This window comes from Sander vitreus, chromosome 8 (assembly GCF_031162955.1).
Source record: "Sander vitreus isolate 19-12246 chromosome 8, sanVit1, whole genome shotgun sequence".
Classification (NCBI taxonomy): Eukaryota; Metazoa; Chordata; class Actinopteri; order Perciformes; family Percidae; genus Sander; species Sander vitreus.
In genome coordinates, this window is record NC_135862.1 from 21323783 (window position 1) to 21467961 (window position 144179).

A 144179-nucleotide genomic window follows, 5' to 3' on the forward strand; every position below is an offset into this window, starting at 1 on the left:
TTATTACATTGTAATCAGACACATTGGGCATACAATTACAGACAAGCACAGCATCTAATGTAAATACCCTCATAATGTTATAAAAGTGGAATGTTTGGAATCTTTATTTCTGTGACAGTGATGTATTAAATACATAAGTTGCACACATGGAAACAGGTAAACACACGGAGACGAACTGACATTGATAAAACACATTTCAGCAGGCTGATTTTCAAAGACAACAGAGATAAGCCACAGTACAGACTATACATGTTTTTAAATATTTCATCAACAGAAAACAGCTCTCTCTTTGCTGTAATGTAGCATTCACTGTGTTTTTAACTATCACAAAAACAGACAAAACATTCCTTCTCTACATCATACTATAACAAATATGTCTGTCCTTTGGCCTTTGGATTGTATCATTTACATGAAAGTGTGGGATTTCTTCATGGTGAAAAAGACACCGTTTCCCCCAAACTATCAGATCCCAACTCGTCTTTTTGATTGTGTTCATTCTCCTCTATTTTGATTCTTGTCATGATGCACTTTTCTTGGCCAGACTGAAAAAAAAAGGTCATACATTCATTTTTATTATCTGGGTATTTCAAATGTGAGCAACAGTTTGGCTTTAAATACATTGAATCTCTTATTTAACTGTAATATTTCTTTGTCATTGTATGTACTACAGGTGGCACTGTATTCCCCTTTCTTTTCTTTAAGGTTGACATATCAAAAGAAAAAGTGGCCTGCTGCAGACATGTCAACAGAATCAGAACAGTTCTCTTGTTTATGAATATAAGATAGTTGAACCATATGATGAACCACAATTCAGAATGTCTCCATTTTGATGTGTATTTGATCAAAAAATATTTTGGTGAGAATTTCACACTGCACACTGCAGAGCTCGCCTTGGCAGAGTGTTTGAAACCGTTCTCTTGTCATTCAGGGTCAAACGAATGTTCTTCATAATCTTCAGTCATGGCTGGCTTTAATGTGGCCATCACAAAGTCTTGGTCATTCAGATTCAGCGCTTCGCCTTTAAGGAAAAGAGACCTGCAAGAGGTGCAACACAAAAACATTACGATCAATTATTGCAGCACATCAGTAATGTAACAGATTTTTGGAGTTCAGAATAAATAAAACTCACTGCTGGACTCGTGGAGAGAAGTTTTGTTTACTGTTGCTGTTTGTTGCTTTGTTCTCCTGTGTTTGACTCATGGAGTTTCTGCTCACACACTCCTTCTTGAATCCTGGCAGTGACGCCTCAGCCAGTGCCGTCTACGGTACAAAGAAGAAGAAACAGTGACCTCAACCAGCTCAAACTCCTGTAATCAGGAAGGTGTACTCTCACCTGTAAGCTGGCATTCAGAACAGTCCCAAAATCAAGGCTGGAGGACACATTTTTCATCAGCGATGGACTCCTGCGGAATAGCAAAGGTAACAGAATTTTCAAATGAACACAATCCATGTCTAATTCATGGCAAGCAAATCAATACCACATGGTTAAGAGCAATAGTTTGAGGCAAGGTCAGTTATGATGACAAATAATACAGTCACATAAACAGTCAGGAAAGAGCCTTGAACTAGAGCCTTGAAACTGTCAACAGGATCAGTCCAGTCATATTTATCATTCATTTATGGAGGTCTATTATCAAGAAACAAACATGTGCAATACTCTAGTAATAAGGAACCTATTTTGACACAGGGTAAAGAGGACAGTGCTGTACACAGCTGTACACTATATGTCTTGTCTAGTTCCCTATTTCGACTCTGTTGACAACACATTGGTGTCAAGACAGATCGCAGATACTTACTTACTTACTTACTTACAGATACTGTTTATGAAATTAAAGGCAACATTTTAAATTTGATCTGGGGCAGATACAATTGTCTAATTTAGTTATGTTTTCATGTTGTGCTTTATATCTCACAACAATTATTCAGGATTTATTTGCTTGTTAGATAGCTGACACTAAATATTAGGCGATACACCTTGTTTGGCCGTGATCCATGTTATGTTTTCTAGTCGAATGCTGAAGCAAAGATGGGAAACCCTTGAGTGTCTTTGCTTCTGTGCTTTTTGCCAATAAAATGTAATTTATTGATTTGGACGAATTAAAGAAATGTCTTAAATATCATTTAACCTGAAATAAATGCAGATACCCTGATACCAGCGCTGTGATAAACAGGAAGCCATCTATCGTACCCTGGGATCTTCTGGGATCTCCTCCTCTGGTATTCCACCTCATCTACTGTCCACACTGCGCCTTTCACATTCTCCACACGCACAAAACACTTGTGCAGGCTCAGGTTGTGGCGCACTGCGTTCTGATCCAGAGAAAATCAGAGTGAAGGAGATATTACTGAATACATGCTGCATAAATCAGGTATGACACACGCTGGGATCACACAGTTAATTATCTGGGGGTGTGATACCTTCCAAGTGGCGGCGTTGCGTCTGAAATAAGCAAATGTCCGTGTGAACCAGTTGTATATCTCGTTGAGTGTTAGTTGCATGTCTGATGTTTCCATAATAGCCTGTAGATTGGGGGGGGGGTAAAAAAGCGCATTACAGATCAAATTAAAGCCCTGACTTTTTTACTTCTCATCCAAGGAAGGAGGAGACAGCCGCACACTCAAAACTCTGATGCAGTCTTTTTATTTTCTAATTCTATGAATCGACCGCCTTTTTTCAGATATAAGATCAGTAACCATTTCATCAACACAAGACAAGTGTAGGACTGCAAAAAAAGGTTTATTTTATCGATAAAGTATTTTCATGATTAATGTCAGGAATGTCATAAGAAAATAGCCCAAAGCCTAAGTTGACCTATTTAAATCTTTTTTGGTTTGATAAACACAAAGATATTTAGTTTCCTATCGTAGGCCACAAAGTGAGCCAGCAAGTAATCATATTCAAGCAACTGGAACCAGGGCATTTTTGGCTTGAAAAGTTACTTAAATAACATGATTAATCGACTATCAAAATTGCTGCAAATTACATTTCTGTCGATATTTTCAGCTGTAGACAGGTGATCAAGTGAATGAGCATAAATACGGCGATCAACATGAACATAGAAATACAGTACATAGAGAGGTTGTTTATCTCATTGTTCACATTCTAGGGACCAGCGAACACAATATAGGACAACGCCGAGTAAAAATCACAAAGGAGAAAAGATCTGGATGCATCTGAATAGCATATATCAAAAAGTGATTTAACATATTACATCTGAGTTACCTATACAATGTGTTAAGTAAAGAAAAGAAATCACTTCTATTCCAATGTATAGACTGTACCTGTCTTATCAGTGTTGCGTAGGTGAAAGGTGGTCTGATATCGGTGTTCTTGTAAAGCTCATATTCATTTTCTGAAACAAGACAAAACATAGAAACTGGAGTAGAAAATTTGCTATCGACTATTTATTGTTTATGAGCATAAAAGCGACAACAGTATTTGTTTTACCTGAAGACAGGGAGTAGACCAAAGGGTGATGACGACATCTTATGGCCCCAGCACACTCTTCTTCACTCCCCTGGGATGGAGTGCTGACAGAGGCCAACGGTTGTGGGGAATCTGACGGGCTCGGCAAGGCCAGGTTGTTGGGGCCAGGGACTAAGCTGACCTGAGAGCGACACAAGCAGGTGATCCAAGTTAACAAAGGAGCCAGTGGAATGAAAAGACTGACAGAGAATGAAAAACAGAGTGGGAGATTTTAAACAGCGTGTAACAGAGCGATTTGATTCGCCTCCTCAGAGGTGATTTCACTAATATCGCAAGAAGAAGGAAGCCAATTATTGTTAATTATAGGGTGAAATTGTTTGGTGAGTGTTGTGATTATGGTGCAATATTTGCAAGATTAACATCTGATTAGCTTCCACATTATGAGAGCATGTCTGATGTCTGGAAACACAATGGCAGCCATCTGGTGCCAACAGCTGGGCAATGAAAGGAAAGAAAGTGCTCAGAACTCACACCATGCAGTCTGTCACACTCAGTAAGGATGGAGATCTCAACAAGGCAAAAGTGTAAAAGTAATCTGAGAGTAACGGTAAATCATCATTTTTCTGAGCAGGGTTTAATATGACCTTCATCTCATGCAGGTGTACCCCTAAGCCAAAAAAGAAAATGACAACATATTTCTGCAACTCATCTAACTGCAAAAGGTTGATTACAGGCTTTCTGTATCTTCATCAGTGCAGCAGAAGATGAGGTTGTAGCCAGACATGTTATTTTCACTCTCCACCACATATTATATACATATTTGGAGCTCTGAAATGCTGTACAGTTTACAGCTCATTTACTTTGTCTCTGTTGTTCTCACAGCTATTACTGCACACTATCTACCTGAAGACCGTGTGGGTCAGCAGCCGTATCAGATTGTGGCAACTGTAGACTTGCGGGTGCAGAGATCAACTGAGATTCTAAAGATGGCAGATGCAGGTGAGCCATCATCGCTCGGAGACGCTCCCGTTCTTTGCAGAGCTGTTAAAGGAGATGAAGAGGGAGGAGAAGAAATCAGAGTGGATGCTGTCACTTCAAAATCACTGAACACACGTTATCGAGATGGAATGCTGTGAACCAAACACATTTGGTGTGTCAAACATCAGGAAGGAGGCAGTGTTCTGCAGAACATTACAAGAATATTTACCTTGAGCAAGAAGGTGTTCAGGTGGTGAAATTTGGGGGAAACTCAGGGGAAACAATCTAGTTTTTCAGACTATTATTGCTGCTATAAATATCAGGGTAGACATTTTTTTTTTTTTTTTTTTAAATCAATACAAACTAATCACCTGTGAAAAGCAGACTCAAAATTCCTTTGTTTGACCCAAACACATAGGATAGGTTTCCACACTAGCTCACATCCAAGCAGCAGTTCTAACTTTTATCTTTTTGTTGGGACTCATTCCTACCTGAAGCTCAAGTTGCTGAACCACCTGCATCTGGACTCTGCACTGTGCTGTATTTCTGTCATCCAGAGTGTGCTCGCTGCCTATGTGCCTGAAACACACAACAGGGCGTTAAAGGAATACTTTGCTGAGAATCTGTCTATTGAGTATCAAAGACTCTAAAAAGTCTGCAGCTTGCTCCATCGCAGAGATAGCAGCTGTAGTCAGCTACAATGGATTTCAACGGTGACCCAGAGTCATGGTAAAAAAAAAAAAGAAAAAATCTCAAAATCTATCAAAACATTTATTTAAACCACTCACACACATATACATTTAATGATTTCTTGGCGAAGTGAAGATCATTTGAAGCATACTGTACTGAACAAATGCATCAACAGCAGAGAAGGGGATTATGCTCGAGCGGTTTGAGAAGTTTCTATGGATGTTTTGATACCATTGAAATACATTGTAACTACGGTGAATCCAAGCTGACTGACATTTTACCCCTTATGTCTTATCCTTACTTTTAAGTCACAGAAACGAAGCAGCAGTACATTTTGTTAACTAACCTACTGGGTTTTTCAAAGATCACTAGAGATTTAGATTTAAAGTTAGAAAGTGAAATGCATTAGGATGGAGTTAAAAACCTACTTGATGAACTGGCTGAAGTTTTCACACAACGACTCACATCCGGGCCATTGACACACACCGTGACCGTAGAGAGCGTGTGCGGCAGCGCGATCAGCTTTCACAGCACTAGAGTCAAAGTACTGTCATGATTAAAAAGCACAGCACACAGACAACAGCAACAAAACGAGAGCAAAGCAGCAATAAAACAGATATAAGTGTGGTTTTCTTTTCAGGTAGCAGAACATGACAGAGAGAGGTGGAGGGGAGCCCTAAAAACAAATGGAAAACAATTTACTTTTGATTTGGGACATGTTATCGTGTAAACTTTTTCTTTGCTGAACCACTTCTGGTGGTGGAACACAAAGCAAACAAACAAGACAAAATATATCGTCCCGAGGGGAATTAAAAGTGAAGTCTCGCTGCCAAAGCAAAACCGCTGCTCACCTGCAACTTGAGAGAAAGAAACTGTCTACAGATAACAAGTCTTTGATGTTTAGAAAGAGGCACTATCACCTCAGTTCTCACAATCAGTTTACAGCACCACACAGACAGATCGTACCATTGTGCCCCGCGAGGAGAAGACGACTGCTGGTCACCGGTCGGCCTCCCTGTGACTTTTGTTGACATTATGTTGTTAGCAGAAGAGACCTGATTGCCTTTCGATGCGGTTTTATCTTCAGTTATTCCGTTTGTGAGCTCTTTCCATATCTGCTGCATCTTTGCAGGGCTAAAACCAGCTAAAACATAAAAGAAAAAACATATTGTAGATTTCCAAATCTATGTGTTCTGAGTTTTTGGTTTTCCATGTTGATTTAGGAAACTGCAAAAATAATGGATGGTTTATTATCTATATAGTATGCATTAGAGGCATCTGAGTGGTATATCTTTTTTTTTTCTTCTCCAAAAATATTAATATTTACTTTATAATGAGAATGTTTTTGCTCTTCACATCTGCACTTTTTGGTCTGTGCTCCACATTCACAGTTTCTACTCATTCCTACCTCAAAGTTTGAGGGCAGAAACGAGAAGAGCAACTCTTTCTCATGACCTCATGTTACCTCTTCACTGTAATCAAGGAATAATTATCACAGCTAGAATATGAGTAATAATAATAATAATAATAATAATACACTCATTTTATATAGCATTTATAAGGGTACTCAAAGGCACTTTACAAAGAAAGAACAAAGAAAAACAATAACAAGATCAATAAGGATGAGTTTTCTACTTTTAGATTCACTTTAATCATCGTCTCTTTTGAGTTTAGTGCAGTTATGTAAATGAGCGTAAAACCAACGAGAAACAAATCTTGTGTGGAAGTCTCTGTGACAAAATTGAATCAGATTCATGTCCATATTTGTCTGTTTGTACCCTACTGGTATGATAACACCAAATAGTAACCTTACTGTAAATTGTAACCTCACATTAGCAAACATGCTCTGTATTACAACACAAAAAACACAGATACTGTAGAGAACATCAAAACACCCCGTACACTGGAAATGAAACAGCTGACATCACCGTTTCTTTCAACAGACACTGCTACTGAGGGAGATGAAACATAGTGACCTGGAGAGAGGGCGGGGGAGGACAGACCTGGAGAGAGGGCGGGGGAGGACAGGACGGGTCTCTGCACCCGGAGGAGCTGCTGCTGCTGCTGCTGCTGCTGCTGCTGGAGTAGCTGCTGGAACACAAGCTGCTGTGCAGGGAGCTGGCAGACCGAGAGAGAACATTTCACAGAAAAGTGAGGTAGTATTCATGTGAAATTCTGCTCAGTGCTCACACTTTCTTATCTCCTGGCAGTTGTCCAAGTATTGATCTTGAGATAAAATCAGTGGCATATACTGCAACTGTAAAGGCATCCTTCAAAAATGACTTAACTTCAGCTAGAAAACATTGTTCTCAAAGCCCAAAAGCAAGTGACAAAGCACACAAACATGTTCTCTCTTGATTGGACATTTCTGTTGGATCTCCTACCTTCCTCTATCTGTCCTTTTAAATTATGATTATATTATTTATGTCACTTGCAGGCCACTTACACCAGACATTGTAATTTAATGTATTACATTTTATTGATCCTAAACTTTAGAGCTAAATGAGTTAAACACACTGAAAACCTAAATAAATAGAATTAAAGAAAAACAGACCATGAATAACTACTTACCTCTTTGACTTTCTTGCTGGGCTTTTGTTGAAGCAGCTGCAGGTGAATCTGTTGTTGCTTCTTGTAAAACTCTTTCAGATGTTGCTAGGAAAATAGTGATGGACCATTATTGTAACATTATTATTACTATAGACTTTCATCTCACTCTCAAAAAAAAATAATTCTGGATCCCTTGTGTCTTTCTTTAGAGAGGTCCGACATGCACGTTTTTCCTTTTGTTACTACCAACAATGAGCCAATTTGAGATAGGAGGTACAATTTCACTATTATTTTAGTTTAAAGATGTGACAGTGACAAGAACATTGGCAAGAATGATTGAGTTACACCACCTCAGTGGAATGAAGTCAAAGAACCTCAAACAAATTGGGTTAAATTAATAAATGACAAAAGGAACTTAAGCTGGAATTTAAGTGATTTTAGTGCTGTTGTTTTGACAGTGCGCTAAAACTAGTAAAGCTTAATGTAGTACATTATTATTAATTATACCTGTGTTTCCTTCCTGCTATGACAAGTAAAAATGTCTGTCATGAAAAAGCAATGTCAATAAATTAAACTTGGAAGGTCAGGTAGGTAAGTAGCTAAAGTTAATGTTAACCAAAAGACATACAAGCTATTTATTATTTTAGTTTATTTATGCCTCAGCAGACTAGTTTGACTAGCTGACACACCCAGCAAGACAGTCGACGTACTAGCTAGCTAACAAATGTGCTTACCTTGATGTGGCTACCTTGGAAGGTTAACAGCTAATGCTAGCTAGGCTAACTAGCTAATGTTACAGTAACATAACTTTATCTATCTTATAACGATAACTATCTTTATCTCTATCTACTCGCTTATGGCTAAAGTTAACATATTGCCTTCACTAATTTAGTTACAGTAGTTTCAGTCCAATAAATAGGCTATAAGAAAAACTCAAACTTTATTCTGCAAAGGTGGGCTATAGTCCAGTAAACCAGAATGCAGTAATTACCTGCTGGAGCAGAAGGGCTTGTTGCTTCTGGTGAATGAGAGCCTGCAGCTGGTTGGAGGAAAGGAGCTGCTGCATCTGCTGAGGAGCCATCATAGCCACAAACACCTTCAAGAAGATGAGGAAGGATAAACTGTTAAAGGACCACAGTCTACAGAGTGAAGGCAAGAGGACGAGTGAGTGAGAAGGCAAGTGTCAGGTGTTAAACAGTAATAATAACCGTCGAATAGGAGTCTTTCCAATCCAATTACAAAACAGTGCTGTCAACCTTTTGTGAACATCATCATGCTGGATTGTGTCATTGACCCTAAATGAGATGGGAGATTGGCTGACCAGTTAATTAGCAACACAATTACATGCTTGTTGTGACTCCTAATAGAAGTGTATGGGTATTAATCAAGGCAAACACGCACAGAATAATAACTGATCTGCACTGTTACTGATTGAGTTTTACAAATAACAGTGTGAGTGTCTCCTTTTGTATTCATACAGAGGTAACATCAACATGAAAGCATTAAGAAACAACACTTACAAATCCAACATGTTGTATTACAAACAATGCTAACGATAATAATAATAATAATAATAATAATAATAATAATAATAATAACAATAATAATACTAATAATAATACTAATAATAATGTCAATTGATTGTTGGGGGAAATATAATGTATTATTTGAACAATGTCTCTTATTTTCTACATGCAAAATGTAAATTGTCAACTGTATAAGGGCTGTGACCTGATGTTCTTCATCGGTGTCTGTGAAGTCTTATAAGTCTATATTGGAGTAATATCTTAGCGGCTTGCAGGATGTAATGAAAGAAGAATACATCAGGGACCTCAAGTGTTTCAATTTTTTCCCAGTCCTTTGAGATAATACCTCCTTTGTTTCAACTAGACTGATAAGAGAAAAATGTCCACTGTTCTAAAAAACGTTTGGAACAGTGGAAATTAGTTTAACTTTGGCACAGCAGGTATAACAGTCTGCATTGCTTGTAGGTACGTAGGATTTGGTCTTATTTAACAGTAGGTCGATTAATTGATAAGTCGATGAACAAAAATGTGACCATTTTAAAGAATTTGCAGTTACAGCATTTATAGCCTCTTAAATGTGGGGATTTGCTGCTTTTCTGTTTGTATTCAAATTAAATAGATTTTTGGACTAAAGGAACCGGAGACAAAAGATTAGGACAGAGAAATTATTGGTGGAATAAACAGAAAATGTGCAGTATTTGTTCGACTATTTGCAATATTTAATTACACACAAAAAAAAATTATCTAAATGTGAGGGGAATAAAAAAAAAGGTGCCTTTGCTAAAATTAACAATGCACCACATAGGCCTACTTCTTAAATTCTCCAACAATTTTTCTGAGACAAAACAAGCAACTTAAAGAGGTAACTTTGATTGTTTATAGTTTATTGATTGATCGTAATAAACTCTGAACAGATTCAATAATAATGAAAACAATTGCAAGTTGCAGCCATATAGTCTTACACTTCTTGGGTATTTCCTGAATCTTCTAGTGTATGTAGTTTTAAAGAAGCCACTGACATACTGCTGGTTTCATTATCATGCTTTACAAATCACTGGGTAACCATTTGAGGTGTTTGGAAGAAATACATTACTGATGGATGTCCCTTTTTTTGTTATAAGGGAAAACCAGTCTTCACAGTAAATAGTCTTCATTTGTAACATTGTGCAGAGTTTTCAGGTTGAAAAACTTTCATATCACAAGCCATTATTATGTTTTGAAATCTGAAATCACAGTCTGGCAGACAGGCAACGTTGTATCGGTGGCATAATGACAATGTCACTTTATTGTAGTGTTTCAACGAAAATTACAAAAAAATATTTTGCTCACGTGGTTGCAGACAAAGCTAGCAGACCCTTTACTACTGTATGCTGGCAATGTTTTTTGTTTTATTGTTAGGGTCACAAGTATAGCGCCTTGCACAGGTTTAGAAAGTGAATTAAGTGATAAGAGCAGACCAAACTGACAAGCGGGAAGGAAATTGCGTTGACCAGGCGTTCATTATTTTGTTGTTTCATAGATCCCCTAGATTAAGATTCCCAGGGATAGAATCACAACAGACAACCATAAAATTATGTTGGGTCATGCTTATTTGCCTTTCACTTGCATCTGTTTGGCCTAGGTCTGTGGACAATTATTCCTCCCTGGCTCTGACTCACAAACTAATAATGAAGGACAAACAGAGTTCTGCGTGTCAACTCCCAACCCGGATCAGATCTCATATGAAATCCCTACCACTGTCAACAGAGCTGCAGGCTCTGGGTTTGGTGTCCTGTCAGAGGACGTCCAATATGGAGCTGACATGCAGGTATTTCTCTTGACATCTGTTTGCCTAAGACTGTTCTATTTCCCGCTTATGAAGAGGAAGGAGCAGCAGAGGAGGATGAGGGGGAGGTTGAGGAGTAGGATGAAGATACCTGTTTATGGTGGAGACTCTGCAAGTTTTCACCACTCACTCCACTGCAGGAGTCCCCATTAGCTACTCTCTCTCTTGCACTGATGTCTGTGTGACTGAGGAGGCTGCTGGCTGGGGTTTGACGGGCTGCCGTGGGACTGAGAGGAGACTCAGGCATACCAGCTCAGCTCCTAAAAGAAAACAGTCAACACGAAATAAGATATAAGACTCACACACTGAGATACAGATCAGCAGCATTGCTAAATTACACCTTTGTGTGGCTTTGTGGTAAAGATATGACAAGAAAAGTAAATACCAAAGATGATGGGCATGCTTTTTGAGGTGCTGGCTAATAAACAAAAAGAAATAAAACAAAAATGCAATAAAAAACGATCCTATGCACAACTGAAATGAACAATGCAAGGCTTCAAATCCATGAAATTATATAGATGCAATTTAATAAACTACAGACTAGATAGAGTTAATAAATCTGTGATTTCCATGTAAGAATTTAGTTGCATGTGAGTGGAAACAGCATAAAAGCATCAACATTTCAGCAAAATAACATTTAAAAATACCAAATTCTGGACATTAAAATCATCTAGACCTCATGCACAAATAACAGTGCCATACAAACATACTGTATGTTTACAGGAGGTTCTTAAATGAAAGTGTCTATATGCATTTAAATATGTTTTGATGTGTTGGACATGGACATTATCACACAGTATCACCTTTCTCAAATCGGTGTTATTTGACACAATATATAGTCAGTAAATGTGTCTGTGTCTTCTTATTGGCAGGTCATGAAGATCCAGTAAAGCTTGCATGGAGATTTTCAAGTCCAACTTTTTTTAAGAGGTAAAAAAAGACCTTACATATAAACACAAGAGAGCTATAAAATACAATATCAATATTAACCAATTGAGCACAAATAGGAATTTAACTTTAAGTAAGCTATTCATTCTTAGAAACATACAATAAGTAAAATCTGATCAAAGCTCTCTGACGTCTCTATTTCTGTCAGAACTGTATTAAAGCTACATACCATTAAGGTGAATAGTCGAATTCAGAGCAGCAAGGCAGAGTTGATGTCTCCAAGTCATGCAGTTTGGAGTGAGGATGGGAGAGAACTGATGGAGTTGTGTGTCTACCTGAGTGGGAGGAGCCACAGTGTCAGCCTTAGACAGTGAGACTAGCAGTTGATTACCAGGATGTGAAAAACAGGAAAGTCAGCTAAAGCTTCTTTTTTAAATTTATGTTGGGCTTAGAAGTAACAGGGCTTACATGAGTGTCTCCACATTTGTAGTGATGTTTTCTTTTTTAACATTTATAAAAAAAAAAATATTTTGGATTAATAAACATCACATCTACATTGCAATGATATAAAATATAATGTATATTTTGACATATTATATAGACAAAACATGATGTTGTGCTTTCTGGTTGCTTATTTCGCAGTAAGAATCCATTTTTGTAGGCATTTGCTTTTCTTTGTTGATATTCATAGACATACACTATCCAATAAAATAAATGCCTCAAAACAAGCATAATTTATTGTCTTTCATGATTAAAACAAAGGGTTCGCTCTGAGAAAAGACAAGTGTAGTTGTCTGTGACTTTATTTAGATATGCAGTGTCAACGACAAAAAGAACTCTGCAGCTACACAACTGTCAAACTGTTATCAAAGTGCTATTTACAGTGGCCTCAGCACTTTTATTTGAATAGCATATCAGTACATCTGTTTAAAACAAATGAAAGTGTTTTAATTTTGGCTGTTGATAAATGCTGTGTACCCTAGAGTGTAAAACTTCAACACAGCTACACTGACAAACAATACCTGATATGACTCTGACGTAATAAACTTTGTACAGGACAGTTCTACACCTCTTCATGATTTTAAGTATGTTGGTTTTACTCTTTTGTTGCTCTTTTCTTTCTTTTCTTCTGTTAAGCATACTACACTCCTACAGTGGCTTCTTGTAATGTCAGCTCTTTATTGCAAAAATGTTTTACAGAGTGCAACTACATGATGAAGGAAGATGATGAGTAGGTCAGGCTGCCATAGCATCAGGAGTAATTATTCTTTGGTGAGACGAGAGCGATATCAAGGTAAAGAACAAATAATCCATTATTTGCACACACAAAATGTTAAGGTTTTCTCTTTTATCATGGCATAAGAATGAAGAAATAACATGGCATAGCTTTGAATCTACACAACAATAATATAACACATGTTAAGGATGAAACTATTGACACCATGTAAATGTGGATAAGATAAGTGATGTAAATTTAGATATGATGCATTTATATAAGTGACATTTGAGAAGAGTGGCCAAATAGATCTTCTATCTACAAAATGTGTCTTAAAGCAGAACAGAGCAATTAATGATTGAATTATAGCTATTGTTACCAAGGTAACTTTCTGCCACCTACTGGATTAGTATTTACCTGCCCTCCAGTTTTTATTGGAAAATAAATAATGTACATTTCTTCTCTATATTCAGAAACAGGAAAAAAAACATTTCCATTTAGTGTTCATCTTGTTTTACTTTTCATTATAATACTTTAAAGGTCCAATATGTAATATATTTACTGTAATAAATCCAAAAATGACCCCAATGCGTCATCAGATATTAAGGAAACATGCTAAGTTGAAATACTATCTTTTCTGACAACAATGCTAATGCCAGTATTTTCTCCTTTTGAAATTTCCATTCCGTGACGGAATTTCTGTTTGTGTTTTGGCCGTTATCAACTGCCCAGTTTGACAGCCAGGCTGGCTTGCCAGATATACCTGTAAAAACTTAAACCCAGCGTGCTACAGCTGTAACGTTAATACAGCCATGAAAGCAGCAAACAAACGAACAGGATCAACGAGATAGATTCTACCAGACCTAAAAAAAACGGCATGTTTATAACAGCTGTGTGACCAGAGACGTAACAAACCCCGGGTAAATATTGGAGATGTATTTGAAAGATGGAGACAGCTTAGAGCCCAAAAGGACACAGAGTTGGCTAATTTCCTCCTGAACAGGTAAGCTTTAGCTTCAGGCTAATTTATCTTGGCTTCAAGGGACGGGCATTTAATGTCATTTCAGCATTCGAGTAATCACATTGAATTGTATAGCTAGAGTCCCCGAGTTTGTTACTCGCAAAAACAATTGAGACACAGTGTTGTTTTTAACGGTTCCTATCGTAATTTAAGCCTAGGAAGTGTGTATGTCCATCGGGTGGAGAGGACAGCGAGGTTGTTGTGTTTTTAGCGGTTCCTACTGTAATTCTAAGCCGAAACAATGTGCCTTGCCGGTTGGGTACAGAGCTGCGCGTGAGCACGGGCTTTTATGACTGTCAATATAGCCAGCATCTAACGTTAGCTACTCTGCTGTGCTGTGAAGTAATGTCTGGCTATGTGAGACAAGCGTCTAGCAACATTGTTGTGGATGCTGGGGTCTCAGCCTGGCAACCTCCGTGAACTTCGAGTCTGGGGAGGATAATGCGGGGGAGAAAACTCTCTTCATTATTTTGAATTTGTACTGCAGTAACTATTTTAAACACTAGCTGTCAGTATTACATATTGCACCTTTAAGACAGTTCAGGAATTAAATTAAAAGTTGACTTTGTAAGGTAAAGGTTGTATTAACTCTTTGATGACTGGAGACATACACTAGCAGCCAGGGAACCTGAGCTCTTGCACTGGTGGTGTCATGGACCTGCCTCCGTATGCCTCTTTCATGCCCCAACAGCGCAGTGTGGAAGTCATGGGTTGACTGCCGTGCCCTCTCTCAGCTGCAGCCCTGCCATATGAGTCAGGTAGCCTCTCTGGAAAATAGTAATGTCTCATCCAGCTGGGGGATTGTACCCAGCCTGCATTGAGGCTCCAAGGCTGATAGCGAGGTTGGGTCCAGTCCAAAGAACTCATCTGATACCTCCTTTGTTCCTGCAGAGGGCATTGTGGCTCCACACAACCCAAAGACCTGCTCTCATAGAACCTTCCCAGGAAGCAACTGGTCTCCGTCCAAGCCAGACACCCTGCCGTTTTACCATGTCTCTCCCTCTTCCTCCTCCCCCTAACGTTCCTGTACTGCCTGAAGTTTCCCTGCTGGAAGTCTCTCAGGTGAGCCTTGTGGACACCCCAGTAGTGGCCCCGACCGTCCTCGCAGCGGCTCACCTTCACAAAGCAGTCGTTCACGGACAAGTTGTGTCGGACACTGTTCCTCCAGCTCCGGCCCCGGCTCCTGAGGTAGGGAAACCGCTCCTCCATTGCTCTGTAGATGGATGCCAGGTTGAGTTTTTGGGAGGGGGATGACAAGAGGACTTTGGCAATCAGGGCAATGTAGGAGAGCGAAGGCTTTGAGAAGAGCTTTGTGTCCTCTGAGGAGGGATTGTCTGTGGAGCTGCTCGTGTTATCTGGTGGATGAGCTGGGTTGGTGAGGATGCTCTCATAGGTACTGACAGCATCTGCCATTGTTGCAGCCATTCCCTGTGCAATCATTTCTCTGCTGCTCTCTTCTGTCTCAGATGCATTTATGAAGCCACATACCGCTTTTTCCTCTTTGTATGAAGTATCTGTGAGATGTTGTCTTGTTCTTCTTTTCTCTGTATTCATTGTTTATTTTACTTCCAAGTCCTAGCACTGCAGTAAACTTTAGAGCATCCTGTCCGTATCAGATCCCACAATTTAGTTCTTCCCTGTTGGACAAAACTATTATCTTCCAGACAGTCTGACATCCTTTTATACTGTTTATATCAAAGTCAGGGGGGGTTCACCATTCTTCAGTTAAGAGACATATTTTAACAGTGAGTAAGAGTGTTGTGACTCTTACTCACTGTTAAAATATTTATTTTATTTGCTTAGTAAGATTACGGACTAAGCGCTTTGGTTGTGGCTGGAGCTGGACATGCCACTTTGTCACAGCTGTGAGATAAACACAGGAAATAGTACAAACACAAGATACATCTTGATATGGGATAAGCAGAAAAAAGAATGAACTTATGTGGAATGGTTGTTTCTTACATACTTCCACAGTTATTGCACCATCAGAGAGTCAGTGATTGGTCAGTGGAAACTATTTTGGAGGTCTAAACAGTATGCAGAGGCCATTTGTTCTGTTTTAGACCTTATGTGAGCCGTTGTGGGCCAAAAGCAACAAAACACAAATAGCTGCCATGGTAAATCTCATGCTTGTTATACAAACAGCATTACAACTCTCTAGGGAGAAATTACTACAGTTACATAAGGACAATGTTCACAACACTGTACTTTTGTTGGAGAAGTTTTCTTGCGAGAAAATTAGATAATTATCAATCTATATGATTGGTTATAGCACGCAAATGTCACTCTCAGAGAGGCAACAGGATAATATTTTCTCCTCCTGAGGTTAGACTACTGTACATAGTTTAAGTCCCTTCTGGCCTATTTATAGTGTTGGCCCTTGCAACAATGTCATCTGTAACTCGATTCCATCTGTTAAGTCAGAGCATGTTCAATGTCAGTTGCCAGAAGCAGATGCACTGCAGTTCACTTCCCGCTGACTCTCCTACAGGGAGCCCCATGGAGTTTGTGGGACAAGCAAGACCTTCTGGGGCCTGTAACCTCTTAGAAGTGCCAGGCCTCAGCTCCTCGGACGTGGACGATGATGAGTATGAGGTGGTGAACGGCATCAGGCCCAAATCTTCTCCTCTCCCACGTAGAAAGAGCTCTGACAGTGACGAGGACTCTGAGCCTGAGCTGCCCCTGTCTGGTTCCAGGAGAGTGTCCTTTGCAGATGCCAAAGGCCTCAGTTTGGTGCATGTAAAGGAGTTTGACACTTGGGATGTACCCAAGCTGCCACTATGTGATTCTTCTGAGGGCGAAGGTAGAGATGCGGAGGAATACTTCCTATCTCCTCTCACTTTCTCCCTTCCATTGTCTAATAAGGAGCTGTTTGTCAAAGTCCGGGATCAGAAATTGGAGTTAGAGGCTATCGAGTTACTTCCAGGGACCACAATACTGAAAGGAGTGATTCGTGTCCTCAACATCTCCTTCAATAAGGCGGTATATATCCGAACCACTTTGGACTCGTGGTCCAGCCACTTTGACCTCCTGGCAGAGTACATGCCTGGGTCCAGTGACAGTCTGATGGATGGTTTCTCGTTTAAGCTCACCCTAGTGCCTCCATTCGGGGAGCAGGGAGCCAGAGTTGACTTTTGTCTGCGATATGAGACTCCGGTGGGGACATTCTGGGCCAACAATAACAACAGGAACTACGTGCTGTTCTGTCACCAGAGAGTGAAAGAGAGAAAAGAGAAGCCACAGAGGGAAAATGTGAACAAAAAAGGCTGCCTTAAGACTTTCAGGTGAGGATCATTGATAGGGATTTTTAAAGGTCAACACTGGTGATGTTTTTGGACACAGGAGAAAAGCCAATTGTGCCAAAGGTTGGAGAGCAGGCTGGCCATATTCTGCCATGCAATTTAAAAAATATTGGCTTCTGTTTAACCTGTTGAGCAAAGGATAAACTAGCCAATCAGGTTTATGTATACGTAGACTATGTGAGGTCAGTATTTTCCTTAAGCTTCAAGCTAATTATTTAACATAACTGGTGGAAACTCTCTATATTATTGCTGAATGAATATTATGATCAAACACCATCAGCAAAATGATTTGAACTAATCTTTTAATCAAAATGATTAATTTATCTCAACTTTGTCACCTTATGTGGTTTGTTGATTGGTGATAGTCACATAGAAGTCTGACTGATCACAATTTTATTGATTCACAGTCAGAACTTCTCCACTGTGGAAAACATGTCTGCAACGGAAGATTCATCTCAGAAAAACCTTTCACTGGGTGAATATTTACTTTGCTGATTGGGAAATGAAGAAAATGATTGTGGAATTAAAAAAGACACGGCTGTATTAGTGCAGCCTCAAGATACATTTAAATGTCTTTTTTCTCCAGATGTGTCACAACATGGAGAGGAAGCGGACACTATGAAAGCCAAGCAAATCTCTGATGCCCTGTCAGGAACATCAGAGGAAGATCGAAAGAAATTACTGGTGAGTTAAAAAAAAAAAAAATCACATCAGTCTAGTTTACTTATACATTGTATGGCTTGCCTATAGACTTCCTAGTCAGATATTGAGACTTTATCTAACTGGTGTGAAATCCTAAATCCTTCTCATCAGACACAGACGCAGATTATTTTTGATTGTTTAAATAATCTCTTATTTTCAAACTTGATTTTACAAGCATTATTGGCTGTGAAAGGTGGATTTAAAAACACGATAGTGTGTCTATGAGGTGCTGTATCAGAAGGAACAGAAAACCTAACATGACCCCTGGTGCACTTTCTGAGAGAATATCACATGACCGGAACTTGAGTAGCACAAGCGTGACAGCATGAACGGTGCACCTAAAGGACACTCAGTACATGCTGTTTGCAATTCCTCAGTGTCTCATATGTTGTCATGCTTGCTAATTTAAACTAGTGTTTGTCTTTGTATATTTAATTAAACCAAAATGCAGTGAAGGATATACTTTAATCTGAAGTATGTGTGTGTGTGTGTGTGTGTGTGTGTGTGTGTGTGTGTGTGTGTGTGTGTGTGTGTGTGTGTGTGTGTGTGTGTGTGTCTGAGTGTTTAAATGTCACCCCACTCCCTTTTTGTAAAACAGCATAACTACTGTGTGAGCAAACTAAAATTAATCTTTCCCTGTTGTTGATGGACAGACCGAGAACAGACTGAACTGCAGCCAAAGATGTTGCAGAAAGGCTGCACGGATGGCTCGGGTGAGGGACTACTTTTCTCAGACAAATGGTGGAGCGAATGACACTGAAAGAGATGAATCACCTCCAGAAGCAAAACAGGCAGCTCAAGAAGAAACCCCAGAGGAAAAGCACTCAGATGTGCGATCAATTCCTGAGGGGAGCAGTAAATCAGAAGGTTCTCACTTTGTTTCTGAATCTCTGGAAACATGCAGCGAACCTCTCTTTGATGTTCAACATGATACGTCACCAGCACACAACTGCACGTCTAACAATGAGACAGAGGAATCTGAGAGCATCAATTTGGCTGACTCAGCCACCTTATCAGGAGGTGAGAGTGCTAGAGATATTCTAGACAACCCATCAAATGATGAGCTTGCTCCCGCAAAATGCCAAAATATCAACAAGTCCGTCTCAAACGCTGAGGAATGCGACATTGCAGCTGAACCAGCTGACAGAGTTATTTCAGTAGTGAACAGTGAAAACCTTGTTAGCCAGACCAACAGCTTCACATTTGGAACCGTGTTGGCTCCGCTGTATCATCAGGTGTTTGGCAGGTTGGGAAGTGAAAGTGATCGGGCAAATCCAGTACAAGCTACACTGAATGTTAGAAACTTAACTCAAAGTTACAGTCATGCTGAAAGCGCACTTACTAGCTGCACTGTTCGTGTAGACACTAATGATGACGACCTTCAGGGAAATGTGACTGAGACCCAGGAATCAAACAAAGAATGCTTAGATGCCGCCACAAATAGCACTGCCATTGAAGAAGAAGAAACGAGTTTGAGTGTGACAGCAAACAACATTCTGCACCATGCAGAAACACTGCAGGATCCAGATGATATTATACATTCAGACCAGAGACGCACTAATACATCGGAGGTTCCAAAAACTATTTCAGGAGACACAGTCATACATGCACATGCTGTAAACATTTTAAATAGACATTTGTTGAATCCACATATACCCACTGATAATTTACATTGCCAGAGAGAAGCACAGGAAGACAATCTCACTCGTGACCTGCCAGAGCATACATGTACACAAACTAAAACTAATCTAGATGAAACCCTTGCACAAAGTGAAACACAAGAAGTCATGACCAGTCTAGAAACCTCATTTATGTCACTTCAACCTTCTCAGAGTGTATCAGAGCGTGTTAGTGATGACGAGACCGACCAACAGACCAGCCGCAGTGAAGCAACCGACTTTAAGTGTGTACATGAATCAAACAACTGTGATGACGTTGGCAAAACAGCAACTATATCATCAACCAATGCCATTACAGAGGAGGATAAAGCTTTCCGTGATTTGAATCCTGACCACATCAATAATTCAGCTACGAAAGGAACTGACAATAGCTACGTTTCTAGTTTTGAGATTGTGGAGGAGAGGAACGTCACAACAACTCCGATATCTTTTGAAACTAATAATGTGGAAGAAGGAAAGAAACTGGTGAACAACTTGCATAAAGATGAAACAAAACACTCTGCTGAAATGAAGGTCATTGGTGAGGTAGCTGAGTCAACGACAAAAGCAACGATGAGTAATCACATACACGGTGACACGTTCTTGGAGCTCAAAGATGAAGACACACAAAAAATAGAGCATCTTGAAATGGAAGCTGCTGTCGCAATACAGGAGAATTTGTGTTTTGCAGACACTACTGAGGTAAACTGGGAAATGATGGTTGAAGAAGAGGAGAAAAACATATTAACAGAAGAAGAGGAAAGTGAGGCAGTAAGTTTAAAAACAGAGAACAAGGCTGAGGATGCATATGTTTTAGAGGGAGAGCAAAAGATTGGAGAGGACATTGGGGAGATTGTGGCTGGAAAAGACAGGGAAGACGTGAAAGATTTAGACTATGTTCAAGCCACAAAGACAGCTGAAGAGGAAGAACTAGCTGAGGAGATTGAAGTAGAGAAAAGAGAGGAACAAAAGGAGACAGAGTTAGAGAAAGAAAAACACTTTACAGAGATACAGGAGGTCAATATTGAAAAGACAAATGTCCAAGATGAAGAGGAGATAGAGGAGAAAGAAATGGAAATAGACTTGACCAATGAGGATGAAGCAAGTGTGGAGTGGGAGGATAAGGTAAAACCAAGGGAGCAAAACGTAGAAGAAGAGAATCCAGATTACAAGGAGGAAATTCTAGTTGCTGAAACAGAGTCAGAGATTGTAGATGCAGAGTCAGAGACCATGATAATCGACAGGGGAAATGAAGTGGGGTGTTTTGAAGAGAGGTTAGACAATACACAAAACAAGGTTGAGGATGGTTTGTCTGCTCTGGTGAACAATGTGCAGGACAAGAGAGTAATAGACAAAGAAAATGATGGACACATCCCAACTGAAATGCATCTTTACAAGGAGGAAGATTTCCAAAGCAACGAGAATGTTACACGTGACCTATCAAAAGCTGTGAGAGATGAAAACGAATTTGTCGCTGCAGAGGGCGGTTTGTGCATTTTTACAGATGAACCTAAAAGCGACCCAACGAGCCACGACAGCGCTTCAGCAGAGTCCGACTCAGACGACGAGGTGGAGTTATACATGCACTGTCTGAGGGCCGTTCATACTGGGGCACAGGCCCAGAAAGACAGGGACAAAGATACAGGTTTTAGTGCGGGCAAAAGGCCCTCTGTAAGCAGAAGCAAACTGCTGTCCACACCCATGCCATCCATCAGTGAATCTCTGGATGAAGAACAGCACCTGAGCCGTCTGAAGGACAATCATGAGGACACAGAGACTGCAGATATCCAACACACAGCTGCAGCTCTGCCAGCGTCAAGTGGACAGGAAAGCATCAACAGAAATGTTTCATGGTGGAAAGAGACTTTTTCCTGCAGCAATATCTCAAGAACATTGTTATACGCCACCTTGTTAGTGGTATTTTTAGTTGTGGCGTACCGTTATGATTTTCTTGCCTGTTTTGGGCTCTACTTGATATCAGTGGTTTGGCTCTACTGTCAAAGAGAGAGGCAGCCAGAACAACAATAACAACAACAGAATAGGTTGTAAAAATCAGTTTTAGTTGTGGTATTGTTTACCATGGACTTTAGAGATCCATGGGTGTACAAGGTGCTGACACTCACAAAATAATAACTCTCCCTTTTTGCTACCTCATACCACAATTTGATTATATTAGCAAGACCTACACAATTACTAATGGTTTAAATAGAAGAAGTAGATGAAGAAAATACATACAACAATGAATTATAATGGGCATTACAAGTATATATGACACATATCAGAATAAATGCTGTGTATTCCCTATGGGAGGATGTTAACTCTCTGTTGTGAGAGTATAAACCCATTTTCTTTATGCTTTACTGTACATAAAACTTAGCGTCGACAACAGGCTGCGGACCATTGCTCACACTGATCAGTTCTGCACAGCGGTAATGCATTTTTGAGGTTTAAATGAAACCTATCAGTGTTCTGTGTGTATTTACTTTTCATAAGTCTGGCATGAATAAATTGTAGGCCTACTAAAGACAAATAATTGAATGTGTTCAATGGCTTTTTATTACTAGTAGTGGTCACATAACTAATAGTTGACTAACAATAGTAGCTGAGTGAAAACAGTAGGAATAGATTTAATTATTTTAATTTCTGCAATTTCATATCCACCAGGTACATTGAAAACAAGACTATTAGTCTACAACCATGCTAGCAGCTTTGAAGCGGTGCTTTGAGCTAAATGCTAAGCTAGCATGCTCACAATGACAAGGCTAACTTTGTGTTTTTTAGCAGGTATAATGCTAAAAAGTATGTTCACCATCTTGAGCGTATTCTAACATTCTTATAAGCACTAAACACAAAGTGCACCTAAGGCTGATGTTATTAGTTTTGCAGGTATTGGGACACAAACCAATGAATTGGACCAGATAATATCACTAGCTGAAAAGTTATTACAATATATACCCTGAAAGGAAGATGATTGTCTTATCCAAATTTCATTGTTCCAATAGTTGTTGAGACATTTCACTCATAACCACAAAAGTGAATCTCATGGTGGCGCTAGTACAAACGTCATTAGGATTCATCTTCAAGGGACCTTGAATGTCTGCACAAAATGTCATGGCAATCAATAGATGCTGAGATATTTCAGCCTGTGTGGCTATTATACATTGAGTTAATGCATCACTGAAAAACAGATCATTGACTGACGTCTTCAAATACACATTTTCCTGTAATGAGTTGGACTACACTTTACTCACTTACAAATGAACAACAATGTTTATATACTTGGAATAGGTTTTATTTCCTCTAAATGTATGCAGGTTAGTAACAGATAATTTAAAACTGTAATCAGTGTTTTTCCAAAGAAAATATGAATGCCATCAGTGGTATGTCATGTCCTAGATCTGCGGTCATACCCTGAAACTCTACAAGAACAAAGAAACCGGATTCTTACCTGACAGTTTGGATTCTTTGTGTTTCTGGTGTGTTGAAATGTTTTTGTTTTTTATCTCGGGCTGCATTCCGATCAAATTGGGTATCTTGTTATCACCACTTATCAGTATTAAAATATGTTTGGCATCAAGCTGACTCTCTGGGAAAGAGTGGCACACTTCTTTAAGTTGTTCCAAATAGAGGGCAAACCTTGAGCCAAGTCCATGTGCATTTCTGACATGCTGTCTTTAGTGTGAGTCCACAACAATAGTAATGATAAAACAGATAATAATAAAATAAAACAGAAGTACTCTTCTGACCGTGTTCAATGCCTGTTCAAAGTAGTTGGGTGATTTTGAAGGAACATAATGTCAAATCAAGTCACATGTAGCGATAGTATGTAGTGCCTGCTCCCTATTTGAACTTTGGCTTTTAGCTGTGTTTTGAGCTGAACACAGCTGCAGTAATGTACTCACCAAGGGATTTCAGTGTAGTCCACTGGGAGGATTAGCACTCTCTTTTGCCAAATGAACAGGAACATTTTTAGCCACCAAAAGAAACATAATAACATTTTGTGAGACATATAGAAGGGTATAACTATCTGTGCAAAGAAATGAAGACTATGCATTCCTTATAGATCAAATTCCAATTACAGCCTTCAGGGACAGGGGTTTACTGCAAGTATCCTCTTTTTAATAAACTCATAATCTGTTAGTTCTGTAATTCAACCCAGCCGTCCTTTCTGTCTTTTAAAGGTTCTAAATAAGACCATGAGGTTTTAAAGAGGAGTATCAGATCAGACAGTAACAAACTTCTTCTGTCAGTATGGTTGTATAATATACTTTTTAAACATGATACAGTACCACAAAGGTGTTGCCCACAAAGCAAAACCCATGAGAGCAATAATAATTCATTCTTATTAGCTGTGCAGGTGGAGCTTATGTTGGCCATATATTATCAGAGCATGTTGGCTGACCCCTACACCTGTTGCACATTCTGATAACACAACAGAGTTTAATAGCTCCTGCAGCCTGCACCAGCCAACTTTCTTCATTCCCACACTTACAGATGCATGTCTGACCTCTTTCTGCTTTTACTTGTATTACTCAAGTGCAGTGATGAATCAAATGTACCCCGATGTGGATCAACGTTTAAATAAGGGTGTTTTTTTTATCATTTAGTGCTGTCTTTATACATGGAGAGTATACATTTTCATGTTTATTTAAAGAAATATTAACATGCAAATGAAATTATTGATGATTTTTTGCACATGATTACTTTAAAAGTATATAATAGGCAACATAAACACACCTATACCACATATTAGAAAGCATGAATTATATATGAAAATAATTACCATTTTATAAGCCTTTCTAATTTCTTTGTTAAAAACAACTTTTCCTGTTTACTCCTAGACTCTTTTTGTAAGACCTCACATGATGATGATCCATTAATACCCACTAACATTATAATGTTTTTATGGTGTAGTTACATCCTACACATGACTATTACAGTGTTATATGTTATTTTTCAAAAAGAGGAATAGTTGTGTTCTGTAATAATGTATAAATACAGTCAGAATAACAAAAGTTAAGCTACAATGTATTGTCTTTACTTCGCAATAAATGCAAAATTAAATCATTACACAATCAATGTACAAAATGTACAATAGTAGGCTAATCATTGAAATTATTTTATTTTTATTTGCAACAACCGAACTCCTTAAAAATCAATCCTGCTATTCGTATTCTTTTTGACACATGTAGACTTAAATGCACAGGCAAATTAACATTGTCAGATAACAAAAAAAATGAAAAGGACATCTGTTTTCGGAGATCTATTTGTATGTGGGATCCATACATAGACTGTATTAAAAGATACAGTAGTCATTGGGTCCACATAACACTGGAACCATTAGGTGGCACTATGCTACAAGTCAAATTGGATGCACAAGAATGACAGGCTACAAAATGTAACCCTAGTCCTATATAAAATCATTTTAACCCTTTATGGGTTGTACATTGTTTTTTCATACTGAATGTAAGATGTTTATTTTTTATTTTGACATCAAGTGCATACACTCTGGATGCTGCACTTTTATCACAGAAGGTGTACAATGAAGAGTAGCCTACATGAACAACATTTAGCTGGACCTACTTATGCATTTTATGTTCATGAACATTCACCTTCCATCCCTGATTCCTCCGATCGTCTGTGGAATAGAATAGAATAGGAAAAATATTATTGACTCGTCCAAGGTAGGAAATGTGTCTTTTTCTCACATATAAAAATAAACACATCACAACACACATCGCAAATCCTCATTTCTCAACAACATGAAATCGTTGACATCACGGCAGTAATGCAGAAGTTTAGCCTACAGATCTAGACGCACCCTAGCGGCAGCAAATGTAATTTGCAGCCAGGATCAGTCTAGCAACTCTCTGTTGGCTTGTGAGCTGGAAAAACCAAATTCTGGTCAGGCCAATCACATCATGTATAGAGTCGGTGGGCGGGCTTAAACAAGGACTGCTTGAAAACAAAGAAGATGGCTGCTGCTGAAGTCATTCTTAAAAAAGGAAGATGTGTTCGGAGTTTTGCCAACCGGATAGGCAAAAGTTGAATCTGTCAACTAGCGTTGCTCTGGTTGGCTATTGCGTGCCGAGGGAATTTGAAAGACAACCGTTTATCCCGCCCCTCGGATTGAGCCCTGCCAATGGTGAGTTCCCAGACCCAACATCTTGATGTGGGTCTGGCCAGAGTGATAGAGAAAAACATGGCTCTGGGTCTGGCTTGTCAGGCTAGCAGAAGTTTGGATAACTTCAGGAGTATTGAGATTTACAAGGCGCATTTAAACGCTCCATGGCATGCACGCATATGATTATGCGCACGCAGGCTAAGGTACTCAACCAGGCCTGTGATTGGACGACGGACTGTCAGTTCCAAAGCATGTCTGTCAAAGTCAACCAATCAGCTTGCGTTTTGTTGGTCAGTGGAGCGGTTCGCCGGTCCGTTTGCTTCTGGGAAAAGGGGAACCAACTGGCTAGGGCAGCATCGGCGGTGCGGTGCTATGGACCTCAGGGACAATGTCGAGACAGGGGAGACGGAAAACCACACAGAGCTGTTCTACGTGCCGATTCCAGACGAAGCTCCGTGCAAGAGGGAGCAGGAGAAGCTGTCAGGAGTCGTCAAAAACGTTCACAGAAAACTGCGGAGGAAATACAGAGAGGGTAAGCAGCCGTAGTTGGGCCCCTCTGTCTCTCTGTGGCCCTGCAGCCGTGTGGCTAACACTTTAACACGTTAGCTCTCAAATACAACATTAACTCCTTTCCGTTAGCAGTGATCCCTAGTAAAGACAACTTATTCTGCTTGGTAACGTTACCCCTTCTAGCTAACGGTGTTGTGTCGCTGGTTAGCTGTCGAGGTAGACCGCAGTGAGGGTTGCATTCAGCAAACAAGGCCTTTCAAGCTACTTAATAACATTAGCTAGCTATAACCACTGCAAATGTCATTGCCGCTTATTAACTTAAGTACTAGTGTGAACATGTATCATCTCTTTTCTAAAACCAGTGTACATTCGTGTAATATAGGTTTCTAATGAAACTCAAACAGAGCCAAGATCAAGAGTCGAGATCTGTTGACAGTAAATTACCTTCTATTGCCTCTTTATTGCCAATAAATGATAAATGATGATAAACTCTGTGGACTGAACAAACAGTTGGTGGAATTTTTACAATCTAATCTAATTAAAAATTAGCTTTATTTCAGTTTTTCTTAACTGGACGGCATAGACAAAATAAGTTTCTTACATCAGATATTATTTAAAAAACAAAAACACACAGATTCAATGATGCATGTATTACACACAACAAACACACAGTTTGTTTGAAGACATGAAGCTAGAGCTTCTGTGAGTGGATCTAAATTAAGGAGCAGATTATATGTCAAACTGCAGGGAAGGATAGGAAGGGCTCATATCGTGAGAGCTGAGGTAGAGATTGGCCATTTGCGCAACATTTTAAAGAAAAGCGGTTGTGCTTGAATCTTTTTTTCCAGGAAGTAGTACAGAGGTACATGGCACAACAGGTTAATTGTCTGCCACTAGGGCTGGACAGTATGGCTAAAATATCAGAATATAAATTCCATATATCATATAGTAATCATTTGGGAAACATCATAGACAAAATGACGGTTGGTTGACCTTAGGCTGCTACATGCTATTTCTTATCCAATACCTAGTATGGCAGGAGGTCTGGTATGGTGTGAGTAGTTTACACGTAAATAAATCACTCATTGCCTAGAAAGTAATCTTTCTCTTTATTTTTATTTTTTTAAATGTTCCCAACATATTACTTATAAATTAAGCTAAGATCCAGACTAACACTTCGGATACCACTTTTGGGTAAATTTACTTCTGCTTTTGCAATTTGAGGAAGTACAAAAAAGGCAAAATGTAACACTTAGTGGGGGCAGATGATACTGTATCTCTGAATCGGTGAATTCTTAGACTAGATTTGCAAGACTATAATCGACCCTATCAGATGCAAGAATGCAAAACTAAATGCAGCTTTATTTTCTCATGTGCTTGTGTTCCAGTGACTAAAATAAAACGAGTCAATGGATCTTTTTAAAGCTGTAAAGAGAGACTGTATAAGTGTGTGTTTTCATCACCAACGGTCTGTCCTGAGAACAAAAACATCGGTCTTATTTCCTATTATGAGTCAATCTGGATAAGAGCATGATGCAAAATGGGAAGTTTGGAAAAACCCTTTCACAACACATTAGTGCAGACGTATGAAATCTGATTGTCAGAGTGCTCAACATCTTCATTGCTCAGAGACAAAACTGACATTTCACTTTGCAGCACTGACAGAGGGGTTTATTCCAGCTTGAAATTGAAGACTGCCAATGCTGAAGTGCCCTGGATTTAAAAACTTGCTACAATGCCTACCCACACTGAGGCTTTGTGCTGTCGATGCTCATTCTCTCCTTCTGAGGAAATGCGTAGTCCTACTGGAGACTGTGTGGGAGGTGAACACAAACAGGCACATTCAAAACAGCAGGTGCAAAATCTTTATCTTGAGCCAACTAGGCTATTGGATTTATCTGACTTTGCAAGTATAAATGCCCCAAATATTATGATTTAGGTTGTCTCCTGCTTGAATGCCTGGCCGGTTTGTTTCATATGACTGCCTCTGAATCAAAAATATACATTTCACCATGTCACTGCTCTGTAATCTCAAAGCAAACAGCAAAAATACAAGAAGCACATCAAGACAACTTTTACTAGTTTAAAACAATTCATCAAAAATAAAAAAATAAAAAAGTTAAAGTAATATTTGTGGCGTCAGTCTTGTGCTGTTGCAACGTTGTCTACTATCAGTTATGCAGCAAGCAAAGCATAAAGGTCATGTTTGGCTGTTATTTGTGTAGGTGCTGTCCCACCTTTCCACCTTAAAATCACTACATAACCATGATGTAGTGTTTTAAATGATGTTAGATCAAGTCATGTTTTAAATAAAGCAGAAAATATTCGGAGTAAGAGAGACTAGTTGGTTGTTGTGGAGACTAGAACTGCACAGAGAAGTCGTTCCTGCTAGCGGACCTCATGAGTGGTTAATAAGTAAAGCATGATCTGGTAGGCTTGGCATTGAATCACTGTGGTCATGCTTCTAGAGCGCTGCTGTTTACCACCACTCTTGTTGTCCTTTCATTTCTGCAAATCTGAATCAGTTTTTCCTTGTGGTCATGGGATTTCTCCCTTTATCAGCTTGTTTGCCCATGCTACAGGCTGTAAACTGTGAAGATGCCCTGGAGGGAATTGTTGTGGACTTTTTATAACTGTGAAATGGCTATTTGAGGATGATTTCTAGGGGAACAGTTCCACTTCTGTGCTGGCAGAGACAAGTGAACATGCAGGCAATGTAACAGTAAAGGTGGCCTGATCTTTTTTTAGCAGGTTTTTCCAAAAGAAGTACTGGCATGTTTTGGTGCTAAAGGGGATTACCAAAGTTGGCAAGTAGGTTGTGAATGTTTGCTACTAGCTGTAGATGGATGTGTCAGACTAAAAGAAAGCAAAAAAAAGGACTTTAGCATGATGATACCAGTAGTTTAAGCTGACTTTGAACTTGTGAGGTGTGTAATTGACTTTTTGTGTTGATTTTTTTTATTTGTCAGTTATGTCCTGATTTTAACATCTTTTTCCTTAGTGGGCGACTTTGACAAGATATGGCGCGAGCACTGTGAAGATGAGCAGACGCTGAGTGAGTACGCCCTCGCCATGAAAAATCTTGCCGACAACCACTGGACCAAAAACTGCGAAGGAGAGGGACGCATTGAATGGTGTCGCAGGTACAACTGACTTCAAATGTCTTTCAGCTGCAGTTTTAGACCTCATGACGGTGAAGTCTGACTCATCTAAACCTGTAGGATTTGCTTTTATGGCATTTCGCTGTCACTTTCACAGTCAAATTTCAGTAGTGTCTCGATTTTACTTTCACAGTGTCTGTCAAGAATATTTTTTGGATGGCGGGCTAAAAAGAGTGTTAGAAAAGGATGAGAAAAGTGCGATGCTTGCCATGGGTCTGGCTGCAGCATCTGTAAGTGCCCAACCATACAGCACCATCCCCAGGTAAGCACACTGCTAGTACAACTAAACTCTCACCCATTACCTAGGAAAATAATTACAGTAACCTGAAGATTAAAAAAAAAATAAGTTTTTTAGTTAGGTTTGTTTTTCTCTTGATTCTTATAAAAAGCATCTTCACTCATGTTTGTAAATTATGTGTGGACCTCGCTCCTCATCAAAAGCATCTATAATTTATTTTGTTAACGCACCGTGCTTGCATAACATTTTCTGTAACAGTCGGAAAGTTCAAGACTGTTACAGAAGATTTAATGGAAACTTGCATTAATGTCGTGTTGGATCGTTGTGGGGGAAAAAAAAAATCATCTGTTGATTTAAATTTAACGATGTGGTTGTTACAAAACAAAGAGGCACTGTTGGACGCAAAAGTCACATGTTGGTTTTGACATTGACGATCGTTCCACATTTGTGTTGTAGTTCTATCTCTCAGCTGGGGAAAATGCGCCTTCTTGACGTGGGAAGCTGCTTCAACCCTTTCTTGAAGTTTGATGAATTCCTTACAGTTGGTATTGACATAGTGCCTGCAGTTGAGGTATGCGTGCTTATTCATTTTTTTGGATTTTGTTTTAAATCCTTGTTGACACAAATAAAATGCGTGACGTTTTACTGTCTGGTGATTCAGTGCTGGCATTAGCAAAAGCATCACCAGAAATGACTCATGCAGGGGTATCAGTGTTGTGTTTAGACAGTATGTGGAAACAAATTCTGCAGAAAGCAGAACCAAACGCGACTTGCTTTCTGCAGCTGCAAGTAGAGTACAAAATAAGTGAAATGACAATGATAAGTATCCAAAAATAGCAAGAGATTGCATTAGAACCATTTGAAAGTGCTGAATGTCTGCCTGTGTTCTCACCTCCAGAGTGTGTACAAGTGTGACTTCCTCAACCTTCAGCTCCAGCAGCCGCTTCAGCTGGCCAGTGACGCAGTAGAGGCCTTTCTCCGCCAGCTCCACAACCCCATCGACACACTGCCTGCCCAGCTTTTCCATGTGGTGGTCTTCTCACTGCTCCTGTCCTACTTCCCCTCACCTTACCAGCGCTGGATCTGCTGTAAGAAGGCCCATGAGCTGCTGGAGCTGCATGGCCTGCTGCTCATCATCACGCCCGACTCCTCCCACCAAAACCGCCATGCCCTGATGATGCGCAGCTGGCGCGTTGCGGTGGAGTCCCTGGGTTTCAAGCGCTACAAATACATCAAGTATTCCCACATGCATCTCATCGCCTTCCGTAAGGTGTGTCTGGCCACCACCAGCGACCTGGTGTCACGCAACTACCCAGAGATGCTCTACATCCCTCAGGACTTCCACTCCAATGAGGAGGAAGAGTGTGCCGATGTGCCCGTGCAGGTGCGCTCCGAGTTTGAGGATGACCAGATGGCTTGGGGCTTCACAGAGCTACCTGACACGCCCTATGATTCAGATTCTGGGGAGAGCCAGAGCAGCTCGGTGCCTGGCTTCCATGAGCTAGAAGACCCCATCCTTCTTCAGAGCTAGGCTAAACTAGCTAAGCTGCCCCCCCCCCTCCTTTTCTGTACTTAACTGTCACCTCCCCTTCAACTGCTGCGCTGCCAAATTTAACCTGCTGCATTCTTCTCCCACTTCTCCTCCCTCTCCTCAAAACAATGCAGTTTGCACAGTGTGAAAGAGAAGTTTACAGATTATATTCTCGTAGCCACACTCTGAGAGCACACACACACACACACACACACACACACACACACACACACACACACACACACACTAAGATGGATATATTTTGATAAATATCTAGATTTTTTAAGAGTTGGAAAGTGAATGCCCTTAAGATATCTAAACTCCCTGCTCCTTGATTTCCATACCACCTTCCAATCAGCTTTCAATAACAAAAGTCAGCTTGTCTATATTCTGTACTCAGTCTCTATTTGAATAAGCTAGTGTGGCAGGCTGCTTTGTACAAAAGACAAATACAGCAGTCTGACAGGAGTTTGATTGCACTGGAGGGACTGAGATGGAACAACTGGACTGGTACGCTTGCTTCTGTCAGTCATGCAGCTAGACTTTCTGAAAATTCTTGATGTGCATTTAGTTTTCCAAAAAAAAAAAAAAAAAAAAGTTAATCTTTTGAAATATATATATATATTCTCAACATTCAAAACATTGGTGTTGTCCAGTGTAAAGTGTGGCAGTGCCATTTTAACTTGGCATCCTTTGAATGATTTGTGTACATTTTACAAGAAAGTGGTATTTGTAGCATTTTAAACATTTTCAGAACCATACGGTAGGAGTATTATTAGTTTTACTAATGTGAAACTGTAACTGTGTTTACTTATTGTGTAACAAGGTACGAGTGTTTCAAAGTAGGTATTAGACTTCTTTTCCTCCTCTCGTCCTCTCAAATATTTAGACTGAATTATCTCATGTTAGATTTCCAACACATGTGTTCTCTTGCAGAGAAATAGTACAACACTGCAAGTTGGTGACCCATATAAAATGGACTTTAAAGCACCAGTATCCTTTGACACAATTTTGTAACTTTGATGTGAAACTACATTAAGTACTTTGCCTCCAAAAAAATCCAGATCTGAGCTCCTCACAGAAAATGCACCTTGACAGAACAGATTTGCACTAATTTTCTGTTTTGTCATACAGAACCTCTGAAACAAGTGAGAAACTGTAGATTTTAGCAATAGCAAGCGAGACCAGATCTGAAGATACAGTATGCTGCGGGTGGTTTTAGCTAAAGACACTACCAGTTGAAATGTTAGTTAATGTTACACATAAGTGTGTGTCCTGCCTGTCCCTGAATGGGCTAAATGTGTGAGTGTGGTTGGGTTTGTCAGTGTGAATGAAGGAATGAATTTACGTTGATGTGTTAGTCAGTGGCACTTTATCATTGATCCCAAAGGCTGTCACAGAATGTAATTATTTTCCTATGATGACAGTTGTACAACCAATATGATGGGCCCATGTGATAATGCCAGTAAATCTAAGGTGCCTTCTTTGTGCACATTTACTGTATGTTGCAAGCAGACGTTCATGCCCCTGGAGAAAATTAAACACCTTTGTCATAGTAATGGATAACAAGTAGCATTTCCAGTGTTGGTGTAATGCAGTTGTTGCCATTCCCATATCATATTCCAGTTAATGCACATCTCTCTGCTGATATCTTCTCTAAATCAGGGAAATTCACGGTACCACACATTTAGACTGAAGTTTTGTGATTGAATTGGTGCATGTGTCTTCCAATGTTTCTTTTGGTCCATTTGCATGAGTTGTTTAATCTTCATTATCAACATTTTCTTCAATGCAGAACAATGTGTGCTTATAGTATGGTTGTATTTTTTTCTTTTATAAATGAATGTAAATGTAAGGCGTCTGTGTTTTTTCATGTGTATTTTGCACATTTTATTTTTGAACATTCAAAATAGTGCTCTGTGTACTGCTTATAAAGTTATGAAGGGATGCTTGTAACTCAGGAGATAGAATGGGTCATTTATTGACATTTGCTACACAGACAATATTTATCAGCATCAGTAGCGGTTGAACACATGCAGATACCTAGCCTTTGAGGCCATTTTGACACTGAGGTCATGTCCTCTGTATTTCTTTCAGGGGGTAAAGGTTTACACTTGTATTTTACTGAAAGTCCTCTATACTACTACAAAAAAGAAACGCAAAATAAAGTAATAACTATAAAAAAAATGTGAAATACCGATATTTAAAAACAATTTTACAGACCTTTTTTTCAGATAGGTGGGATTGCATTTAGGAGACTTGCACTTTAAAACCGTGGCTGCCCTTTGCTTACATTTTGAGCACAGACTTGACATTTTACAGTATTACTTAATTTGGCATTGTTGACTAAAGTGCTACAGTAGGCAGAACTATCTTGAAGTCAAAGCTACCCCCTCATATTTGGAACATGGACATAAATAAAGTGAGCTGCATTTTTCCAGTTTTGTTAAGTTGAAACAAACATTTTTAAGTGTAGAAGTTTATTATTGACCCTTTAAAAAAAAAACAATCTTAAAGGTGCAATATGTAATACTGACAGCTAGTGTTTAAAATAGTTACTGCAGTACAAATTCAAAATAATGAAGAGAGTTTTCTCCCCCGCATTATCCTCCCCAGACTCGAAGTTCACGGAGGTTGCCAGGCTGAGACCCCAGCATCCACAACAATGTTGCTAGACGCTTGTCTCACATAGCCAGACATTACTTCACAGCACAGCAGAGTAGCTAACGTTAGATGCTGGCTATATTGACAGTTATAAAAGCCCGTGCTCACTGGAGCTCTCTACCCAACCGGCAAGGCACATTTTTTCGGCTTAGAATTGCAGAAGGAACCGCTAAAAACACAACAACCTCGCTGTCCTCTCCACCCGATGGACATACACACTTCCTAGGCTTAAATTACGATAGGAACTGCTAAAAACACTGTGTCTCATTTGTTTTTGCCAGTAACAAACTTGGGTACTCAATGTGATTACTCGAATGCTGAAATGACATTAAATGCCCGTCCCTTGAAGCCAAGATAAATTAGCTTGAAGCTAAAGCTTACCTGTTCAGGAGGAAATTAGCCAACTCTGTGTCCTTTTGGGCTCTAAGCTGTCTCCATCTTTCAAATACATCTCCAATATTTACCCGGGGTTTGTTACGTCTCTGGTCACACAGCTGTTATAAACATGCCGTTTTTTTTAGGTCGGGTAGAATCTATCTCCGTTGATCCTGTTCGTTTGTTTGCTGCTTTCATGGCTGTATTAACGTTACAGCTGTAGCACGCTGGGTTTAAGTTTTTACAGGTATATCTGGCAAGCCAGCCTGGCTGTCAAACTGGGCAGTTGATAACGGCCAAAACACAAACAGAAATTCCGTCACGGAACAGAAATTTCTAAAGGAGAAAATACTGGCATTAGCATTGTTGTCAGAAAAGATAGTATTTCAACTTAGCATGTTTCGTTAATATCTGATGACGCATTGGGGTCATTTTTGGATTGATTTAATATATTACATATTGGACCTTTAACTCAAGGTCCATGTGAGATGCGACTAAAGCTCCGACCAAGGAAGTAAGCTTAAAAGTGAACCTTGACGAACATTTTCCATCAAGGGCATTGTCCATATAAATATATAATATGGATTGGGCCTTTAACCTTTGCTTTAACGTTGGGAAAGCATGTTTTACCCTTTGCACTTGCCGTAGTCGAAGCCAGCGCCATGGTGCCTGTCAACTGACTCAAAACTTTTGACGTTACAAACTTTCTGAGCGGATATGTAGCTAGCTATCTCTAGTGACAGATGGTTTCGGGCGCTCCTTCTTAGACCTTTTAAAATCATATCGGACATCAGATGAAAAGAACAACAACAATGATCTTCAAGATGTAAATGTTTCTGCGTGCAAGTGACCGGTGCAAATATGCATCGCTATTAGCTGACGTTTACGTTAGCTAGCTAGTTAACGTAAGCTAGCTACTTTCAAAAAGTTGGCTAGCCAGTAAACCTAACGTAAGTTAAACCTAATTTTGGCGTCGCCGAATTTAAAATGTCATAACGGACAACAAACCGACTATAACTAAAGTTCGTGGTTTTAGCGTTGAATATTTAGTCTTTCATATAAAGATGTGTCGTTTTCTACGCTACTGTGTCAGTCACTGCCTTCATGCAGCGATGACCCGGCTGGAGGAAGTCAACGGAGAGGTGAGCATGTGGTCGTCTGTCCGGTGGCTGGGCTACCTGTCCGGTCTCAACCTGCTGGTCGCCTTGTGTTTGGGGGTCTATGCCCGGTGGGAGAGGACTGAGGAGACCACTCTTCTTGTCATTTTTGTTTTGGCTCTGATTGTCCTCGGAATAGCAAGTATAGTGTACTACTACTTCAGCATGGAGAGGGTCAGCCTCAGTCTCCTCCACCTGTGGTTCGGCTTTTTGCTGGGACTGCAGTGTTTCCTCAACAGTCCCGCCCTGGAGAGCGACGTGAAGGAGCAGGTGGCCAACTACCTTCTGCTGGCCAGCGTGACTCTGAGGACGCTGTGGGCGCTCCTGGAGAGACTGTTCGGTTCTACTAGGTACCGTCCTGCCTTCCTCACCTCGGCAGAGCGGCTGGAGCTAGTGGGCTTTGCCTCCGCCAGCACGGCACTACTCGTCCACAAGTCTTTGAGCGTGATGGTGCTGGTGGTGGCGCTGGCCACGGTCATGGTTGCCCTCCGGATGAAGGCTCTCTTAGCTCTTCCCAACTTGGTCTGCTTCGCTGTAATCACCGCCCTGCTGTTCTTCAAGTCTCTGAGCATCGCCACCAACCCTTTCGCCCTCGCCTGCTTCTTCAGCCAGCTCATCTGCGACCCTCTGCTGGATGTCTACTTCAGTGGTCTCTCTGTGACCGAGCGCTGGCAGCCTTTCCTGGTGTGGCGGGGCCTGTGGCGCCGGCTGTCCCTCCTGCCTCTGCTGCTGGTGGAGGTGGCCTTCATCATTCTGGCCGCTCGGAAGCTGAACGATCTGGACCAGTGGTACCTGGTGATCCCAGGCTTTGTTGTCTGTGTGCTCTTCTGGGCCATCTGCCACGTAGTGTTTGTCATCACAGTGTGGGGCTTTCACACCAAGCTCAGTGAGTGCCAGAGGCTGTGCCTGTCCCAGGGGCCAGGTGTCAGTGGCCTGGACAAGGTTATGGCCTCTAAGGGCATGAGACATTTCTGCCTCATCTCTGAACGCCTGGTGCTCTTCTCGCTGGTGTCAACTGTTGCTGTTGCTGCTCTTTGTTGGCAGGTAGGGGCAGCCAGACAACACACATATAGGCTTATATATATATATATATATATATATATATATATATATATATATATATATATATATATAAACACAAGATAAACTGACTATCACTAGGTTTTATTAATACAATGTGCTGCAAATTTGGACAGCAGAAGATAGCAGAATGTGGGTATTTCTTTTTCACCAGGAGTTTTCAAACGTTTTAGCTTGTGATCCCTTAAAGCGAGTGTTCACTCGGGACTCCTTATTACTGGTTGCATACCTCTGTTTTCCATTAATTCACAAGAAGAAAGTAAAGATTTGGTGAAAGTAAATCTAATTTTGCATAGCAGAAATAATTGTTTCCTGCTTTTAATCTTGTGCCCCCTCCGATTTATCTTGTGAACCCTAGTGGGGGTTCTGATTGAACTCCAGGTTGAGAACCATTGGTTTGGACTATGGGACAGTCTGAGAATGTGCTTTACATTTACATTTTGTGTTATTAAAAAGACACGTTGAATTGCTCAGTTTCCTTTACAGTTCGATTTGAGTCCTTTCATTAAACAATACAATACGAACTGTTATTACGTATTGATTACTCCTACTCCACATTTAATCAGAATTTCGTATTCCGATAAGAACTAAAATAGTGCATTATATATTGCTAAAATGTTGCAGAATTCATGTAAATGCAGATTCATGTTAGGTTCTTCCACAGTATTTCCCTTCATATGCCATACTCTTGTTATTGTAGTGTAAACCAATATTTAATTGACTTATGACTGTGCTCTCCAGGCCTCCAGCAGTATCTTTGTGAGCGTGTTCCTTCTTGTCCTGCCTCTGGAGTCTCTGTTCCACGGGCTTTTCCACGAGCTCGGGGTCAGCCTGGGAGGAACCTGTGTGGGCTACGCAGTGGTCATCCCCACCAACTACTGCAGGTAGTGTGTAATGCATACCGGCTGGGGGAGTAGGGAACAATAACTAGCCAGATGTAGGTACTGTATGGCCCTACCTGAATATTAGTCAATAAAAAATCCCATAACATGACTGTTTTAAGAGAACAAAAAAAAAAGATCCCCAGCTTTAAATCAATATTTTGTGTATTATTGTGGATTTTTTTAAGTGTCAAGTACATCTTGCCACAAAACAGTGAGACATGGATGTTCTGTGCTATTTCCAGCACAGAGTGTGATTAAAGTTTAAACATGGCAACATATCTATAATTCAAATGTTGTTAGCAGGCAAATACTACATTTCTGCAATATGTGTTGGCTGAATATTTAAAATCAAAGTTGTTGCAAGTCATGAAGTTGTCTTTGACTCATTAGACGTCCCCTAGTCTATAGCCACGACGTTCCACTTCCGGGATGGCTCTCGTTTTGCTGGAGATTCCGCCGTATGTCACTCTTTTCGGATATCCCGGTACCTTCCGCCTTCTTTGTGTTGTAATTTTAAACTCCGGTGGATTTCTGAGGACTATGGTTAACTGCTCCTCAGATCTCTGCAGGGTAAATCCAGACAGCTAGCTAGACTATCTGTCCAATCTTGAGTTTTCTGTTGCACGACTAAAACAACTTTTGAACCGTACACGTTCCACCAAAACAATTTCCTTCCCGAGGCTATTTTGCAGCGGCACCGTGGCTCCGCTTGGCGCTTAGCACCGCCCAAGATCATTGTGATTGGTTCAAAGAAATGCCAATAAACCAGAGCACATTTTTCTCCCATACAGGATTGGTGTGTGGACTCGCCAGACCCTCCTCCGCAGCGCTGTGCAGGAAGGTCTGGCAATGCGAGACTAGACGTCCCTTGACCTGTGCTGACTAACTGATCTAAATAGACATTATTCATTCACTTTCCTCCTCTGTTTTATTTTTGTCTGCCTTGCAGTCCAGACGGCCAGCCCATGCTGCTGCCTCCAGGCCAGGTGCTGGAGCTGAACAGGCGCTCTACAGGCATGTTGAACGATGTGCAGCGCTTCTTCGCCCACCACCTGATTGAGACTTTTGGCTGCGACTATTCCACCAGCGGGGTGACCCAGGAGGCTCTGCAGGCCAAGATCAAATCCTTCTTGGAGCTTCGCACGGCGGACGGGCCTCGCCACGACACCTACGTGATCTTCTACAGCGGTCACAGTCACCGCTCTGGAGAGTGGGCGCTGGCAGGTGAGACGGGCATCAATGATAAGTAAGGGTTGAATAATAGACTATTTTAACAGTAATATAGTCATTAGTTAGGCTGACAAGAGTAGAGCAGACGGCAAACAATGCTCTGCTAAATTGTCAAGAGAAGGGGGGGAAATAGCTCCTTTAACTCAAGCAGTTGTATAAAACGTCTACAGAACCAACACAGTTCAAAGAGTTTGCTAATGCTAGCAGTGAGGAAACAGCAACTACTAACTTTGCAGCAAACGCTGGAGAAGCAAGAGACAGCACTAACAAATGATAACATATTTCAGTTTTCCTGCTACAGTTGTACTGTATGGTTCTGACATCCACTGAATGTGTTACAGGTTACGGTGAAATGTGTGCTAGTGCCGTATGTCTGTTCAGGAAAACAAAGTTTAAATTTCAGCAACAGCATTGTGTTGTATATTTAATTCAGTGCAGTCAGAGTAATAAGTAATCATTGGTACTCGGCAACGGCAAGTACTTGTACTTTGGTCTGAAAAAAAGTGGTACATTCCTAATTTTTATGGCATACTATACTATACTGACTTTTTTTTATGGCATACTCTATTGGTATTTTTTGTAATCTGAAGATCGTATAGTATTGTCCTCATAAGGTAATTTGTTTCTGTGTGATCTGTAATCAGCTGGTTTCTGTGTTCATCACCAGGAGGAGACACTCTTCGCCTGGATCAGATCTTGGAGTGGTGGAGGGAGAAGAACGGCAGCTTCTGCTCGCGCCTCATCTTGGTGCTCGACTGTGACAACTCGTTGCCGTGGGTGAAGGAGGTAAGGAAGGTGGAGGGTCTGTACGTGGCTGTGCAGGGAGCGACACTCGCTCGAGTGACAGACGCCGAGCTGCAGGACCCCCCGCAGCTCGGGGACTTCACCTCTCAGTGGGTGGAGTATAACTGCAACTCAAACAGCAACATCCAGTGGTCTGAGAGAGGCAGGCCGGTGTCTGCCGCCTACGGCATCTCCAAATACTGGAGCGACTACACGCTGCACCTACCGACAGGAAGTGATGTTACCAACCACTGGAGGGTGTACTTCCCTCGGATGACGTACCCGGTGGTACAGCTGGCGCTGTGGTGCGGCGGTCTGAACGTGCTGTGGTTCTGCAGCATCTTCCTGCGATGTCTTAAGAGAATCAAACTTAACTGGTTTCCACCAGCGATACTGGACACTGGCCAAGGCTTCAAACTGGTCAGATCATAGAAATATAGATAAAAAAAAAAAAGAAAAAAGAATATATTTAAAACCGGAATATTTTCCAGAAGTCAGCGAGTGTCTTTCGGACCCTGAAAATAGGCAGCTAACTAGTGTCCTGTTGGTTACTGCAAAACTAATCACGTAGTTACTGATTGCTTGTTTGATTTTTTTGGGGGGATTTTTAGTTCCAGTTTTTATGTCCTTTTGTAAATGTTTCTATTAATGTGTGTGTTAAGCTTTGATTTAGCGATCTGAACATCCCTGTCAAACGGATATGTCAATTTGTGGGATGAGACTGAGCACATTGACTGTATTTTTGCACATTTTTGCATCTATTTACTGTTCGATCTGAAGTGATTCCACCTTGATTTTAAGAAGAATTGTGCCTTTTTTATCGTAAAATCGCCAAAGAACATCCAGCTCGCTAGGCTGATTTTTAATAACCTTTAACCAAAGTGGCCGTGGTACATTTTCAGAGGAAGATCTCAGGCATAAATCATATGAGCAGCATTTAGTCTAGAGCTCAAAATGTTGTATTGTTGTTGTATTTTGATTGTGAAATGATTCCTTTTACACCCCTCTGTGCTACACTATGCATTTGACACTCCAAGCTTTGAGTATATTCAATGCACTGCTTTGTGTCTGTTGTAACAGCATTTTGCAATGCTTTAGGGGTAATTTTTAAATACTCCAGCTGTTCCAGGGAGTCCAGAAAGAGTTTTTTATTTTAACTGTACTGATGAATGCACTATACACAGATGTGTGTGAACTACAGTATTTATGTCATAATAAACCCCAGGAATTAAATGCGTCACATGATGAGATCCATTTTCTTCCCGAGGTTTATTGCAGTTTACTGGGCTATGCAAAATGATTCAAGTGAAAGATGGGTGAAACTATGCAATAAAGGAGAAGTGGGACTTAAGTGCTCAAATCATGAATTTACTGGGCTCCTCATTGGATATATCTATCTATAAATTGGAGGTGTGTGTGTGTGTGTGTGTGTGTGTGTGTGTGTGTGTGTGTGTGTGTGTGTGTGTGTGTGTGTGTGTGTGTGTGTGTGTGTGTGTGTGTGTGTGTGTGTGTGTGTGTGTGTGTATCTCTTCAACCGTTAGTCCGATTGATTTCAAACTTGACATGTGTCTCGCTACGGGCATGAGTACATGCAGTGCCAAGTTGTGACGTTGTTTGGATTAGAAATAAAAAAGATATCGTTAAATATATATCGGTAAAAGAAGCACACATTGGCTTTTGCCGCTGGCCACTCCCCCTCTCGCACTGCACACTGAACACAGCGCAGGACCAGACACAGAGAGGGTCGAAGAAAGCAGCAGAGCTTTGGCAGCTAAAATGTGAAATACAGCTCAGACCCACAAAAATGTGCAAAGTAGCCTTTGACTCTTTTCCTGCTTCCAACGTTAGCTACATGATTGCTGGATATACTAAACTAACTTTTCTTCGCTTTCCTGGAGCACGAGCGGATAGCTGAAAGGAACATCGCGACTGTTGTGTGGAATAAGGTTGGCGAAAAAAAGGCGCTACGCTTTTCGTGTCTATTTTTTTTTTTTTTTTATATTTTCACTAAGAGGAAACTCAACAAAAAGCCATTTGCCCACACTAAATATCAAACAAAAGCCAGATACTATATAGTAATAAGTTGCTGTGAGCTGTAGCCTACATTCACCACACTAACCAGAGGCAGAACAGAACGTAATCTCGGAGATTATTCCTTCACAGCGCTGTGCAGTGTGAGAAAATCTCAGAGCTGAACCGGGCAGACACAGCACTTTTCATCAGACTCACCCCGGGTCGGGTTAATTAAGTCTCTCTCTCTCTCTCTCTCTCTCTCTCTCTCTCTCTCTCTCTGCACACACACACAGTCTGGTTCTGGTGGTTGATGAACACAGATATGTGCTGATTAGTTCTCATAACGGGCCAGGTGGGTAGCGCACTGCCATGAGTCCATGAGGCTAATGTCTGATTACTCCACATTTTCATTGTGATATTTTGTGATTACATTCTGAATCTGCAACGTTCTCTGTCAGGTAAATCAGTAAGTCAGTAGTAGGCTATAGAGTGGAGTTGCATATGAAGTGGTTTGGGGTCCTTCTGTCAGTAATTTTGGGGTACAATTTGGTTTTGAAGAATTCTACAAGCAGCAATACCACAGGCCAAGCAATCAGCCCGTTCCAAACAGGCACATTTTCAACGGGCACTGCACTAGTTCTGCCAAAAACTAAATGAAACAAGTTATTTCATGTGTCTGACACTAGGAGAATAACAATACATCTAACCTTCTTTTCATAAAAAGTAAATAGTCTGCATTTGGGTAACCTTTTAGAAAATAGGCAAAGTTCTGAGACTGTTAATTTAGTTAGACTTCTGTTAATTGTACAATGTTTAAAAACAGTTGTTGATTTCCTTGAAAGAACTCCTTTTAAACACAAGTAAATATTAAATTGTCATATATGTTGAATTGTATACTTGCCTGTAGACACATTTTGAATTTCAACTTACATAAATGAATGCCAAATTACATAGTTACTTTACAGGAAACTTCCTAGGAAATTCTGAGGATTTTAATAACCTGTAAAATTAAAAAAAGACTACTAAAGACTACTGCCATTAAAGGCAGCCTACTCATCGAGAACAGCGTAGGGTTTAGTGTCTCGGCTAAGGCCACTGTAACGCACAGACCGGAGATTGAAGCACCAATCCTTCAATCAATGGGCAACCGGCTCTAGTACCTGAGCCAATACCTGCTCAATAATGACGAAGGGAGTTGCTTAAAGCACTGGTTCCCAAAAGGGGGTCCTTGAAGGTGTTCCCCAGCAAAAAGGGGAATCATTTTGTTACTTAAAATGTCATGATAATTCCTTCCATAAGTAACACAATGACAGAATGCATGACTATTGTGGCCATGGGTTTCATACACTTTCTGTAAGAAAACATCTAAAAAAAAACAAAAATCCTATCAGATGGGGCAGATCTTTTAAAATGGGGGTCTATGGTCTAGTTTGTGTCAGTTTAGGGGTCCTTCATATGAACATGTTTGGGAACCACTGGCTTAAAGCATGAGGAAAGTGTTGTACTGTTACAAACATGCAGCTCCAAAATAAATTGACATCATTTGGCCAAGATGAAGTTTGAATAGCATACTTTTTTTTTCTGAATAGTGCCATTGGTATAGTATGTCAAATGTGTGAAATAAAAAAGCCAAAGTATCTGCTACTTAGCTCCAAAGTGGAGTGCATGGTTCCAAGGTTTCATAACAATCTCATCTGCTTGAGGTACTTCTTCAACCGGTTGGCCTTATCAGTGGAATACTTGTTTGCATGGTGACAGTAAATGTACACCAACCAACTTGTGTACAACTTGTTAGTAAAAAAAAAAAAATATATATATATATAACATTGAGTCTTTGTCTATAAGGAGTACATTATAATAGTCACTAGAGTTAGAATTCATTGCATTCTATCACATAACCAAACTAGATGAAATGCTGTTTGAAAGTTATTTAAAATGTACACTTAGACTAACCTCTTTGTGACTATGATGAGACCAAATTCAGGTTTTCAGTTGATTTTATTGAAAACATTATAAAAGTAGGTGGTGCGGCAGCATATTTCAGTTTTTATGATTTTTAACGTGTTTACATTTGCACAAACCAAGTTGAAAATGACTTTTACAGCAAGTTGCAAATGATCATTCACAGGGCAGAGGCAGTAACAGAACATCTACTGCCCCCATGTGGCTGCAGGTGAAACTACACTGAACCCTAAAACAGAAGTCCTTTTTTTCTGGGGACCAGTTCCTATTTTGTTCCACAGCTCAAAAAGTTCAGTTTCTAAATTCAATATTTTGTGATTTCAGAGCTGATGTGCAAATTCATGACTTGGGTTGGTGTAAGTCTTCAAAGATTTCAAACAAAAGCACTTCAACCAATCCAAGGCATGGGCAAAGGTTTAGAGTGAACCCCGAGCCCATGTCTAAAAAGCTTTCATTTAAATTGGGGAAAAAAAGCAAACTTTCCTGAACTTCTACCAAGTTCACAAGCAAATGAATTAGAAGTAGAACAGCATGGGATAACAAGTATAAACGTTGACATATCAGCTAAACATTGTTTTTAGGGTTTTACATTTCCTCAGTAATCTGTGTTCAAAAAAGAGGGTGAAAGATGGTTAGAGCCTGGATAAGAATGAGCCTTACGAGATGACAAACTTCAGTTCAGTGTTTATGGCAAAATAAAGTGATACATGATGAACAGACCCTCTCATTTGAACAGTAGATTCTGCTGGATTACATTCACAAGAAAATGACTATAGTATCATTAAACATCAGCCTAGTTTACAACAGGATAATCTGGAGCTAGATTCACAGATGTCTTCTACTTTGTCTTCAACTATGTAGTATGTAACCACTGACAGACATTTACAGCTGATAATCTTGACAGCCACAAGACCTGAACAGGACGAAGACTAAAAGCTTTCTGAGGGACATTTATTCCAACCAGAGTAGAACACAAGTGTGTTACATAGTGTTATTTCCAGTTGGACTTCAGTGTAAAGCTTATCTTTGGTAGCATTATGGAAAGTTCAGAACATCTAAGGTTGTATCTAACTATTATGATTATCGAATAATCTGCAGAATTATCACAGTTGAGAAGCTGCTACCAGAGAATGTTTGGCCTTTTTGCTTGAAAAGAAATCACAAACAATTAATCAATCGTCAAAATAGTTGCACATTCATTTTCAGTTGAGTAATCGATACCGCTCTACATTTTGTAACTGTACTTTTTAACTGACGAGGAAGTCAAAAACTACTGAGATGATTCAACATATTTAGACTGAGAGACAGTCATTGTCACAGAAATAAGGGAGTTAAGGTCTCCATTTTTTTTTTTTAAACATAAGTAAATTTGGTTTCAATAATAATTTGCCTTTGTAATATAAACATTGTATGCTGACACGACTGATGCCGATGGCTTTGGGACTCTGCTTTAGTTAAAATAAAAAGAAATCTAAATGAGGTTTAACCGCTGTTTGAGTGGCATGTATGGCTTTAACAAGAATGGGATCTAAGCTTTGGCTTGTTGCATGTGCAATATGGCAAGCCCACAGAGCTGGAAAAGGATGGTTCTCTTCTCTTCCCAAACCAAAACACAACTAAACCTAAACCATCATTTCCCCCTCTTAACATAAGGCTGGTTTTCATTTTGTTTCAGCTTATTCAGACACTGCAGAACATATTTTAACACAATTTAAGAGTTACATTTAAAAACATTAGGCATTCAGGGAATCAGATATTAAATTCTCATTCGACTGAATGAGCCATCACTTGAGCATGTTACAGTTGAGGAGCACATCTTTGTATCATAGTAGGATTGTCATGGGTGTCTGTTTTCATTAGGGTGCTGCAGATTTCTCAGTACCTCATTTCACAAAAATGAACTTGAGTAAAATCTAGTGTTATAGTGAAATAACAGTAGTGATTAACAAAACAGCTACAAAAAACACCCAAACTATACCCCACATATAATGTATAATCAGCAGTTAAATAACTAGAATATGGTACATCTCGATTGTTAGATTATTATTATAAAGAGCAAAGCCTGAAGGTCAGAGGCTTGAGCGAGGATCCTGAAGCAGTTACAAGGACCTCGACGCTCAGTGCTTCCAGGAATGAAAACCCTGAACTGTAAATGAAAAGCTGATATTGTCTCCCACATGTAAAGTACGTAGTGATTATCAGGAGCCTGCAAACAAAACTAAGAACAAAGTACTCTAAACTGTAAAAAAAAAAAAAAGGAATCAACAGATAATTATTAACAATTATCATTATTAACTAAGCTCTGAACATCAGTTACCTACACCTCATTACTGCTCTGAATACTCTCCCTTTTCTCATCTGCACTGATGCGACTGCACAGAACACAAAGCTAATTTACAGCGGCGGACATGTTTCTGTCGCTTACCTCTTTTTTTCTAAGACAAAGTGTGCAGCTGAGAAAATGGAAAACTGCCGTCGTTGGATCATTGGTCACGAGTCTAGCTACTTCCCTGGTCACCTATATCCCTCCTTCAACTACTATACTTCTCTTTGATTCAGCGTTTTCCTTTTCCCCCTCGTCAACCAACATCCAAAGTAATGTATAAATAACACAACAATGTATCTTGTCCTGTGTATAATTCCCCAAAAGCTCCTAAAAAAATTGAATGAGGTAAATCCATGTAGTACTGTAAGACAATAACTAGACAATGCACCAGATGAAAATTGCCCCCCCCCCCCCCCCGACTCGCGTCTGTTGAATGACTACTTGGTTCATGTAGGCACAAATAAAGTCTACACAGCACATACATGTGTCCATCTGTTGGCCTCTACATGTTTCTTTGTGTCACAACTCTCCTTCAGTCTGGTCCTTTCCCCTTCACTTGCTGCTGACCGACGGGTGAAGACTGGCGTTGCCCCCTCAGGACTTCCTCTGCCGCACCGTCTCGGAGCTGCCATTGAGTTTGCTCCGCCCAGACAGGGTGGCTGTGCCCACGTTGCCCAGTGGGCGGTCCCGGTCCGTGGGGACTTCCTGTTTGCGTCGACGGGTCTCTTTATAACGGAGTGTGATGTCACTGTGAGAAGATCGAAAGAAAGTAGACAAAGTATTAGGAATGAGGAAATCAGCCTCGGGAACTCTTCCCCCTAACTAGACTCTGTTCTCTCTAATCTGGCTACCTCTCATACATGTGGCAGCCCTGGTTAAATACCATTTGTGTATGCCAGATCAAGAGGTGGGTCAGTCCGACAACAACCAAAGCACCAAAACTCTTCAACGTCAATGGAGCCGAAGTGAAAACATCCCCACAATACTCACCTTGGTCTGCTGATGCAAACGCAGCGTGTTAGATGAGGGAGAGGGACATGACACACCTAAACCTGTGCAACTGGGTCAAATAGTATTTGCAGATAATTCTTGGCCGTTTTAAGTTGGGTTTGCAGCAGCAACTTAGATCAGTGAGATTAACAATGACTGATGTATACAATCTTTCCCCCTAAAAAAAACAATAATGGTTAAAGTGTTTATTTCTTGGGGTAAAGCAGATTTATTTGTAACCAAAGAAAGCTAAAACGAAGCATTAACACTCTTTGCAAATACGATCACCCAGGTCTGTGTGACTACAGCATTGCGTGCTTTAGTGTCTGGTGTCCTTGATGCAGTGTACTGTATCTGTACTGTATGACTGTAGGAGGTACACCATGAGAAGTGGGGGAGCCTGTCTCATTGGCTCTCATCAGGTTATGGGCAGTTCAGTTAGAGGAGCGGGCATGCTGACTGGCACAGTGTGTGTGATGTGTGCAAACACTTCCTCTGGGATTCATTCAATGAGCCCTTGTGTCTCCTGTGTATCACTTCTACGGCGTCAGCACAAGCTGGCTGCAACTGAGAATAAAAAGTATGTGAAGGAAGATGCTAAAAATGAAGATCATAAAATTCACCACATCAAAAAACTGAAAAGTGCCATGCGGGAGAAGGACCCTTGTGAGTAATATCTGTGTTATGGAGAGGGTCCCAAAGATCTTTTGAATGGAATCATGGACCCAAGCAGTGATGTTTTAGAGGGGAAATAAAACATAATACAACACGGCTGATAGAAGGGAGCAGCTCTCCCCTATACCTACCTCACTGGACATGGACATTACTGCTGAGCATGAGCAGGAAGGAGAAATGGAGGGAGGAGGGGGAGAAAATAGACGAGAAGCTTAACATGCTGGGACATGGCTACGTTAACAGGAACACTACTCAAACCAAAAGTAACCGAAAATATATTGCCGCATGAGGTCATGAGGAAAAAGAAAATCAAACGGAGGGCCTATTGATAACAACTAACATCTCACTGGGTGGGATCACACGCATATTAAACCATGAAATGCAATGGATTATTGTGATGTCCTTTATTGCAATGCAACCGTGACTGAGAACAAATAGTTATTTATTAAACTGCAAAAGCCAATGTTACCTGACTGTAAAACAGCAGTAGTGTGGTTAAACTGATTATTATACTCTTTCTGTATTTGAATCTTTAATGTGTTAAAAGTTCCTTTATAAAATAGCAATTTGACCCCCAATGAAAGACCAAATGCTATTATAATCTGCACCAACATATCAACTGAAAACTAAATCGGGATTATTAAATTTCATGGTTGCAGACCAAGGGATTATTTGCACCAAAATAATTAATATACCTGAATGAGCACAGATTTTTACCATTTATTTTAGGCATTCGTGTCCTATGTCTGTAAAGTAGCTTTGCTGTCAATAGTCTCTTAATTGCCAACCCATTTACCTCCTGCTCCCCTGCCCAGTAACCCACCCCACTTCTTACCGGATGAAAAACCGCCATAGGGTCCAGGTAAAGATGAGGAGGATTCCTAAGAGCCAGCACTGCATGATGAAGAAGGGGATGGGCAGCATGATGGTGTTGGGGTCATACTTGACCACTATGAGGAACTCAGTCACTGTGATTGCTGCCACCAGCCACGCCTGCTGGCCAAGCTTCTTGTAAAACTTCCTGTAGTGAAAATTACAAAAGGTCTTATAAGGCGATATAGCTGGGAGGATGTTTCACTGTTAATAGGTAAGCTTGTGATGTGAGCAACGCTCAAAATACACATTATACAACAACTAAATCCGACCAGGCAATCTGATTGGTCAACTAGAAATTTAGAACGTGCTCAAATCAGCATGACAGCACACCCAGAGTCATTAGAGCACACCAGGCTCATCACTTAAAATATGACTCTGCCATTTCCATCAAAACCTGTTTTCTGAAACGTTTGTATTCATGAAAATAAATCAGTTACCATGGTGGAACACACAGAAACTCTCCAACATACAGTATTTATACAACACAATTTATTTTACAACACTCTGGAGTTAACTGTTCTTGGAAATGTTTGGATAACAGCAGCTGTGCAGGTGGCACGGCGCAATGATAAAATTAGCCTGCTACATGTGAATTTCGTGGGACATCCAGGAGCTAAATCTGTCGATAGAATTTTGTTTTTCCCAGCAGATATCTTAGTAACAACAAGATTTAGCTAGCAAAGCAGTTTTGTGTTTATATGAACCGTATTTTAAACAGCTAACATTAGCTCACATGACTGGCTGACTAAACAGGGACCAGCAATTGCTTGCTAACAAGCTAACATTAGTTAGCTCAAGTTGGCTGGCTGACTAAACAGGGACGGACTAGAAGTAGTCTCTGTTGCTTTCTTTTTTATTTTGAGAGTGAATTGCCCCATAATATGAATACAGTTTGATTATAACTTTTATTTTGTTGTTAACATTGTTGTATAATAGCAATATTACACTCGAGGGTGTGATTTAACATCCTATTATTGCCACGTAAGTGATGCTTACGGACTGTGTGTGTGTGTGTAATATTGCTTAATTATATCATAGTAGCTCGAGGTTACACAGCTGCCTAAAAAGCGTTCTACACAATACTCTAAATATTTAAAAGCACGCTTTCTGAAAGCAGCAGCAAACCAAGCCCTGGACTGTTTTTGTTGGATTCGGTTAAGAAACAACGGTGGTGTGACAACTGGGAACTTTCCTCAAAGAAATGACCAAAATTTGGCCTGCCCCTCTCCACTGAAAACCAAACTGTTATCAATCGTTAGAGGCAATGCAAACGTGTTTGCATATTTGTCAGACAAGTAGAAATGCTTGCTTTACGTAGGCAGATGTGATAAGAAGCTTACACTATCAGTGAGGTAAATATACTCACTCCCTAAGCTGCTCTGAGGGTTTCCCCAACAACAAGCTCACATGCAGCACATACTGGTACATCTATTAGCACTGAACTGGAAATGTGTTTTAATGGCCTACAGAGATAACCAGCACAGACTGAACATCCATATACAATTATTGTCAGTGAAATGTCCCTTTACAGAACACTTTATGGGAATAATCTGCACTCTTAGAACATGTTTTGACCATTCATTCCCTCACTGCAATGTTACTTATTGTTTTTCTTTTTTTTTTTTCTGAGAGGGCTGAACGATTTGGGGAAAAAAAATCAAATTATAGATTTTTCTGCCAGATATTGCAATTACGATACGATTTGCGATTTTTTCTTAAAAGCTTAAGTTCAATATTCATTATGTAACAAATAAAACATGTCATAGAGCATTATAACATGAGACACCATCAAAACTGCTCTATGTTCTTATGCAAGGATGAGAACATACAGTAGATATGAATTGCCAGCAATAAGTTGCAATTTTAAGTAAGTAAGCAATTTTTCTTTTTCACAACATTTTTCACAACATTTATCACAAAAGCTAAAGTTATAATAATAATAAAAACAATTCCAATATAAAAAAATATCAGCACTGTAAACTGAAATTCCTGATATGCCTCAGTTCAATAGCAGCATCTACATATTGCACCTTCTACAATCATGTTAAATAAAGTAATACAAAAATTAAAGAAAAATCAACTGAAAATAGCACTGTAAATAATCTGTGATATGTAATATTATTCCAGCATTTATCTTATGAAAAACAGTAATAATAAGAAGAGGAATAAAAAATGTTCAACTAAATATTGAATATTTGATTAATTGCAGACTTCACGATTAGCTAATCGCATTCTTTCAAATCTCGATTTCAATTTTAAAACGATTAATCATTCAGCCCGATTTCTGACATTTAAAAAGGTCAGCACCAAGCACTTCAGTCATACTTAGTATATACTGTATATATATATATATATATATATACTATCCTAATGCAACAGTCTCTGTTACAAATCAGTATTCCAGACACTGTATGCTTTTACTCACTCTACATGTGATCAACTCATGAACCCAACCAACCCCTGCACCCCCCCCAACCAGCCAACTCTACGTAGCTACTACTCACGGGTCATCCATGAAGTCGTAGATTTCCCTCATGGCTACGCCGCCTACATTGACAAAGAAGACCAGGCGGAGCAGCACCAGGTAGTGTTCAGGAGGCATCCACAACACACACTTCAGGTAGAAGGTGTTCAGCTCCGCTAGGAGGAACTGGGAAGGGAGGAGATAAAACAACATGTGTCTTAATTCAGGAATAGGGCTGGGAAATATGGAGAAAATCAAATATCCTGATATTCTTGACCAAATACCTCAATATCAAAATTGCGGCGATACTGTAGGGTTGACTATTGGTGCTTTCACAAAATATTAGCACATTAAGATTTTTGATAAATAATCCTCAGTAATGTGGACATAATGTCTAAGTGTGGAAAAGGCAAATAATAGAACAGCTAGAACAGTCTGGTAAGTTCAGAAAATGACCTCACTTCACTGTAATGCAGCCTTTAAAACCAGGAGAAAGCAACGCTTGTATCATATCACGATATTCAAAGTTTAAGACAATATTTAGCCTCATATATCAATATTGATATAATATCGATATATTGCCCAGCCCTATTCAGGAGCACGGTAAATATGATAAATTGAAGATAACAGAATAGGACATTACTTATGTACTCCATCAATTATGCAAGTATATCTCCATGTGTGGGTAGTGACAAACATTTAGGTTTAGAAACTTGAGCAATGTGGACTGACTCTTGGTAATAATATAGAGTATGTTGAGGACATCTATGATGAGAGTAGTACAGGTTTAATTTTCACTATTTTTTTTATTTGTATTGTAATATCTCTTGGTTGCCATTAAGACAAAAAGTCCCCTATTTTGATTTCAATAAAAAACTGAATATTCCTTACCATAAAGATGATGCCCAACACCGCAAGCCAACGACGAAGGTTTGACGCAGGCTTCCACTCAAACTTCACCCAACTGTACGGAGTGAACTGGAATGCTATACGCTTAATCTTCCCCCTGGGAGAGGACACAGCAGAGAAACGGTTAGAAATAAACATTTCTAACACAGTAATGTTGGTACTTGTAATTAAAGAGGTAATATTATACCCCTAATTCACTTTTTTCAAAGGTCAACAAAGAAGTTCTGTCAAAAACTAGTTCATATCTTTAAACGTCAACATTATCCCTTATCTCTTATATCTGTCACACAATAGAGACAATACGTACAGAAGTTAGAAAAAAAAAAGGAGCATCATTTAATTGTTGTGGTTTCAGTTATAAGAGTAGAGTTCTAATAGTGGGTTAATCACATTTTTTAATTAACCAAAATCTTGCTTGAGAAGAGCAGTTGTTGTGTGTAGTGCAGCGAGTGTTAGGTCGTACTTGTATGTAGGAATGTTCCACAGGCCCTGCCACTGGTAGGGCTTCATTGACAACCAGCCCAGGGTCTTCATGCCACAGTAGATCCCCAGACCGTTACACACCAACACATCCATGATCCACTAGATAAACATAACAATTTTATAAAAGGGTAATAAAGGTCTAGTAATGCCTACACAACTGGGATCCTACACAAATGTGTTAGATTAGACCTTTTGTTAGGACGTGTGGGTGTGTACAGATCTCCCTTACTCTCCTATTAGTTTTGTTGTAAATTAGGAGGGAAAACTCACACTTCAGTATTCTTTTAAGACTGTGGTGTTTGGTGACATTGGTGAGAAAAATATCCCGGCACAGCTCCTCATACCTTAAACCTGACAAAATGTTTGTCAGACAGAATGAAATGAAAACATCAATGTGGGTGTGCCAGGCCTTGTTTTTAATGTACATCACCAGAATTGTTTCTCTGTCTGTTAAAATTATATATATTTACATGCTATTATGTATAGTAGGTAATGTCAGTTATTAGTGTGTAATAACTTCAGAAACTGCCCTTACTTTATGTTGACGCAGTCTACCTCATATGTTTTTACAGTCAACAATGTATCCTTACATAATATCCCCACTAGTTGTCTGTTCACATTCTATCACGTTGCTCTATTGCGTTTACATGGTGTTCATATGATTCAAAAGATTCTTATCATACAAACAAATGACCACTTAATTGGTACCATAAATCTCAACAGCAGCTTGAATAATGAACAAGCAGGCATTCAAAAAAGTTCATGTGGCACAGTGCTAAGCACCAACAAATGACAGCGACGATGAAAATAAGGATGACTTTTATAGCAGCCTGCAGAACATCCTGAAACATGTAAAAAGAAAAGACATCAGCCTCCTTATGGGAGATTTCAATGCAAAGATAGGAAGAGACAACATAGGCTACGAAGACATGACGGGCAAGCAGCGTTTATGAGAGATAAGTAAGAATAGAGAGCGATTCACGGACACCTGCGCCCTGAACAATCTAGTCATCGGAGGAAGTGTCTTTCCACACAAGAGGATCCAAAAGGAGTCCTGGATATCACCAGATGGTGTGACCGAGAACCAAATGGACACTTCTTTATTACCAGGAAATTAAGGAGATCATCACTGCAGGACCTACGAGTGAGGAGAGGCGCAGACACAGCATCTGATCACCACCTGCTAGTTGCCACACTGAAGCTAAACTAAAGAAGCCCTGGATGGAAACAACAACAAAGAGACAGAAGTTTAACATCTGCCTTTTGAAAGACACAAAAAAGGGAGGAGTACACGCTGAATTTGAAGAACAGATTCCATGTACTACAAGAACTGAGCAGCAAAGAAGATATGCAAGACAAATGGGACAAGACCATCACAACAACATGAAAGAAAGTAATAGGACTAAAGAAGCGCCAGCAGAAAGAGTGGATATCAGCAGAAACACTATGCAAGATAGAAGAGGAGGAGACAGAAGAAGACAGTGATTAACAGTCATACAAAGGCAACCAAGGCAAAAGATCAACAAGAATACACAGGAATCAACAGAAAGATAAAGAAACTACACTGACAGCCTGGCTAAAGAAGCAAAAGGCAGCAGTAAAAGGAAAACATGAAAGAACTGTATGACACCACCAGGAACACACAATGGTATCCCAGAAAATGTGGTCAACATGATCATGAACCCCTACAAAAGGATGACCTGCAGAGTAATCCATGGTAATATCCGTGGAGGACAGCACACTCAGAGTTTCCAAATGAAGACTGGTGTTACACAAGGCTGTATACGGTCCCCTTTCCTCTTCTCCCTGGTTAATAATAATAATAATAATAATAATAATAATAAAGACCAGAAACCTTCACTTACTTAGGCAGTGTCACTGCCAACAGGGTGGCACGGATGCAGAAGTCAGAGCCAGAATCGGCAAGGCAAGGGCTGCATTCATCCAGCTGAAGAACATTTGGAGCTCCAAAGAAATCAGAGAGCGGGCAAAGCTCAGACCTTTTAGCTCTAACATTAAGCCTATACTACTTTATCGATCAGAGATGTTGAGGACAACAAGGAACACAATGACCAAGGTACAAACATTCATCAACAGCTGCCTGAGGCGGATCTTGAGGATCCACTGGCCAGATACCATCAGCAACAATCTCTGGCAGAGAATGGGCCAACAATCAGTGAGAGAAGAGATCAAGAGAAGAAGATGGGGATGGCTTGGCCACACATTCCAGAAACAAATCCAAGCACCACCAGCAGGCCCTCAGATGGAACCCTCAAGGCACAAGAAAGAGAGGATGGCCCAGGAACACCTGATGAAGGGACCTCGAGACAGACATCAAGCAGAGCCAGGTGACATGGAAACGGCTGGAAAGAACAGCTCAGGACAGAAGACTCTGGCAAGCTGTGGTCACAGCCTATGCTCCATGAAAAAGGAGCGATAGGCGTAATGAATGAAATGAGCAGGCATCAGATACCAGGATACCAAAAAAATCACAATGCTTCCTCAACTCTTTATGTAGGACACTGCTCAACATTATACTTTTACCAGTCACTGTACTGCAGAGCAACAGCTCAGAAGTACAGTGACCTTTGAAAACTTAAAAATTCAGCCCATGGTGAGGAGTTTACCAATCTGTCCTGCTGAATAGCTGGTGAAAAAACAGAGGAGGAAGGTCTGCTCCTCAGATCTCTGCAGTGTAAATGGAGACAGCTAGCTAGACTATCTGTCCAATCTTTTTCTGTTGCACGACTAAAACAACTTTTAAACGTACACGTTCCACCAAAACATGTTCCTTCCCCGAGGCTATTTTGCAGAGGCAACGTTGCTCCGTCCGGTGCTTAGACAATTGTGATTGGTTTAAAGAAATGCTAATAAACCAGAGCACGTTTTTCTCCCATCCAGGAATGCTGTGTGGACTCGCCAGACCCTCCTCCGCAGCGCTGTGGAGGATGGTCTGGCAATGCGAGACTACCTTCACCCCAATCCTCTGATGTCTGCAACTGGCCAACAATATCATGCAACTATGTTTTTTTTTTACTTTTACAATTATTTTGTATAACTCTGTTCAAAACTGCAAGCCATGACTGTTCTCACGGTGACTCACAAGAATTTCCATCTGATGTCGACACATTTGAACACACCTGAACACCTGGAGTTACACACTGACTATACTGGTCTTTGTTCACTGCAGCATATCCATATTTAACACCATTCTGAGGGCACACCTGTTGATTCTTAGGTAAGCAAAGGTGAGGAGCAGTAATATGTGTACATACATGGTCCCACCAGCACTCTGAGAAGTTAGGTAACTGGTGCTCCAGGCTGTATTCCAGGAACTCAAACATGACACTGATGATCATACACATCCACCAATCCCGAATCATCAGAGTCTGAGGGAAAAAAAGAGAGCAAAAGGGGAGGATGAGTAGGAGGAGATGAATTTAATTTTCTTTAAACCATTATTGGACAATAACATTATAGTTGTAGTCAATTAATGCACACAGGTGTGTAGTTAAAGCAGTCGTGTTAAAGCTTTAGTGCGTAACATTTTGATATTAATAAATGTCCGTTACATTCAAGATCGTGCGCGATCACGTAAGGCTTGTATCATGTGGACACGCCGACAGTTTTGTTGTCATTACTTAGAATTCCTCATGGGGGGGGCGGCGACAGAAACTGCGCACTATAGCTTTAAGTCTACTTCCATACATACCTTGATATACCATCCCAGGAAGTGAGCTGGAACAAAGCCATCCATCTTGTCCTAAAAAGACAGACAAACATGTACATTTAACAAGATTCAGATTCAAGTCAGTCCTAACACACAATATAACAGTTTCACTATTTTCTGACATTTTATAGACCAAACGATTAATTGATAAAATAATCAACAGATTAATCATGAATGAATATAATACTTAGTTGCAGTCCTACTCTTAACTACAATTATCTGTAGTATATATTCTCATTAAGTACCACATCTATTCATATTGGTACCAACCAGAAATGAGCACAGGGAGTACTGGGTCATTGAACAGGACAAAACTTGGCTGGGCATCATAAAGCACAGAAATAAAATACATCCCAAACCAGTTTCCCACCGTGTTTTCTTTTTAAACAGCATAGTTCAACCACATAGCATTTGTATTCATTTCTTTCTGCCTAATTATTTAGCACATTTTAGTTGTTTCTTTTAGCTACAAATCCAAAATAGTCTACAATTCCAAATCTATTTAATTTTTTCTAAATATGTGGTCATAATTTGACATTTTAAAAAGGTTATTCACATAAGTTGGCTGTAATTTAGTGGAGGATGTGGTGAGTTTGACCCACTCTCATAGACTGAAATCAGGCCAACAGTAGAGATGGGGTCTGGGTCATCGTGGCAGCAGCAGCAGCAGACTGCCTCCCCTGTAGGGAAGATGGCCTGGTTCTACTGACGGGCTATAACCTGCACCAGACACAAGCCTCTGGAGCCAGTCAGCACACAGCCACACTAACTATGAGTTTGTGTGTGTGTGTGTGTATGAGAGAGAAAGAGTGAGAAAAAGCAAAGGAGAAAGGGGCAGGGAGGGAGAACTAGTGTCAAACGGAAAATGAGTGTGTGAATGGATGAGGGAAAGAAACAGACTCCTTTAGGCTGCCACACTATTTGAGATCTGGGTCATTTCCTTAATAATAATAATAATAATAATAATAATAATAATAATAATAAATTTTATATATTTATTTAATTGTTACTTGCCCGGGAGTTTTCAGCTTTCAATATGAGAATGAATGGTACTGCATATTCAAAATATGTTTCTAACTGAATAACATAGCTTTTGCCCCCAATGAAACATATTCACTATTAAATGAGTCATATGACCGTTCATAACTTTAAAAAAAGGTGCATGGGTGGAATCAAATAAAATAGTCTTACCCAGATGTTGTGGAAGGGGTCGGTGGTGTTGCCTGGGTCATAAATGAGGCAGTTTCCTCCATAGTCCCGCTCAGGGAGCGGTACCCCAAGCTTGGGGTCAATGTACTTCATGAACTGTCGTCCATCATGCACTGTCTGGATAACAGGGTGAGAAAAAGTATTTAAAAATATCAGTGCTTATTCTCCCTGAAAAGGAGCTTTTATGGAGACACAGAGCCATATCAAGACTGAATGGTGTATGTTGCAATGCGACTTTCCACCACCGATTTTAGAAAATGGACATATTCGGAATATGGAAATAAATAAACTGGTGTAATTATACATAAATCATATTGTCAATAGCTCAAAACAACCATGATAACAATTTCCACCAAAAAAAGCAAAAATAATTTTATAATAATAAATAAGTTTTCATTGCATATCATATACAGTATTTGCACAAAATCTTTTTTTCATATTGAACTTGTGAAACTGGGAACTCACGTCATGTTCTTTTGAAAGTTTCTTTTTTTATTTGCTTCTGTGAATTTTACATCTTTGTGGCACATTACAGTTTTTAAAAGGGGGGATTTTACCAAGCTCTAATTTAAATTTTCCTTGCATGAGTAAAGAAAGTAAATGGCTTAAGTGTTTAAACTTTCTTTTAACAGTGTCAGGTTGTGTGTCTCCTAAAGAATCTATCTCAACTTTTAGCCACAGGCCGCTGCATTTTTTTCCCGGATCCCCCCTGCTTCGCCAACTTTCGTCTTTAACAAGATACAGTTTGCCAGCTGTAAAGTATTTCTATTTTTTAAGGGTCTGGCTCAGTGACATTTTAATTAAACAGGAAGAATGCAGAAAGGCTTCCATGGTTCCAGATGTGGGAGGATCAAACAGAGAAAGTAGCAGAGATTGGAGCAGACCTCTGAACAAAATCCTATATTTTGGCCGGTGTTAAGTTCTGGTTTTTGGAGGCCTGTATGCACTCTTCTACATGCTTTTTCAGGATGTAGCTACTTTGCTTTGGTTTGTGGACAAAAATCCTTGATTTAAACCAAAAGGTCAAAATTGACTGTTTTGTCACAGGAGTTCTGCTGCCTTGTTCTGGGGGCGGAGACTGCGCATTACCAAAAGGGTTCAGAACAACACCAGAGGAAGACAAGCATGTGCTGTAAGTGACATACTTTGTGTGCATCTGATTGCTATACGGTTTTCCCTACAGCAATGAATGTTTTAATGTGAGTGTTTCAGCACATCAAGGCATCAATATTATTAGCAGCACACTAGTCTGGATCAACGGAAGTACATTTCCAGGATAAATGACCGGCATCGTGCTGGATGTCCCTCCGCTTCTGCTCTCTATGTGGTGCCTTTCTCAAACTCTGTTCGTTTTGAAAAAACAACTACAGACTTCAAGCTAGCAAAGAAGAACATTTGGATTGGGCAATGAGACAGGCCTGCTTGGTTCTTTCGGGGGAATGATTGTAAAGATTTACAAAGAATACGTTTACGGCATTAACTATCTGATATATATATATATATATATATATTAAAAAAGGAGCACAAAACAACAGTCGGCGACATTGAAGAATGGCTTGTTTATTGCTAAGGCCACAGGGTCAAAATTAAATGATTTATTAAAAATGTAATAACAATAACTTATAACAATAACTAATTTCACCAGTAAATTCCTGTTAACCGATAAAAACAACCACTGGATGGGAAAAGGGTATTTTACAATAACTTTGAATGCAGCACAAGGCTGGCGAGGCGAGTTTCAAGTGAACGCAACAGTTCATCGAAAAGCGATTAGTTTGCAGGTATGTGCTATGGACAAAATACACAAGATGTTATACTGGTAAGAGCAAATTACGTTTAACCATGTATCCAGCTAATTTAAATAGCTCACGTTACTGTATTGTGTGAACAGTTAACTTCATTTTATATTGTATGTGGTGATTTCTTTTGTGGGGGGTGCAAATGTTCCACCAAAACAAGTTCCTTTCCAAGACTATTTTGCAAAGCCACCGTTGCTGCATCTGGAGATTGGTTTAAAGAAATGCAATCAACTCAGAGCTTCTTTTTTTTCTCCTATCCTAGAATGTATGTGTGGTGTAGCCAGACCTTACTCCACAGCGCTGTGGAGTAAGGTCTGGCAATGCGAGACTAGCAGCACACCAACCTGGAACAGGATGAAGATGAGGAACAGCTCGTAGACGACAGTGACACAAAGCCAGAACCTCCAGTAAGCTATACACAGAGAGAGAGAGCGAGAGTTGTAACAACAAGTTACACTGGACATCAATGTGTCACTTCTAAGAAAAAAAATAAAACTTGTTGGACGACATCTGGGAATTCATATGACTTCAGTTTTAGGGTATCTGTTGTTTAAAGGGGAAAGATTACATACGTTATATAGGCTGAATAGATGATGAATGATGGTTTACTTTGTGTTGAGTACCATTATGTCTGTCTCAGTCACAACGACCTTGGTGACAATCCTATTTAATATTGTAGAATTTCCCTGAATCATGTCATTATTAGTTAGTACTCGATACATTAATTATAGTGCGTGTTTTCTATCACCAAGAGTACAGTCAAATTCAGTAACAATTTAGTACTACAGTCACTAGGGTTTTTATCGGTACCGTGAAGTTTTGAAAAGTGGAACCACACTTGCAACCGCTTTATCGGCACTCTGTGACTTAAACAAAACTGCAGACACGAAGTAGTTTGCTCTGTCTGCACCTCTGCGTGTGAGAGGACAGAGAAGCTCGCTCTCAGGAACCAAAACTTGGCACCGTTTGATTTAACGTGAATCGGCCTTCGGTAGTACCAACGTAATTTGGTCGGCACCCAAAAAAGTACAGAGCTCGGTACCCAAACCTAACAGTCACAGGGATTGCAACAGATAGTCTGGCTTCCTTTCAAGTTCAGCTTCATCAGTAGATTTTTTAAATAGGCACGTGGAAGGACTACTTGTGGCTGTGGTAAGAGCTTGAAGCTATCATAGAAGTAACTTGTGATAAACAACCCACAAATAGATTAAGTTCAACGGTCACTGCTATAGTAATTTCTTGTAAATCTATGTGTATAAACTCAGTTGGCTGTGACACTCCCAGCCAGACCTGGTTGTGAATCTAAAAGTCCCTCCGGGTCTTTTCCCAGGCTATAAACCTGTCAACAGAACTGCAACACAACAAATGAACCTACTTGGCTGGCTCAACAGGTCAGGTAATATGACGCAGTCAGTTAATAAACAAACACAGAAACAAGAAAATAAACCTTGTCTTTCAATCCACAAAAGTAAAGGGCAAGAAGGCACAAGTAATGCAACAGCAGCAGCCCAAATTCTTGTGTGGGTCTCCATCTGACCTCCACACCATGTTCCTTCTGGAGTTGGTAGGAAACATGTTGTGTAATAGATGAGATGCGTCTTTTGCATGACTGACCTGGTTAAAAACTTAAATAGTAAACTACTTTAATGAACTGCACCGTATAAATATAAGTATTCCTTTATAGGGTGCAGCTGATTTTTCTACTATAATTACTGCCTCATAGTTGTATGCCTCTCAAGAATTCACTGTGGCCTTGGTATAATGCCATGTAATGCCAACTATCATTTTTATCTATTCATTTTAACCTTTTTACTTATCAAGGAAAACATATACCTCGAAGGGATCGGTTAATCAATTCCATAAAGTGTGGCAACCATTCCTGGACTATTATAACAATGTCTATACTTTACACAATGTCACTTGATGCCTATCTGTGCCTATTCTAATACGAATATCTAACACTGCCTTTATTTTCATTTAATTTTGTATCCATAGTACATTATTGATATAAGCACAGCATTTTATGCCTCTGTATATTTATATTTACATGGTGGTACTTTTTTTGTCTGTCTGCGCTCGCCAGTCTCCTGGGAGGGAAGGGTGGATGTTGTGGGATGATTGTTTGTGTTTGTGTTTCTTGTTTGTTCTGAAGATACCAGTAATAATAATGGAATAATAATCAAGGAAAACTAATTTGACCTATTCTGGATATTGTTCAAAGTAGAATAAAACAGCTCTGCAAAAGCTCAACCTACTCAAATTCTTTAAAAATTGAACCTGCATTGCTCAAGAAGTGTGCTGAAAAAGACATCATTGCTTTGACTGAGATACATGGAATGAAGATTACATTTTTTAAATGTTCACATAAAACTGGGAAAATCAGGTTTGGACTGTTCCATTCTTACCTGGATGTGGTCTGGTGAAGGGCCCATCTTTGGCTTGTGTCACTCCAAAACAGAGGAACACCAGAATGCTTGCCACAATCCCCCTACAGGACCACAATTAGAAACGCAGAAAAATGCAATTTGTGGTTGTGTTTTACTATACTAATATTAACATAGACGAATCTGGCAGGTGATTTAAGTGTTGCGCTCTCAAGAGCAGCCACCATTACTGCAGTGGCAAAGTGGAACTCAACATATTTACACTGACAGTGAAGGCAGAGATGTTTGATCTAATCATAGTGACATGACAGATGAAGTAGTCTGTGTTTGAGTTTATGTTTTGTAGATTATAACATTAATTTAAGGGAATTCAATGGCTATATTTTCAACATACAGTACAACCTGTTCTACAGGATCTAATGGACAGATTTCTTGGCAAAAGCACTTAAAGTGAAATATATGCAGGTTTACAAGAGAGGTGCCAATGGCGGCTTGTCAACTTCCCCCTGCAACCCAGAGCCGTGTATATAATTATACAAATAATATGCCATTTTTTCTGTGTCAGTGGCGGTCTTAACATAGGTACAAAGAGCAGGACGGGGAAAGTAATGGGGCAGAATTTTATTTGGTGACCTGTTTTAGCAGCTGACTATTGACAATTACTCCCCTAACCCAATTCTGTCTGTGTTTGCTAAGAGATGAGGCCAATCTGAACTTGCTGCTGTCAGGTTGTGTTGCCTTTAACTACTGCGGTGTTAAGATCTGAAAACCTGTTGTTTTGCTGTGTGTGTGTGTGTGTGTGTGTGTGTGTGTGTGTGTGTACTCCTAAGCTGAGAAGAAGCTCTAGGGTCTTAGGGACCGTTCAGACTAGAAAAAGCTGTGCGGCAGAGTGTCACTTAAACGGCCCATTAGTGTGATTTCCTGTTGTGTTATTTAACCCCCCTATGTTGCACAAGTAGACTTTATATTTCACAATTATTGTTTTCCGTCAGATTGTTTATAGATTTCCGACCGCACATAAAGGCAAAAAAAGAGATGGGAGGGACTGTGCTTTGTTGTTGAAGGAAACGGTCATCTGTTAAGGTGCCGACACACAAAAAAGACGGCCGACCGTCGGCAGAAAAGTCAGTCGGATCCCGGAGTTCCAAAAAGTGCCTCAGAACACACCGAAGAGACGCCGACTTGAGCGTATGCTCTGCGCATGTGCGAAACGTAATACGTCTCCATAGCAGCAGGCGGCGCTGCTCTGTATTGTTTCCATTAACAGTCCGATTGTTTCCCAGAAAATGAAAACCGGCAGCTGATTGGACGAACGCGTCACGTGGTTATTTTTTCTCCGGTAATTCACAGCCAGACTGTCATGGAGGCTTGTTCAGAATACGATCTCATATTGTACTAAAATAGTTAAACCAAAAAATAGTTCACCAAAACGTGTTTCTGAAAACATTTAAGCGAGAAATAGGCCATGCAGTTTCTGAATCTGTCTTCATTTCAGATTGACAAAGGTCAGTTTAAAAGATTTGTCAGATTTTGAGCAGCTCATCCGCTCGCCATTTCCGAGTGAGTCCCGACTGCCTTGTCTCCGACTAAACATGTCGGGTCGGCCCAAATGAAGGCCAACGGCTCCTCCGACGGACGACGGCACGGGACACACCAAACAGACTCGAGTCACCGACCTCGCCAGACGGTCCGACGGCCGAGTATCGGCTTGGTGTGTCTCCTCTATTACACAAACTCCTGGGCAGTTAAGTGCTTGTGTTTCGGTTTTTACCCTCATAGTTTTTTTTTTACTTTTTGTGGCAGTGATAGATGGTGTTTACTGTTTACTTTATGAGACTCTCACACCGCCTCAAAACTGACTGCCAAGTCTAATCGCCGGTTACATGATTGGTCACCGCAGGGTGACGTTGGGTTGTGTGTCTCCAAAAGTTGAATCTGTCTCAACTTTTCGCCATAGGCTGCTGCGGGTTTTTTTACATCTCCCCCCTGCGTCCCCTACTTTCGCAGCCTAAACACACTACCCTCATTCAAAATAAATGGGAAGACCTGCATTTTTGCGGGAATGTCTGATGACCGACGCAGTGAGTGTGAACACAGCCTTATCCCTATGGGTTAGACTGGGCTGACTGCAGCAAATCCTGTTAAGAACTATCCCACAATCCCTTACAGACACCAACATACACACCAACACAACCTACAATCACATCATTTATGCAGATTGCTTGTGCTTGGCCTGCCATGAACTTTCCATTTATACTCCCACACACAGCCACACCAGCAAATTAATCTTTAAAAATTGCGGTTCATTATCATAAGGAACCTTTTTTCCAGACATTTAGTTCACATGACCCAATAAACAAAGCTGCCTTTTTCTGTATCAAGCAAGCCTCCAAACTCTTATCAGAGCCAAGTTGTGAGTTGATAGGACAGAGAGAAGCTTAGACGGTCATCAGACTAGCGTGAATCAGACGTCAACTCCTGACCAACATGAGGAAGACAAGTCAGCCCATGTAAGCAAATCTAGGTCAGTTAAAAAAAAAACGGGACCACTTCAGTTGTGGTATTAGGTGCCCAGCATAACATGTCAAAACTAACTTAGAACAAACTGATGTAATGTTATGGTGCTTAACCATAGAGTGATGTTAGAACACTATGACATTTGGGCACATTTCTGATCAAAATCGATTCATTTCAATTTAATACTGTAATCAGTGGATTTGCTCGCGTAAATTTCTTCGCATTAGAGTTCAACTTTGGTGAACTTTGACACACAAACTGTACTTTGATAAACTATTGCACCAGGTTGAGGGAACCAGTAGGTTCAAAATAAAAATGAAAACCATCTAATTCTATAAAATTCAAAAGCAACGCCAGTAGAGCTTTCCTCTCCAATAAACATTTTGCCACAAACAAAACCAGCCATAACCAACAGAAGCAATTGCATGACCCACAAGTTTGTGGACTTTTGTCAAGCCTATGAAAAACACATAAGGTGGTTATTCATTTGCAGTTTTCAGGGAAACGTAGTCTGGTCAGCTTTCAGTACCACCAACTTCAGTATGCCACTTTTTGGTATGACTGGGCACTAATAAGGGAAACCGGATCACACCTCAGTCATTTTGCTTTTATCCAAGTCTCTATGATTCAGTAAATGTAATGTACTGTGTTGCATATTGTCTCTGTGTTGAAAGAGTGAGGCATAAAAGCCACTCACTAAATCTTAATCTAATCAAATGGTTACCGGACATTCATGCTATTCCTTTTCATGGTCATAAGGGTTTGATTTTTCTGTGAAAAGCAGTGACGTCAACAGAGGGTCAGCTGGGTTCAAGGTGAAAGCTGCTGAAGAAGGAAGTGATTCAATTTGAATTGATGAATTCTGCATCTCATCCATGTTGCTGTGGCAGTTTGTCTTCATGCCAAATGGTGTTTAAGGTGAGATCAAAATGGTGGTGCTCACTGGCTGGTTTTGTTATGTGACCTATTCATCGGCCGTTGAATGAATGTGACATGACCCACAAAGGATTGACACACACAGACACAAACAGACACAAACAGACACACTATTGGCTTTTTTCTTAAATTTCACACACAAAGAGGCACCTCATTTGTAACCTGCTGGCTCCTCAGTACTGAACACTACACAAAGACCAAGTGGTGGTCAATGTCTGGTTATAAGGGGCAGTAATACGAATCTAAATCTGAATCCAGGATGGCTCAACATTAAGGACCAAAATTAGAATAAACCTTAAATATTTCAGTGATGCTGATTACTAATAAAACATGTTTTCCCTCACGATAAACTGCTGCCAAAATTATTATTTCAAACTTCAGTCCAATCAACAAGCCTCAGTGGATTAAGTGGATTTTCTCAGCCTGCTGGTTCCTGCAGGGTTTTGGCTTTAAGCTCACTGAGGAAGTGAGGAGTACAGCCTACTGACCTCTTAGTGTTGTAGGCTGTGTCCTGGGGGGTTTCTTCCAACAGCGTGACGTAGACCAGAGCACAGGTCAGAATGAACAGCACGGTCACAGTATGGGCTCGCCTGCAGAGAAAGAGGGAGAGTAGGGACAGAGAGAGGGATATTAATAACATCTGTAAAGAGGAAAATTCAATAAAAGCCACCGGAGGAGAGAAAAGAATATCCGAGGTCACCAAAGGAGAATGTTTAATGCACTAATGTGAGCTGAAAAAACATCGGTGATTGCTAAACAAAGTGTCTTAATAAAGCTTTTAGACATCCTGTGCATGTGACAGAAAAAGCTTTGGCTCTAATAATCCAAAGTAAATATAAAGAAGGGAATGGAGATGAGATAAAACAGATGAGTTGAAACAGGAACACGCCGACTTATTGGGACTTTAGCTTATTCACCGTAACCCCCAGAGTTAGAGAAGTCCATACATACCCTTCTCATCTCCGTGCGTGTTGTAACTCTGTCCGACGGCCCCACCGGTAGCTTAGCCTAGCACAGATCCTGGAGGTAACAGGTTCCAACCATTGACATATATCAGCATATATATCAACAGATCCCGTTGCTCTGGACGGAGACCAGTGAAGGCCATTAGAAGAACTTTTCCGGTGATGGCTGAGCGTTACTGCGCAGCCTCCAACTGAGAGAGACGATGTAAATGTACCGTGAGCAACCTGTCTGAAAATTGTAAGTCTTCTGGTAGCTGTGCCAAGAGAAATCTCAATCATTCCGAATCTTGCAGAGACGGAGAGCGTAGGTATATGTAAGGAGATAACATGGACACAGGCTAATTATTGCTAACTAAAATGCTAGTTAACATTAGTAATTAAACTTAAACAGCTAATGTGAGTCGAAACTGCCTGCAAGCTTCTCCTGTACTATACAGTAATTCCTCTACTATGCGACAGTAAGTCTTGTGGTTATGACACAATCGTTAGCCTATTTTTATAAAAACATCTGCTACGGAGCCATAACGTGAGGTACAAGGTAATGGAGGATTGTCGTGTTTCTTTAGAAATAAACAATGGACAAATAGAGTCTTTAAACGCTTCAGATGTAAAGTTATTCACTGTCAAAGTGGCGCCAAAATGAATGGCAGTCAATGGAATGCTAACGGGAGGTGATGGCTTGGTAGCATCGAAATGGTGCCATACGAGCTACGCGGTCCGAGGAGAAGCTTACCCCCTTGGTTCCAACTAGCCTACTGCTCCAAATAAGTGACAAAATAACGCCAACATGTTCCGGTTTACTTGTATAGTAACAGCGTGTACAAATAACAAGGTCACATGAGACACAGCCATCTTCTAACCGTAAACTGGGAACTATAGTCTCAGAAAGGCGAAGCATTGCTACTCTGTGCTCGGGGCTTCTCAGGTGCTGCAAGCATATCACTCCGCCCAAGTAGCAATGCTTTCGCCTTTCTGAGAATATAGTTCCCAGTTTATATACGGTTAGAATATGGCTGTGTCTCATGTGACCTTGTTATTTGTACACGTTGTGACTATACAAATCACAATATGTAAATGGGAACATGTTAGAGTTATTTTGTCACTTATTCTGAGCAGTAGGCTAGTTGGAACCTGTTACCTCCAGGATCTGTGCTAGGCTAAGCTACCGGTGGAGTCGCTGGACAGAGTTACAACACGCACAGAGATGAGAAGGGTATGTATGGACTTATCTAACTCTGGGGGATACGGTGAATAAGCTAAAGTCCCAATAAGTCGGCGTGTTCCTTTAAATGGACGAATAGAAGTCAAAAATAGCTTTTGGGGACAGTGATAACCTCAGCAGGGAGTATCTGGCCTGTTAAATTTATAATAAGTACACTTTTGGTAGACACTTTGAACTTGAGTTTGAAGGCCATGATGTTGGCCATAGGCTCATATCTCCCTTATCATCAGACAGCAGGGAACAAACCTTGGCCTTTGTCGTACAACAGTTACACACCATAGTGGTTCAGATACATCCATGCTATCCATGGGGTTTATCTCAACTCAAGGGGCAAAGTTTTATTTGTCCACTTACTGATAGAAGTCACAGGAAATGCAGCATGCAAAGGATAACCCCAAGAATTCTCAATTAGAAAGAGGGAAAATAATAACTTTTTTTTTAATGATATTTGGAAAGCTGACAAGGACATAAAGGCAAGATAATTTATAGAAATAGTGTATGGTGGGAGCAATGGCAGAGTCAGTTTAAGGTTTAATATACTCGGGATGATCAGATTGATCAGACGGCCACTGAAATCTGACAACAATATTTATTGTTATCTGGGCTGTGGCCACAGCAATCCCAGGGGTAGGGATCATGGCCGATCGAAGCACTTTTTAACGCTTGACCTATTGCCTATTATGTGTTGTTGCTGAGTGTAGCCTAGTTGTTGAAAAGGCTCCATGGTGTTGCTCAGTTAAAACACTGACACCAAACAGCATTGTGAGCGAGTGACCTGCAAGTAACTAATCAGCAGCCAGCAGTGTCAATCAACCCTAATGATACGACAACATGCACTTATGAATATTGCGAGCAGTTCCGCATCAGGTAAAGACAAATATAAAGCAATTTTGCTTGAATTTTAGCAACATGTTGCAGATGCACTTCAGTGTTTTGTTTGATTATACAGCACCAAACAACAGACAAAGTTAAAGAGTGGCTCTGTCATTCCCACTCTGCGCCCTGATTGCCTGTCCTCGCACTAAATGTTGCTAAAGTAAGGCTAACCGCTAACTGCAGCTGCCGTCAAAGCTGTTGACTTGCAAGTTTTTGATTATTAGTAATGTAATCATAAGTAATGCACCTGTACAGCTGTTATTATTATATGGCATTTATTTACGACGACAGCAGTGTAGAAGTGAATTCCACTGTGGAATGGTGGTGTGACCAATACATGCTATGAGCTAGACATTTTACAGTTGCAATTTGTTTGTGCTCTCTTGTGGACAAACTGCAATGAACAATGGCTTCTAAATTACCTGAAACATATCTCTCTGTCCTGCAAATTCTTGTTACTTTTCAACTAACATTTACAGATATACCTGTGATAAGCTAAAATCAGACGACAATATCAGTGTTGCTGCGATCTTGGTCAGGCTCTGGTTAAGACACCAAAACAGAGCTAAAAAGGATTGTGCATATTGGACTTGCATTCGTCAGGTGGCCAGAAACACAGCAACATTTGGAGGCTCAGCAGCTGACCATGAACAGTCAGACAACATTTGTTTGCTAACGAGTAAGCCTGAACAACTTTTAAACATGATCGTATGTGTTGGCAGTATATTTCGCAGCTTGTTTGGATGTTGTTTTCCCCCCAGTGGCCAAAAAAAACTATGAATACAGCTTTTTACGATAAACACAGCAAGTGTAGTTTATTCCTATCAACTCATCACACTAGCAATGCATAAACATGAAACCATGTCCCCGAGCATGCTCAGTGACATTTGACTGACACAGCTCTCCAGAGATTGACACTGCAGTAAGTACATTGTAACCTAGTTCAACAGTATGGCTATTTTATGTGTTTTTAATATGTTTGGGACAGCAATAAAGGTCAATGGCACAGAAGCATTAGCTGTATCAGACTGTAGCTAAACGAGCAATGGTCACTTCAGGGGACTTGGTAATAAAAAGATAACACAACACTAGTCTTATTATTTAAGGGTAGCAACTTATAACAATTGCAATATAACAATGTTTTTCTTTTTAAACCTGCTTATTTTGTATTGAGATCAATGCTGTCACCTGTCAACCTATAGAATGCCACCACCTCTGCCAGCCCTTTGGCTCAGAGTCTGTCATGGAGACGGCATGCCAGGTGCCATTAGCATTTTCTCCCTGTTCCATCTCCTTATCCAAGGGATTGACAGGAGATACAGGGGAGGGCCTGGCTCCTCTCTTGCCTAACAACCACACAACACCACCGAGAGTGAAAAGACACAGCAGAAATATCAGCCTGGTGCAACTGAGAGGCAGGCTAAGATTAGAGCAAAATGTACCACCAAGATTGAGGTTGAACATCAAGATAAAATAAGCTACGGGTTTAAGACAGAGCATGCAGAAATAGCCTAATGTTGTCCGGCAGGGTTGAAAAATGCTGGACAAATACAGTTTGTGACTTCACTAAGCTAAAAAATGTGACTTTTATTTAATAGGACATGATAGATTGTCACTTTCATGTTTTTGCAGCCTCTGGTTTTGATGATCTCAGTTAGTTATAAATCACAGGGTCACTGGCCTTGTGACATCCTGGTATGAGCTCAATTTTCCTTCAAGTGGTGTTACTACCCTACTTGAAGAGTTCTTCTCCTAAAATACATTTGAAAACAAAACCTTTTCAAGACACTGTCAGTAGTCAGTATACACAAAGCCTTCTCAGAAGCCTCTTAGAACTGAAATGCGTGGGCAGCAATGCTATTTAAGGAAACATCAAAAGTGGTATGCCAGCACAAAATGTTGTTTCATCAGACTGACTTCTAGTCTGGCTATCACCAGACCAAGCTCAATCTTTTAAGATTGAACATTAGTCTGGGGAGTCTGCTCTGTATTTTCTATTTCACAAGAGGCGTGATTAACGGGCATAGTTCAAATGACTCTGTACGCAATTGGAGAGTCCTTCAACCAATCAGACCAACGATCCGGGTGACGTAGCAGCGACAGCGGCATCAACAGGTTGCTGCGCTTCGATGGCCGTCATGTTGAATGTAAACAAAAAGCTGCTTGGTCGTTTCTCTATCGTCATCGTGTTAAACCAGGTGGATAAGACGGTTTGTTATTGGTCCCCGCAAAATTGTAATGGAAGCACGATAAATAAACATACAGGTTTCCAGCCTGAGCTGCAGGGCAAAATGAAATCGCCGGCAGATCGGGCTGGGTTTACCCAATCTAGCTGACTTGTATATAAGGGTCTATCCAAGCTATTCCTTATAATAATAATAATAAAAAACCATCCCTCAACTTAAATCTGTGCTAATAAGGCAGGTTGCATGCCACATGGTTACTCTCCTTAACAACCAGAGGAAGCTGCCACCACCAACAAACAGCTAGTCTAACCGTGAGTCACAATGTTCAGTATGCGTTCTAACAGGTTTATAGAAGTGTTGATTCAACTGTAGTTTGTATTGTGTTGAATTATACGGCATAAACTAAGCGGAGATTCTAGTATTTAGTCTACCCTTATTGATATAAATGGGGTGGCCATACATTAGAAACTCCTCTACATACTGCACGATGCTGGCCTACTTTAATACCTTTAATAGACAAAAGTATCTTAGCATCTTAGTCCCTGTTAATGCCTCCATTATTAGACTAACAGGAAACCTGGATTTCAGTAATGAGAAATTCTCATTAGGGTTTATCTCTGGAAGGACCAGTCTCTTGTGTTGTCAACAATATTGGATAGCTTAGCAGATTCTTACTGTCCCTTGCTTTACACACAAAGCAGAGATGAGACACATACTCAGGCTTAAATATTCCTGGAGCGACAGGTTGAAGGGCCATGGTTGCTATGAATTAAAGCATCCTGCACATGTCATCACGCTCGGTCTGGGTGTGTGCATTTGTGTCAGTGAGCGCATACAGAACTCACTCCTCCAGTTTACCGCATGGACAGAATATCTGTCTCAACTTCAAATCGGTCGTGGATCTCTTTCTGCCGTAGGTGCAGACTGGGATATTGGCTTGTCAACAACAAGCTCTGCGCTTGGATGGCAAAACACCTTGATAACTAACACCTTGTGGACCTTGATGATTCCTTTCTATCATTTTGCATTTGAATAATTTCACCAAAAGACATTTCAGCATGATCTCAGACTAACTATTTAAGTCACTGTATATTAAAAGATTTGGAACAAGGTCACAGTATTTGTTGTGATTAATGGAGGTCACTTTGGGCCTTTCAATTCACCTTGAAAGCTATCACAAACCTTGTAGTTATGTCCTTTTTCTGAATGAAATGTGAATTTGAAGGATTTTCTTGTAGTCACTGAGGAAAACACTAAAATTACATCCGATGCTGCAGCGTTCAAAATGTGACATTTGTATTGCTGACATTGCCAAAAAGTACTCACCAGAAAAAGGTGTTGGTCCCGTCGTCATATACTTCACACTCCGTGTTTCTCCGATGCATGCTCTCCTTGGAAGTCTGCTTCGCATGAGCTTTGATATGTGTGCTTTGATCCGGACAGTCCGGCTCGACTGAACCGTTGTTGACCTGCTCGGCGGTGGATGTGGCGCACTTGCCGGTAACGTTGATCGCGGCCACGCCGCTTTTCTTCGACTCGGGCTTGGTCATGGCTTTACCAGCCCCACTGACCTTGTTGCTTTAAAAATGATGCTGTGCGGTTTGGCTTATCCCTGGGCTCTGCTCCCGTGTACTGTCATCCGCGTAAGCCCCACCCAAATGACTGTCAGCATCCTGGGGTGGTCGGAGGAAATGAACGTTATTAAGACAATAACGTAGCTAATGTACTCGGGAGGAGAGAATAACCTGAAAATCACGTCTTGCCGTTGTTTTAGCTATAGACTCCTAGACGCCGCCAAGCATGTCACAGTACAGTATGCATATCATGAGATGTGTAACGTTAGTTAGCATTTGAGACTTCTTCTCTGACACCACCTAACGTTACTTAGCTATATCAACCCAACGCATTTCTACAAAAACGAGCGGGACAAGACTGTCATGACAGCAATGGCGTCCCCTTTCTGACATAATAACTGTAACGTTAACGTTATGTAACAATATTTAATTAATGGCTTTTAGGTGCTAAACAAATCACAGTAGTTAGCTGCAATGCCATGAGTGCAAAGCCTTGATGTCAGACAGTTTGGCTAACATTAACTGTGTTAGCTATCGTTATATGTAGCAAGCTATTTTTTGACTATTTGACCTTGGTAACAATGCTAAGTTAACGTTAACGGACAAGCTCGTTAACAATTAGCTAACCGGCGTAAAACTACCATTACTCGATACAGTGTTTTACCATTCAGCTAGCTCGCTTGCTAGCTATGTGTTAGAAATTGTCTTAATTTAAGCTACCATTAACGATACTTACCAGTTGGATTTATGGGATTACTGACTGAAATCCGGATGAGTTCTGGGGCTGCTAACGCTACATCAGTACAAACGTTTGAAATCCGTGTTAGTAGAAAGAAAAACAATTTAGAGGTAAACTGTGTCACACTTCGCCTGGAGACTGCTTCTACTACAGCAACAGACAATCCGCTCTAGACCATAGCTACACTGTGCAGGCTACACTCCAGACACACATCACATGGGTTTGGAGTGTATTTAGAGTGTAGAGCAGCGACCATACCGTATTCGGTATATTCTCTTCATACTAAAAGATGTCCCTATAGTGTGACATGAAAATAGTTTTATTTTGAAATCAAAATCTTTAAATCGGAACTCTAACTCCTGCTACTTTCCTGAACTTTGTTACATTGGCCTGACCCATTATATATAGGACAATGGCCTGACCTGACTGTGGCGGGTTTAGCAGAGGATCATCCGTTCTTCTATGGTTTAAACGCTTTGTTTGATACAGTTAATTGATATATTTACGTAGGCTATATATCTATGGTAATAGTTGATGAGTTAATGTTACATTTTTAAAACCCCACAGTAACAATAGGTTACATACAAGTAACAAAATCACAGTGCGCTGTTTAATGGATTAAACTGCTAAATGTGTAAAGCCGCTGCTTTGGGTAATTTGTATGTCGTCACTTCCGTTAAGCCTAACCTCAGTCTTAAGCAAAGAAATAAGCGAAAACATGAATAAGAATGTATTCAGCATTGTTTTACTCTAACAGACTAATTTAAAAATAAGTATTGTAATAATTATAATTGGTAATGCATTATTATTATGAGCTGATTTGATTATCAAACATTTCAAAAAGATAGTAGTCAAGTTGTATATTGCAGTCGGCTTCAGGATGAATTAAAGATCAAACCAAATGTTGTGCTTGCGGAGCATAAACACCAGTCCATTTTTGTTACAACCTGGCGACCCAAATGTTGTTTTCATTTAGGCCTTATTACTGATTTATAAAGCATTAAATGAGTTAGGCCTATTGACCATTAATAAATCTATTAGTTACAGTTTTTTTTATAATTTAAAGTTGTATTGAATGTTTTAAAAAGAATATCCAACAACACCAATAAAACAGAAACCAAAAAAACAACAACAACAACAACAAAAAACAGACAGGTAACCAAAAAGACTTGATATAAGAAAGGCAAGTATTTGGCTACAAAAATGTGGTGGGCATTAGTACATTGCAACAGTTACAGATTTACTGTAATTATTAATATCTTATCAGCTTATTTATGTATTTATATATATTTATAATATATCACATATATTTCTTTCTTGAAACGTCATGTTTACCATAGCGCTGTAATCACATAATTTATTCAATTGTAAAGACGCTGGTTACTTTTCAATATAAGATGCATAAGATCTCATCTCTGTCAGCCAACGTGGTGTAAATTCACCCAACAATCTTCAAGAGCTTGATTTGCCTACAGAAGGAGCAGCCGCTTTCTGTTCTTCAACAACCGTGAGAGAAGCTTTTAAGAGCTTTCAAAACAATTTGCTGGGCAATCATAACCTTTGCTTAGAGTCCACCACCACGTCATTTTGGATTATCAAAGATACATTCAGAATATTCTCCTCAAAACTTTTTTTCAGATGGGAAAATCCCTCAGCTGACAACACATGGCAGCTTAAACCAGCTTTATCTTGCTCTTGTGAAACCAGATGTGGGGAGGAGGCCAGAGATTTAAAAAAAAAAAGAGTCTTCTTTGCACATTGTGTTGTCGTGATTAGCTGACCCTTTGGGTTTATTTTGTGGAAAAAGTAGAGGAAGAAAAAGAACAGTGTTCACCTCTGTGTGTGTGTGTGTGTGTGTGTGTGTGTGTGTGTGCGTGTGTGTGTGTGTGTGTGTTTGTTTGTGCCAAAGGCAACATAACCTGCAGTGTGGATGAGGCACACATAACGCTCACTGTAGGTCATAAACTGTTGTTATAGTAAGGGTTAATGAATGGCAGGAGTAGCCCAAGGCTTTAAGTATTTGTCTAAACTCAGTTTATAATGTTTGACTATGGCATGTAAAACACTTTCAAATGCAAAAAAATAAAAAAAACTTGAGTGATTCAGCTCCTTTGAAGACATGTATTTTTTCTAAACAAAGAATATTCTTTTCATATAATGACAATCTTTCTGATTTAGGGCACACAATGCAAATGCCATAATTACAAAGACATGTAAAACAAAGCTTCCAACAATACAAATCTGACCATTACAAACTATAAATTGCAGTTGAAATAATGAAGAGGAGAAGCAGAGGTCAGATCTAGTTCAAGGGAAATCAAGACAAAAGCACCCAGCTATAAAGACTTATCTTGAAAGGAACAGCACAATCAGGTGCAAACAGTGCATAGCTTATATATATATGTCCATCATGTATTGCACTTTAGGTCTTTGCTTCTGCAGAAGTATTACGAAAACATTCCAAGAGCTATTTTTAACAACTGAACAAGCAACTCTGTAAAACTGTTTTTAAAGCACTGGGCACAGGTTACTGCAGTTCAGAGCTTGTTTTGGCTGAAACATCACCCCATTTATTTGAATGATTGATTTATAACTGTTGGAAAATGGACTAGTCAGTGTATAAAGGGGTTTTTACATAAATTGTTTGTTGGAGAGAAAGGTTGACTTTATAACATTCTTGCCTTTTTCATACAAAAGAAGAACACAATTTGTTGTGGTTATTTCATATTGTTTTGTATTTTTGTGATGTAACATTGCGACATAGCTTTTGGAAGAGACTTATAGATAGAAGGTAAATATCTATCTATAAATTGCAGAAACGTCTGTCTGTCTGTCTGTCTGTGTGTGCGTGTCTGTGTGTTATGGGCATATCTCTTCAACCGTTAGTCCGATGGATTTCAACCTTGACAGGTGTCTTGCTACGGGCACGAGTAAATGCAGTGCCAAGTTTGACGACGTTTGGAGTAGAAATGCAAAAGATATCGTTAAATATATATCGGTAAAAGAAGCACACATTGGCTTTTGCCATAGCCGACGGCCACTCCCCCTCTCGCACTGCACACTGACTGAACACAGCGCAGGACCAGACACAGAGAGGGTCGAAGAAAGCAGCAGAGCTTTGGCAGCTAAAATGTGAAATACATCGCAGGTTGGCGAAAAAAAGGCGCTTCCGATTATTCCTTCAAAGCACTGTGCAATGCGAGAAAATCTCAGAGCTGAACCGGGTAGACACAACACTTTTCATCAGACTCACCCCGGGTTAATTAATTATTTGCTAACTTACAACACTAATAACATTACCGTCACCAAAATTACCCCGCGAATTAAATCCCCTATTTCACCGTTAACTGTCAAGCCACTACCTGTATGGAAATGAACACCTCTGCTGAAATGTTAAATTTGTTAGCGATCATACGACACGAGACAACACTGTGTCTCTCTCTCTGCACACACACACAGTCTGGTTCTGGTGGTTGATGAACACAGATATGTGCTGATTAGCTCTCATAACGGGCCAGGTGGATAGCACACTGCCATGAGTCCATGAGGCTAATGTCTGATTACTCCACATTTTCTTTTTTTTAAGAAATTTTTATTTTTATTCGACAGGACACCTAGGTGAGAAAGGGGGAAGACATGCAGGAAATCGTCACAAGTCGCATTTGAACCCTGGACCACTGCGTCGAGGCATAAACCTCTAATTATATGTGCGCCTGCTCTACCCACTGAACCAACCCGGCCACATTATTTTTTCATTGTGATATTTTGTGATTACATTCTGAATCTGCAACGTTCTCTGTCGGGTAAATCAGTAAGTCAGCAGTAGGGTATACAGGGGAGTTGCATATGAAGTGGTTTGGGGTCCTTCTGTCAGTAATTATGGGGTGCAATTTGGTTTTGAAGAATTCTACAAGCAGCAATACCACAGGCCAAGCAATCAGCCCGTTCCAAACAGGCACATTTTCAACGGGCACTCGACTAGTATAAACAATTACAAATGCAAATTGTCCATAAGTCCATAGCCAAACATGACTATAGTAAATAAAAGCAAATGATGATAACAGCTGCCATCTATCAGCAAATCTTCAAGGTTTAAGAAATAAAACCAAGGGAGTCCACAAAGCCAGGATGTGTTACATCCAGACTAAAGGATACACAGAGATGTAGCTGCAGGGCTTTAGTAAAGTCAACGTCAGCAAATTAATATTTGCTGAAGTCTGTATCCGTTAGACATGCATGGTTATTATAAGATATAAGAAATGTCACCATCATATTGTGTGTATTCTTTTCTAATTAAATGAGCTGAGAATGTAAATCCATCTGTTTTCTTTCTGTTTCTGCTCTCTGCACAACTGAAGTTTTATCAAACATGACAACGTAATGACACAATCGTGTGTGTAGCTCACTACTGTTAAAAGATACACCCACATACCGGTAATTTGGCGAAGTGGATAATTGGGTAGGAAACAGTGGCTAATTCATCCAGGAAATCACTCCAGTTGGGTGTGTCAAACGATGGCCAACTTCAAGCTTAAAGGCAGCATGCAGAGAAAACTCTTTTATAGGTGTAGGATGTGGTTTTGGGGTCAAATTACCATTTATCCACTTTCTAAAGGGGCCTGTGGTGATGCCTGCAGCCCCTCTGTAACATCAGGATGAGTTTGTTCAGGTGAGTGGTCTAGGTGGGGGTGGGAGGATAGCATTCAAATGGAAATGGCCTTTACAGGTTAAAAAAAAAAAAAACTTCCAACCACAACAGAAACACTACAAAGAGCACAAAACACTTCTCCTGAATTTCACTGCATGCGTTTTAACAGCAAAGAAACTAAACAAAAAACATGTAGTTTACAAGTACACGTTCAGTTAAATTGTATCTAGTCTCGCATTGCCAGACCTTACTCCATAGTACTGCGAAGTAAATTGCATCACTTCAATTATTGACAGACGTATCATTTACAAAACTGCTGTAATGTGACCAATGGAAATACAACTTTAAATTGAATAAAAAGAAGCACAGTTCAATCCAAAAGGACCTGCTGTTGCGACAGAGCTTCAACAGAAAGTTTCATTTGAATGTAATCTAATTTACAATTCTTTTCTTGGGTCAAGGTCTTGCAGTGATTTATTGGATCTTTGACAGCAGCTGCAGCACATTCAGAGGCTCTCGACATCACCTTTAAATACATGCTTTTTGGTCTGTGTGGACTATTGTTACGGCTACCGTCTGCAAGTCTGGAGACCTTTGGTCTTTTTAACTTTGCATTAAGCCCTCCGGGTATTTCTAATGTGTGTGTGTGTGTGTGTGTGTGTGTGTGTGTGTGTGTGTGTGTGTGTGTGTGTGTTATAGATAAAAGAATCATACGGCTGCATTTGTCAGAGAAAATCAGGCCAGAGGACATCACACAGTTGACTGACCTGTATGTGTGAGATAATCCTCCCTTTGAAATATGATACAGAATGTCTCTTTGCCTTTTGGCCTTTACAACATTTGATAATACTATCTGTATGAATATCTATCTGAATTAATGTTTTTTCTGTTATTTTTTTCTTTCTTGTCATAATTTACATACTACTTAACCCCTGGTATATACCTATGTTGTCATTTGTAATTGAACTAGTTTTGCAATAAAGAATAAAAAAACAAACAGTTGATGAACTGAGGTTCTGTTAATCAGCATGGCCTGTAATCTACTTTATTGATTACAAGGAATATTAGCTACTAGCTAATATTAGTATAATATTAGCTTTCTCTGCATACATACTACAGGCTAATACAAAAAGCCACATTTTAGTGATTACTTTTCACCACTAGAGGGAGCCAACAAACAACACATGGAGATTTCCAGAGAGAGAGAGAGAGAGAGAGAGAGAGAGAGAGAGTTTTTTGTTTCATGTTTATGATCAGGGTCAAAATGATGACACTGATCAGGTAGGTGTGGCATTAATCAATAATTTGTATGATTAAAATAACAGCAAAAATCAAGATAATGCTTTTAAAATGATTTAAAAGACATTTAAAAATGCATCCCACCATAAGCTGCACACAGACTAATGTTCCTCAAGAAATCATTTATAGTTGCCTACTTTGTCACTATAACTAAATAGCCGTATAATGGTTTGTCAGTCCTCCCCCATTATTTTGATGCAGAATATGTGTTTACAATTTGGTTAAATCAGGATCAATTATTGATCACTATTTATGTCCTTTTGTGTGTGTGCATGTGCTGCTCACCACCTAATGATATGGCATGTAGGCGATGTCTATGTCTATGTATTCATTCATAGCACCACTATAGCTCAATCACATGTCCAACCCAAGGGACTGAACATCACCTGGTGAAGGGACATCACTTTCAGAGAGCACCTTTAAGCAGGCTGCTGCATACAATGCCACCCTTCACCTTTCACATTTAAATTCATATGACTCTAGCAACTCTCACATGTCAAATGCGGGCGAAGTTATATCGTTTTGATGGATTTGCAAGTTTAGCTCATGGTGCAGTACCACTTTTGAGTCACTACGGGTCACTATGCACCTATGATCCACTGCTAAGGCGTTGTCTCTCCCTGTCCTTCTCCCTGTACTCCCTGAATCTGCGGACAACAGACTGAAGACGTAATGCACTCTGTTGTTATTATTGATATTATTCTGATATTAGGGAAACGTATAGTAGCCCATGTGACCCCACAATAAATTGGCGGTACTAAATAAATATGCATGACCAATATACTGAATAAGCTATGCTACCAATTCTTCCCAGTAGGCCTATGTATCCTCCACGCGCACACGCACACGTGTGCGTAGTGGTGACGGCCTGATGAGTCATGTTTGCAGTGATTTATGCCTTTGTGCATAACCTTACTTTTCCATTCTGAAACTGAACACCTGATAGTTTTTACATTAAATTGAATACGACACATCCCCCCCACTACAATACGTTTTTGATTTGTTAGGGTTTTTTAATTCACTACTTAACTTGATTTAAGCTAATCTCTTTAAAACATACAAGGGTATTCAGTTAGAAAATAAAAAAGACACAATTTCATCCAAAGAACAATTTTTCAACAAAAAAAAGAGTTGAAAATGCTCAGTTGGGCTGAAAACACTGTGTACTTATCACTCTGCCTTCTCTTTATGTTGTTTACTTTGCTCGAGGAGCTCCTAGTCTTATTGTGATGAGAGAGAGAAAAGAAGGGAGTGCGTGCTGGGACAGGAGGGTGCATGTATAGTGAAGAAAAGTTTAGGGGTAACCAGTAAGATTGCGTTTCCTTTACATGTGTTTCTCTCTCTCTCTCTATGTATATATATATATATATATAAATATAAAATAGTTTAACAACCATTTAGTGCTTTCATGTAACATAAGACGATCGATCCCATATTAGTCCATTATCGAACGCACAGCAGCAGCAATTGTGCGGAAGAAGGAAAGCAAAGTCCGATAATAGATGCACAAGCACCAGCTGCTTGTTTAAGTACCCACACGTGATCCAAAAAAGCAGTTCCATCAGTTAGACGCTGACATAGGGAAATTCTGCTCAGTGTTATCAGAGGGTTGACAATCCGAGAGAAAAACCAAATCGCTGCGCTCTGCTCGGCGCACAGCCAAATAGGCACCAGGGGCCGACGGGAAATCAGGGTGGGGGCCGTGCATGTTTTTTTTTTAAGAGGGTTGGACTTAAGGCAACCAATGAGAAAGTCGCCCGAGGTGACTGATCATACTGAGTTGTTGAGAGGTTATATACTCCACATCTCACTCGCTGAGAAGGTACATTTAAACAGAACTGTGTGGTGGAGAGAGACGGACGAGAGAGGAGATAGAGATACACCCTTTAGGAACAACAACAACAACAACACCTGATACTCTCTCATCAGGGATCATTTAGCCAAATAGGGCATCTTATTTTGTGTTTTGGTGCTTTTGTCGGGAAGATTGTGGAGATGACCAACGTGCAGTTATCGAGCAGCGCTCTGGATAGGCTGGTGGCCAGGAGGACCTTCCCTCTCCATAGACGCACAAGCGTCTGCCGCAATCTCTTCGGACCAGTGGATCACGACGAACTAAACCGGGAGATGAAAGCCAAGCTGCGGGAGATTTCCGAACGGGACCAGCAGAGATGGAACTTTAATTTCGAAGACAACACCCCGGTGGATGGGGATTACGAGTGGGAAGAGGTGCCCGTGGATAAGACCCCGGTGTTTTATCAGGACTCTGTACAGAACGGCAGGACCAGGGTGCCTGAGACACCCATCAAGCAGAGGCCCTCCTCGGACTCTGTTCTACCGGAGACCCCTGATATGGATGTACTTGAGCGCTTGTCCGTGCCCGAGAGCAGCAGCACTCCCTGCCCGGTGGAGGTTAACCAGGAGAACCGCACAGACAAGCTCAATTCAGGGAAGCAGGCTCACAAACAGGTCCCGTGTGTTAGACGAAAAAGAACGGCCACTACTGACAACAACACACACATCACAGGTAAATGGGCTATAAGACATTTTAAATCTCATGTTAAGGATGTCTGTGGCTTCAGTGCTATAGGCTCTGTATCCAAATTATCCCCTTGTCTGTCGCATGCGTAATTTCGGCTCAACTGGATTTATGTGTATTCATTTTTATTTTTTCTCTCTCCAACAGACTTCTTCGTGAAACGAAAAAGGGCTGCTGATAAAAAATCGAATGATGTGAGCGCTTGCCACCACTCCAAGTCTCCAATCCCGCTGGAACAAACTCCACGAAAGAGGATCCGTTGAAGGTATGAAGATTTTTTTTCATTTTTGTAAACTACCAAACCGTTTCAAATCGTTAAAGCTAGTCTAATATGGCAGTTCTGATTTTTTTTTTTTTTTTTTTTTACACCTCAATTATCAAACTGTCAAACTATTAATAGTTATGTTTAGCCTGGTGGCTGCCTTACATCTGATCAATGATTTCTGTTTTGGTTTTCCTGCGTTAATTGGAAAAGATTACTTGAGCCAAAAAGCGCAGACGGTGTTATCTGGGAGGGGAGGGTGGGGAGTTAGTGGTGGCGAAATCGCAGTAGTAGTGATAGTAGTAGCCGTAGTAACATCAGTGGTTGGGGGAGGGGGATGTGCGTCACGATGTGGCGGGAAAAGGCTTGGGTAAAGGGTGACGCCAGAGACGGTTCAGTATAGAGGATCTTTGGTGACGCCTGCTGCTGAGTTTCCTGTTTCATCAGAAAGATGACTGACTTTTCCTCAGATAAATTGATCGTGTTTTATTCCTTCCTCAGGTGTTTTGCACTAGCCTATTTGCCTGCATACTTTGAGGCTCAAGATGTGGATGTTTCTCCCTGCTACTACGCCGGAGAAGAGAAAACAGGGGACGGTGTGGGAGATTTTAAGCCCGACCAGCCGGCTGCTTCGGCTCGGTGGGCCCCGGCGGAGCGCAGCCTGAACACCGGACCAGACTCTCAGGACTGAACGGTTTGGGGGGAGGGGGGAGGGAGGTGGGGAATGGACATGAAAGAGAGGACATTTCGCCGAATGACTTCTATCCAGTACAAATGTAGCATTCATTGTTGCTTTTGCATACAGCCACTCGACAGTGTTAAATGTTTTAACATCTGTGCAATGCAATCATAATTATACTTTAAAATAATTGTCTACACTGGCCAAAAGTGTACAGCTTTATAGAGACAATAGCCTATAAATGTTTATTTCTGTTCTGGTTTTTCTGTTAAATGTATATTTTTTAAGACTATTCTAACTTATAATTTATTTATGTTTCTTTATATTTGTTAAATGCCTTGTTGATTTAGCCAAAGGGCATATTCTTATTTTATTTTAATATTTCCATTTGTCATTGTGATGTTTTGCAATCATGTAGCTTACCCATAGTCCACACTTGGAAAAATAGGTTTCTGAGCCGTTTTTTGTGTTTTTATACAATTGCCCTATGTCTTGTAAAAGATGAGAATAAAATATTTTTCACTTCGACTTTAAAGCAGATTTGTTGGTGTGTTTTTGTCCCGTGTATTTGTTTAGTTTTGAGTGTTTTTCTTTGTGTTGTCTGGTTTCTGCCTCGTGATTTTTAAATTTAGAAAAATAATTGGAACAACCGTGTTATTGTTCATTCAATGAAAGTTGGCCATATTCTCCTTATTGGTCTTAATGTGATTTATATTTCACAAACTTATTGCTGAAAAGAAGGCGTAATAAGCACCACCAAGAATCCATGCCGTGTTAATGCAGGCAGTTATGACTCTCCACCTCCCACGGGGACGCAGGTATACATTACTTTTCATTGAGCTCCGCCTGTAGGCCTATCTGTCTGCCTCTGTGGGCTCATATACCTTGCGGGGGGAAACGCATTCAGACGTGCAGCCTTGGGCCGCATGGCAGCTGCGGGATATAGGCTGGGATTTAAAGGCCCTTTCGCCCTTCTAAAGAAGCAGCAGCTGCCTTTGGATCCCCGCTTTGTCCGCCACGAAGACACCCCCACATCCACCCGCACTCAACAAGCCCTCTAAAGACCCACTCACACACACTGTTTACCCCGCCGTGGATACACCGGGCGTGGAGGCCACCTGCCAGAGCTGGAAAAAGAAAACTATAGTCTTTGTAATTGTCCTCGTCTATTGAAACAAACCATTCAACAGGTCATACTTGCAAGTTTACCCTTAATTGAAAGAAGCCAAATGCAGCAGTGTCTGAATGCGCGCGCGGCCTGGGCCGCCTGTCAGTGCGCAGGAAACAGGCACATTTTTATGATTTTCTGTAAGTTTCTTCATTTGTTTGGATTGCTTTGACCGTCTGACATTAATGTTTTGATGAAATGGAGACTTTTGATGGCCAGAGTGACTTTGTCAGCTCTATGCAGCCATAAGCTCTGACGGGCTTGTTCTGATTTCCAGCACAAAGCGCTCTTCGGCTCCATTCTTTCCTTTTTGTTGCCATATGGCAAATCCATGTAGACATAGCCAAGACCCATTCAGTCAGCCACAGAATGTCCTGCATCAGAGAACAAAAGACACTTTGTCTGGCTGCTCTATTGATACGAATGGACGAAAAAAATATTATAATTAATCTATGGCTATATCCAGCTAATTAACGCCCATGTGCCCACGGGGAGCTGCGAGGCCATTCAGTGTAGTTTTAAATTCTCAATGGTTTACATGTTAAAGACAACAGCTGTTCATGTGTTACTTTAATGAAGTCCCCTCTATATTGGAGACTGGGCAAATTCAAGTGCTCAAGTCCCCCCCCCCAAAAAAAAAGAGTTAAAGGGGTCATCTTCCTTTATTTGTCTCTACAGCTGTGCAACTATATACAATTTGTCCCAATAAATAGAACTTTAAATCACACTCGTTTTCTCAAAAAGGTATTGCATTTGAGCCATTGCGGGAGAGGTCCTAGGTTAATTCAACTCAGTAAGCTTCTCTTTGCAGGAAAAAACAAAAACAAATCTAAACAGTAAAAAAAAAAAATGTATTTGGCTGTCCATGCATAATAAGTGATATTTTTCACCAAGAATATAAGCTTCTATGCCAGGGCGTTCATATTGCATGACCGGATGGATTTTTACAATTTAAATTGGCTCCACAGAATATGTTTGAATGACAATTATAACTTAATTCATCCCTGCTGTACAGTATGTGTGATGGACATAAAGGAAAGAGATGACAGCTAACATACATACCTCATTAACAAGCCCACTACAATAGAATATAATGAAACAAGCAGCTGCTGAAGGAGAGAATCAGCCTTATGAGCCCTTCAGTCTCCCATCTGACCTTTAACTTACACAGTTCCATGTGTCCCAGTCATCATAAAACCATAATCAACTGTTGCTTTAATCATAAAAAATATGTTAGTTCAATTCAATTAAAAATACTGTAGCCTAGCCTATAACAAATATGTAACATTACTGAGTTCAGTGACTTAATAAAAATGAAGTGCACCGTTTAGTCTGTGATCACCCTGAAAAAAAACAGATGAATGTGAATATCAATAACAAAAGCAAAATGTATTCATTAAAAGAACACGACTTTATAACACCTCATTCCTTTCAATCAGACCAAATTTAGATTATAAATCATGTATCCCATTCTCAAAAAAAGAGTGTGCAAAAAGGCAAACTGTTTTATTTTGTATCATTTATTTAGAAAGTGAGAGATAAAAACTTGGATTGATTAATATGTAGCCTATATGTGTAGCCAAGTCGTTAAGTCGCCTATTCGATTCGTCACAATGCGTCCACTGTGTATATTTGCTGAGTCTATTTAGTAATTGACTGAATGATAATAACATCTCGTCAGTTCTCAGTAAAATTCGTCACAAAATGTTGCTCCTTTATGGGTCTGAATTGGCAAATGGTTTAGCTTCAGCCACTTTGACATAAACAGTCGCTTTGAGGCTCCATACAAATGTAACAACTAAAAATAAAATTTCAGAGAGAGAAAAAACTTAAATCGCATTTTCCTCTCAAAACACACAATTACCGGGACAATCTGCAAAGGCTGCAATTAAATATAGAAAGGAGGAAAATCAGCCAAGGGGAATTAGCATTTTCCATGACCATCTGGCATCGGCGCAGGCGACAGGGAACAAAGGCGAGCTGGATGGAGAGGAGAGGCGAGTGTGCCATCGCATTGACCTGCAAATGAGGCTTTGTCACCGAGTTAAAGCTCCCTGACCCCCTTTACCCCCCCTCACCAAAAAATATCTTTTTTTAAGCTATACCGTAACAAATGGAGGACTGAATTCAGGTCTGAGTGTGTTTAGGAGCTGCAGATCAAAACAATCATAATCCTGCAGGTCTTAAATCCGATTTCCTTTAAATCAATCAATTCACAATATTCATAGATTGTCTTGTATTTACGTGAAACAAGGCAGAGCAAATGATTGTCCTTTGCTATGATTTTCAGTTGTTTTAAGGAATGAAATAAAACAAACTGAAACACAAACTGAATTCATTTGGATATATTTTATTGCAAGCTGGGCTTTGACCTCCTGACGCACGGGCCTGTGGAGCTATCATGCGCCAAAAGGCCTCTTTTACTTTACTTTGACTCTTGCCTCGTTTTTGTTTCACGATTAATATAGATCATAAAGGAACATTCAGATGAATGCAGATAGTTAATCACAATTTTGAAGTTATTCCTGTTTGCTTCTCCTTGCCCCGCCCTGCATGGGATCTTCAGTGCAATGACATAAAAGTGCCTGTGTGCAGAGGGTGTTTTTGGGGGGTGGGGTTGGGAGTGTTTGTTGGATTGTTAGACACCTGTGCCCCCCCTCCCACCATCCTCCACTCCACTCCTCTTAAGTGGGCAGACAGGCCTGGTGCACGTGTTTGCATAAAGGTGATTATATCCGAGGAGGGATCTGCTCTCTCTCTCTCTCTCTCTCTCTAAAAAGATCAGAAGGTGCTCATCTCTGTACTGCAAGCATCTAGGACCATACTAGTCTCCTCTTACCTTAGAAAACCTCTGAAATCTGAAAGCTTTAAAGTAAAACTTCCAAAAGCTTTTTTTTTTTTGTCTAAACACACTAAAATGTTTATAAAAACATAGTTGTGGGTTTAATTGATGACAACAGAAATGTAAATATATTGGTATTGCCTGAATAACCCATTAGAAATAATATAAATAAGTAAAACTGTGTCAAACTAACAGATTGTTTTTGGGTGTGATTGGTGACCGAAATGGTTTTTATGCTCATTGTTAGTTGGTATAGGTGCTAGATTGACCCAAATTGGTTTAAATTGACCTAGTTTTTTTTTAGTGTATAGTCCAGTTATTACAGTACATGTACTCCCCACATATGGTGAAGTTGAAATAGGGCACAGCATTTACCTCGTAGCAATTTTAAAATCACCTCTAAAAAAAGACAGAATAGAGATACAGGATAGTCTGTCAGTATATTCTCAAGAACACAACTAATAGACATACAGTAGTCTCTCTAGTCATCTTGTAATAAAAGACAAAGTGAGTCCAAGCACTGAAGGTATCTTCATACAGCCACTTTTATTGAAACGGACAACCTACATTTAGGCTATAATACAAACAGCTCATTATTTTTTTGCTCTACAAGATGAGATGTGGTTAAATCAGACAATAATCGAACACAACATAGCTCAAACACGAGAGGCCAATTTAACATATGTTTAAAAAAGTAAATGTTTACACACTTAGCATTATATGTCTTAGGATATTAGGTCTCTAATATTATAATAATATCAATGTTGATATTAAATACTAAATATTAAGGTACAATGAGGAAACTTTAGCATTAATCAGTATTAACACAGTATTTAATGTGATTTACTTTTAAAATACATGCCAAATATTTAGAATATCATGGTGACACAATAAGGGACTTACAAAAGGCCCTTTAACCGATATTATAGAGATTTTATAAGTCAAGTTATTTTTGTTATGGGTTCTTCTAGACCCAGACGTGCCCCAATGTTTTTCCTTTTTTTCACCTCTCCTGGGCCTTTTTCTCTTTACATCCACTCAGTATTCATGCCTGTAGATAACAAAGAGCACGGCTCAATCCACGCTGGAGGTGGTGTGACAGGGAACTCGTGGCAGCTATTCAAATATCTTCTTTCTGTCTCCTCCTTTTCTTTGCATCGCGACTTTGGTCTCGGTTGGAAGGGGGAGGCCCACCTCAATCTCTAATTCACTTTGCTCTCCCCATGCATCAAGGGGATCGGATTTAACACTGCCCAGAATAAAAGCAGATCCTTTACAATGTTTCACAACGTGATGGAGCGAGCAGCTTAATGTCTCGTCTGGGCTGCGTCTGTACGGCACAAATACAGCCTACTGTAGGCTAGAAAGTTGGTCAAATTGTTGTAGTTGTCTAGTTTTTCTGAGGAATATAGTGGAAAAATGTGTTTTAGTTTTTTATGTTATTATAAATGCAGGAAAAAACAACATGCCTAGGCGTTATGATAGCTACTTAGAAACAAGGTTTTATCACATTTTGAGCTTGTAAAAATGAATGTTTTTATAACCTTTTGGCCAAACTTTTCATTTCAGCAGCAGTACAGTGAGCATTACATCTGGAGGCTTCACATGAAGGATTCACTATTGACCTGCAGCTTTGAAAAGGTATGCTATAACGATGCATGCACTGCAAAAAAAACAAACATCCATTTTGACAAGTAATTTGGTCCAATATTGACCAATGTTTGGTGTTAAAACACATGTGTCTTGCATACTATATCATTCAGTTTTTGTTTGTGAAGAATAGCTTAAAAAATATTGATGAAGGCAGATAAAGATACATTTCTCCACCTCAAAGACATTCATTGCAAAGGAAACAAGTATTCTCTCCCACTGAAGCTTGACATCTTCCCACATTAACGATAAGAAAAAACATTGAACAACCAAAATTTGACTAATTGACTTAAAGGGGCTGTAGTCAATATTCAGACCATTAGAACTATCAGCTATGCATAGATATATTGGCATAATGGCGTCCTGAGCAGAGGATGAAGTCACAGTTCCTCTGTTTGTTGGAATCTAAGTTTCTCTGTTCTGTTTTTGAATGGTGGTCTGGCCGCACATGCATATTAGTGCAAAAGGGCGAAGGTTTTGTATCAAAATGGGGGGGAGACACATTATAACTGGGGGTCTGGGTGTCCTCCCCCAGAACATTTTGTTCGTCAAATACTTAATTTCCTGCATTCTGCTGGATTTTATGCAACAAATTGGGCCTTTCCTACTTCAATTGATGGTACAAATGTCATTATTTATGTAAAGGAAATAATCGTTCTCCTGTATTGTTCAAAACGTTCTGCATATTCAAAATATCACACGTGTTTTGTCATCTTTAGGAATCATGTACATCTCAACAACAAACCTCTGAGAGAATAAAACGTTGTTAGAGCCAGAAGCTCCAAAGTTTAAATCTGCATGAATCTATCTTTATTTTTCACACATGTTCTTTAACCCCTCGATGTAGCACAAGTAGACACAATTCTTGTTTTCCATACATGTTTTGAGTCTCTTGAATGGTTATTTTTACCTCTTTTGGGGAGTGGGTTGTCTTTCATATTTTGTAAAGGGGGGACAAATCTACCTCTTCTCAATATTGGGAGGGACATATCCCCTGCATCCCCCCCAAAATCTACGCCCATGCTAGTGTATTTGAGTGCCTTGTGTGTCGGTATCTGACGCCGAGGGCCGTAACAGAGCATCGGTTTTTGACAAGTTGAGTAATGGTCTGTGAGAGCCATGTGGAGGCAATCCCAGACCACTTTTTTTCTGAACATCGAGTACAAAAACATCAAATAAAGCATGTGTGTTGTCTGTAGGGCCGGCAGTTTTCCTGCCTGAAAAGGTTAAGAGGTCAGCTATTGATTTGAAAAACTCTAACTTTAAGAGTTTGAACACACACACACACACACACACACACACACACACACACACACACACACACACACACACACACACACACACACACACACACACACACACAAAAACACACACATAGGGCTATAGGATCAGGATTGAACAATTTGACTTCATATAACTCTGTATGTGTCCATTATTTAAAACAGCCATATGTTCACACTCTATCTGTATTATTAGGTCATTTAACAGTAAAAGCAATGTATAACAGTATGTCCACGGAGATTTTGCAGCATCACCTGAGAGAGGTAGATCGTAGTTCTCTCTGAGCTTGTAGTCCATTAAAGTATTAAAATAGTGACATTTGTAACATGTCAAGCAGAAAACTTTTTGCGAAAGTCAACATACATTTTTTTTTAACCAGCTCTTCAACACCAAACAAACAATATTAGTTGAAGGACCTGGTCATTCGTGAGCAAGTGTCCAAGCTGCCAGTGTGTCCTTGAGAAAGACACTGATTCCTGTTTGATTGATTCTGCAGCTGACCCTGAGCTGCAGTTACACAAACACTGGCACCATCAATACCATCAACATATATGTTTGTGTATGTGTGTGTTTTTGTTTAACTATATTTGTGGGGTCCAAAAACTGGAATACAGTATACTTGTGGGGTCCGGACAGCTTTGTGGGGCCAAAATGCTGGACCCCACAACTTGAAAGGGCTGTTTGAGGGTTAAAACTTGATTTTAGGATTAGGGTTAGAATTAGGTTATGGTTAGGGCTAGGGTAAGGGGCTAGGGAATGCATTATGTCAATGATGGGTCCCCACAAAGATAGTGAAACGCAGTATGTGTGTGTGTGTGTGTGTGTGTGTGTGTGTGTGTGTGTGTGTGTGTGTGTGTGTGTGTGCAGCCAGTGATGCTATGTGATTATTGAATGCCTTTACAACACAGCTGTGAGGGGAATTTCAATCTAACAGAATGTCAAGACAGCTTTAAAACAGAGGTCGTTAAATTTGAGTCTGTATAAACTTGTCCTGATAGATAGCTCCTCTTACTTATTAGATAAAGAAACATATTCAATTTAAATTAGTAAATATCAAACCTCTTTTGGAATCAGAATTATATGGTACATTATCAAATCAAAGTACTCAAGTTTCCTTATAAGTCAGTTTACAATACATCACAGTAAAAAGAAAGTGAGACTGTTGGCACGGGAGAAAACAGACACTGTTGAAACTGATAGTGGATGATTTTATCCTATTCACCATAGGTTGTCTGTGATAGGCTGGTGGCATGTTCAGAGGAAATCATGTTGAGCCACGTGTCAAAGCAGCGGCTCACACTCAGTCAAACAAAAACCTACTGTGGCCCTTTGAGTTTCACACATACTGTACCTATCAAAAACTGCATAGCTTCACTTTGGAGTGATGGCTTTACAACCAGAGAGCCATATGCAGCTCTGCAGGAAGGGAGCCTGCTTCATTGTGGCAGTAATTGGACAGAGAGGAGAGAGGAGGAGACACAGATAGTGCGATGATGACACTTGAGAAATGAGATCTAACTCCATCCCAGCGCCAGTCCTGACAGCCAGAGTCCTCAACCTCCATTCTTCTACTCTCTCCCTTTGTCTGGATCCTTTTCAGTCCCCCTGAACCAAACCTGTTCCCCTTCACATCCCTTCTTGCATGGGATGTGAGTCCTCTGTTGAGCGGCTGCTGTCTCTGTTTTATCTGTCCATCCATCCATCTCTAACACCTCTCCTCGCTCCTCGCCTCCCTGTCCTTCTCTGTTGGCCGGACAGTTTTCTTCTCCTTCAATCATCTTGGCTCATAAAACTTAGGGAGGAGGGCTAGCAGGCTGTGTTTTCAGGGCTGGCTTCACAGCTATGGGTGCACTGACTCGGACTAATACTATTCACGCCTCACATTTGCTCGCCAGGTCCTATAAAAAGGGATGGCCACGGCAGCCTTTATGGGACACACAACAAAGGACCATCATTCATCAGGCTGCAGGGCATCGAGGAATGGTGGAGTTCGGGATAATCCCGCTAGCCCTCAGCTGCTTGCGTTTGCTAGCATCATGTTTGGAAAATGTTACTTTATTTTGAAATAACAGCTACTTGCAAGTTGAGAAAAGTTGACGAGGAGAAGCTGAAATGTAAAAAATTCTTATTCATGTTTTTTTTGTAGAAAGTTTGATTTGTACTCTACGTTTGAATTTTCACACGGTGATGATGGTGTCTCTGATGGTGTTCTTTGTGTGTGTGTGTGTGTGTGTGTGTGTTTGCAACACACAGAAAGACAGGCGTGCACTATGACTGAGTGTCTGGTGGCGATATAGATTTATAGCTGTACTCCCAGGTCACCAAGCCACTATTAATCGTCACATTTTCTTGGCTGTTCCTTCACATAGGGCCAGAAGCTTTAGATGTCTGTTGGCAGCTCACAACAATACCCAGAATGCTGCAGGGCCTTGTCAGGCTGTCGTAATTTGTGGCTGTGGTCCTGGGGTTGAATTCAGCCGCTGCTGGCTGCTTGACCTGCTGTATTCTGTTGGCGGATTAGCAACATCTTTTAGTCTCCATGCAGCGCAATGCCAATGGGCTGATACACAGCCTGCAATAACACAGCAGGGAAGGCCTGCTTACACACACACACACACACACACACACACACACACACACACACACACACACACACACACACACACACACACACACACACACACACACAATGTTTATGGATGATAGATGGAAAGAGAAGAGAAGGGGAAGCAGGTGATGTGGCAGTAGACCGCTTTGAAGAAGACTTAAGTAACAGAAAGGCAGACTGAAGGAAAAGGGAAACTGTCTCAGTGTGTGTGATGGGGTTTTGTACTCACAAAGTGAGTATTCAGCCTACATTGTGTACATGGAAATCAATGTATCGAGGGCTTATCTTCATAGAGCTGGCACCGTACCCCATCAGAGCATCAGAATGCCAACAGATGCTTGACAAAGATGGAAATGGCCAAATCTTTCCAATTTAAATTCATCACAGGGTGTAATTCAGAAAGTGTGACCATGCAATTGTCCTTTAGTGTCTTGGATTTTAGTAAAAAAAAGATCTTAGCGCTGTTGGCAAGTGACTAATAGTGTGCAATGAAAGTGAACATTCAATGTCTTTTGACTATTTTTGATCATCTGTGTAGAGCTTTTTTGTAAATATTGTTTTAGAAATTATACATAAATAAATAGGAAAATTACCAGGGTGGAATGTCCTAATGAGTTGTCTTATATTCTTCACTGTTTCATGTTACTAGATATAACAATGATAACTCGGACTACGACGGAATATTAACCGTTTCATTAGCCCAGCAGCATGTCTTTACAGCAGCATGGCAAACACCAACAACGGAAGCTAAAGTTACCAACAATACATCAGGTGTATCTCACTACGAATCTAATAGTAGCCCACAATACAGAACAAGTTGCATTTGAGTCTATAAAACCCATACTAGTGGTACATACATCGATTATGGACCATTCTTTATCAAGTATGTCTCTTGCAAGACTACTTTATCAATTTAAAATATTGGAGGAACCTTTGAAAAATTAATTTTAAAGAACTTTTTACTGTCCAGGCTGAGGGCTCACGTTTAAGTTGGTTGGTTTTTATTATCTTCTGCCAATATAGTTTGCAGTGAAAGTTGTAGTGGTAGCAGAATGTGGTACAAGAAGCAGCAGTGTTATTTCACTGGAACTGCAACAATAAGATTTATTGATAAAAGGTTTTGAGTAACAGGAAAACATAAAAGGCAGAGTCAGAAAATTCTCCAGAACTGTGCACACAGATGTATTTGCACAATGTTACCCCTGAGTAAAAAAAAAAAAAAAGACCTAAACAGAGATACCAACAGGCAGATATGCAGCAGGTCAAGCGCAGATCAGAACTGGCACTGCAGCGCAGCGTCTTACAATGCACACAAAGCCTTGAACGATGGGAATAGGGAAATTGGCAAACCTAACATGGTCCCCTGCCATCATCCCTCACTCCCTCCCTCTGTTTCACAACAGATGCTATGTTCCATGAAGACACTGTCAGCTGCACAAGAATAGATGGAAATTTGTTGACAATGATGGTAAGGACTGGAGGACAAAAAAAAAGGACAAAAAAGAAGGAAGAAACAAAAAACGTTGTCAAATTCAGCATCTGAGTTAACAATGAAGACACAGCACCACGGAGGAGGGCAGCGTGTGAGTTGATGCACAGACCTCTCTACAGGAATAGGACCTATCGCTATGGAAACACACCACTACCCCTCCCCACTACTATTACTATAGTATACACATACACGCACACTCTTGTCAGCTGCAGGCCAGGCGCTGTCTGAGCCCAGATGGTGGTGAAGTGCATAACTCACTTATCTGTCTCTGGCCTCTAAAGGAATGCCTAAAGGCCTCTCCAATTCCCAGCGGACATCACCAAAAAGAGAGAGGAAGAGGCACGCCATCTGCTCCCAGACACCGTAGGCACCCCCCTTTCCTGTGCGTCCCTAAAATTCATCCCCCTTTTTACCTTCAACCCTCCAAAACCCTCCTCGTGATCCCTGAGTGAATCCTAGAGAGTCACTGGGGACCTGAGATTGGGCACTAGGGAGAATCAACATATTTTGTTAGGAGCAATGTATCCACGAGAATAATGTTGTCTTTTTGTGACCCCTTATCAAAAGAGATTGTTAATTTTCTCTGCTTCAATTGAAAGATTTTTAGAGGCTTGAAGAGATGAAAGTATCCAGTATTTCACATTAGAAAGTAAACCTGTGATATTTGTATGCCTTTAGATGAGAGTGGGTTGAGTGTATGCTTACCTTTCTTAGAGACTGTATTTTCAGTACTGCAAAAACCCCACAAAACCTCAAACTTTGTAGTATTATATTTGTCAAATGGCTGCTGTTTTTTGGCTTGAGAGATAATTAATTGCTTTGTGATTTTGGTGAGGCTTACTGTAAGAATCCGGTCATTCAATTTTATGTAAAACTCGACCTGTTTGAGTCTTAGTTTTTCATACATGCACATCTTGTAAATAAAACATCTTTTCATACACATATGTACAAACGTCCCTGTTTTTTGGCTCCAAGAACAACACAGTGCCTAACACTGGGACAAAGGGAGACTGCATACTTTGCACAGGGACAGCACAGACTAAGGGTCACTGGGTTCGGTCTATACAACCGTCTGTGCAGGAGTGTTCTCATCGCTCCGGATGGTTTGCAGACTGGGGCTTTCCAGAAATGCTGCAGTTACGCCTGCTTTTCCATATAAACATACCCAAAATAAATGACAGTATAATGCTTTTGCAAATTAATTGCGAACGCAAATTAAATGCGAATGTATATTGTGTGAATAACTAGTCATTGTGCTGGTTTTGCTGTTCGAAACACATGTAAGGAACAGAGATGTAAGATGAAAGAGACATTTGAAAAACTTAAAAGAGTGTGATAAAAGCACCAGCCTGTTGTACCTTTATCACAGTGCCAACTCTTCAACAGCACACCCTTCTTCACCTTGTTGCATATAGCTGCACTGTTTAAAGAGGCCAAATCGAGTTCTCCACTACCCACTAAGTCAAGTGTGGCTCAGGTGTGTGTGTGTGTGTGTGTGTGTGTTCACCACATGTGCTTATGTTCATGCTGGTGTGTGGTCCGTCCAGTTCGTGTAAGCATAATCAGATGGCTTTCTTGGTCCTGTACGTGCCTGTGCACACACAGAAAACAATAAATAGCTTTTTACTCGTTTCACAAGCAGTAAGCGAGAACGATATTGAAAGAGAGAGGGATGGAAATGGGATCTGTGTGTGTGTGTGTGTGTGTGTGTGTGTGTGTGTGTGTGTGTGAGAGAGAGAGAGAGAGAGAGAGAGAGAGAGAGAGAGAGAGAGAGAGAACAAGGAGGGAGGATAAGAGAGGAGATAAGGCAGCGGTGATGCACTTGCAGCAGTACTGGAAACCACAAAGATATGATAGAATCGATTAAAACATCTTGGTGTTCATAGGAGGACCAGAAGTAAGGATAGAACTACCGACCTGCATCTAGTGTGTTTATACAAGCTGAAATATTCCCTTTTAGAACAAGGCTAGACCATGTGACATCCACTGTATCAAAAAAGCCTAGTTGTACTTAATGTTTTTGTGTTTCCCATACTCCTTTAGCTGGCAATGGTACAGAGATTAATTTTTACAATTTCATTTTTATAATGCTGGAACTACAAGTATGTTTACATCACACATTTTCATCTCCAGTAGATTCTTCAAAGTGTCCTGTGTGTTGAAAGCATCCCTCTTATAAATGCTGAGTAAAGTCCCGGGTCATGACATATTAGTCTCCAACAAGTCAGGACAAGCACCTCCATCATGTTGCCTCACAGCACCACCAGCTCTGAGCAGCTTTTCTTCAGCCACCAACAAAACGTGTGGAACAAATGGCAACAGCCAAATGGAGAGGCAATAACGCGGGGGGCCCTCTGTGATGTGTGTGTGTGTTTGTGTGCGTGTGCAGGAGCGTGTGTGTGTGTTGATAAAGTGTACCCAAGCAGACAGGACGTGGTGTGTGTGGATTTTGCAGAGTGAATGGCGATTGTGTATTTTCAAAAGAGAGGGGGTGTCTCCCTGTGTGAGAGTGAATGTCGGAGCCCTCTGTGAGTGAGGGCGTGTGTGTGTTTGTGTGTATGTGTGTGTGTGTGTGTGTGCACGTGTGTGTGTGTCACAACAGTCCAGAGTCGGTGAGAAAGAGCAGTCTGTTAGTTCAAGTATGCCCCCGTGTGACCGATGTGAAAAGTAGAAGGCTGAGACAAAGATTGCATACTTCTGGTTGCGTCCAGGCCATCTAGTTCATTGTAATTTCTTCTTTTTCAATACCAACGTGTTAATGTTGATAATGTTCAGCTTTTGTTGACACAGTATTTCTCTGATTCAAATGTGGATAGGTGACAAATTAAAGTAAAAACCAACATGGCGTGTCTTAAAGTGTGTGTGCCACCACAAGTTGCCCTGACAGTAAGTGCTAGTTGGCAAGTTCTTGGACCTCTTCAGACCTTGCATTAACATGCGTCTTCAGTGATCCAATCACAAGCAGACAGCCTTAAGTATGTCAGTTCACACACACACACACACACACACACACACACACACACACACACACACACACACACGCACACACACACACACACACACACACACACACACACAGTAGAATATGTCTCCGCTTGAGTCTTGAGTGACCACTTGTGATCGGATCTCACTTTCCTGCACTACGTATATGCAAATAAACATGTACATAATTTCTGTTTGCAAAGACCGAATGCGTTGTTGTTTTTAAGGGAGGCAGCAATGCGCTTCCTGTGCCTAGTCTGCCAAAAATTAAAAAAAAGAAGAAGAAGAAATCAAAACTATATAGACTGGGTCTATTTGTTGGCGTGTTCCAGGCAAACCAAATTGTCCAAGATGTTTGACGCACTTGTAACATGCAAGCTCCTTTTCGTGGCATGTATGTACTGTATGTAAGTATGTATGCACTATGTTGTGTTGAATTCTTTAAACAGCAGATATTGTTTGTTTGTCCAAGACAAATTTCCTTTGGGATAATAAAATCTTATCTTATGGTTTGGTTAGGGGCTTTGTTAAGGGTCGGGAAACATCAAGGTTTGAGCTAAGTACGTTTGTACTTCGCAAAGTTATGGGAGCTTTGGTTAGGGAAGGATTAGGGGTCAGGCTTTAAAAAATAACAATGTTGACTATCGGCTGGAGACGAACAGCAATCTCCTGTGTTAAAGGCCGATGTTTTGTTGACCCATGTCTTCCATGAATGCCTTTAAGGAGAGACAGTCCAAACGTGTTCAAAAGATTTTGTCCCAGGGTGCCCCATCTGATAGGATTTTTGCTTTTAGATGTTTTATTACAGAAAGTCATACTTTATTCTGTTACTTATTAATTGGAATTATAGTTAAAAAAAACTGGAATCCCCTCAAGGACCCCTGGGGGTCCCTGGACCCCACTTTGAAAACCCCTGAGCTAACCTACCTGCTCAGCACCAAACGACCAACACCGAACATTAAAGATTGAAGATGAACAACTGAGATGCACCACAGCATGTACTTCACTTTTACATTGGTAGCATTGGTAAATGTTTCACCATGTATATTTGCTTCAGTGAACCAGTAGTGGAGTGGATCGGGTTTTCACAGTGGATCAGAAGCTTTGACTCCTTGGTAGCTGAGTGTCTTATTGACCGTCTCAGTAACGCATCCAAGAGGATTTTCACCCCTTTGATTAAAGTACCCCAACAAAGAAGGAAAGTGTTAAGATTTTAAAGCCCCAAACGTGACACTGTCAGTGATCCTCAAGAGACACTTGGACAGGAGGGGAGGCAAACAATATAAGCAAACAAAGCCACTGGGACTGAGATATTATGTGTTTATCTTTTGTTATGAAAACACAAATCAGCCTTTTTGTTTTGCTCTTTTTTTATCAGATGGCCGTAATGAGCTGCCTTCTGAGTAATTCAACAATAAGGCCTTATGATCAGAGGACGCTCTTATCTTCAACAGAAAACTTCAAAACGAACAAGAACAAACACACCCCAGGAGCTTCTTTTATCTGCCTCCCTGCCGTCCGCTCCTCACGTTGGGATTGTGATTCTGTTTCAAGATGGAGAGTCCAGCGTTATCAAGCCATTAGTCTTAAAATTATCTCCAAATGTTTTTGTCGTGGAATCAAACCTCCGGTTGCTCCTTGCTGGATGGAAAGAAAATCAAGTCTATTAAACTCTTTCATCTGCCCACAACGTCACATCTGGGCTGTGATCTAACATCAGTGCAGATGCCTGTGTCAGATGTGGGCCCCAATTAGCTAGCGTGGCTGGTTTATGCCCCACCCCCCTTTTTTCCCCAGACAGAAAAAAAACTGTACTAATTGCGCCTGGCTGCTCTTTATGAAGTTGGAAGTCGTGTCGCTCTGTGTCACGCCCAGCTCTTGGACTCTAAAGTTGCACCAAGGCGACAACTACACACTATAAACACCGCCCCGGCAGGATTTGTGGTCGCTGCGATCAAAGTCACAAGTGGGGATGATAGGTCTGGTGTTGCATGTGTGTGTGTCAGAGTGTGTATGAGAGAGAGGAGGTAATGTACGGGTTCTGTCGTTGTAATTATTTATGATTGTAACCGCTGTACAGCTTGATGAGCGAACATGACGCTAATGTGCTACCTTCTGACGCACTCTGTGTGTGTGAGGGTGTGTGTTTCAGTCAGGGATGTCGGACTGGGGGTGAAAATGGGACAGAGTACCCAGGGCCCTCATGTGAGGAGGGCCCAAAAAGATGCTAGAATTAATAGCTATAGATGCGGGGAGGGGCCCATAGAGAATGACATTCTGCAGGGCCCAGAATTTTGTGCAACGCCCCTGCCAACAGTGCATGTGTAACATTCACTGTCATTTATGCCCCATTTTGGCAACATCTTGCTTAAAATATGTGGAAAACCGGGTATGGTCTGACCCACCTTGACTTGTTGGGAGAAGGGTTGTGAAGAAGGATGGGCTGACGTGTCCATACAGATCAACTGCCAACAGTGGCGTAACGAGCCAACACAGCCTAAACAGGATTATGAAGGCGGGCCACCCTACTACAGCGCGTGATGACGGCGCAATGTCAACGAGTAGGCTACCATCAATAGGACAGGATAGGATCATAGAGACACAGCATATACGAGATGAGATGACTGACAAAATCAGGAGTAACCTAGGCACACCACAACAACAACAAAAAAACACTGGTGAATGCGCACCATAACACATGAAAAAACACGGGCAGTCCCTCCAGGATTTCGTGGCCTTTTTTTTAGATTATTGCGGCCCAAAATGCCTGATTTTGCGATAAAAGTTGCGATGTCTTTTGTATGTTTGTTGCAATGAAGTTGCAGAAGACAGTTTTTTTGTATAGTTCTTTAAAAAAAAAAAAGGAAACTTGTTTTGGGGAGAATAATAATTATTACTATTAATTAATTACTCTGGGCTGAGATTTCCTAGGAACCTTACCAAAAAGACTCAGGATGCTGCAAATGTTGGTATAATATGAAAATGGCTGGTGGATTTAAGACAAAAAGTAATAATTTATTGAATGAATCAAATTTGAACATATGTGTCAGTGGCTTGTTGATCTTGACATTGTTAGTTAATTTCCTATCCTGGCCTGGGACACACATTCATACGGTTTGATAAAGTACTTATTGGACTTTAACAGCATTGCACTTACAATAACGAGTGTAGCTGTCCTCAATTTAGGTCATCCTGTACGTCTCATCTCCAGTTTTTCCTGCATCCACCGTGTGTGATTTTGTGTGTGTGTGTGTGTGTGTGTGTCGGTCGCGGGGGGGAACTCAGCAGCCCCGCCCGCTGCAGAGATCAGACAGGATGTAAACAGCAGCAGCTTTCAGTGACTTTAGAGTGAAAAAACGTTACAGCATACATTGATGTTAAAATGTTTACAGGTTGGCAGGACGGTCTGAAATGTTCTGCACGGTCTTTCGTTGTACGTTTTGTTGGTAAATGTGAGCTGTTGGAGTCACACACGTGAAGAGAACGGTCTCTGAAACAAGGAAATGAATTTGACCCGTTCTCACTCCCGCTTGGTCAGTGGCCAAATGCGATAGGGGGCCCCGGCTGTCAATCAATATCTTCCAGTCACGCGGGCCCCTGATTGGAACGGGCCCGTAAGCACCGCTTACCCTGCTTACCGATAGTTACCCGTCTGACTGCCAACACTGTTTAATGTATATCACTAACTGAACAAAGCATTTTAAACAAGTTACAAATTGTATTTAGAATTTAAGACTGAGCTAAGGACCATCAGAAGCAGCGACGGTAATGTTGAACTGGACTGCACAACATGTCGTCCAACCACATCTGTCTCATGGGCCAACAAAACATTGGACATTAACACACTAGGTTGTTCATGGTGTTGCACAAATTATTTAAGGTAATGTGATCGCTTACTGATGATACGCTTGAACAATTTTATTTTTTTAAGGCAAGGCAAGGCAAGGCAATTTTATTTATATAGCACATTTCAGCACAAGGCAACTGAAAGTGCTTTACATAAATCATCAAACATTAAAAAGAATGGAGCAAAAATAGAAAATAAAAAATACGAATACAGACTTAATACGAGATAAAAATAAACAGTTCAGTATAAAAATTGATAAGAAATAAAATACACAAATAAAAGTCATAGTACAGTATAAGAATTAAGGAAAGGCAACATCAAAAAGAAAGGTCTTAAGCCTTGATTTAAAAGAGCTGAGAGTTGCTACATCTTTGTGGTGAGATGAACAAAATTATTTGAATGTGTCTGATGTGTCTGAATGAAGGATCAATACAGCACTCTGCTGCTGATCACTGAGCAGTTGCATTGAAACAGTTTATGATTGAGTGGCTCATTTAGCACATCAATGGTGCAAGTGGTAGCGCAGCAGAAGCAGTGGTGATTGTTGTTGGTTGTAGTGTTTTAGTGTCTGTTTGGTCAGCTGGCAGTGCACTGCAAACAGAATAGAACTCGTCATGATTTTGTCATCAAAACAGGGAAATAAAACAAGTGGGTTTCATTGGAGCAGACTGACACTTAAAGGACAAATCTGGCGCAAAATGAACCTAGGGGTTATAACACGTGTACCGAGTCGACCGTTCTCTGGGATATGTTTTCATACTAATCGAATGTGACCAGTTTTAGCGCAAACCGCTAATTAGCTTATAACGCTAGTCGTCAGGGCACGGATAAAGTAAAAATAAATCGCTATTTCTATACCACTAACAAGGCTCAAAATAGCACCACACTTCCACAGTAGCATAATGAGGGTCCCTACATGTAAACCGAAGCATTGAGAACTTTGTAAGTGTACAGACAGTTTATTAAAAAGATAGTTTAGAAAGACAGTACTGGTTACTGGTTACACAGCGTTTGTCATTCGACTGGTCGTAACTGTTTTCCCAAGATGGCGCTTGCCTGTATACGTGAACGATACTGTCTTTATAATCTGTCTTTTTAATAAACTGTCTGTACACTTACAAAGTTCTCAATGCTTCGGTTTACATGTAGGGACCCTCATTATGCTACCGTGGAAGTGTGGTGCTATTTTGAGCCTTGTTAGTGGTATAGAAATAGCGATTTCTTTTTACTTTATCCGTGCCCTGACAACTAGCATTATAAGCTAATTAGCGGTTTGCGCTAAAACCGGTCACATTCGATTAGCATGTAAACATATCCCAGAGAACAGTCCACTCGATACACATATGTTATTAACCCTTAGGTTCATTTTGCGCCGGATTTGTCCTTTAACTGAAATTAAGTCAGTGGCAGCTCTGACTCTGTCAAAGATGACTTTAAAAAAATAAATATAATAAACTTGTGTGTGCTGTGGCTTGCATGTACACATCATTTTACACATACACACACATTTGTTTTGAGGAAATTGCACACACAAAGTATTGTCTGTACACTGATATTTGCTCCCCGAGTTATCTTCAACATCACTTTCAGGACACAGACTTAAAGTGCACTGCTGGCCGTATTCTTCCCCTTTCCTTCTTCTCCTGTTCCTTCCTGTTATTGTTCCCTTTGTCCTTTCTTTTCCTTCTTCCTGTTTCTTATTCTTTATTTTCCTGTCAGATCCTACTCCCTATTTCCCCTTCCGCCACTTCTATTTACTCCTTTTTACGCCTTCCTCATCCTCCTGCTGCTATAATCCCCCCATGCATACACGAGGACAGTCAACTTATTTCTATTAAGTGCTGTTAGATTTTATTTTTTTTCACTCCTCTGCTTTTATTCTTTCCCCTTTCCCCTTTACGCTCTCTTTCTCTTTTCTTTTGCATCGATCCTTCTAAATTTGAAGTTACTCTCTTTTTGTTTCCTCTGCCTGTCTGTCCATCTTTTCTTCCTCTTTTTCCTCATCCCACTCCATATTTTTTTCCTTTTCTTTTCTATATCTTTAATGGTCAGTATCACTCTTTCTCTCTGTGGCTCTCTCCTTTCCATTTATTATCGCCAGCTGAGAAAAACAGAGGAGTGCTTTGGCGCCAAGCCAGAGCAAACACTGATATCCAACCAGCCCCCCTTCACTGCTCTCTCCTTCCACTGGCAGCTGTCCATAACTAAACACACAATGTAACAGAACAGATACGCACACACATATACACACACTCCCTGGAGTGTCCACTGTAGGTGTTTGCTTGGCTGACATGCTCTACAATGATTGCAGTGGTCTGTACAGTGCACTACAGCCTGCAGCTGTGGACCTTTCCAAAGCTTAGGCTGCAGCCAACCAGAAACAGCAACAAACTCTGGACAGGCAGAAAATAAACAAGACACTTTTAGTCTTTTACACGGCCTCTCAAGTCATTTTTCCCTGCAATTTATTCAAGGGCTGTCTGTTTCTTCAGACCATGCAAAGAAAGACCTGAATGGTATGAGCAAGGACATTTCATGATGCAACAGTGCAGTGTCATTAGGTTCCTTCTTTATAAACTCACAGTCACACTTTCACTTCCTTCAACAGAGCTATTTTCATATTCTATCATTACTTGACACATTTTATTTCTTTCACTCTTTCATGAGTTTTGCTCTTTTTCAGCTATTATTTACTTGTACTGGTATTTGGGTTTGATGATTTTTCAAGGTAGTTTATTTTGTCATTAGCTACACATATTTCTTCTTTTCTCCACACTTTCTAAGTTGCACATTATCAGGAGAACTGGAATCAGTCTCATGTGTCTGCAAGCTTTAGTCCTGCTGAAGTATAATGAAGCAGCACACTGAGTTCCTGCCAGGTGCTCTGCAGCCCTCACCTCTGACCACACTGCAGAAGTTCATGATCATTCCTTCTTATTCTGTGTGGGGAAAACAATAAGGAGAAAAATAATTGTTCACACACTGAAAATGCAAGCTCCCAAAACATTGCATTATGGAGCTTTTTGGGAGCTTGCATTTTCTTTTTATATTTTCTTTTGCTTTGTATGCTAGCTCTGCTGGGTTGGATGTTCACACTATCTACAATCTTTGTATGTAAAAAAAAAATGTTTTTGAAAAAAATAAACCATGCTCATGTGAAAAATATGTGTTTTTGTAATCGACAAAGCCTGTTGTAACATGCTGAATTTGTAAAAAAAAAAAAAGAAAAAGGAAAAAAGGAACAAAACAGTGTGCAGTTTGCAAGGTTATTGCAACAAATATGTTTATATCAGTTTATTGCAAGGATGAAACTGAGATGTGCAATCCAGGTACAAATTAGTTGTACAATAATATGTACAAAACACAACCATAATGTGAAGATGTTTTTCCAATTTTCCTCAAAATTCTCACTAGGAGTTTGTTTTTATTGATAAGTCTTCTGTCTCAGTAATACAAGGAGAAATAGACCTTTACAAGCAGTGTTAGAATGAAGTAATCACATTACTTTACTCATACTCAACAGAAGCTGTAATTAGTTAGATTACTTGCTACTAAATTTTTCAAACCCAAACTTCCTGACTTTAATCGCTCTCCTGACTGGTTCCAGTCTTTGTGCCAATCAAATGTGAGACCAAATATGCCTGTGGACCTCCCTACCACCTCCACAAACATGAAATTGATATCAACATTTTGATATAGCTACCTTACTATAACAATAGGTCAGAGAGCAGACAAGGTTATCTCCCAAAATGTTGAGGTTTTTCGCTTGAAGATAACCACTGCACATCTGTCTCTGAGGTAAACCTTCAATTGTTTCCACGCACACATGCTGACAGCTCGTTAATGACGGGTAATAAAGGTTGTGTAAACACATCTGTTGGCGCTGAGTTACCAGACAGTAAAAGGCTGTAAAACTGCAGGCCATCAGGCCCAGTACAGAGCACCCATTATCAGTCCAGTGTCCTCGCTCTGAGCGCCAACCCTCAATGACAATTCAGTTTCTTGTCACCAGTTTGTTTTTCTTTGATTGTTTTGTCTCTTTGGTGGAACGTTGTTTGAGGGATATGCTTGAGTTTGGATGTCCTCCCCCTTTGTGTATCGTCATTGTGTTTTATCACTTTACACCAAAGTTTTTCCTTAAAGGACAATTCCGGCGCAAAACGAACCTAGGGGTTAATAACAGATGTGTACCCACTCTGTCGTTCTCTGGGACATGTTTTCATGCTAATTGATTGTGTTTGTAGCTTGAACGAAGCTAGCGCGGACCGCTGATTAGCTTACAACGCTAGTATTCGGGGCACAGGGAAAGTAAAAATAAATCGCTTGTCTAGTATACTTACTCAGTGGATAACTGTCTGGTTCGCCATCTCCAATTTATTTTCGGGACATGGAAACAAGTTTCAAGTACAGCCCTGTTTATCAGAGAGGGGAAATATTCAGACTGTACAAAACACTGCATCTTTTGGGTGTCGCGACGCAACAGGTCCCACTCCGTGCAACACAGACACTCCTGTTTGGTGGCCATAGCTTCACAATGTCCGCAGGTACACCACCAGTTTCCCGAAGTACAAGGCTCTGTTGCGGCATAGCTCTCTCTCTCGTAGCCCTTTCACGGAGCTCTCGCAGCTCTTCGTTCGATAAACTGTCTGTACACTTACAAAGTTCTCAATGCTTCGGTTTACATGTAGGGACCCTCATTTTGCTACCGTTGAAGTTTGGTGATATTTTGAGCCTTTTTAGTGGTACAAAATATTTTAATATTTTTACTTTCCCTGTGCCCCTAATACTAGCGTTGTAAGCTAATCAGCGGTCTGCGCTAGCTTCGTTCACGCTACAAACACAATCAATTAGCATGAAAACATGTCCCAGAGAACGACAGAGTGGGTACACATCTGTTAATAACCCCTAGGTTCGTTTTGCGCCGGAATTGTCCTTTAAGAATCTAATGACTTGGAGACATCAAAATCCAAACTGTAAAAAGATATTATCAATGGCAATACAATGAACGAATTTGGGTTTTTTTGCAACACAAGTTGTGCAAAGCAGTAGTTTCATACATTGGAAAATGTTATATGATTGCATCACACTTTTAAAATGTTTATTTCCACACAAAGGAAAATACACATATAGACACACACTTTTGAAGGGAAAAATTAATAGATTATCCCCTATCCCCTGTCCACACACACACACACACACACACACACACACACACACACACACACACACACACACACACACACACACACACACACACACACACACACACACACACACACTACCAAGTATCATGTAGGAAACAGTAATGAGTGCAGCAGCATCTCCATACTGGACGAGCAGGTCATCTGAGCGTTGTATGGGCACGTCTACTGGGAATAGGTGCCACATGGCTGATAACCAGATCTGCCTCACGCTCAACAGATGGCACTGGGCATTTCATTATTACATCAGAAGTGATCACCAAATGAGATGAAACCGAAAGCAGTGATTAAGAACAATCAATAACAGTGATTAAAAGAGATTTGACACAAAGGACAGGATGCCAAAACGCTGAGACAGAAGGGTTAAACACGTCCCAAAGCACCTATTACGATCTGTGCAGAGCTTTGTTAAACCTGATGTGAAAATGAGGCTGGTGGATACAAATCAGTGGCTGGGATTCAAAGGAAGGACGCCAATAACTTGCAGATCAATTTGACTCAAACATTGGTGATGCAAATTAATACATTGATTTTGTTCTCTTCAAGTCAATGAGCTTTAGTGTCTTTCTTTTGAAATTCAAATCTAACACTGATTGCTAAAAAGAACCCTGCAATTGTAGTTCTGCAAAACCTGTGTGTATTCTTTAAGGGTTTTCCTTAAATGACTGACCATTTTAAAGTCCCCTAGAAATCTTACTTCTTTACTCATTCATAAAGGTGTCAATGACCGTCTGTATTTTTAAAAACCTGCTGCTATGGACACATATAAAATGTTATTAATTTCAGCAACACCGTATTTTACATTCAGTGGAGTGTTTTCCATGTTTGCCCTGTTTAATGACAAGTTACAATGTCTCTTCAAACTGGAGACAAACCTGCTTTTTTGTCAGCAATGGCTGGATATTGTTTTTGGATTGCTCTAATATAATCAACAGTGCAATGAATGACATATTTACATACATTTTAAAGCTATAGTGCATAGTTTCTTTCGTGCCCATGAGGAATTCTAAGTAATGACAACACCACTGTCGGCGTGTCCACATGATACAAGTCTTCCGTGATCGTGCATACCCCCCACCCCTCCTCCACACAGTTGCTAGAAGCCAAGGAGGACACGGAGGATTAAAAAAACATGATGGACTCTTCAGAAGAGGTAATTATCTTGAGTTTCTGTGGGCGAAAGTTGCCGGACGACACAATCTTCTGAACATCAACATACTGAGAAATACAGAGAGAGTTTTGTGGAGCTGATAGTCTTAATTAGCTTTATAGCAACTCATTTGGCAATGGCTTGAATGTAACGGACGTTCATTAATATCAAAAAGTTACGCACTATAGCTTTAAAGGATAATTCTGGTTCCGGATTGTGTTGAAGTCAAGCTTGCCAACACATGTCCAAACGTCCGTATTTTACGAGTTGAGCTTGCATTACTGTTTGCTGCTGCAGCTCCCTCCATCAACCATATCTCCCTTTTTTATATGCTAAGCTTTTTGGTACTGTTGATTTTATCGTAATTATCATATATTCATGTATGTGTTAAGGTGGCATTTGTTTTCCATCAGAATCAAGAAGACACCGTTGTGTACAGTGCCAATTCTCAGGTCTGTTGGGGCCCTATGCAAAAATTCCTAGGAGGCTCCTCAAAACCAGTTCATCAACAGTATGTTCTAACCTCTACACATGCTAACAGGCCTTGGCTACAGCTAATGCTGCCACGATGTCCTCCAGATCTGAAGACCTTTGCACATTTTGCTCCATTGAAATAAGAACCAGTCCTGAAAGTCTCTCCTGGGACCTGGTTGACCTGAGATAGGTTTTCATGAGTTTTAAAGCTGTTAAGCTTCTCTCTCCAGAGGCAGCAGTGACTGGAAGAGTTACAGTAATAGCAGATGAAGAAGAATGCTGAGGTTTCCATAGAAATCCAGAAGCTGAACCTTTTGAGATCCAGAAGCTGAACAAAATGTGTGATTAGCTTCTAAAGTATGATGCATTATAGAAAATACAAGCGATAAAATTATTAGTCAATTAATCAATAAAACAGAAAATAATATTAATGCCAAACATGCTGTGGTTCCAGCTTTCCAGCTTTTAATAAGACTATTTTAATAATCTTAATTTATTTGAACTGGTGGTTGAAAAATATAAGGGTAATAGTGATGTTTGCTATTTTACAAACCAAACAATCAATTGATTAATGGAGAAAATAATCAGCAGAATAATCCATAATGAAAATAATTATTAGTTTCAGTCTGATAAAAAATAGTTATAAATAAGCTGCACCTCAACCAGCTATCAGTAAAATCCTGCTTTTATATCTTGGTGTATGAAAAGAGATAAAGAGGTATTTATATGAGGGGCCACCTGGGACCTCATATATTTAAACCAAAGCTTCCATGTACAAATGTACAAGACACACACACACACACACACACACACACACACACACACACACACACACACACACACACACACACACACACACACACATACTGTATATATTTGCAATATTGGCACTGAAATCACAACCTGTCTAACCTAAAACTCTCAGAGCGATTCCAGGTGTTTTGGGCATCCTGTTCTTTCTCTCTCTGCAGGGACTATGAATTAAAAATTACATAAAATAAAATGCTGGCTACGTCTCAAGGCCAATGCAGCACATATGGTTTTACTGTAATGAACATCACACCTTAGGGAAGGACATGGAGGGTGATACAGAGAAAGAGAGAGAGAGAGGCGGAGAAAGAGAAAGAGAGAAAAAAATAAGAGCGAGAAAGGGCAAAAGAAAAAAGGAGAGATTGTCAAACAGAGTACAGAGTACATAGGGACGTACATAAGAATTGGACTGTTGTTGCTTTTGTGTGTGGAGGATTTACTCTTTCTTTTCCTCAATTCACCCACATCCTCCCGTCAGTGTGAATGATCGAGAGATCTGGGACATGAAGTGGAGCCAAAAAGGAAAAGTGAGAATAACGATGTGTCCTGGCTTGTTTTCATTCAGCCTCTCTGACTTGTTTATGTCAAGTCAGCAAAGTGGTGGTCGGGGGCTGGGCAAGGTTTTATGTTGTGTACGTGTGAGTTTGTGTGCATGTTTGTATGTATGTGTGTGCATGTGCACGTTTGACAATAAATATAAATGTTTACAGAAAAAAAGAATGGTGTCCCCCACGCTTGATGATAAAGCACAGTAATTAAAAGTGAGGCTGAGCGACATGAGAGAGACTGCAATGAGGTGAGTAATACATAAGAGCAAATGAGAGCTTAAATAAACATATGTTACATGTAATAAGTGTCAAGCACATTACAGATACCAAAACAATTAGTTCATTAATTGATCGACAGAAAATAAATGTCTTTTTTTCAGCAAAAATGCTCACTGGTTCCCGCTTTTAATAGTGACGAGTTTATGCTTTTCTTTATATAGAAGTAAACGGAAGATGTTTTAGTTTTGGATGGTTGGTCAGACAAAATTTGAATATGTCACCTTGGGTTTGGTAAATTAGAATCAGAATTATAATTGACTTTATTGTCTTTGTAAGTACATACAACAAAATTAAAAGTGCTACTCTGTGGTGCAAACATAAAAACACATTAAACCAAGAACATGAATCAGAGAATGTGAAGACGGTAAAAAAGATTAAAACTAGAGTAAATAGTACAATAGTGAAATCATTTAGTAAAATAATGTACTTGTATTGCACATTATTACCTTAAAGTGCAGGCGCATAGCAGCAAAAGACATAATTATACATTTTCTGGAGAAAAAAAATTGGTTAATCAAATAATAAAAAAAAAATAATTGGTGGTGTTAGAAAAGGAGACTGTTCTCCCAAGAAGAACAACAGCACGAGCCGTTTCAACAAGTGCCTCAAAACCACACATGGTTATGTTCCAGTTAAAAAGCCATCTAGCGGCTGTAGAGGAAGAAGGAAGTGGTGGTATCACACAGTGACAAAACCCATAGAGAGGACGGAGTTGATGGACGGATCAACAAAACCATTGGGGCGTTCCATGTCTCCATGTCTTAGTCTACAGGGCATGGACAAACAACGTGTTTTGTCATTTAATTTGGAGGACTTGTTGTAAAAAAAAAAGACTTGAACTAAGGACTTTGTAATTCCATAGTATGAATTCCAGCCCTGTTCGGTCTCTTTGAACTGCTGAGATTTTTTTCATTCCCCAAGTTTGATATAAAAACTTAACTAAGTGCATAATATATATATATATATATATATATATATACATGTTTTGATGCACTGTAGTTAATATATATATGTGTGTGTGTGTGTGTGTCTCCTCCTGCACCCTCCACCCCCCATAGAGAATGCAAAGCCAGATTCTGTGGTCACTGAGAGCTGGTGGATTGGGTCCAATCAGAAACCGCTGGCTCGTCGCCGTCCTTCCCAGCCCGACATTCTGGGCACTGAACATAATCCTTCACTTTCTCCCTTTCTGGGTTTCTTTAGGATGGTTTTCCATTGCAGAAAGCCAGATGTGACTGTGGCATGCCAGGCATTTCACCTGGTTCTAGTCCTGACGCTTGGACCCCCCCCCACCAGCGAGGGCTGGGCATGAAACACCTCCTGCTGATGCACGTGACGCCCTTCGCATTGTTCCTGGTTTTGGCTGCTCCTCAGGACTTCACCGCAGGCTATTGTTCCTGCCAATGGGGAAGAGAAAGATGCATGTTCACACAAACAAGGACAAACTCACTCAGTCTGACACATACACACACACACACACACACACACACACACACACACACACACACACACACACACACACACACACACATATTTTTATACTTGGAATCATTCAAAGAGCCTGAAAAGTGCATGTTATTTATTCAACTAAGTACAGGAAATCAACACCTAAACTGTCTTTGCCCACAGATCTGTTTCAGTTCTCTTAATACATCCATGGTTTCAGCAGGATTCAGACTCTCTCAGTTTCTTGTAGTCTGTTCTTTCTTATTGCCTCTCCTACTCCTTGTTATCTCCAGTCTTTAATAGTCCACCAGTGGTTTTACTCTCTGTATCCCTTCCTCTTTAACATATTGCATTACATTCCTCTGGCTGCAGGTAGTTGATACGCAAGAGCAAAAGTTCTGTTCATTGCGATAAATCTTGTGCATTAAGAAAAGTCTTATCGGCAAAATCTTTTTCTGTTTCTAATCTCCAATTTTTTTTTTTACACACTTCCAGATGATCTCGCATTATTTAACTTATATTAAGAAGATGATCATAACTAAAGGCGAGGGGTGGCGCCTGGTTAGCGTGTGCGGGAGGCAGGACACACACCGCGGCCATTGTTCTTCCTTAAAATACAGGTGGCATAAGTAAGTACACCCCTATGTTGAATTCCCATAGAGGCAGGCAGATTTTTATTTTTAAAGGCCAGTTATTTCATGGATCCAGGATACTATGCATCCTGATAAAGTTCCCTTGGCCTTTGGAATTAAAATAGCCCCACATCATCACATACCCTTCACCATACCTAGAGATTGGCATGGTTTTATTTAAAGGTGCTGTAGGTAGGATTGTGAAGATCCAGGATTTAGCCAAAGAATTTGAACATTGACAACTTCTCAGTCCCTCCCCCCATTTCTGCTAAAGCCCAAATGGTCTCCTAAGCCCCTCCCCCCACGAGGGAGAATGAATGTGTGTGCCAGAGCAGTGGATAGCCGCTTTCCGACCAGAGGGATTTTTGCAGTTCCTAGAACATAACGTTCATAGAACCTTTTTTTTTCCTCCTGTTCCAACTGGACCAATTTGGGGATTATTAAATTCCTCTGGCCACAGTTCCTGTAACTTTTTCAGCTCCTACTTCAGGGCAGGGTCTATTCCCTTTTCTGCATAGTGGTGGGTAGATGGCTGTGATTATAATAACAAAAGGTCAGTTCCTATGGCCACTTGGCCAGTGTGAATGCAAATGGTAAAACCGGTTATGGGGGAGAGTAGTTAGTAGAACTGTTTAGAAGTGAACTGTTCCTATAACTACGTTCCCTTCACCATACCTAGAGATTGGCATGGGGTACTTTCCATAAGCTCATCTCTCAATGCAAATCAAACCAGCTGTTAGGCTAACTTAAAGGTGCAGTAGGTAAGACTTCATATTTGCCCTATGTTCGAGTAGAACTACATTAAGCAGGTAATAAAAAAAACAATCTGGCTCCTCTGGCACCACCCACAGCCTGTAGTGTGATTTGCAAAAATCCACCGCTCCCTGTTCAGATGAACCAATCAGGGCCAGCGGGGGGTGTCTAACTGCGTGTCAATCCACTGCTCAGGCACACACATTCATTTTCCCTCGTGGGGGGAGGGGCTTAGGAGACCATTTGGGCTTTAGCAGAAAGGGGGGGAGGGACTGAGAAGTTGTCAATGTTCAAATTCTTTGGCTAAATCCTGGATCTTCACAATCCTACCTACAGCACCTTTAAATAAAACCATTCTCTAGGTATGGTGAAGGGTATGTGATGATGTGGGGCTATTTTAATTCCAAAGGCCAAGGGAACTTTATCAGGATGCATAGTATCCTGGATCCATCAAATAACTGGCCTTTAAAAATAAAAATCTGCCTGCCTCTATGGGAATTCAACATAGGGGTGTACTTACTTATGCCCCCTGTATTTTAAGGAAGAACATTTGTTTATTTACAATACATTATTCATTCACAAAGAAAATTGGTGATTTGTCCTCGTTTTTTTAATTACAGTAAGGCATTAAGATCAATTTCCAAAAAATTATTTTTGATTCCTCTTTTTAGTCAACTTTAGCATGGGTGTATTCACTTATGCTGAGCACTGTATTATGTTTCCCCAATAATAATTACTCAACAGATACTATGGACCATGATTTCTAGTCCCAGAACTGCATCTACAAAATCTTAAAGGGAGAATTATCTACATATCTGCCATGCAGTGTCCTAACAAGCTTCCTCTGCTGTTGCTACGCTCTTGGCCACAGAACTGAATTAACTGCTTCTGTCTATACACTTCAAGCTCTGTTAAATATTTTGTCCATTTGAGGTTAGGTTGAAGTTGCAAGTTAAAAACACTGACATTTCCAAACTGCACTGGTGAAAGCACAACGCAACAGAACAGTAAGCACTGCCACTGATGGTATTGCAGTAATTGCTGTGTTGCTATATCTGTAGTTATTTTACTGAATATGAGAGTAAATTCATTAAAATTTCAATTACATACAGAAGATGGTAACATTCTTCAATAGTGACAGTGGGGTTTGTCAGTTCCATCAGTTGGTGTAGAAAACAGCACAGAGGGAGAACCCAGTACTAGCTGTAGCGCCTTCTTTATAAGTTGTATTCTAAAGCTTGAACGTGCAATACTTTTGGTAAATTGGCAGTGTGACAAGACACACCAGGAAAATTGGTTGCAGTTTCTCTTTGTGATTAGTGTGCTACATTGGTATTTAGATAATGGTATGATGGCACATGCATCTGGTGTATAGTGTAGCCTACTCTAAAAACATTTGCAGTCTGACTGGGACTAACAGTTGGCTCTTTTGGCTCAGTTTCCCTTTGCAACTGGCCAAAACAATGGAAAAATCATTTTGGAAGAGAAGAGTCAAATTTCTCTCTCTGACTCAAACAACCACACATATTTAAGTATTTGATGGTGCTCTATGCTTGGACATGCACTCAGCAAAAATCTGTAAAAAAAAAATCTTAAATCAGGGAGCTGTGAATTTCTTTTTGTAAAGAATTTACACAAGAAGTAATGCACATTAACGACTATTAGATGTCCAAGTGCACATACTGGGTAGATTATATCGTAGCCTGCAGCACCATTGTGCTTATTTTACTATTAAACACACAAGTGTTAAGAGAATCAGAATCAGAATCAGAATCATAAAGGGTTTTATTGCCATGTACGTTTTTTAACACATACAAGGAATTTGTTTTGGTGTTGTTGGTGCACGTCACACATTCTCTAGATGGAATATTAAACAATATAAGTATAGGTATAAACAATATAATATAAGTATACATATATGTACACAGTATGTATTAAATTAAATTAAAAATAAAGATAGAAATAAAAAAATAAAATAAATAAAGAGCAAAGAGCATTACAGCAGAGAGAGAACAGTGGCATGTAGAGCCAGAGGTGGGGTGTGGAGAGAGTCAGGGTGGGTTCTGGGCCTTGTTGATAAGGCTAGTGGCGGAGGGGAAAAAGCTGTTCATGTGACGTGAGGTTTTGGTCGTGATGGACCTCAGCTTCCTGCCAGAGGGGAGTGTCTCAAAGAGTTTGTGTCCGGGGTGGGAGGGGTCGGCCACAATCTTTCCAGCACGCTTCAGAGTCCTGGTGGCGTAAAGGTCCTGGAGCGGCGGCAGACTGCAGCCAATCACCTTCTCAGCAGACCGAATGACACGCTGCAGTCTGCCCTTGTTCTTGGCTGTGCTAGCAGCATACCAGATGGTGATGGAGGATGTGAGGATGGACTCGATGATGGCTGTGTAGAACTGCACCATCATTGTCTTTGGCAGGTTGAATTTCTTCAGCTGTCGCAGGAAGTACATCCGCTGTTGTGCTTTCTTGACAAGTCCTGGGAGATGATAGTTCCCAGGAAGCGGGAAGACTCCACAGTGTCAATTGTGGAGCCACAGAGGGTGATGGGGGCAGGTGGGGCTGGGTTCTTCCTGAAGTCCACAACCATCTCCACTGTCTTTAGAGCGTTGAGTTCTAGATTGTTTTGGTTGCACCACTTCACCAGGTGGTCAGCCTCCGACCTGTAGGCGGACTCATCTCCATCAGAGATGAGTCTGATGAGGGAGGTGTCGTCCGCAAACTTCAGAAGCTTGACAGACTGGTGACTGGAGGTGCAGCTGTTGGTGTACAGGGAGAGAAGAGCAGAGAAGAAAGAACACAGCCCTGGGGAGATCCGGTGCTGATGGTCTGTGAGTCGGAGACGTGTTTCCCAAGCTTCACATGCTGCTTCCTGTCAGACAGGAAGTCAGTGATCCACCTGCAGGTGGAGTCAGGCACACCAAGCTGGGAGAGCTTCTCCTAGATGGAGGATGGATATATTATGAGAACTGGATCCTGGACTCCTGGCTTTTCTTGGCTATAAGGAAGTCCTTAATATTAAATCTTCAAGGTTTAAAAAGAAATAAATGACCTTGTTGGATTGTATTGTTGTTGGCCAGTGGGACTAATTGGCAAGAAAGTCATGTCACACCATCCAGCTCTCTAAATACTGTACAGTACATCTATGGTTGGGACAGAGAAAAATAAAGGTTGGTGTCGTGAGTTGGAGTTGGAATTCTTCCATCCTTTAAACAGCAATGTGGTGACTTTGTGTTTAATAAGACATTAAACTGGACTTTGTGGTTTACATTTGATGTACTCACCAAACCCTGCAGCAACCTGACCACACCAATTTTTTTTCTTCTTCTGGAGACTTATACAGGAGACACGGCATCATGTGTTCTGATATCATTGGTTCAATGTCAGTGTAAACCAAACCAAAGGAAATTAGTTAGTGGCACTTCCTTTATATGTATATTGCTTCCAAATATGTATTCCATATACCACAAATCCCATTTGAGGAATTACCCAACATCTTATTTTTAGATGAGAGTGATTGTCTTCTGGAGCCTATGAATACAATGCCCTGCACTGTTTATAGAGCGAAAGTCAAGGGTCAACACTTTCAGTTTGTTAAAGACCTATTCTATATGTCTGTGCTATTTTCAGTTGTGAAAACAGATTCAATCTTAATCAGATTCTAGTCTAATTTTACTAACAAAGAGAAAAGGCAGGGGATAACAGCTGTATTTAGCTGTGTCCTAACCACTTGGCTGCTGCCCAGTTTAGATTATCACCCTCGTAAAATGCAGCTATGGCTAATTATGTGGGAAGGGAATCCGTGACTTGTGCAGTTTTGGGCAAAAAACGCACACTTGCAAAGCCACGCGGACAAAATTTATTCCCAAAACGTGCAAGCTTCAAGACACAAACTCCCATACACACATATATTTACACATACTCATGGCCGACACATGGCGAGGACCACCCAAGAAGGAGCAGCCTCTTTGAAAATAATGAAAATTCCGCAGCAGCCTGGTGCTGCACAGCAGGCCGAGGCAGCGCTGCGTCTACACAGGAGAGTCTATGGAGGCTTGCATCCCACCTGGCTGCAGTGGTTGCTGAGAACAGGCAGAGAGCCATGATGATAAACAGTTACAGTTTTTCCATCTGCAAAAAAACCCTCAGTAGGACCTCTGCGTGTGGATGCTGTCAGGAGGGAAACAACAGATATCAGTGCTAAACTGGGCAGATTCCAGGATAAATTACGGTATGATGGGTGATGGATCCTGATCATTGACCCGTTGAGAATAATACTCAGGTATTGTTTTGGCTGTGACTCTCAATTTATGTTTGTGTCATGTGAATCTTCCTCTTGGTCCTTCAGTTGTCACAACTGCAACTGAAGTAAAATGTTCACGGCTTCCACAGATACAGTATAATGCAGAAATCTGTCACATTTTGGAAAGAAAGAACATCTGTGCTTTGCAGGATTTATATATTTTTACCAAAATCCAGAGAGCACGTGTATGGATGGCTTTTCAGTTTTGTTTATTTTGTGATCTCAGTAAATCTATGCACTGATCTCAACATTACAAGCTTTTTGTAAAGACAAATTAAAAGGTTTTTCACTTCATGATTATAGGAAAATATAGTCTTGTTTGATTTCAACATAACAAGCTACATTGTTATTAAAAGCTATAATTATCACAATTTAATTTAAATAGATACCTTGCTCATTAATATAACAAATGAAGATTCAATCTAAAACGTCCATTTCCTGTTTTAAACAAATGACGTCTGCTGCATCAGGTTTGTATTAGTCTATATCGATGACGTTTCATTTACGGGATTGTTCCGATGCCGCCGGAGATTCCGCCGGATGTCCCTCATTTTACGCTTTCTTTGTGTTGGAATTTTAAACTCCAGTCGATTTTTTTTTTTTTTAACGTACACGTTCCACCAAAACAAGTTCCTTCCCGAGGCTATTTTGCAACGGCACCGTTGCTCCGTCCGGCGCTTAATGCCACCCAAGACGATTGTGATTGATTCAAAGAGATGCCAATAAACCAGAGCACATTTTTCTCCCATCCAGGAATGCTATGTGGAGTAGCCAGACCCTCCTCTGCAGCGCTGTGGAGGAAGGTCTGGCAATGTGAGACTAGGTTTGTATTGATGCTTTTCTGCCTTTGTGATAGAATAAGATTAGTTAAACAAAATTGCAGACAAACAAAAGAGCACTGCTCTTAGAACCCCAACTTGGAGCACTGCATCCATGTTTCATTCATGCTCAATATAATTTGTTTTTTGATGCATCATCTAGTCAGAGATTGATTCATTTATATAAGGGTTTAAAGGTTTTATGTTTTTATGTGTTAAGCTTTTGGTATTGTTGACTTTGGTAAAATCTATTGTTCATGCTCAGTCCGTAGGGAGTTGGGTTGGGAACCAGAGGATCGCTAGTTCAAGTCCCCGTACTGCTGGAGAGGTGCCAGTTCACCTCCTGGGCACTGCCAAGGTGCCCTTGAGCAAGGCACCGAACCCCCCCCAAACAGCACAGCGATGCGATTCGGCCCAATCACTCTGACATCTCTCCATTAGTGCATGTAAAAGGACCTGTGTGTGTGTGTGTATATCATGTTATATGGCTTAAACAAACGGTAATGTTAAACGCTGATGCAGTTTTAAATGTTTTATCACCAAGAGTTTACAGACGTCTCTGCTGATTGAGTATCACCTGTGACCTGAGCTGAGACACACCCACCAAACGAGAGAAAACATATCTCAAACATAGAGTTAATATTTACGGTGCACACCGTTCTGAGATTGAATGTGTCCCGCCGGCTCTCTCTCTCCCTCTCTCTCTCTCTCTCTCTCTCTCTCTCTCTCTCTCTCTCTCTCTCTCTCTCTCTCTCTCTCTCTCCCTCTCTCCCCGTGGGGTCGGAAATCCAGCTGTTCCACTTAGCTGCTCCCTCTAGAGGTCTGGAGAACTTCCGTTGTGTAATCTGGATGCAGCGTCCATTTGTTTTCAGGGTTTGTCTGCTTTTCTTTTTGCATCGTTTTTTATTTGCAGAGCGTTTATGTATTTGGTTGTGTTGTGTGTATTTGCAGCGTGTTTGCTGAATGCTGCACGTGTTGTCAAATTAATTAAGTTGTTTTCTTAATTTGCTTGTGTTTTGTCTATTTGCATGTGTTTTCTTAAGTTGCTTTTCATTATATAGTTTGGCTAACTCATGGAATTAATGTTTATTAAAGCTGAGTAAATATGGCAACAGCATTTGTCATTTTAGCCAAAAGTAATTTATTGTTCAGCCCCATCCATAGCCATCAGACTTGAGCGGGTTTTATGCTTCTACGGACGCTCTACGCAGAGCTTTCGCCGAAGCATATGTGGCCTGAAATTTATACTTGTGCCTTGGTGTCTGCGTAGATCTCTTTAAAAGAGGATTCACTGCACATCGCATAATCCTCATGCCAGACCTGAATCTGTGCTTCTTAAATTTGGTTTATTGGTTCAAATAGCACCTGTTAGCAATATGAAAGATTGCAGTAATTACCTGAGCACATAACGAGTCTTGAAAATGTTTTGGGTTTTTGTTAAGGATACTGTTTTGACAATCACTTTGTTTTTAAGATGAGGTAAAAAAAAATGCTAGACAAAACATGACTTATTAAACTTAACATAGTCCCAAAATCCTAATGAACCAGCATTAAAAAAGGCGGTACCTAAAGCAACACCAATATTATTCCTGGCAAAAGTCAAAGGCTTTGACAGCCCTGTTCATTTTTATGTTTTACTGGAAGGGGAAAGGATCTTGACTCCATTGTTTGGGTTGAAGAATTTGTAATAACCTTCACTTCCTCCATCAACAGCATTGCAAGGCACCAATAATGAAGCGGTGAAAGGTCAGAGTTGTAACGTCCCAAGAGTATTCCTGAGACCAAACAAATGAGCACTCAAGAGAAAATGTATGGGTCAGTAATTATAACAGCCAAGAAAAAGGTGTGTGATAAATCACTATCACTGAATCACTATACAAAGGATCAATGTGATTATGTTGCGCTTCCAGTCTGTCTACTTATCTAAGTGTATGTTTACTTTTGTGTATGTTGGTCCCCGTTACCAATTTATATATGTGGATATTTTAAGTTACTAAACTGTGAAATACTGTGTGAGTGTTTCATCAGCAAAAAACATGACAAAAAACTATATTATACCATCAGGCAAGGTTACATTTGCATTACAGTGTGCATTTGTGTAACTCTGTGGGGGTTAAGCTTGGGCTGTAAGTTAATGCATGCCAGAATGAGAGAGTTACGGAGTAGTGAGACTGAGGTTACTCCAGTCCGGGGACTGTTGGTCTATTGCCAGCTCTCCTGACCCAGAACATTTTGTACTGTAGTGAAGGCATGCAGGCAACAGCCATTGTCTTCTCACACTCTTCTACACACACACACACACACACACACACACACACACACACACACACACACACACACACACACACACACACACAGTTGGAGTAATGTAATCACACTTGAAGCACACACACACGCACACACAGTCAAATTCTGTTTCCTTAACCCTAAACCCTTGAATAAACCCAAATCTTAACCCCAAACCTAGCATATTATCCAGTGCAAAAGCTGTAAAACTGGACCTTAACATAATTTCAAACTTCACACACCATCTATTTGTCTTATAGATGATTCATACTCTAAGTTTTTGAACGTTTAGTGTGCAATTAATAAAATCCACAGCTAGTTGTTCAGATACAATATCTTTGTCTCGCAATAACCTCACTACCTCAACATGCATATATTGTGTTCGGATAAGTTTAGTCAGGTGTGCTAACATGGAGCCTTATCCAACAGCAAAATATGTTACATGAGGTCACATAACAGAAATTGCAGTCTGTTATGCCAACAAATGAACGTAAACCAAGTTGCAGTTGCCATGCGGCTACATCAATAACATTAAACAGTAGTAAAAGATTTCCTGAGCGATGTGTTTCTGAGTAACCTTGTTACTTCGTCTTTGAGTCCTGGTGGGTGGTTCCAGTTTTTAATGTTTATCCTGTTGCATGAATGAGGCACTACAGATTTCATCTTAAATGTCTGCTACTTTCAACATGTATGCTAGCTTGTATCCTCAAAGTAAAGTTAAAGGAGGCCAGTAAATGCCTTTGATGCTGTAGCAAAACACATATTTGATGACAGAATGAGTAGTTGAATTTATATAAGGTAGAATTAGTGTTGCGCGCACGCACACACACACACACACACACACACACACACACACACACACACACACACACACACACACACACACACACACACACACAGATATATAGGCCTGGATTTACAAACAGCTCAATTTAGCTGTGGTTAGCTTTAACTGTTAGCCACAGCCCCCACCCCAAGAGAATTAATAGGTAGGGGTGGACAAAGGCATCCCCTTGTCTCTATTTGGCAGACCCCACACCACAGACACACATAGCTGCACACAGGGTACGCTACGCTAAGTATAGTCGTGCAGGCTAACCACACATTGAGCTGGAGGTTTGGCTCAGGGACAGCTCAAGCTGCCATGCTAACTTTCCCCCCGCTTTTAGAAGTGTCCGTCACACATAAACACACAATCACACTGGGGCCAGAGCTATTTTAAGAAGCTCAGTAAAATAAGTGCACAAGCTGCCCATGATGCAGCCTGAATGCACACAGAAAAGTATGCAGCATACGCGCACAATGTAAACACACAAACCCAAAAGCAGACATCAGGCCGACACAGAATGACACGGCACACACAAACACATATTTACACTTGCTAAATACCTGGTTGCTGAGAATAACCATCTTAACAGCCCTTTTTACCTGAGCATATCGGTGTTTTTAGGACCTTAAAATACCCGAGTGGTGGCCATAAGAAACTCTTCTATAGTCTCTTCAGAGCTTCATACTTTATTTTGATTGGCTGAGCAATCTGGTATGAGCAAAAGAGCCAATGAGAAAAGTAGTGTGGAGCAAGTTACTTACAGCTCCGTCAAAGGTGGCTTCAAACAACTCCAAACTCACATGTCACTTAAAGCTTTGTTTAACATGTGTGGAAACAACAAACCACTGTACATTTTGGAGGTATTTATTGAGCATCATAAGCTAGCTTAGCATTAGCCATGGTGAACGCTCACAGCTCTACAGAGAAGTCCCCTCCTAACGTGGAGCTTCTATGTTCACACACCATCAGAACACCCCCAGAACAAAACCAGGTATTTTCTGAATGTAGATTTACCAGTGGCTAATGTTAGCGAGCCAGCTAAGAACACATGCATTTTATGTAATTTTATTGCTTTTTGCCCAACGCTGCTGACAACTGGCAACTACAGCAGTTTTAATTGTATGAATAAATGCATTCATTTATTTGAGGCTGTACTAGGGACAAAAGTGACTTAGTACCTGTTTTGTACTCTTAACTGAAATGGTGGCACGATTAAGCAGTTCAATTACTGCTGTTTCTATACACAGAGGAACCTTTTTCTTTTCAACGCAGCAAATCCATAATACAACCCATGTCACTTAAGGGCTGCAAGCATCATTAATAGTGTCATGACCCAAGTTGCAGTGAAAACAAATGAGACACTGTGCTCCGGCGCAGCTTTGGATCAGAGGTAGACAACTCCACTGAGGACTGTAACTCAGCTAAATGAGCGGACTATTAAATAATTACAATCACAGTCTCCTTTCTACTGAAAAAAAACTGTCAGGGTCTGCAATTTAAAATCTACTCAGTAAAATGTGACCACCCTAACAAGGACCTCAATTACACACCCCCAGTCCTGGCCCTCCACGGTAATAACCTCCCAAAGCAGACAGGAGACCCCTAAAGAGCAGTACTTAGACAACCACGGGTGGGCAGACAGCTACCCACGGGGCAGCCACTGTTCCATAGTCTGCAGATTCATATACACACATATAGCCCCCCAGCCGAGGGCAAACCCAGCCAAGTGATTAGGATAGGACTAATGAGTGGCTTTCAGTAAACCAGAGGCTCGGGTAGCAGACCACTGCTTCCTGTCCTCTGGGATCCCCCACCTATCAAAAAATACTACCTCTCAAAGAATATCAAGGTTGAGGTAAATGTTTAAGGCAACCTGGACGCATTCATCTCAGAAAAGGTCAGAGGTCACATTAGAAAAATTAACACACTCCAAAAATAACTGCTTGTCCGCAGTCACAAGGGGAAAGTGCAATACATGACCAGCATTGCGATTATCAATGTTTAAAGGGTAATAGAATTGTATTTTGACTGGGCCAGATGGTATCAATAATTCTAATCCGTATTTAAAAAAATAGTCAAGTGAGTAACCAGCTTTATCTTTTTTCAAACAACCAATGTGACCTGACCGAAGTGAAAACAGATATGATGCATGATCACAATGAAGCTGGTTTTGGTGAAGATGATGAGTCATATTATGGTGCATGGTGTACAGCAGTATTCATGGAGGTTGTTGATCCAGTTAATGTTTTTAATTCACATTATATAATGCCTTAGATCAGCAGTTCCCAAACTTTTATCAATTAACCCCTTTAAATTTTACCTTTGATAAAGTACCCCCTGACCAAAAAACCTTACTATATAAAGAGGCACAATACAGTGTCTAAACAACAATATTGCAACTAAAAAAATGCTACGTTTCAAATGTTTAAAAGTGCCCTGCCATACAAAACCGTTTTTGCTTGCATTTTTTGAAATACGTTAGGTCCATATGTGTTTGTGTTATGTCGTGAATGTGAAAATGAACTGTTAACTCCCAACCCGGTCTCACGGCAGTTCGTGAAATGGTCACAAGATGGTGACAACATGGTCTGCGGTCTCTGGGGGACACAACAACGGGGAAATTAAACGCTGCACGCCGGTGACAACTGCCATGACACTGGCTTGCTCTGGGGGATGCAAAAACGGGGACGCCACACGCGGTAGACGGTGACAACAATGGCCGCTGGGACACGATCCGCTGTCTCTGAGGGACGCAACAATGGGGAGATTAAATGCTGCACGCCGGCGAAAACAACGGCGACAACAACAGCGACAACAACGGGGACACGCTACAGCAATGGGACGGTTGTGGTTAGGAAAAGAAAGATGGAGAAACGTGGTGAAAGTCGGCTTTTCAATATTACTCGCTACCATAATTGTGCTGTTATCACGTAATGTGCTTCCCATTCAAATACATTAGTTTAAAATTCATGCTCACAAACACGATAAAAACCAGAAAAACGTGTCCCTGTACACAAATCAATAGATTAAATAACGTCACCATTCCACAAACTGCCATGAGACTGGGCTGTACCTCCTCTGTCAGCTCTAGCCACTGAAAAGAAATAAGCAGAGAAATCAGGCCAATTACAAAAGCTGGTCAGTCTGACATGGTGTTGCCTGAGCTCATTACTATTTATGAGCTCACCCAGTTGCGCTGGGTAAAAGATGCTGATAGCCAGGCTCTCATTGGCTAGCTGTTAGCCAATCAGAGTCAAGTAACTTATCTTGTTGAATATTAATGAGAACTGGCACAAATCGAGCTGAGTCTTACTGCAGGCTTTCTATACCATGCTAGAATGGCCTGAAACAAGGTAACCAAGGCATTTTTTCCACAAAAAATGTTAGAGTCCATGGTAGAACTTCAGACATTATCACAAAGTAATGAAATACGTGTGGCAGGGCACCTTTAAAATCACTAAATCCATCCATTATTATAGTGTATCATTATTTTAGGAATTATGCATGACTGAATTTTTTTTAATATAAACATCTCAGTACCCCCTGCAGTACTCCAAAGTACCCCTAGGGGTACGCGTACCCCTATTTCAGAAACACTGCCTTGGATAGAAGTCTCCACGTTCACAAACATTTTAAAACGAGAAGACCTGAAACCTTTCAAACATGTAAAAAAATGTATCCCTCCATTAGTTCTGTAACCTGGCCGAAGCCCTGGTTTCTTGAACAGTGTGAACCTAAATAAAGCAGATAAAAAATGCAACCAACTTTTTAAAAAGTGTCAAAAAAGAGAACATGGCGAGTGTGATTGCACACATAGAAACATGTTTTTGAGTTTGTGTATCACCGGCATGCAATGCAGTACAGCTCAGACATTTTGGTTTAAAGTGGCAGATAAAAGATAAAACTTTGATAAACAGAATTAACCAAACCAAACCAGGCACATGATTACACAGTGAATTTAAACATTCATGATTTCTTTTTTTTTATTTCTCTTATGTGGTCAAAATGGATCAAAGTTTGTGTATGTTATGATCAATTCAGGCAATTTTATTTTTTTTCTGTGAATTCCAGTTCCAGGAGTCACTTGGTGTTTTTCGTTCTTGGAATCAAATTATGTGGAGTCCTCCCACGCAGTTGTACTGTAATCTCATCTCAGCGCCACTAATCCGCCTGTCAGGACATGTTGCTCAGGAGAGTGAACACAACCTTTGACACAGCACAATAGATATATTCAGATTAGGGAACATGCATGTTTGTCTATTGGTTACATTTCATATATATTTACCTGCAGTAGGCTATTTCTTTATAAAATGTGAGGCATTTGGCCGTGGCTCCCATCCTTACCATCAGGAACGAGTGATGTACTGAGTGTGAACTGATGTTTGGAGAACTAAATTAATGTTAATAACCTTATTTTCTATTGAAATCCCATTGCATTTGGATAGCACTTTGAATTGCCTTGTTGTTGAAATGTGCTATAAATAAAGCTGCCTTGTGAAAGATTATTATAATTTTTTTGGGCTTGTTTGGTACAGTGGCCGACAGGGGCAAACGCCCTGCAACTTAAGAAAACACAAATAGACAAAACACAAGCAAATTAAGAAAACAACTTCATTAATTTGACAACACATGGGCAGCATTCAGCAAACGCACTGCAAATACACACAACACAACCAAATAGATAAACGCGCTGCAAATACACACAACACAACCAAATAGATAAACGCACTGCAAATACACACAACACAACCAAATAGATAAACGCGCTGCAAATATGAAACGATGCAAAAAGAAAAGCAGACAAACCCTGAAAACAAATGCAACAAAAAAAACGCTGCATCCAGATTACACAACGGAAGTTCTCCAGACCTCTAGAGGGAGCAGCTAAGTGGAACAGCTGGATTTCGACCCCACAGGGAGAGAGCGCTCTGCCTTTTTATCAGAGTCGGGTATGGCTGCAGCCTGGAGAACTCCATAGACTGTATATTAAATTCATATTATTATTATTATTATTAATAACATAATATATTAATAATATACAGTCTATGCTCCCGTCTCATGCCCTCCCTGAGCTTCGGCTTTTCAAAATAAAAGCTTGCGTCTGGTCCCTATGTCTTCGTACTTTGGTGTTTTGGATGTTTGTGAACTAAACAGTACGTCAATCATGCTAATGAATACAATACCTTTTTCAGCAGATGTCTTACTTACAACACGTTGGAGTTAGCAAAGCAGTTTTGTGTTTATATGTGCGAGCGGGATTTATTCAGTTTGATAAACCCCACGGTAATTTGGCTGGTTTACTAAACAGGGAGGGACTATAAATCCTGTCTGTTTTTTGTATTTCAAGAGCAAATTGCTCCACAATATGAATACAGATTGATCTCTTATTTTGTTGGTAACCGTTGTTGTATAATTACAATATTACACTTGAGGAGGCCTATACTTCAGTAATGCGCCTTTCGGACCTCGAAATTAAACCCTCTCATGTAATATGGCTTAAACAAACGTCAATGTTAAACGCTGATGCAGTTTTAAATGTTTTATCACCAAGAGTTTACAGACGTCTCTGCTGATTGAGTATCACCTGTGACCTGAGCTGAGACACACCCACCAAACGAGAGAAAACATATCTCAAACATAGAGTTAATATTTACAGTCTATGCAGTCGCTCTCTCTCTCTCTCTCTCTCTCTCTCTCTCTCTCTCTCTCTCTCTCCCTCTCTCTCTTGTGGGGTCGAAAAATCCAGCTGTTCCACTTTAGCTGCTCCCTCTAGAGGTCTGGAGAACTTCCGTTGTGTAATCTGGATGCAGCGTTTTTTGTTGCATTTGTTTTCTGGGTTTGTCTGCTTTTCTTTTTGCATCATTTCATATTTGCAGCGCGTTTATGTATTTGGTTCTGTTGTGTGTATTTGCAGAGCGTTTATGTATTTGGTTGTATTGTGTGCATTTGCAGAGCGTTTGCTGAATGCTGGGTATGTGTTGTCAAATTAATGAAGTTGTTTTCTTGATTTGCTTTTGTTTTGTCTATTTGCATGTGTTTTCTAACAGCCCTGTCTCACGGCAGTTCGTGTAAATGTCACGTTATTTTTTATCTATTGATACGTGTTCACGGGGACGTTTTTCTCGTTTTTTACGTGGTGGCCAGCACGAAAATGTGGTGGATGGGTCAAACAACACAGGGCTTTCACCCGGGCGAGCGGGGATTGCGTCCCGTGTGTGGCGTTTTGTTTCCCGTAGTCTTCCTAATCACAACCGTCCCGTTATTGTTGCGCGTCCCCAGCAGCCGTCTCCCAGTGTGTGAGGTGCCCTTTCCCTGTAGTGTTTTTCCTAAACCCAACCTCCACCATCCCGTTATTGTGGCGCTGTCCCCCGCGGCCGTCTCCCGGCGTGTGAGGCGTCCTTTCCCCATAGGGTATTTCGTGCTGGCCACCACATAAAAAACGAGAAAAAATAACGTGACATTTACACGAACTGCCGTGAGACTGGGTTGTTTCTTAAGTTGCAGGGCGTTTGCCATCGTAGTTTGTACAGCTGTAGACAGGAAAGGGAAGAGAGAGGGAATGACATGCAGGAAATGGCCGTGGGTCTGAATGGAACCCGGCCACTGCAGTAAGGACTGAGCCCTAGTACATGTGGCGCATGCTTAACCAGGTGCGCCCCGGAAAATATGTTTTTAATAGTAACTTTGTGGTGTGCAGGCTTACGTAAAACCATTAACCCTTCACCATCTCAAATAAAAAAATAAGGCCCACCCAATTAAATCGTATAAAACCTGCATCAAAACTTTAAAATGACACAAGTGCACACAAGACAAGACATAAGAAATTTGGATGGTGTGTCTCCTCTGCAACCTACATTTACCCTTCATAGCTTAGGTTCGGAGAAACATTTACACGTAACTTCGTAGAAGCATAATTTCAGCTCAACTTGTGGTACAAACACACACACACACACACACACACACACACACACACACACACACACACACACACACACACACACACACACACACACACGTCCTCCAACTTAGTGTCAGGGAGCTCTCCAGTAATCCTAAACTTTACATTAAGACACCTGGCTGACGTCCAATTGCTCCAAGCAAACATTAGGAAGACAGTTCCTCCAATCAGCCACTATTACACACACACACACACACACACACACACACACACACACACACACACACACACACACACACACACACAGAGAGTTGGAGTAATGTAATCACACTTGAAGCTCTGTCCTGGTTTTAAGGCATTGAGCCAACCAAACCTTTTGTCTATGCTGTTACTTCTGCACCACTTCTGCTGCAAAAGCCCAGATAACATCTATCACGGCCGTGAACAGGGAGAGGGTGGGGTGGACAGATAGGGTGAAAGAGAAGATTATTTGTAACAGATACAGAGAGAGTGAGTGCCAAGGACAGATATGGTGGAAGAGGGAAGATAAAGTTATGGCTCCAAAATCATCTCTTAAAAGTTGATGAAATGAGCATAGGCTGTAACATGCAGATTACATGTTGTATACACAAATGATGTGATGATTATGATCCTCTACCACAAACGATGTGACAATAGCATAAATTATGTATGTGTGGCGTTGGTTTACTAAAGTAAAACAACTATGAGGCTAGGAAGGTTGAGGTTAAGAAGGGAAAGCTAAAATCTTACCCATGAATTGACATGAGGAGAAAATTGAAACTGGGTTCTTTGATTTAAAGGGAAGATGTATCCACCAATCTACCACGTTAACATCCACACTCTTTAGGGGCCAGTATACTCCATCAGAAGTACTTGTTTCATGGTCGCACTGTGTCTGAGACCTCTTCCTCGACACTTATTTGACATCGTTAGCATGGTCCAACGCATTCTTTATGTCATTTTCCGAAAACGGCAATCCAACATTCCTGGCTACTGCATGATTGGCCAGCTGGGTGAGGTGAGAAAGTAAGCCCTCTGTTTACATTCCTTACACAACTGTTTCTGTCATTTTTCATGTGAGAAACCCATTGTAACACTATGAATGTCTTTCAGGAGAGACTGTCTGAAAATATTTTCCATGTGGCCATTCAGATAAAAGAACTACCTTTACAGCATAACCTGGCCTTTTATTTTACTTGGCGCAAGTTCAATGTCACTTTAGCCTTCTTTAGAAGGCAAATAAATAACATTATGAATTGAAATTACAAGAGTACATTTTTTGATACACTTTTTGATAAGTCCTTGCTAAGGCCAACAGCAGCCTTCACTAAGATTATACACTGTACCCTCTGAGGAATGGAGGATGGTTCGCCCATAAGAGGGAGAAGAGGGCTGTCAAACAATTAAACATTTTTAATCGTGATTAATCGCTGAAGTTCTATAGTTAATCGCGATTAATTGCATATTTTATCACATGATTAAAATTCTATTATTTTGCATTTCAGAACAGTTTTTAAGTACATATTAACAATCAAAAGCAATTTTTACCAGTGTGTCTTGATTGGGAATCAAATGAATGCAAAGAAAGTTACTTTATGAACTTGATTTTAAGATTTGAAATTATTTATTTACTGAAAACAAAAGAAAAATGTGTGAATCTGTCATTATTGCACAATTCCTCCAAGTATCTAACTAAAAAACAAAAAATCCCTATCCTTACAGAGTCAATATAGTGTTTAGTAACTCCTAAATAATGTTGATTACTCACTGACGTCCAGTGATGACCAGTTAATGAGACAGTGTTTGCAGCACTTTGCAGCGGTTCCAGTGTGGCTGCTTTCTCCGTGTGGTACAGGCTGTGTATGGTGAAACTATTGTCTCCCTCAACGGCAACGAGACAGGTCAAAACATGCCAACCGTAGTACGTCTTTAAGACCCGAGTCCTCTACGATGCTGACAGGTCTGCAGTTAGTTGCCACCCATTTCGCAAGAGCTGTATTAATTTTTTGGGATTTGGTTTCATCCACAGGTCGGCGGGTAGCACTCTCCAGCATGCTAGCAGGTAGCATCACGTTAACTGTACTACTATGCTTAGCTCGTAGGTGGTAGCTCAAGCTTGACGTGCTTCGGTGATATTTTAATTCGGCTTTACACAACGTGCATATGGCTTTCGACTTGTCTAAGAGCCTCCGGGAGTTTTGGAAAATAAAAAGCTCCATTCAGAGTTATTGCTGCTGTGTTTCTCCATCATGCCTGCAGCCTGCAGCAGCAGGATGTGTTAGGAGGAAGTATTGCAGCTTGATGATAAGTAAAGGTGCTGCAAAGGCTCAAAATAGTAGCCTGTTAGGCACGATGCGAAGCTGAGTGAAGTGTAAAATAAATGAATCAATGCCGGCCTGCGATTAATGCGATTAAAAAACATTTATCGCATCGCGTCGGCCCTTAATCGCATCGCGATTAACACATTAACGCTGACAGCCCTAATACGTACATATATATTTAGTGTGCCTCCTTCCACCACCTACTCTCTGATGTAAAGCTGATTAGACTGCAGACACACTTCCGTCTCTCTCCACTCTAACCTGCCAAAAGGTGCTAATTATAGGATGGTCTTGACAGCGCTGCTTCATGGTCAACTGCTGCCCTCCCACTCACTGCGCAGGACCTAGTCATTATATAAGTACATGTAACTATCACTCTGGGTCAAAGGCACCCACATTCTGTCGTCCAATGCTCTTTAACCGGTAGACTCTTGACAGCAGAAGGAGAGTGGGATATTTAAAGAATAGTGTGACATTTTTAGAAACACGCTGATTTGCTTCCTTGCTTCCTTGCTTTGCTGCAACAATTTTGTGGCAAAAAACAGACTGGTGCAGTGACTTCCCAGAGTCTTATCTTGTCCTGTTTATAACTTTGTTTGTGTACAAATTAAACAAACAAGGTACAACATGTTTATTTGTTAATTGGAGGTGTTGGTACGAAACTTTGTTTTACAGAGACAGAGCAAGGCTAGCTGTTACCCCCCCCTGCTTTCTGTCATTATGCGTAAATGTCCCGTGTTGTGTTCACATTACTTGCTTCATTTCGGTGGCATGACTGTCAGTGCAGTAAAGCTGACCACTGTAAACTCTCCAAGCTGATGCCACGGATGTATATAACAGTAAGGAGCTGAGCAAAAAGACTACACAGGGGAGAGAGGGTCTTCCTTTACATCAGTGCGTCGCTCCGACCATTTAGTTCAAAGCACATTGGTTTGTACACAGATATGATCTGGGTTTGTTACAAAAAATGCCACGCACAATAATCAGTACTTTGTTGAAATCATTTGGGGCTTAAGGCTGCTCCTGGCAGCGCCTATGTGCTAAGCTAAGCTAAAGGTCTCCTGGCTCCAGCTCTGTACATAATGCACAGACACAATCGTGGTATCAATCCTCGCACATAATTCTTTGCAAGATAGCAGATGAGCATATTTCTGAGTGAATGAGTAATGAGTCCTTTAATTAAACATCTACCCTAAAATTGTTGTTTGGTGGTGGGGAAAAAAAATACATCTACAATGTGTGCGATATTGACAGTGAATTTGAAGTAAAACAAAAATGTTCAGTTATCTAAATCTTCATCTTTGAGTAAGGTGGTTACCTCAGAATCAAAGAGCCATCATGAAAGAGATCCTTCCAGATTCAAAAATGTGCACCAGTGTTCAAAGTCATACAGGGGAAGTCCACCATTTCAAAGGGTAACATTAGGGAATAAAATTAGGGTATCGTTGAAGTTTGAAAGGAACTGGTTATCCTGTCACAGACTGATGAGGTAAATAACTGTACATATATACAGTCAGGTCCAGGAATGTGCCATGCTCTTACAATGTAATTCAAAGAGGCAGCTCCAAGACTTTCAAACTGTATTCCTATCTGCATTTAAAATAAACCAACCCAGTCTCACGCCTAGTGTGTCAAAAGACTACGCTTGGTTAGGGGTCTTTGGCGTCAGTTACTGATGCAAAAAGTCTCCATTAGCGTCTCAGTCAGACGCAGGGGGCTTTCAACTAATTCCAATGTAATCCCATCTGCGGCGATATTTGACACTCTGGGTACCCCTTTGGTGTCGTTTTTCAACGTGCAGGGTAAAATCACTTAGTTTGGGTTAGGGAAAGATTGTGGGTGGGGTTACAAAATGTATGTTTAAGTGACACGAAGGACTAGAACGGGACGCAAACCCTGGTCTCCCGAGTGAAAGTACTGCGTTGTTTGCCCCATCCACCACCCCAAACCTACCTCCTTATGCAGATTTTCGTTCTTTCATTACTACTCGCTACCGTTCTCTTCATACTACCTCATCTTACATCCCCATCCAGACCCTAAAGGGTGCCTCGTGCGTTAGTATCTGACGCTGAGAGTAACTGACCAAACGTCAATATTTGAGTTGGTAGTGAATCAACGGTCAACAAGGTGAATACATGTCAGAAGTTAAACATCAAATTATTCTTTAAGGAGAAAGGAAGAGAGGAGAGCAGCGACTAAGCAGGACTCCTCCATCCATGTTACTCCTGCCAGACTGGCATCAGTCAGCCTTGTTTGCCACCACATGATGACTAAACTAAAATTAAAGTGGCACTGATCACATGCAGCTCAACCACATCTGTCTGAAGACTCCCCAACTAAATGTAGACCACTGGAGCCAGAGTGGAGCCCTCCCCAGACAGAGCTGCCCCTGGGCTAATGTGCTTTATGTTCCACCGACCTCCACCAAACTGTAATTTTGTTTCTTTGAGGGCGCTTCGGCAGACTGACTTAAAAGACAAGTATCAAAGACATTTTTAGTTGCTCAGGATTCTTTTTCTGTGACATGACTGTAGAAAAGATATCCAAATATGTCATACTATAAAAATAAGAAAATACATGTAATGCTTCTTTCAATTCTAATCATTTCTTTCAAAAGTTTTGCATGAAACGTGTTCAAATTAAAGTGTGTACACTTTGAGAAGTTAATGTTGCACTTAGATTACTGTCAGCTAAGAGATAAGCTGAATGAATTTGTTTGGAATCAAGTGGCCACTAAAACAGTAGTTTTAAACTGCTAGCATCACTCTGCCCCTCTCATTAAAATAATTTGCTGAATTTGGGCTATAAAAGAAAACGCAGCAATTGGCATGAGGCTTCAATTAGAGTTACGACTAGAGGTGGGGTGTGGGCTCTACAGGTTTTTTTCCAGATCTGTGTGCGTGCATGCGTGTTCAGCATGCACTCAAAGTGGATGTGTTGCAACATGCCATGATGAAATATGGCCTTGTAACAGACAGTTTTGTAAATATGATTAATCTCTTTTTAAGCCTAAGGACGATTGACCACGCAGCAGCTTGATCGTCTGTTCTTTTCACCTGCAGACGACCTGTGAGTCAAAGCTTCAGGCTAGATTTTTAGTACCTATTTCAAAAATAATCAAAATGTGCATATAAATGAACCTTTGCATGCTCAGTATTAAAACAAGTCTCATTTGGCGTCTCATATGTTTTTTAATTTGAATTTATTAATATAGTCAAACTAAATTTCTGTTTACTGCACTTAATCCTGATGACAGTTTAGCCTCAGGGTTGAATAGTAAACACATAATAAAACTAGATTGTTTCTCGGTGACCTAGTGTGCTGTTGCTGAGTCAGCAAAATTCAACAGTATCTGCACATGGTAACTACCATGTGGTTAAAATTAGGAAAACATCATGGTTCCGGTTACAGTAATAAAAAGGCTAATATTAATTGCAGATCTGTGATGATCCAGCTGGCATTGTTCTGAACATTATTTCAAATTCTGGTACAGGTCATGGCATTTGCACCATTTGGACTGCTTTACAGATAAACATTTATGAAATCATCTACAATTTTTAACAAGTCATTAGAAATATGATATCCTAAAAAAACATCAAGCAACATTGTCATAAAGGGTGGAAAAGGAGTTTATGTCACTTTAAAGCTACAAGCCCAAGGAATCACACCTGAGTAACATCCATCAGTAATATCAGACTTCTGATGTGATGAACTATACAGTTCAAATCATCTCTCAGTTAATATTAAGAGCAGCTGTATCACCTGAGGCACTACAAGAATAAACACAGTCCCGGTCTCCTGTTGACTCCAGGATATTGAATCTCATCCAACATTAACAGGGAGCTGAAGAGCGACTGAAAAATAAGAAGAAGGGGAGGATGAATTTACAGAAGAGAGAAGAAAGTGGCAGAAGTAAAAGAGTGATGAGAGAGACGAGACAGATCAAGATAAGAATGTTTAATAGAGATAAATATCTTAACAACTCAACAAATAGTCTGATGCCACATGACATGAGGGTTATAACATAAGCTAAGTTGCAGTGTTGTCCGTAGTCGGGTTGCAGCTAGCTCACCTGGTTGCGCACGCATCCCATGTGTGGAGACTTGGTCCTTGCCGCAGCAGCCGCGGGTTCAATTCTGACCTGTGGCCCTTTGCAGCATGTCATTCCCTCTCTCTCCCCCCTTTCATGTCTTCAGCTGTCCTGTCAAAAATGAAGGCCTAAAATACCCCAAATAAATAATCTTTATGAACAAAAAAACTGTGTTTGAATGGATTGTCTCCTGACAATGGGGTTGTCTGAATGAAAGGGAGTCACATGACTTAACCATGAAAAAATGTCAAACTTTTTTTGATGAAAAATATTCTCTATTCATCTGTGTTCTCGGTGTCAAGGATGAAAAGCAGTTTATTAACTAGATATAGAAAGAAATAAGGAATGAAGACTATAGCAGCAGGAAGCAGACTTTAATAGCTGCGAAGGACAAGCAGGTGGGACAAGATAAGTCAATGAGATAAAGAAAGGACATGCAGGACTATGAAATGAACTTTGAGAGCAGAGAAATCACAACATATTGAAGAGATGAGCCAACCTAGATGTTAGATAACCGGTTTTGTGACGGGACTTTTTGATTTTTCACCCACTGGCAATAAATTCCCGACAGTCACAGTGAGAGAGTCACTCCTCAACTTCATCTCCAACAGTTGAGGATGTTTGTTCCCCTGTGAACAAATGTAACCATAACGATGTATCACAACGTAATGGTGGTAATCTGAGGTGAGTAATAAAGAAACAATCTGAGCAAAGGTTGCCTGATCATAAGCTTGTAATTGAAACACAATAGGGCATTCAGGTCAAGGGTCTTTGCTCTAAAATATGGGGTGCCAAATGTAAAAATTCAGATACAATTTTGTAGCTGATACATTTTGATTATTTAGCTCACTTTCCTCACATTTAGCTAGTTTTTCTCACATTTAATCACATGTAAAACATGTCCTTTGCAATTGTCAACAGTATATTTATACAAGTAAAATAAAAAGTTAAATATTAAATCTAAATGTAAATTTAAAATCTAAATATATATGTTCAATCTAAATGTTAAATCTAAACCTAAATGTTAAATCTAAATGTTAATTCTAAAGCTAAATGTTAAATCTAAGTCTATATGTTAAATCTAAAGAGTAACATCCATCAGTAATATCAGACTTCTGATGTGATGAACTATACAGTTCAAATCATCTCTCAGTTAATATTAAGAGCAGCTGTATCACCTGAGGCACTACAAGAATAAACACAGTCCCAGTCTCCTGTTGACTCCAGGATATTGAATCTCATCCAACATTAACAGGGAGCTGAAGAGAGACTGAAAAATAAGAAGAAGGGGAGGATGAATTTACAGAAGAGAGAAGAAAGTGGCAGAAGTAAAAGAGTGATGAGCGAGACGAGACAGATCAAGATAAGAATGTTTAATAGAGATAAATATCTTAACAACTCAACAAATAGTCTGATGCCACATGACATGAGGGTTATAACATAAGCTAAGTTGCAGTGTTGTCTGTGACGGTGGCCCGGCTAGCTCACCTGGTTGAGCATGCGCCCCATGTGCAGAGACTCAGTCCATGCCGTAGCGGCTGTGGGTTTGATTCCGACCTGCGGCCCTTTGCAGCATGTCATTACCTTTCATGTCTTCAGCAGTCCTGTCAAAAACAAAGGCCTAAATAAATATTTTTTATAAACAAAAAAACTGTTGTGTTTGAATGGATTGTCTCCTGACAATGGGGTTGTCTGAATGAAAGGGAGTCACATGACTTAACCATGAAAAAGGGGGCAGACTTTAATAGATGCAAAGGATTGATGCATTTTTGATGAAAAAATATTCTCTATTCATCTGTGTTCTCGGTGTCAAGGATGAAAAGCAGTTTATTAACTAGATATAGAAAGAAATAAGGAATGAAGACTATAGCAGCAGGAAGCAGACTTTAATAGATGCAAAGGACAAGCAGGTGGGACAAGATAAGTTAATGAGATAAAGAAAGGACATGCAGGACTATGAAATAAACTTTGAGAGCAGAGAAATCACAACATATTGAAGAGATGAGCCAACCTAGATGTTAGATAACCGGTTTTGTGACGGGACTTTTGATTCTTCACTCAGTGACAATAAATTCCCGGCAGTCACAGTGAGAGAGTCACTCCTCAACTTCATCTCCAACAGTTGAAGATGTTTGTTCCCCTGTGAACAAATGTAACCACTGTATCTGAATTTTTTGGCACTCAAGCCCCCCTAAAATTCATCTCAGCCCCCCTTAAAAATTATAATAATAACAATTTTAGACCTTAAGTGAGAGTTTGTGAACGTGTCTGTTAGTGACAGAGGACAAACAATTACCATTAACAGAAACATAGTTTTGGCCAATCGAAGGCGGTTGTGCCAGACTCCCGCCTTTGGCTGACTCTCTATCTGATCTGTCAGAGGGAGAGCAGGAGTGTGGTTGTGAAGTTTAATGTTGGTAGTCCCCAGAAAAGAAGTTGGTCATTTAATTGCGCAGATTAGAACCCAAATTGAAACGTAAGCAACTAAAATTGCTGAATGTTAGAACATTGTTTCAAATTGGTCGTTATTACTGTGACTTAAAAAGTGTCAGGTTTAGTTCCATCGTAGTGTTAATAGTGTCAAAAAACATTAGCTGACGTTGTTGTTCAGAAGCTAGCTCAGAGATTATCAGACATAGAGTTTCATGCATTTGGACCCTGAAGAACTTGCCTGGACATGCCTACAGTCAGTGTGGATGGATAGAGAAATACCAGTAACAATAGTAACAGCATAACTGACACAGCAGGTTTTTCCAGTAAATAGACGAAAGCATCACACTCATGAACGTCATATACATACTGGTGTGTTAAGGCTACTTTCAGTGGAGGAATGTGCATCCCTTACTCTATTGTGATTGGCGTGTCTCAGTGTGATGTTGCAACTGACTGTTCATGCAAAATGCTGAGTTTATACAGAAGCATTTACTCTTTAGTCCTGACTTTCTAACCTGATTAATATGTATTAAGGCTTATACACAAGCAATTTAGACAGCTTTTTGATAGGTGTCAAGAAAATATGACAAGGTATATGTTGCATAAAAGAGTTATTACAGAAGAAATTGGAGAAATATTCTTGCACTGTAACAGTACATGTCTGTGTTGCACCATGAACAAATTGTTGTGTTTTAATTGTGTTCATTTGCATATTGACTATTTTATTCAAATTAGTATTAGGCACTCCAACTTACACATTAAGTTGTCATGTCATAGTCAGACTTTACAGTCCACCTCAGGCACACTGTAGTGGTTTGGGGTTATTATTGACAGTTTTGGGTTCTTAGTGACAATGACAATGGCAGTGCCTGATGCCTCGTACTACATTACAATAAGACACTTACTTAGCTGTGATAAATAGAGCCGCATTAGCTACCCATCTCATTGCAGTCAGACGGGTATCTGATTTCTTTATCTATGTGGGAATGTCTAGATGTGACTGACGTGATTTCTTTACTACAGAGACAAAGGTGAAGTTGATTGACTCGTTTGTTTGACACTAAGGTGAGAGGAAGCAACTTGGTTAGAGGCAGGTATTAGATTGAAACTTTGCTATCATCATCCAGACGACAACTTTCTCATGCTAATCAATGCTAATGGTAACTAAAGTGTGGCTAGGCGCTAACAAAAGATGTAGGGCAGCTGACGGAAGATGCTCTGCTCTATTTTAGCATAACACTAACATGTTGCTAAGCTTGGGTACTACCACATGCTGTTAAGGATGCACATCTTAGGCACTGTGATTTTTAATATGTATTTTAAGCACACATCTAAAAACTGTGAGGGGTATTTCATGTATTTCTGTACTCTGCAATATGGATGCATTACAGTGTTAAACACAGCTATGTAAAATGGTAAAAACAACAGACATGCTGTCCGTATACAATGGGTAATGACAGAGACAAAAGAGAGTACTGCTATACCCTTGGAACAACAACACACACGCAGGCACATAAATAAACCAACTCACTTATGTTCTTGTGTGTTTTAAAGAAAAAGAAGGACCGGTCTGCTGGAGGTGAGCAGGTGTTCATACAGATGGGGTGGTTTCAATTCTCAACAGTGGATGTTTTCCAGAATTAAACTAAGCTCATCAGATGAATTCTGCATTTGTAATGCCAAAGATAAGCTCTTTTCCATCAACTCTGTAACACTATGAGAGCCAGCACTTGCTTCAGATTGGAAGAACTGTCCAATAATTCATACATCCCTTTTATTGAAGTGCAGTAAATGAGACAGTCAACAACGCAACATTGTTAAGAGCATCCACTGTCCAATGACATGCAGGTGAAAGTGACACTGTTGTTTTTGTGATCTCTCTTCTTTTCTTCCTGGGCCACCATTACATAATCCCTTCTGAATAAAGAGCAGCAGGTACTTACCGGCCTACTTTATTCACCATACATGGGGGCCCTATATCCCTTACCTATGGTGAATAGAACTTATTGCAGCAGGTTCTATTGTACCTGCAGATATAGAGAGGAAGGCCCGGGCACCCCTCGGTGATCCGGTGTCCTGCAGTCTCAGGTTTCCTTCAGGGAACCCCTGATATCTTTCCGTTTGGCCAGCATTATGTGTGACTTCCTGTCTGTGGCAGGGATATGACTGGAGGACATCTCCAGGGACAAAGTGACAATTGTCCTCCTCTTTAGTTTCCCTTCTTTTCTTCTTGTTCAGCTGTTTTTTTAAACAAGGAGATGTGTGATGTGTTTGTGTGTGTGTCTGTGTGTGTGTGTGTGTGTGTGTGTGTGTGTGTGTGTGTGTGTGCGTGCGTGCGTGCACGTTTGTGTTCAGAATTAAATAACAAATAGTGGACTCTTTTCGCAAGTTTATAACAGCAATGATCCATCACAAAAACATTTAAACATGTGTAGGAATGCTGGAACTCCTTAAAAGTGTTACTAAAGTCGGTTGTCTGACAGCTACCACGTGGAGATCACATTCCATGTTCTTTATCCTACATAGAAAATGTCTGTAAAGATTATTAGATTAGACACTTTACTTGAAGGTATCTACATAAGAGTGACATGACACTGTCATGACACAGTCATGACACATGAACCCTAACCCTAACTCTAACCCTAACCATAACCATAACTTGTCATGACAAAAACCGAATGACACTTACTAAAAGAAGCGTTATGTCATAAACGTTTATGACTTGTTTATAATGTTTATGACACGTTCATGACAGTGTCATGTCACTCTTACGTAGATACCTATAAGATACCATAGAAGTAAAGTGTAACCGAATAGTCTATATCAATGACATACCACTTCCAGGATTGTTTCGTTGCTGCAGGAAATTCCACCGGATTTCACTCTTTTCGGCCGGTACCTTCCGCTTTCTTTGTGTTGGAATTTTTAAACTCTGGTGGATTTCTGAGGACTATGGTTAACTGCTCCTCAGATCTCTGCAGGGTAAATCCAGACTAGCCAGACTATCTGTCCAATCTGAGTTTTCTGTTGCACGACTAAAACCTTTGAGTGTACACGTTCCACAAAAACAAGTTCCTTCCAGAGGCTATTTTGCAGCGGCACCGCAGCTCTGCCCCATGACGATTTTGCTTGGTTTAAAGAAATGCCAATAAACCAGAGCACGTTTTTCTCCCACCCCGGAATGCTGTGTGGACTGGCCAGACCCTCCTCCGCAGCTCCAAATGCTTTGGATTATACTGAGATATTGAGAACGGCAACACACAGAAAGCGGAAGGTGAGGGGTGAGCCATGCACTGGATTCTCAAAATCTACTTCCGTTTATCCAGACTAGCCAAAATGTAATTGTTTCCCTGTCAGCTGGTTGAATCTTCAAAAGATATTTTTATGATCGCACAGATATCTACTTGATGCCTGAAATGATAAATAAATAAAATCCAATGTTTCCTTCTCCGGGAACCATCACCTTATCGTGGTGGAGAGGTTTGTGTGTCCCTATGAACCTGAGGGCTGTGTTGTCTGGAGCTTTGTGCTCCTGGTAGGGTCTCCCAAGGCAAAGTGGTCTCAGGTGAGGGGCCAGACAAAGAATGGTTCAAAAATCCTATGAAAAATCGAGGAAGGGATCGAGGAAGGGATGAAGAGGAAGCCCGGGGCCCCCGTCTGGAGCCAGGCCCAGATGGAGGGCTCGTCAGCGAGCGTCTGGTGGCCGGGTTTGCCACGGAGCCCGGCCGGGCACAGCCCGAAAAAGCTACGTGGCGGACATCTCTCTATCCCATGGGCCCACCACCTGTGGGAGCAACCGCTGGGGTCGGGTGCGCTGCCACATGGGTGGCAGTGAAGGTCAGGGGCCTCGACGGACCAGACCCGGGCAGCAGAGGCTGGCTCTGGGGACGTGGAATGTCACCTCTCTGTGGGGGAAGGAGCCGGAACTTGTGCGGGAGGTGGAGCGCTACCGGTTAGATCTGGTGGGGCTTACCTCTACGCACAGTCTTGGTTCTGGAACCATACTCCTGGATAGGGGTTGGACTCTTTTCTTCTCCGGAGTTGCCCAGGGTGTGAGGCGCCGGGCGGGTGTGGGGATACTCACAAGCCCCCGGCTGAGCGCCGCTACGTTGGAGTTTAACCCGTGGAGAGAGGGTCACCTCCCTACGCCTGCGGGTTGTGGGGGGAAAACTCTGACTGTTGTTTGTGCATATGCACCAAACAAGAGTTCAGAGTATTCGGCCTTCTTGGAGACCTTGAGTGGAGTCCTGCATGGGGCTCCAGTCGGGGACTCCATAGTTCTGCTGGGGGGACTTCAACGCGCACGTGGGTAATGATGGAGACACATGGAGAGGCGTGATTGGGAGGAACGGCCTCCCTGATCTAAACCAGAGTGGTTGTTTGTTGTTGGACTTCTGTGCTAGTCATGGATTGTCTATAACGAACACCATGTTCGAACATAGGGATGCTCATAAGTGTACTTGGTACCAGAGCACCCTAGGCCAAAGGTCAATGATCGATTTTATAATCGTTTTCATCTGATCTGAGGCCATATGTTTTGGACACTCGGGTGAAGAGAGGGGCGGAGCTGTCAACCGATCACCATCTGGTGGTGAGTTGGGTCAGGGGTGGGGGAAGACTCTGACAGACCTGGTAAGCCCAAACGGGTAGTGCGGGTAAATTGGGAACGTCTGAGGAGGCCCCTGTCCGACAGACTTTCAACTCACACCTCCGGCGGAGCTTTTTCGTGCATCCCTGTGGAGGCTGGGGGGGGCATTGAACCCCGAGTGGACAATGTTCAAAGTTTCCATTGCTGAAGCTGCGGTGAGGAGCTGTGGTCTTAGGGTCTTAGGTGCCTCAAGGGGCGGTAACTCCACGAACACCGTGGTGGACACCGGTGGTCAGGGAAGCCGTCCGATTGAAGAAGGAGTCTTTCCGGGATATGTTATCCCAGACGACTCCGGAGGCAGTTGCAAGGTACCGAAGGGGCCTCGAAGGGCTGCAGCCTCTGCCGTGAAAGAGGCAAAGCAGCGTGTGTGGGAGAAGTTCGAGAAGACATGGAGAAGGACTTTCGGTCGGCACCAAGGTACTTCTGAAAACCGTTCGCCACCTCAGGAGGGGGGGAAGCAGGGAACCATCCAAGCTGTGTACAGTAAGGATGGGACGCTGTTGACCTCAACTGAGGAGGTAATAGGGCGGTGGAAGGAGCACTTTGAGGAACTCCTAACCGACTAATACGCCTCTATGGTAGAGGCAGAGCTGGAGGATGAGGGGGGGGATTGGCATCAATTTCCCTGGTGGAGGTTGCTGAGGTAGTTAAACAACTCCACAGTGGCAAAGCCCCAGGAATTGATGAGATCCGCCCAGAAATGCTTAAAGCTCTGGGTGTGGAGGGGTTGTCTTGGTTGACACGCCTTCAACATTGCGTGGAAGTCTGGGACGGTGCCTAAGGAGTGGCAGACCGGGTGGTGGTTCCCCCATTTTTTTAAAAAAGGGGGACCAGAGGGTGTGTGCCAATTACAGGGGTATCACACTTCTCAGCCTCCCGGTAAAGTCTACTCCAAGGTGCTGGAAAGGAGGGTTTGGTCGATAGTCGAATCTCAGGTTGAAGAGGAACAATGCGGATTCCGTCCCTGGTCGTGGGAACAACGGACCAGATCTTTACTCTCGCAAGGATCCTGAGGGAGCCTGGGAGTATGCCCAACCAGTCTACATGTGTTTTGTGGATCTGGAGAAGGCGTATGACCGGGTGCCCCGGGAGATACTGTGGGAGGTGCTGCGGGAGTACGGGGTGATGGGGGTCCCTTCTCAGGGCCATCCAATCTCTGTACGACCAAAGCGAGAGCTGTGTCCGGGTTCTCGGCAGTAAGTCGGACTCGCTTTCAGGTGAGAGTTGGCCTCCGCCAGGGCTGCGCTTTGTCACCAATCCTGTTTGTAGTATTTATGGACAGGATATCGAGGCGTAGTCGGGGTGGAGAGGGGTTGCAGTTCGGTGGGCTGGGGATCTCATCGCTGCTTTTTTGCAGATGATGTGGTCCTGATGGCATCATCGGCCTGTGACCTTCAGCACTCACTGGATCGGTTCGCAGCCGAGTGTGAAGCGGCTGGGATGAGGATCAGCACCTCTAAATCGGAGGCCATGGTTCTCAGCAGGAAACCGATGGAGTGCCTTCTCCAGGTAGGGAATGAGTCCTTACCCCAAGTGAAGGAGTTCAAGTACCATGGGGTCTTGTTCGCGAGTGAGGGGACAATGGAGCGGGAGATTGGTCGGAGAATCGGCACAGCAGGTGCGGTATTACATTCAATTTATCGCACCATTGTGACGAAAAGAGAGCTGAGCCAGAAGGCAAAGCTCTCAATCTACCGGTCAGTTTTTGTTCCTACCCTCACCTATGGTCATGAAGGCTGGGTCATGACCGAAAGAACAAGATCCAGGGTACAAGCGTCCAAAATGGGTTTCTCAGGAGGGTAGCTGGCGCCTCCCTTAGAGATAGGGTGAGAAGCTCAGTTATCCGTGAGGAGCTCGGAGTAGAGCCGCTGCTCCTTTGCGTCGAAAGGAGCCAGTTGAGGTGGTTCGGGCATCTGGTAAGGATGCCCCCTGGGCAGGTGTTCCAGGCACGTACAGCTGGGAGGAGGCCTCGGGGGAGACCCAGGACTAAGTGGAGGGATTATATCTCTAACCTGGCCTGGGAACGCCTCGGGATCCCCCAGTCGGAGCTGGTTAATGTGGCCCGGGAAAGGGAAGTTTGGGGTCCCCTGCTGGAGCTGCTACCCCCGCGACCCGACCCCGGATAAGCGGATGAAGATGGATGGATGGATGATTTCCAAAGACTGTGTGGCTATGCCAGCTGTGGCAGGCTGATGCGCAGTATGTGGAAATGCTGTTGGATAACAGGTACAGATTGTTCGTGGAGTAACATACGCAGTGTTGAGGTCATGGACGGGGCTAGATGGAAGGACACTGGTAGCAGAATCTGAAGAAATTTATGTTTGCAAATAGCAACACCATTAGTGGTGGATTCAAATCACATTTCTAAAGTTGGTTTATCAGTGCACCAACATTAGATTGCCTATTAGTAGATATTTATACATTAAATGCACAGTGTTGAATTTTATCCCAACAGCAGTAAATAAATAGTCATACTTTTTTTTCAAATACATGTCAAAGGCCTTTCTGTCCTGCTCATTTTGTTTAGAAAAGGTTGTCATGTTTTCCTCAACCTGAGAAAGCTGAGAGCATCCTCATGGGACTCTGGTAAAAGGTGAAACTTAAGACCATCTCTAGTTAGTGTAGCGTAGGTTAAAGCATCCTTCTTTCAGAGCCAGGCGGAGAAAGAGGGAAGTAGACAAATAGGTTCCCACCAGCAGAGAGAGGTCAGCTCTTCTGGGAGGCCTCTCCACTGTTCTCTCAGAGAGAGGTGTGCTAGAAAAGAGTTTTTTACTTGGGTCTAGAGTGAAGAAAAGGCTCCCACCCATAAGCTCACAATCTGCCTCTGACGTGCACAAAACGACATGCACCATCCCTCACACACACACACACACACACACACACACACACACACACACACACACACACTGCATTAACCTGCTAATGGATTTACCTCCCCTGCCGTCTCTCCTTTGTTTCGAGGCACAGATCACTTTCATCCAGCTCAATTGGAGAACAGCAGGCGAGTTGCGTTCCCTCACACACCCGTCAAAATGTTCAAGAATAGGTGAACAACCTTTCATATACATTGTGCTGTATGGAGGGAGGCCTGTGGTTTCACACAGGAACAACAGCTGTGGTCTGCATGGTTTTACTTGGCATCTTCCCATATTCGCCTGTTGCACATTTGATGCATGCGTTTGAAAGAAGAGCTTCATCAGAATCAGAATCAGAATCAGAAAGGGTTTTATAAGTACGTTTTTTAACACATACAAGGAATTTGTTTTGGTGTTGTTGGTGCACGTCACACATTCTCTAGATGGAATATTAAACAATATAAGTATAGGTATAAACAATACAAGTATAAGTATATGTACACAGTATGTATTAAATTAAAAATAAAGATAGAAATAAAATAAAAAAATAAAGAGCAAAGAGCATTACAGCAGAGAGAGAACAATGGCACGAAGAGCCAGAGGTGGAGAGTCAGGGTGGGTTCTGGGCCTTGTTGATAAAGCTAGTGGCGGAGGAGAAAAAGCTGTTCATGTGACGTGAGGTTTTGGTCGTGATGGACCTCAGCTTCCTGCCAGAGGGGAGTGTCTCAAAGAGTTTGTGTCCGGGGTGGGAGGGGTCGGCCACAATCTTTCCAGCACGCTTCAGAGTCCTGGTGGCGTAAAGGTCCTGGAGTGGCGGCAGACTGCAGCCAATCACCTTCTCTGCAGACCGAATGACATGCTGCAGTCTGCCCTTGTTCTTGGCTGTGCTAGCAGCGTACCAGATGGTGATGGAGGATGTGAGGATGGACTCGATGATGGCTGTGTCGAAGTACACCATCATTGTCTTTGGCAGGTTGAATTTCTTCAGCTGTCGCAGGAAGTACATCCTCTGTTGTGCTTTTTTGACGAGGGAGCTGATGTTCAGCTCCCACTTGAGGTCCTGGGAGATGATAGTTCCCAGGAAGCGGAAAGACTCCACAGTGTCAATTGTGGAGCCACAGAGGGTGATGGGGGCAGGTGGGGCTGGGTTCTTCCTGAAGTCCACAACCATCTCCACTGTCTTTAGAGCGTTGAGTTCTAGATTGTTTTGGTTGCACCACTTCACCAGGTGGTCAGCCTCCGACCTGTAGGCGGACTCATCTCCATCAGAGATGAGTCTGATGAGGGAGGTGTCATCCGCGAACTTCAGAAGCTTGACAGACTGGTGACTGGAGGTGCAGCTGTTGGTGTACAGGGAGAGAAGAGCAGAGAAGAAAGAACACAGCCCTGGGGAGATCCGGTGCTGATGGTCTGTGAGTCGGAGATGTGTTTCCCCAGCTTCACATGCTGCTTCCTGTCAGACAGGAAGTCAGTGATCCACCTGCAGGTGGAGTCAGGCACACGAAGCTGGGAGAGCTTCTCCTGAAGCAGAGCCGGGATGATGGTGTTAAAGGCAGAGCTGAAGTCCAAAAACAGGATCCTCCCGTAGGTTCCTGCGGAGTCCAGGTGCCGGAGGATGTAGTGGAGGGCCAAATTGACTGCATCGTCTACAGACCTATTGGCTCTGTAGGCAAACTGCAGGGGGTCCAGGAGGGGGTCGGTGATGGCTTTCAGGTGTGAAAGCACAAGGTGCTTAAAG

At 40.9% G+C, this 144179-nt stretch overlaps 6 protein-coding genes across 7 annotated transcripts; 4 read left to right on the forward strand and 2 right to left on the reverse strand.

The window, feature by feature from the left end:
- Positions 1–31: 31 nt before the first annotated feature.
- Positions 32–12213, reverse strand: LOC144521561 (forkhead box protein P4-like). Its single transcript, XM_078256117.1, has 16 exons — positions 12114–12213; positions 11088–11256; positions 8637–8741; positions 7667–7750; positions 7099–7213; positions 6062–6239; positions 5524–5628; positions 4897–4984; positions 4331–4468; positions 3449–3608; positions 3283–3353; positions 2419–2520; positions 2189–2310; positions 1334–1403; positions 1130–1260; positions 32–1035 (listed from the first exon to the last, which is right to left on the reverse strand). The coding sequence occupies exons 2-16, from the start codon at positions 11241–11243 to the stop codon at positions 921–923; spliced, it is 1740 nt and encodes a 579-aa protein (XP_078112243.1). The 5' UTR covers positions 11244–11256; positions 12114–12213; the 3' UTR covers positions 32–920.
- A 3006-nt stretch (positions 12214–15219) lies between these two features.
- Positions 15220–22324, forward strand: ppp1r3ab (protein phosphatase 1, regulatory subunit 3Ab). 2 transcript variants are annotated; one of them, XM_078257456.1, is made up of 5 exons: positions 15220–15309; positions 16613–17405; positions 17831–17898; positions 18010–18107; positions 18779–22324. In XM_078257456.1, the coding sequence occupies exons 2-5, from the start codon at positions 16621–16623 to the stop codon at positions 21809–21811; spliced, it is 3984 nt and encodes a 1327-aa protein (XP_078113582.1). In that variant the 5' UTR covers positions 15220–15309; positions 16613–16620; the 3' UTR covers positions 21812–22324. The 2 variants fall into 2 exon arrangements, with proteins under 2 accessions (XP_078113582.1, XP_078113581.1); XM_078257455.1 differs by lacking the exon at positions 15220–15309 and having other exon boundaries at positions 15889–17405.
- Positions 22325–26226: 3902 nt separating this feature from the next.
- samtor (S-adenosylmethionine sensor upstream of mTORC1) lies at positions 26227–31594 on the forward strand. The gene is made up of 5 exons (XM_078257457.1): positions 26227–26439; positions 29419–29560; positions 29712–29840; positions 30273–30387; positions 30715–31594. Exons 1-5 carry the CDS (start codon positions 26280–26282, stop codon positions 31345–31347), a joined length of 1179 nt encoding a protein of 392 aa, XP_078113583.1. The 5' UTR covers positions 26227–26279; the 3' UTR covers positions 31348–31594.
- A 3426-nt stretch (positions 31595–35020) lies between these two features.
- On the forward strand, positions 35021–39984 carry tmem168b (transmembrane protein 168b). The gene is made up of 4 exons (XM_078257458.1): positions 35021–36587; positions 37365–37507; positions 38457–38731; positions 39405–39984. The coding sequence occupies exons 1-4, from the start codon at positions 35451–35453 to the stop codon at positions 39950–39952; spliced, it is 2103 nt and encodes a 700-aa protein (XP_078113584.1). The 5' UTR covers positions 35021–35450; the 3' UTR covers positions 39953–39984.
- Positions 39985–44167: 4183 nt separating this feature from the next.
- ptdss2 (phosphatidylserine synthase 2) lies at positions 44168–72569 on the reverse strand. Its single transcript, XM_078257460.1, has 13 exons — positions 72353–72569; positions 71369–71715; positions 65282–65383; positions 61362–61444; positions 59301–59368; positions 57140–57274; positions 55931–55981; positions 55494–55607; positions 52199–52317; positions 51718–51832; positions 50867–51012; positions 48322–48507; positions 44168–46569 (listed from the first exon to the last, which is right to left on the reverse strand). The coding sequence occupies exons 2-13, from the start codon at positions 71590–71592 to the stop codon at positions 46416–46418; spliced, it is 1497 nt and encodes a 498-aa protein (XP_078113586.1). The 5' UTR covers positions 71593–71715; positions 72353–72569; the 3' UTR covers positions 44168–46415.
- Positions 72570–80105: 7536 nt separating this feature from the next.
- LOC144522411 (uncharacterized) lies at positions 80106–82317 on the forward strand. The gene is made up of 3 exons (XM_078257461.1): positions 80106–80829; positions 80989–81106; positions 81605–82317. The coding sequence occupies exons 1-2, from the start codon at positions 80298–80300 to the stop codon at positions 81102–81104; spliced, it is 648 nt and encodes a 215-aa protein (XP_078113587.1). The 5' UTR covers positions 80106–80297; the 3' UTR covers positions 81105–81106; positions 81605–82317.
- Positions 82318–144179: the final 61862 nt, after the last annotated feature.

Coding starts and splice junctions, on each gene's coding strand:
- LOC144522411 (XM_078257461.1), top strand. CDS start 80,298: ATGACCAACGTGCAGTTATCGAGCAGCGCTCTGGATAGGCTGGTGGCC. Junction 80,830..80,988: donor CAACAACACACACATCACAG/GTAAATGGGCTA, acceptor TCTCTCCAACAG/ACTTCTTCGTGAAACGAAAA.
- ptdss2 (XM_078257460.1), bottom strand. CDS start 71,592: ATGACCAAGCCCGAGTCGAAGAAAAGCGGCGTGGCCGCGATCAACGTT. Junction 57,275..59,300: donor TCATCTTCATCCTGTTCCAG/GTTGGTGTGCTG, acceptor CCTGTTATCCAG/ACAGTGCATGATGGACGACA. Junction 48,508..50,866: donor TACGACTTCATGGATGACCC/GTGAGTAGTAGC, acceptor TTTTCACTACAG/GAAGTTTTACAAGAAGCTTG.
- tmem168b (XM_078257458.1), top strand. CDS start 35,451: ATGTGTCGTTTTCTACGCTACTGTGTCAGTCACTGCCTTCATGCAGCG. Junction 36,588..37,364: donor TTGCTGCTCTTTGTTGGCAG/GTAGGGGCAGCC, acceptor TGTGCTCTCCAG/GCCTCCAGCAGTATCTTTGT. Junction 38,732..39,404: donor TGGAGAGTGGGCGCTGGCAG/GTGAGACGGGCA, acceptor GTTCATCACCAG/GAGGAGACACTCTTCGCCTG.
- samtor (XM_078257457.1), top strand. CDS start 26,280: ATGGACCTCAGGGACAATGTCGAGACAGGGGAGACGGAAAACCACACA. Junction 26,440..29,418: donor GCGGAGGAAATACAGAGAGG/GTAAGCAGCCGT, acceptor CTTTTTCCTTAG/TGGGCGACTTTGACAAGATA. Junction 30,388..30,714: donor ACATAGTGCCTGCAGTTGAG/GTATGCGTGCTT, acceptor TCTCACCTCCAG/AGTGTGTACAAGTGTGACTT.
- ppp1r3ab (XM_078257455.1), top strand. CDS start 16,510: ATGTCATCTGTAACTCGATTCCATCTGTTAAGTCAGAGCATGTTCAAT. Junction 17,899..18,009: donor TCAGAAAAACCTTTCACTGG/GTGAATATTTAC, acceptor TTTTTTCTCCAG/ATGTGTCACAACATGGAGAG. Junction 18,108..18,778: donor AAGATCGAAAGAAATTACTG/GTGAGTTAAAAA, acceptor GTTGATGGACAG/ACCGAGAACAGACTGAACTG.
- LOC144521561 (XM_078256117.1), bottom strand. CDS start 11,243: ATGCCTGAGTCTCCTCTCAGTCCCACGGCAGCCCGTCAAACCCCAGCC. Junction 5,629..6,061: donor TCTCCTCGCGGGGCACAATG/GTACGATCTGTC, acceptor CTTTGACTCTAG/TGCTGTGAAAGCTGATCGCG. Junction 1,404..2,188: donor AGATCCCAGAAGATCCCAGG/GTACGATAGATG, acceptor GCTATTCCGCAG/GAGTCCATCGCTGATGAAAA.